The sequence below is a fragment of the Sebastes umbrosus genome, chromosome 2 (assembly GCF_015220745.1).
Source record: "Sebastes umbrosus isolate fSebUmb1 chromosome 2, fSebUmb1.pri, whole genome shotgun sequence".
NCBI classification, from domain to species: Eukaryota; Metazoa; Chordata; class Actinopteri; order Perciformes; family Sebastidae; genus Sebastes; species Sebastes umbrosus.
Window position 1 is genome coordinate 17,530,214 of NC_051270.1, and position 144,179 is coordinate 17,674,392.

At 40.2% G+C, this 144,179-nt stretch overlaps 7 protein-coding genes across 10 annotated transcripts; all 7 read right to left on the reverse strand.

The window, feature by feature from the left end:
* Nucleotides 1–1,995: 1,995 nt before the first annotated feature.
* hk1 (hexokinase 1) lies at nucleotides 1,996–29,720 on the reverse strand. Its single transcript, XM_037794556.1, has 21 exons — nucleotides 29,658–29,720; nucleotides 20,216–20,378; nucleotides 15,842–15,990; nucleotides 15,608–15,727; nucleotides 15,236–15,331; nucleotides 14,989–15,088; nucleotides 14,035–14,218; nucleotides 12,937–13,092; nucleotides 12,729–12,816; nucleotides 12,365–12,510; nucleotides 11,903–12,095; nucleotides 11,649–11,760; nucleotides 10,099–10,247; nucleotides 7,268–7,387; nucleotides 6,911–7,006; nucleotides 6,720–6,819; nucleotides 6,458–6,641; nucleotides 6,175–6,330; nucleotides 5,806–5,893; nucleotides 4,712–4,857; nucleotides 1,996–3,919 (listed from the first exon to the last, which is right to left on the reverse strand). Exons 1-21 carry the CDS (start codon nucleotides 29,718–29,720, stop codon nucleotides 3,772–3,774), a joined length of 2,757 nt encoding a protein of 918 aa, XP_037650484.1. The 3' UTR covers nucleotides 1,996–3,771.
* Nucleotides 29,721–35,790: 6,070 nt separating this feature from the next.
* On the reverse strand, nucleotides 35,791–51,194 carry LOC119503043 (hexokinase HKDC1-like). 2 transcript variants are annotated; one of them, XM_037794545.1, is made up of 21 exons: nucleotides 50,974–51,194; nucleotides 49,520–49,682; nucleotides 49,254–49,411; nucleotides 48,972–49,094; nucleotides 47,770–47,865; nucleotides 47,453–47,552; nucleotides 46,212–46,395; nucleotides 45,955–46,110; nucleotides 45,619–45,852; nucleotides 44,908–45,049; nucleotides 44,061–44,217; nucleotides 43,791–43,939; nucleotides 42,555–42,674; nucleotides 42,312–42,407; nucleotides 41,957–42,056; nucleotides 40,585–40,635; nucleotides 40,265–40,433; nucleotides 39,254–39,409; nucleotides 38,957–39,044; nucleotides 37,843–37,988; nucleotides 35,791–37,689 (listed from the first exon to the last, which is right to left on the reverse strand). In XM_037794545.1, exons 1-21 carry the CDS (start codon nucleotides 51,034–51,036, stop codon nucleotides 37,554–37,556), a joined length of 2,787 nt encoding a protein of 928 aa, XP_037650473.1. In that variant the 5' UTR covers nucleotides 51,037–51,194; the 3' UTR covers nucleotides 35,791–37,553. The 2 variants fall into 2 exon arrangements, with proteins under 2 accessions (XP_037650473.1, XP_037650464.1); XM_037794536.1 differs by having other exon boundaries at nucleotides 40,265–40,431; nucleotides 40,523–40,635.
* A 1,710-nt stretch (nucleotides 51,195–52,904) lies between these two features.
* Nucleotides 52,905–64,325, reverse strand: supv3l1 (SUV3-like helicase). Its single transcript, XM_037755123.1, has 16 exons — nucleotides 64,043–64,325; nucleotides 62,443–62,520; nucleotides 60,949–61,056; nucleotides 60,734–60,848; nucleotides 60,403–60,571; nucleotides 59,591–59,702; nucleotides 58,881–58,958; nucleotides 58,472–58,563; nucleotides 58,169–58,349; nucleotides 57,152–57,245; nucleotides 56,825–56,944; nucleotides 56,620–56,719; nucleotides 56,404–56,484; nucleotides 55,887–56,063; nucleotides 54,546–54,694; nucleotides 52,905–54,079 (listed from the first exon to the last, which is right to left on the reverse strand). Exons 1-16 carry the CDS (start codon nucleotides 64,323–64,325, stop codon nucleotides 53,644–53,646), a joined length of 2,373 nt encoding a protein of 790 aa, XP_037611051.1. The 3' UTR covers nucleotides 52,905–53,643.
* A 1,268-nt stretch (nucleotides 64,326–65,593) lies between these two features.
* On the reverse strand, nucleotides 65,594–75,714 carry vps26a (VPS26, retromer complex component A). Its single transcript, XM_037750573.1, has 9 exons — nucleotides 75,551–75,714; nucleotides 73,406–73,555; nucleotides 72,843–72,918; nucleotides 72,235–72,391; nucleotides 70,924–71,088; nucleotides 70,688–70,794; nucleotides 70,361–70,462; nucleotides 70,087–70,196; nucleotides 65,594–68,510 (listed from the first exon to the last, which is right to left on the reverse strand). Exons 1-9 carry the CDS (start codon nucleotides 75,653–75,655, stop codon nucleotides 68,394–68,396), a joined length of 1,089 nt encoding a protein of 362 aa, XP_037606501.1. The 5' UTR covers nucleotides 75,656–75,714; the 3' UTR covers nucleotides 65,594–68,393.
* Nucleotides 75,715–78,308: 2,594 nt separating this feature from the next.
* Nucleotides 78,309–86,719, reverse strand: srgn (serglycin). Of its 3 annotated transcripts, none has more exons than XM_037754668.1 (5): nucleotides 86,562–86,719; nucleotides 83,998–84,139; nucleotides 79,521–79,611; nucleotides 79,277–79,469; nucleotides 78,309–79,172 (listed from the first exon to the last, which is right to left on the reverse strand). In XM_037754668.1, the coding sequence occupies exons 1-5, from the start codon at nucleotides 86,614–86,616 to the stop codon at nucleotides 79,081–79,083; spliced, it is 573 nt and encodes a 190-aa protein (XP_037610596.1). In that variant the 5' UTR covers nucleotides 86,617–86,719; the 3' UTR covers nucleotides 78,309–79,080. The 3 variants fall into 3 exon arrangements, with proteins under 3 accessions (XP_037610596.1, XP_037610590.1, XP_037610582.1); XM_037754662.1 differs by having other exon boundaries at nucleotides 79,277–79,448; nucleotides 79,500–79,611; XM_037754654.1 differs by having other exon boundaries at nucleotides 79,277–79,611.
* Nucleotides 86,720–95,699: 8,980 nt separating this feature from the next.
* Nucleotides 95,700–107,124, reverse strand: LOC119477882 (kinesin family binding protein). Its single transcript, XM_037752090.1, has 13 exons — nucleotides 106,404–107,124; nucleotides 105,073–105,171; nucleotides 103,931–104,010; nucleotides 103,653–103,711; nucleotides 102,996–103,120; nucleotides 101,928–102,021; nucleotides 101,577–101,689; nucleotides 100,397–100,546; nucleotides 100,026–100,100; nucleotides 99,106–99,268; nucleotides 98,802–98,982; nucleotides 98,517–98,702; nucleotides 95,700–97,174 (listed from the first exon to the last, which is right to left on the reverse strand). The coding sequence occupies exons 1-13, from the start codon at nucleotides 106,875–106,877 to the stop codon at nucleotides 97,036–97,038; spliced, it is 1,938 nt and encodes a 645-aa protein (XP_037608018.1). The 5' UTR covers nucleotides 106,878–107,124; the 3' UTR covers nucleotides 95,700–97,035.
* Nucleotides 107,125–109,346: 2,222 nt separating this feature from the next.
* mpc1 (mitochondrial pyruvate carrier 1) lies at nucleotides 109,347–114,116 on the reverse strand. The gene is made up of 5 exons (XM_037752967.1): nucleotides 113,929–114,116; nucleotides 112,383–112,386; nucleotides 112,137–112,233; nucleotides 111,675–111,807; nucleotides 109,347–110,177 (listed from the first exon to the last, which is right to left on the reverse strand). The coding sequence occupies exons 1-5, from the start codon at nucleotides 113,997–113,999 to the stop codon at nucleotides 110,153–110,155; spliced, it is 330 nt and encodes a 109-aa protein (XP_037608895.1). The 5' UTR covers nucleotides 114,000–114,116; the 3' UTR covers nucleotides 109,347–110,152.
* Between the last annotated feature and the right edge of the window lie 30,063 nt (nucleotides 114,117–144,179).

The following is a 144,179-nucleotide window of genomic DNA, read 5'->3' on the forward strand; positions in this document are numbered from 1 at the left end:
AAAATGCGGCTGGATGTAGTAGGACGTCCTGGTATTTTTGGCATACTGCATTTAATATACTATGTATTGGGACATCCATCCATCCATCCATCCATTATCTGTAACCGCTTATCCTATTCAGGGTTGCGGAGGGGTTGGAGCCGATCCCAGCTGACATTGGGAGAAGGCGGGGTACACCCTGGACAGGTCGCCAGACTATCACGGGGCTGACACATAGAGACGGACAACAATTCACGCTCACATTCACACCTACGGGCAATTTAGAGTCAACAATTAACCTGCATGTCTTTGGACTGTGGGAGGAAAACCCACGCTAACACAGGGGAGAACATGCAAACTCCGGGTTTGAACCCTCTTGCTGTGAGGCGGCAGTGCTAACCACTGCACCACCGTACTGGAACATACTACATCTTTTTTTAGTATACTAAATAGTAGGATAGTATGGGTACTGGAACGCACAGATAATTCAACATTTTCTGAACACAAGACAGAACTTCCTGTGTCAAAGTCTCAGATTGCATAGACTTTGCTGGATCTCCCTCATTAGTAGCTATATGGTCAGCATGTATCTGTTACTGTACAGTACTATTCCTTTAACATATCGGTCACATAGTGTGCATTCATACAGTGTGTTGTGACTTCACTGGTTCATACAACTGTGATTATTTTATGGTCAGTGTACAGTAGAGTCCAGATTAAAAAGTGCTGCTACTTAGAAGAATGCTATGTAAAATGTAATCTGCTGAGTATATTAATGTCAAATATGCTGATGAAGTGTAAATGTAAATATAGAATATGTGCGGGGTTGTGCACACACAGTAGGATCATGATGTTGTAGATAATATAGCTTGTTTGCATTTCAGAATGGAGAGAAAACCTTGTGATTCCTTGTAACAACTTTTTGACTTTTAAAATACTCACAGTGACAAAGTGAAACATCTGTGTTTGTTGTCTACGCAAAACAGCAGGGTAGTTGTTTGTGGCCTAAATAAAAGTCGATAATATGTTTAATAAATGTGTGTGCAATGGTCCCTCAGTTGTCCTCTACATATTGTAATATGTTACAGAAGGGTCAGAGGTCAGGTGCTGCAGTAGAGTAAGCAGGATCTGACCTGGTGCAGATGTAGTATTTTGCAAAAGGACACTTCAGAAGGCCTGATGCTGACAGAGCTTAGAGCTGCACTGGGTAGAAATGGGCAAATAAGATTAATTTTAAGTTATTTTTATAGAAAAAATCATGTGTCTCTGTGTCCTCCGGTGCTCCTAATGGCATCTGCAAGATTTCACAGACTGAAGGAAAACAACCAATCAGAGCCGGGCTGGATCCTTGCCGTGTCTGAGCAGCTGTCAATCACTCGCGAACTCCGATCAAACGGTCAAACTAGGCAGCACTGATCTAATATGAATCAATATTATGTTCCTGTAATGCCTATTTCTCGCCTCAAATGTTGTCAGAAACATCTTGTAGTGTACTGGTTAGCTGGAAAATGAGAAAGTTTGTGACCCGGCAGCCATGTTGAGATCAGTTGAGGAAATACCAAGCACCGCCCACCAGCCGGAGCAAACTTTCTCATTTTACAGCTAAACAGTGCACTACAAGATGTTTCTGAAAACATTTGAGGCGAGAAATAGGCATTACAGTAAAAAAATATTGATTCATATTTGATCAGCTCTGCCTAGTTTGACCGTTTGATCGGAGTTTGCGAGTGATTGACAGCTGCCTCCGTTGAATGAACAGCCAATAGGAACGCTCTCTCTCTGAAATGACCTGTGATTGGCCAAAGTCTTCTGTCACGGGCTAGGTTTTTTAAAGCATGAAAACAGAGCCATGAGGAGGTGCAGAAGTCTAGTTATCTCTCAGAGCACTTGAATTACGATATACTGAAAGGTTATTATGGAATTTTTGCCCAATGATGCCAAAAACTTGCTGCCTACTGAAGCTTTAAGTTCTACTAACAACACCACTAAACATCATCTATGCAAAAACTACAAGACTGGATTGACACAGGTTTGTCTTTATTTAGTGACTGATTGATTGACAGTGTTGGACAGATACAGTTTGGGGTGTTGTGAACAGAAGCAAAGAGATTAAATTGTCTGTGTGATGTTGGGCTGGCTTTCAGACTTCTTCACTACACTGGGGAACATCTGAAGGCAGTAGGATAGTTTAGGGCCTGCTGGAGAGGCTGGCCCTCTTTATCCTGGCAGTAATAAGAGTAGTAAGCAAGTATAAGTCATTATAGGATTTCTTAACTGTTCCAGTTTTGGATTGGTGCAAATCTGTCACCAAAAGCCAGAATTTTAACTGTAGTTAACAAATATAGCTGTAAAAAGTACTGTAGCATCTCACATCCTTGCACCACAACTGCTTATGACCTGTTAGCTACAGTGCCCTTATTTTAAAAGCTTTTTTTCACTCTTATAGTCTAGGATTTGAAAAAAGGCCAGCCTCTACAATGAAAATATGTCTTTTAATGAGTATCATTAACAGCAATAATATGATCATTTGATTTTATTACAGAGAAAAATAAATATATTTTACTTTGCATGAATGGTGTTACTTGAATGAGCCATACAGTAGTTCACTTAGTCACCCTCCTGAGTCTTCAGGAGCATATTGAGTACAGTCACTGAGTACAGTGAAAAGCTTTATTTCCCCATAAAGCTTCAGCTACTGTAATAGTCTTATACAGTTTGACCATCGTTGGCATCTATGTTAGCACCGCATTCCTGTATCATGGCCGTTACTATAGTAACTGGTGAGTAGCCAGCACTTCTTAAGACAACAACTTATCAGTAGCTGTGATTTGAACCAACAACAGGATTTCTACTGAGTAAAATACAAGTGCACATTAGAGTAGAATAGGATTGCTGTCATAAATTAGACCAGATCTGCACATTTAGCAAGCATGTGACATCTCCTGCAGATCAAGAAGCATGGTTGAAGTCCCTCTTTTGTCACCTTTCTGCCCTGGCGTGGTTTATTAAACCCTCCACTATACAGGACAGGTACCGGCTGACGGTGACTTCCTCATTATTGCAACAGCAATATTTTTCAACATCGCCAAATACAAAAATAAAATAAATAGCAACAATGTATGTATAACATATTGTATCACATCTGGGTAAGATATTACAAATTTTAAAGCAAAAATATTCCCTTTCATCTCATTATTACACATTTATATATCACCTCATATCCCTTTTATGTCTTTGTCATAGAGACGGTGAGTAGCTTGCAGCAGACAGACTTTGGAAACTTTGGAATAAAACAGTGTTTTTACGTCCCTGCGTCCACTGAACATGTTGCAAGGATAAACGTTTCTCTGCAATGCTTTTGGAAATTGTCTTTCAGCTGTTGTGCTTGGTATATATTGTAACAGACTGCAGTTATTAGAGGACTCCTCCAGATGGCGATGATAGGCAGCTCATGGGAGCGTTACAGGAGTGTGTGGACTCTTTATGCCCTGCACATTTTGTACAGGACTTGAATGTGCGTGTTTTATCTCTATAGATAAGTTTAACCTCAGAAATCGTATGGGTATTGCTAGAACAGTTAATCAAACAATAACTACAACATAGTGCCTGACTCTCTACTCCCTAACACAGCAGAGAAAGCTATCTCCTCTCTCTGTCATGTCGACGAACTAAAGCAGCTACAGGAGCGTGACACGTTGACTGGACTGGTTGGATTCAGGAGTACAGGAGACAAGGGGAAAGGACAGAGAGGAAACACAGAGAGAAGCGGGGACATAACAGAAGAGATATTTCCTATTTATTGTTCAGCTCCTCTCTCAGCCGGCAGCCCACGGCTGTGATGAGTGCAGCTCCTTTCCCACTGCCGTCCTCCGACAGCAGGAAGTTGACGTTACACTGAGGAGCCAGTTCGTCTACCGTCTGGTGCATGATCCCGGAGAAACTAGACAAAAGATTTGACATAATGTTAGACAGTGAAGTGATGAACATTGTACCAAATAGGAAAACGAGCCGGTGAAAATGCTATTTCTGTTATTTTTGCCAATAGATGCCCCAAAATGTTACACACTGTTCCTTTAATGGAGACTTTGAGGCTAACACTGGCATATAAGAAAGGAATTGGAGTGAGAGATTTCATTGAACTTCAGGTATCTCTCTTGTGTTGAGCAACAAATCCACACAGGATCGTATACATACAGTGTTTAGTTGATAAGTAAAGCATGACTCAACATGATCTGCACACGATAATGCATGAGACATATACTCTACATATACTCCAGTCTGACACAACCAGCTTCCTTCCATACTGCCATTTCTATTTTCAGATTTAGACAAGCAGGTAGCACACAACCTCTGTCATCAGCTGGAGTTATTTTCTGCCAAATGCTTTGGGAGGCTCAACAACGACACAGTTACATTTATCATGGGATGTCTGAGAACGAAACCTGTCATGACAAACTTTAAAAGGGAGCAAACACGGATACACTTATTTGTTGAGCTATAACAGCCTGCAGCTCTTCTCATCATTTTTGTCCACAACTGGTTGAACCTGCCTTTGTTTGCACCTGCTTGTCTTCTGCATAGCAATTTCCACCCCAGGGATGACAAATACAATTGTCATGTAAATGAGGTAAACAGAATGGCCTGGTCACCACATGCTACATCCTATCTCCGTTTCTTAGGCACTTGAGTGGACAGTGAACAGTTTTTTCTGTCACTGATGAATTCAACTCACTGTGGATGTAGTTTGTAGAGTGTCCCGTCCACCGCTACAGTGATGTCCAGATGGTCCAGTCCTCTGTTCTCTCTGATCTTATCAACCACGGCCGCCATTCCTGCCCCACACAGCTGAGCTGCACGACGTGACACCGCCCCGCATACCTGCATATAACAATGAAAACCATTATCATGATTGCAACACTTTACAGACTGTTGGTGCCACAGTTTGCTCAGCAAGAAAATATAATATATCACTCCTCAAACATTGAAAACAAATATAACTCAACATGTCTGTTTCTGGTAACTTTTGTGTATAATCACATACGCTTGCCTCTTTCACAACACAAGCGTGATAATAACAATATATTGAGGGGCTCAGATTCTTTTACAATGTCCATTTTCTACACAGTTGCCAGTTTATCACATACAAAAATGAATGCAATCTAATACAACGGTCCTGCAATAAAGGTTATAATGTTCAGTTTCAGGAGTTGATTCATCTGTAGGGCTGCAACTAACGATTACCGAAACCAGTGAGAAGAGACAAAAACACAGACAATAGAAATCTGTCTTGTGTAATCGGGCTGCAACTAACGATTATTTTTCATTGTCGATTAATCTGTCAATTATTTACTTGATTAATCGATTAGTTGTTTGGTCTGTAAAATATCAGAAAATGGTGAAAAATGTCAATCAGTGTTTCCCAAAGCCCAAGATGAAGTCCTCAAATGTCTTGTTTTGTCTACAACTCAAAGATATTTTAGTTACTGTCATAGAGGAGTAAAGAAACTAGAAAATATTCACATTTAAGAAGCTGGAATCAGAGAATTTGGACTTTTTTTCCTTAAAAAATTACTCAAACCAATTAATCGATTAGTTGGAGATTAATTTAATAGTAGACAACTAACTGATTAATTGTTGCAGCTCTATTCAACTGTATTGCCAGTTTAGAGCTAGGTATGTGTACCTAATAAATTGGCTACTGAGTGTAAATTCTCTCCAAACTCTATCTGAGAAGCAATAAGGGTCAAGAGTTTGTGTTGATAAGCATGATTTTAATATAATTCAATATTTGTTATGCACACACAGATGTATCTCGCTATAACTCACCTCTTTAACTATGATACTGTCATCACAGGTGCTGTCCAGTCCTAAGTGTTGCAGGATGGATCTGACTTGCAGCAAAGCCAATCTGTCACTGGAGAAAGACAAAGAAATAAAGGCTGAGCGATTAGCGAAACAGAAATAAACTCAAGCAAAAATTCAACAGCAATTTTAAAGGATAAGAACATTAGTGGCCCAACAGGGAAATAAGCAAAGATGATTAGTTGCAGATGCTGTTCTATGAGGAGGTGCCAATGAGGTGCAGTCCAGTGGGACTGATGTTGTCACTTTCATAGTTTGTCCAGATGAGAGACAAAAATCCACATTACTTTTCACCTCCTTAAGTAGACACAAACCAAGTGCTCATTTTCTTACCTCTCTATCTGTGAGAGGAACTTTGTTTCGAAGATGCCTCGGGTCTTCAGTGTTTCAGAAATCTGTCCTCTGAACAGGAACCCTCTCTTGGTCATGTCTATCAGGATGTTTCGCACTATTTCGCCGAGATACATGCCGCTGCACATTTTCTCATATCTGTAAAACACATACAAGCACAAAATATTCACATGAATAGACATTTATGGGGATATTATTCCAGGAAATTAAGGGTTTCTGACTTGAAGAACGTGTGTTGAAGTGTGTGTATGAGGGCTATTTTAACCTTTGTTTGCCTAGATTGAGGGAGAAGTCGTCTACAACGCGGTCATACTCCGTCCTAATGTCGTCAAGACATCCGTTGTCTCCGAAAGCCCCCCACTCCATGTTGACACACATCTGCCCCTCATCTCCATCTATCATCTCGATGTTCCTCATTTCCTCCATGTAACATGCGTTACTACCAGTGCCTATAATCAGACAGACACGTTAGATGGATAGAGAACAGTAAACTGAATATTTATCAAGTAAATATAAGGTGAACTAACCGGCAATGAGTCCGATCTCACAGGTGGGTTCTTCGTAAGCGCAGGTCATCATGGTTCCCACGGTATCATTCACTATGGCCACCACATCCAGGTCAAATTCCTACAGAAGGAACACATAATAAGATTCGTGGTCCACGTTCTTTACACACAGCGCCGTGTTTAACTGAATGATGATGCTTCATGTATCCTACCTCTCTCCTCTTAATGGCCTCCCTCAACAGACCCACCACATCTTCTCCTTCACAGTCTGTCGCCTTGAAGCCTTTGGTCCATGTCACCAGGATGCCCTGCACACACAATTGAAAATTATCATATCTTGTAGGATTTCATGGCCTGTTTTGGTCTCAGAAAATTCTAACACAGCGTTGCTAAATGCTAAAAACAACTTGAAAAGTTGAGATTTTGGAGACATTTGGGGTTTCCTCTTGACGCTGGTATTATGTGTGCTTATCAACGGATCCATTTAGCAGACACAGCTGATTTAAGACTCTCAGGGAAGTAAGAGACAGTACAGCATATCAGAGAGGAAGGAAGAGCTGCACACTCACAGCATCCAGGCTGGTCTGTCGGCAAGGGAACGAGAAGGTGAAGCCCAGAGGAAGACGAGTGTTCTTCATCCCCATGTAGTCCAGGAAGTCACTGATACACTGCACAATGTGATCAAACAGCTGAAAGAAGAAACATATGACATTGTGTGAAACTACAGTATTTATATGTATTAAAAACGTTTGTCATACTTTTCTCCATTTTGAGCCTCCAGCACTTTTTTTTACCTCCAATATTATAAGGGGACATATCATGCTTATTCTCAGGTTCAAACTTGTATTTTGGGTTTCTACTAAAACATGTTTACATGCTTTAATGTAAAAAAACATTGTTTTTCTCATATACTGTCTGTTTGAATATACCTGTCTTCACCCTCTGTCAGAAACGCTCTGTTGTAGCGCCTGTCTCTTTAAGCACCCTCCTGAAAAAGCTTGTGAGAAAAACATGGTGCACCTTTGCACAAGGCTATTGAATGGAGGCTGAGAGAAAGGAGGGTTAAAAGAGGAGATGTCACGGTGCCATATTGCGTCAAAGATCTGGTCTGCACTTGCAGAAAAGGCTCACAAGCTGGCGCAGCTCCAGTTACACTGCACATGTGTCAGACCCGAGAGCTCAAGACCGTGTCCCAGCCTCCATTCAGTAGCCTCGGCTGGAACAAACCTTGGGCTATGTGGTATGACACATGCACAGTGTAACTGGAGCCACGATGTTGGAGGGTTACAGTTCAAGAATGTGATGGTGTCCACTCAGGTGCTCTTTGGGTGCGCTATCACTTTTTAATTACGTTCGAATGGATGGTGGCCAATAAATAATGACACCTTTCAACTAGAAAGCATTGTTTATGGTCTTTTATTAACGATCTTTTCGATAATTGCAGAATTGAATTTCTCACCCATAAAGTAGGCTGCTAAACAACGTCCCTGTTGATGTCTCAGTGAAACAAATCACTCATCCTCATGCTCTATGACTGGCGAGCCTTCAGCAAGTGCCAAAAAAAAGATTTTACTGTGGATGTGTTGTTCCTCAATGATATGACGCAATATTGCGCCATGACATCTCTTCTTTTAACCCTAGTTCTTCGAACCCTAGACACACCCTATTTGAATCACATGTTTTCTGATCTACAGCCTACAAAAAACTGACTGGGTTGTCTTATTTCACAGTTTGTGGGTTGGTCGGTGCTCCAGATACCCAAATGTCTGTGAACAAGCACTGAGAAAGTGAGTTTTTCATATGTCTCGTTTAAAAAAATAATTAATCATAGGAAGTAAAAAATGAATCTCTTTGGTCTTTTCATGGATTTCATAGAACATATTAGTAATAGTAATTGCCCTCTATAAAACTACCTTCCCTATAACTAAACTGCGTTCTCAATTACGTTTCATGGGAAGTGTATTTTTCCCAGATTACGGTCGCAGTTTTAAACAGTTTTAAACAGTTTTAAACACGTGGTTAACGTTGTAAATTGAAATTAAACCAAACAAGAAATGCATTAAAACTACCTTGTTAGGTTTAGAAAATCATGGTTTGGCTTAAACTGACTAAGTTTGTTACGTTTTTAAGCGGTCTTCCACGGATGGCATGGTCATTACAAACGTATTTGCGATACGTTAAAAACAAACGTAACAACGAAATAAGATTCCTTTGAAATGTAATTCACAACACAGTTTCGTTGTATGGAAAGTTATTTTTAGGAGACAGGGCTGTATATGGCTGTGGTTGCAGCCTTGTGGCTTACACATTTTAGAGGATTAATCATACAGAACGGTTATATAATTTGACTGATCTGCCTGTGACAGGGAAAGGTGGAATTTAGTGGACCCCTGTTAAATCTGTTGTTCATGTGTGTCACATACTTAACCAGGCAAGTTAGTACATGTATTCAGCAGTGTTCTGTAAGAGTAGTTGTTATCGTTTGTACTGAATGACAAGTGTTGATCAGTAAGCGGGTAAATCCACACAGAATCAAATAGGTAAGAAAAGTGCTGCTCCTTTGGTCAGTATGGATAATGTACTTCTGATCATAAACCCCCGTCAGTTATGTCACCGCAGATATTTTGCCCTTGACAGCTAATGGAAAACACATGTTATGAGATCACTGGTTGAGGCCAGAGGAGCAACATGTTTGACTTTTAACTTGATGCACTGTGAAATAATTTGTCCACTACAGTATATAGGGTATAGCGGATCTTATCTGACAACACTACCATTTCGAGGACACACTGTATACTGGAATATGTGGTGAATAGTGAATAATTCACAAACCATTTCTCATTTCTACTACTGCCTACACTTTTCTGACTAATGTGAGGATTTAAACCACTCATTTAAAAGTCCCTGCACACCCCACACATGCTGGGAAATGTGTAATATCGCCAAAACCACACACTAATAGAAAGATAAAGATCTCCCGTATGAGAGTGGGCACTTTGGTATTGACTTTAATTAGGCAAAATAAGTAAAAATTACAATAAAACAGTGCTATTTGTATTCTGGCTGGAAGAGAGACACGTGGCGGAGTGAGAGTGAGGATGAAAAGGCCAGAGGTGACAGACAGGATTAGCCTCAGCCAGTGCACAAGTTCAAATCTACATTTTAAAGACTGTCAAACTCAATCAATTTCTATTTCGGTCTACCTCTTACCTATCGACCTTTTCTTTCCTGCGTCTATCCTATCCACTTACCTCTGAGCATCACATCCCCCGACTTCCGACCGGACTACCCTAATCTTTACAGCACCAACAAGGTGACAGGAGGTTAAGTTCAATGTTTCTCACCCACCCTTCTTACTTTCGCTCAAATGCATCGTATGCATAATTTCAGTGGATCTCACCTCCTCTCCTGTGCCCTGCATCACTTCTAGAGGAATAGCGTAGATCTTGTTGTGCATCTCCACTGATCTCCTCTTGCCAGAGCGAATCTTGACCAACAGAACTCTGAAGTTGGTTCCTCCTAAATCCAAAGCCAGGAAATCACCATTCTCTGGATAACAAGACAAGCAGGCAAACGGACAAAGAGACGGATAAATATATAATAAAAATAAATAAAACAGTAACCATATCAAACACACACACACTCACATAAGAGAAATGCCCTGTACAATGCTACTGTGGCCTGTTTTTTTGTGCCACATTACAGGGCTACGGTTCTCAACTCTCGCGTTAAAGAGTCCAAATAACAACTCTTCTGTTGCCCTCATTTGGCTGATTTATTCACTCTTTTCAACAAAATTAACAAAAACATGATCAAGTCTAACATGAGGTCAAAGACTGTACCGATGCCCCATTCCATAAATCTACCACATTTGCTGAAAACAATAAAAAAAAGAGACTCAGTCCCACCCCTTCCTTCTATCACAGGCACAGCAGATTAATCACAATAGATCCAAAACAATCATTTCTCAGCATATTAAACTAGCAAATTAGAGAATAGAATTTGTAATCAACACAAATAAATGTCTAACAGCAAAAGAATAGCTGAGGATGACAATATGAAAATCTAAATTTTTGATGCAATTTCAGTCATATGCTAAATCTGCAATTGCGCTTTGGTGCCCCATGTTAAACCATTGTTTGACTGCTTGGTTTACATTCTCCTTCTAAAATGTTACTGTTGTTGTTATTGTTGGCCGCATTTGTATTCTCTTTTAATCTTTTTATGATTATGAAAACTTTTTGAATTTGAAAAAAAAAAACCCAAAACTATAATTGTTTAGCTTTGTTGTTGTTGTTCTGCTGCATGTCTTTTAGTGTGAAAGTTTATTGAGAGAAACAAAAAAAAGTCAAATTCCTTGTATGTGTTCACATGTTTGGCCAATAAAGCTGACTCTGATAGAGCACAAGGTTGCAGCCATGACAGCAGACAATGCTTCAAATATGGATGTTGGTGCAAAGAAGCTACACATTATAAAACGTGGATGCTTCACACGCATCTTCAACCCACCAGCAGAAGATCTATACAATCACCACAGTTTAAAGGTGGACCCCCAAGAGTTGTGTCACCAATTCAGTATCTGACTAAATGTGAAATCAGGTCACAATCTGCCTTTCTGTTCCTGAGTTATGGTGTTGAATAATGGCCAGAAAAGTGTGTTTTTCAGAACATTATGACATCACAGTGACCTTTGACCTTTTGGATATAAAATGACACCACTTCAGAATTTTATCTTATTAGACATTTTTGTTAAATTTTGTCATAATTAGCGTATGAATTCTTGAGTTATGGCCAAAACATGTCACAGTGACCTCTGACTACCAAAACCTAATCAGTTCATCCAGAGTTCCCTCATAGCGTTCCTGAGATATCGCCAGCTTGAATATGTATGTACTGTATATGCATGTGAGTGTGTGTGCGTGTGTGTGTGTGTGTGTGTGTGTGTGTTACCTGAGCCATCAGGAGTGCTGTTTACGAACGTTGGCAGCATTTTGACAGTAGCAGAGTCCTGAGTGCTCTTTGAAAGGCCATTTTGGATCTCTGTCCTCATTCTCTTCTTTACCTGGAGGAATTTAGGAATATCTTAAAGAGTGAAGTAACACACACACACACACACACACACACACACACACACACACACACACACACACACACACACACATATAAGAATACACACGCGTACTACAGTATCTGTCTGTCCTCACCTCCAGCAGTTGTTCTGTCGTCAGGCGGAATTCGGACAGCGTTTGGGCAATTTCTCGTGAGTGCTCTGCGAGTCTGTAGGCCACAGCTGTCACCATGGCAGCTCCTTTTGCACTGCCGCTCTCTGATAGGAGGAACCGAACGTCAGAGTCCGGGACCAAACGACGGACTGTCTTATGAAGACGACGGGCATATCTGAAATACACATAAGAGAGTTTAAGTCTTGAACTTTGAACATTTTTAATGAAAAATGTGGTCTTCTTTTGACAGTTTATATTACATACTGATATGTTACATGTATAATATAATGTAGGATAACCAGTAAGCCACCCAAAAGACTTGAAAGCAACTCTCAATGGGTTTTGTTGAAGCATTGAGATACACAATATCCTATTTAAGCACTGATAGAGCATGTAAAATAAACAGAAATGCATATATCTTGATGTTATCTTTATGTCACTCACTGTGGGTGCATCTTGTATAGAGATCCATCGATGCCTACAGTGGTTCGGAGACGTGCCACGCCTTTGTTCTCCTTCAGCCTCAGCAGGATGCCGGCCAACGCAGAAGCAATCAGGTTGGCAGAGCGGAAAGACACAATGGCACAAACCTGAAAGAGGAGAGACATTCATCAAGCAGCATGTCCAAACTTAATGAACTGCAGAATAAGATAAGATATAAGATAAACAGAGCAGCTTTTATTTTAGGTAAACTATTTTCAGATTCTACAGCACAGATCTCAGATACGTTGACAAAAATGTATGGCAATGAAGCGGCATCTCTGGAAAGAGGGATTCGCAAGAGTGCTATTTCAGCTACAATACTCACATGCTGCACGGCGATGCAGTCGTCGTTTGAGGGCTCCACACCGAGTCTGATTAAAATCTCTCTGGCCTTGTTCAACCCCTCCTTACTCCTGAAAAGGAAAGACAGAGAAGCAATGATGGACTATAAATATAGATTATTTCAAGTTGTATAATTTAGTTTAACTACTCAATTGAGAAAACGCATGAGGTTTACATGTAGTGTGACTTACTTCTCTATGGCTGAGATGTGTTTGGTCTCAAACTTCTCCTTAGTGAGGAGCTCAGGGGTGATCCTTCCCTCGAACAGCATGCCCTCTCTGGCCATCTTCACCAGGATGAGACGAACCAGCTCCCCCATGTACATCCCACTGACCATCTTCTCAAATCTACGACACAGTGAAAGAGAAAATGAGAGGCGGGTAAAACAAACACCCAGAAACTTCTGGTTAAATAGCCTGAGCTTTGGATAAATAGCACTATGACCTACTTGGTTGTTCTCTAATAGTTAAAGATGCCACTAGTTGAGTTTTTAGCAGCTGAACCTTTTCAGATGCTGCTCTTCTCATGGTGAGGATATACAAACATTGGCTCCCATGTGAACCAACAAAGAGCATTGCCTTTATCTCTGCTAGTCATATAAACCACCAGATTCGACTGTTATCAGGCCATTAAAAGAGGCGTTATTGGTCACTATAGATGTGGGTCATTAGGGGCCTACTACGTTGTAAAAGTCAAAGCGAAACTTAAAAGCAACACGTTGTAAAACTGAATGAAACATTACGTTTTGAACACAAACAAAAAGGCTTCTTTAGGTTTAGGCAACAAAAACACTTGGTTAAGTTTAGGGAAAGACAGTGTTTTAGCTTAAAATAACATAATACCATAACATTATAACATAATAATAATAATATGTTTCAAACTTAACGCTTGTGAACAAAGATAACTACACGTTGTTGGTTTCACACAGGATGCGACACCCAGTCTCCTGGGTGAAAACTCTGTGTTTTGTGTCGGCTGTATTAACAGAGTGCACGACTTCTGTGACGATTTGTGTAAACAGCAAACATGCTGGATATTAAAGTAAAGATACATTCATGTGAAGATAAGGTTGGAGGTACATCACTGTTATCCTTAAAGTTTCTAGTAACTATATTTTGATTTTCAAATCATGTTAATCTTCTCTCTAACCAGAACAATAAACAACAGCTGGTTGAGTAACTGACAGTAAACCATCAGCTGATTCTGTGGTTCCCTCTCAGCTTAAAAAGGTAGCTCATTTAGATTATCTCAGGGATGAACGAGGCTGTGCTAGTTTTGTTTTGACGTACAGCTGTTTGCCGGGGTTGAGAGAGCCTCGGTCTATCTCTCTGTCAAACTCTGTCCTGATGTCTTCCAGCATGCCGTCGTCTCCAAAGGCTCCCCACTCAGTGTTCACGCACATCCTGCCCTCGTCTCCCTCCACCAGGTCAATGTGACGCAGCTCCTCCATGTAGCATGCATTGGTGCCCGTACCTGATCACAGAGAAATACATACAGATTTATTAGGACTGCCCCCTCTTTTCAATTAGTCGACTAATCGGTTGGTTTGGTCTCAGTCGACCAAGATTTCTTTGATTTTTATGCTTTTTTCATGACTGACTGACTTATTTCTAAGAACTTATTCTGCACCACTAGAAAGTGGTACTTAAGTGTGATTCTTTGAGGAGAAACTCACTGTGGAGTTTTACAGATTTGTTGATTGAATCAACCAATCCATTAGTCCACGAAATAGTATGTTAGTCGACTAAGAATTTCTTTGGTCGAGGACAGCCCTAATCCTTACAGTTTAATGAATTTTCATTCTGCTTCTTTTGGTTCGGAGAGTATTAAATTCCATTTTACTTGTAACGATGCCAAATATGATTCTAATTGGTCCCTTGACTGTTCAAATGCACATTGTTGTAGTACTGATTAGGGCTGCAACTAACGATATTTTCATTGACAATTAGTCTGTCGATTATTTTCTTGATTATTCGATTAGTTGTTTGGTCTATAAATGTCAGAAAATGGTGCAAAATGTATATCAGTGTTTCCCAAAGCCCATAATGACATCCTCAAATGTCTTGTTTTGTCCACAACTCAAATATATTCAGTTTACTGTCATAAAGGAGTAAAGAAACTAGAAAATATTCACATTTAAGAAGCTGGAATCAGACTTTTTTTTCTTTAAACAATTACTCAAACCGATAAATCAAAATCAATTAATACCTAATAATAATAATAATAATAATAAGCTCTCGTACCGATGATAATGCCGACTTCACAGCGCTGGTCATCGAAACCACAGGTCATCATCGTTCCCACAGTATCATTCACTACTGCCATGATGTCGGCCTCATAGTCCTGAGAGAAATGAAAGCACACGTCATGTTTGCTGTCAGCTGTGCCATTCTGCATCCCAGTTTGAATTAAACCAAATGCATTAGGATAAATAAGTTGATAACTTCAGACTGCTGTGTTGCATCAAATGAGACAAAAGATAAGACTCACTCCTCGCTTCTTAATAGCTTTGTTGAGCAGCTTGACAACGTCTATTCCCTCCACTCCACTGGCCTTGAAACGCTTTGTCCATGTCATCAGATAGCCCTGGAGACAACAGAGAGAGAGAGAGACAGAGGGAAGTGAGAAAAGGAAAGGGATTAGATGCTTACTGGAGACTTGGTTTTATTGGGCAGAGCCTGGCACACGCATGATTGTGGATCAGGTCTCCATTAGGCTATAATGTACAACTGTAGCAGCTCATAATGTAAATGAACTGCATGGTAATCATCAGATATTTGAATAAAAGATAAAACATGGAAAATGTCACAAAGAAGTGAACTGCATAACGACAGCTACATCTATTAATAAACTTTGTTTCACCTCATCTAGTTTGGTCTGCTGGCATGGGAAGGAGAAGGTAAGTCCAACGGGGAGTTTCTTGTCTTTGATGCTGTGTTTTTCCATAAAGTCGCCGAGACACTCTGCCACATGGTCGAACAGCTGGAACAGAGGTGGAGAAAGGGAGGTCGTCTCAGGTTGAGCTGCAGAGACTGTGTGTGTGTGTGTGTGTGTGTGTGTGTGCGTGTGTGCACGTGTATTTCAGTATAAACATACTCTCGTCCCAGTGCCGTGCATGATGTCTTCTGGCGTGTCATATATTTGACTCTCCATCTGAACGGTCTGTTTCTTCTCATGGCTCACTCTGACGCGGAGGATCCTGAAGTTACTGCCTCCCAAATCCAACGCAATGAAGTCGCCCTTCTCTGTCGAGACGGGAAGAAGTTGGAAGATGAGGGAGGGACAAGAAGAGGAGAAGAAATGTAAATTTACAGTAAAAGGAAAGTGTTTTTGACTTTCACTGAGGAACAGACAGCTAATTACCATATCTCTGCACAGGGACAGGAAGACATGCATTATCAGTTCATCACTCTTCTGTTAGCTTGGCAAACAAATACAGCTCTCATTATTATTCTACCGTGAATTAAAGTCACATAATATAACACGTGGAAAAGATAAAGCTGTTTCAGATGGGTTTTATCAGAAGTTATGTCTTGTCTTTGGGCTAAAGCTGTCAACTGTCAACTCCCACATATACAATATAGCAGTAAGTAAATAAACACATAGAAACCTCTGAATCTATCCTGTGTGGTTGAATTAACGTGGGAGCGGCACCACAGGGATATAAGTAGTATATGTGTTGGGAATCTGGCTGTGGATTCATTTTATTGATTTATTTATTTATATTTCTTAAATATATATATATTTAATTTATTATTATTTTATTTAAAATGTATTATAATTTTTTTAAACATATATATATATTTCATACTTATTTTATTTTTTATTTTTTATACATATTTTTTTATTATTACCATTTTTTTCTCCTCACTTGTTTTTGAATACTTTGTTTTTGTAATTATATGTATATATTACTTTATTTGTTATGGTTCAGGTTGTTGTAGTCATTTTTCTTAAGGAAACAATAAAAAGCATGATTAAAATAATATACTTATTATATAAATAAACAAATAAATGCATAGAAACTGAGGTTTGCAGTGTATATGTATTTTTTATATGCAAGCATTATGTGTATGCTAGTGTGTATACTGTATGTTTGCTTAAATCCTTTCTGCAAGATGAACTTCCTGTACAGTCCTGGTTAATGATTGCTCAACTCCAACAGACGCATTATGGCAGCCATATCAGCTAATCAACAGCTTATCTGTAATGATAATGAGAAAATTAAACTTTGTTTGCTTTTATTCAAACTGAAAGTGTTGTTTAAGTAATGACAAGTTGCGAGACAATCATTATGTCTTAAACATTGTAAGCAGTAATTTTCTCTAATAAATAGGATCTGCATGAATGGACACTAATATGTTAAACTGTAAAAAGTGTGCTGTGTTGCTGTTGATGGTGTCTGTGACATGTGATTAGTTAAATCACATGAAACTCTGGTGTATATCTAGTCCAGGGTCACTTGGCGGTAAGTAGTGACTGTAGTTTATTCTTTCTGTCTGAATTGAGAACAGAATTGGCTTAAAGCTTTTCGATTAGATAAACTGCAGTCGTGTTTCACTGCTTTTCACTCCTCATTAGTAACATGCCTCAGAGATCTTACTGACCTTTGATAAGAATCGATAAAGCCGACAGTACCCCCTAACTCAGTGTAATTTCACATGACTATGATCTTGTGCCACAACTTTTTGTGCAGATCAGAATGCGAGGTCATGTCAGTGGTGCAGACTGACTGATAATTTATCTGAGAGGAATGTAAATGCAGCAAAGATAACCAGTAAAACTAAATATAATAATATATTAATGCATTTCTTTTGAATTCTTTTCTAATTATTTTAAATTCTCTGCTGGTCGGTGGAAGCAGAGAGAACAGAGACATGGAATAACACTGTCATTGTTATTTGCCATGGCTGTTCATCGATATCCGTGCACATTTTACTCTATAGTAGATGATGAAACATATTGTAGTGGCTCACAGTACGTTACCCGTCTTTACCAGCAATTCATCACATGAACAGAAGAAGCTTATTCCTGCTGTCTCTCTAACCGGACAGAATAATAATCCCATCCTCTGACAAACACAGCTACTGTAGCTCAGTCAAACTGAAGTCCAAATTGTAACATGAAGCTGTAATGACTGAAATGCTCAATTGCCTCTTTGTCTCATATGTAAACTGACAATAAGGAGATCACACTGACTGTAATGTAACAGAACCATTTATCTGTGAATTCATTCTTCACTCTGAACATGCATTTCAGCACCCAACAGTGTAACTGCTGCGTCACAGAAAGAGCGATACCTAATCACTAATGAATCAGTTTACCGTCCTCAGGAGGCTGCTGGACAACGCATTTTAACCTTGTTCTTTTTTTAACATTATGTTATACACAGTAAGTCTTTGTGTACATAAGGAAATATTTTTGATGTATGGTATCATTGATGAGAAAGATGGGAAAGTACGAGAATTACATGAACTTCAGTTACTAGTTAGAATCAGTTTTTCACATTATCATTTGTATTTCTTGAAAAAAGAAACACAAAAACAAAGATTATAATTTATTATGTAATAATTCAGACTCAACGTATTGTGTTCGGGCATGTGTAACTGTAGGACTCTGACTTTCAGTGTCATTGCCTTCTCTAACAATGACAGCAGGATTAGTGCTGCTGTAATCTCTGATGTGTGTGTCTGGAGGTACAGCTCTCACGTTGTAGACTAAAGTAGATTCATTTTGTGCCAACCTCTGTTTGGAGCTTTGCCTCCATTATTATTCAGCTGACTAAGGTAATTAAAGCTGACAGACAGTCTCCTCCCAAAGTACAGCACGTACAAGAGTCGTTCATCAACATTCACCTGAGTGACAAGGGCAGAACGACTGCAGTAAATTAAGATTAGACAGCATGCTGCGTACAATGACATAATGGACAGGGAGAGAGAGGGGATGAGCATTGCATATGTCACTATACCATGAAGAAACAGTAGATTTGTCTTTTGAGTTCAGGTTGGATAAATGTAAGCAAGAGATGAGGAGTTAAAGGCACAGTATGGTACTCATTGGCACCACCCATTTCCTACAAAACAACGTCTCTGCATAACACAATTATCCATCAGCAAGGTATTATTTAACAGCTTCAATTGTTATCATCAACAACTATGGGCAGATTTTAAGACAAGACACAGGTTTTGTGTCTCTTTGTAGTTGCTTTGTGTCTCTTTGTGGTTATTTTGAGTCTCTTTGTAGTTGCTTTGTGTCTCTTTTTAGTTGTTATGCGTCTCTTTGTAGTCATTTTGTGTCTCTTTGTAGTTGTTTTGTGTATCTTTGTAGTTGTTTTGTGTATCTTTGTAGTTGTTTTGTGTATCTTTGTAGTCAATTTGTGTCTCTTTGTGGTAATTTTGTGTCTCTTTGTAGTTGTTTTGTGTCTCTTTAAAGGCATGTTGTGTCTCTTTATAGTCATGTTGTGTCTCTATGTAGTTGTTTTGTGTATCTTTGTAGTTGTTTTGTGTCTCTTTGTGCTAATTTTGTGTCTCTTTGTAGTCGTTCTATGTATCTTTTTAGTCATGTTGTGTCTCTTTGTAGTTGTTTTGTGTATAGTATATTTGTGGTCATTGTGAGTCTCTTTGTAGTCATTTTGTGTCTCTTTGTGGTCATTTTGTGTCTCTTTGTGGTTGTTTTGCCCCTTTTCTTAGTCATTGTAAGTCTCTTTCTGGTCTCTTTGTCTCTCTTTGCAGCTGTTTTGCATCTCTTTGTAGTTGTTTTGGTCTCTTCATAGTCTTTGTGTGTCTCTTTGTAGTCATTTTATGTTTCTTTGTGGTCATTTTGAATCTCCTCCTGACACTTTGGGCCCTGTGCCCGGTAGGCCCGTTCAGTAATCCATCCATGTCAACAACTGTCACATGTAATGCTGCTACTAATCTAATCCAACCACACACTCTGTTGTGGTTAGCACTGTTGACTCACGTCTATAAAGAAGCTTGGTTTAGATCCATGCAGCACCAGAACTGTCTGTGTAAAGCTTGCATGTTCACCATGTGTTACTGTGATTACATCTTGTTTCCTCCTACATACCAAAGACACGCAAGAACAAGTCGATTGAACACTTTTCATAAATATGAGGGACTTCCTGCCACAGGTGATTCCCTGTCTTCTGAAAGCTGGGACAGCAACTAAAAATACAAACCTTTGCTCTCTCTTTCTATTCTGACTCAGTTTAATATTGCGTATAGTAAAATATTTTTAATGTAACTCCACCCGGACCTGAGTGGTGGTGGCGGCAAAATAGTCCTTCCTGTCTCTGTTGTGTAAATACCTTTATTATTTGGATATAGAAAAGGTAGACATGCCAGGAAATAGGAGGCTGTGCAGCCTTTCCTTTGTTGTCTCTCATTTGTACAGTGATAAAATAGGCGCGTTAGGGTTCAAATAATCCAACAACGGTTAACATGTGTGGGTTAGAGGTAGGCTACTAACCTGAGCCATCAGGGATTGACTGCACAAACGTTGGCAGCATCTTCAGCACAGCAGTGGTGTTGGTGTCCCGCCCCAGTCCTTTGACCAACTCCCTCCGAAACCGCTGCGTGATTTCCTTTAACGTCTCATCAGAGAATCGCATGGAGTACAGGTACTTATCGATCTGAAAATAAACAGCAGACAAAAAAATGAGACATTCATCATCAATCTGTTCAGTTCAGTTCAGTTTTATTGTCCCACTAGAGGAAATTAGGTTTGCTGCTACAATATACATCTGTATATATCTATAACCATCATAATACTATGAATATCCATGTGCCATATACTAACGTTGATACACACAGCACTATCTTCTGACACTGGCTCAGTGACTGAGATTTACTGAATTTGGTAATGACACAGTCTTTATTTTTTGTAAGCATGATGATGATGCAGTGACTTACTCCCGACCCCATAATGTTTTTAGTCATCTGTGTTGGAAAAATACAAACGCGCACGTTCCTAAGGTCATAACAGGTGACACTCATTGCCCCTAAGGCCTATTTCTGTTTAGGTGAGGGTCACCTAGTCAACGAGCTTGTAGAGCCTATTTGAGGATAAGTAACCCTAAAAAGGACAGAAGTGTCAGTCCGACAGACAATGGGAGATATACGACTGTGAGCCTGCAAGCGAGGGTATAAATGTCACAAAACTGAGAGACTCTGCGCTCTCAGCCTTGAACATTTATATTGATGGTTGTTTGCCCACTTGCAAGTGTTTATTAAACCTTTAAAAGACTTTCTCTTGATTTTCGAGTCCTTCTTCACAGAAATTGCCTCCACATCATCCATGAAGATAATCCACTTCCTGAACTGACTGATCCCAGCTCTGCTTAACCCAGAAATGAATCAGGGCCACATAACAAAATTACTATTTCTATATTGCTTTATTGCAACATAATGGAGTTAAATTCTGGGCAGTTCTTTGATTACACAAATTATACTGGGGTCATATTGTACAGTCAATATCTCATAAAAAGCATAGCATCATCAGTGTGACACATAGCGAGACCAGGAAGTAGGATACTGCTCTCAGTGCTGTTATTAAGACCTTCCTTGTGACTTTATTATGGGTTTGGCAGTGATGAGTCTCTGACAAATAAATAACAGAGGGGAAAAAACAGTCACAAACTGAGTGTCTGTTAAGCATATGGGTATTAGTCGTACCAAATCCACAGATAAAGAACAGCAAGATGTGCCTTAAAGCAAGTATCAGCACGTCTGGCACATACTCTATAACTTCCCAGTGTGTAAACTGTCGCTGATACGGCACACAACAGCCCGAGCTGTCTGGCTTCTCAGGAACAGGATGTTAAACAATTCTGGTGAAATCCATTGTTGCATCACACTCTTTAAATGAAGCAAAGACCTACTTTATTCACGAATGTTACACATCAAGAGCAGACTGTAACGGACACATGACTCTGGTTAAATGTCATGTTCATTATGACCTGCTATGTACAATTTCAGGGATTTTGAGCGAGATTCATAACTGGATTATGTTTAATAAGAATAACTAGATATGCTCACATGATTCGTTATCCACACACAAACAATGCTTGTTTGAACTGTGACGTCCATGTAATGATTTACTAGTATTACTCATTGTATAAGACATCAGAAAGGAATGTTCTAACTTCCTGTTTCAGGAGTCTTACATTATTTCCTATACAGCTCTGGTCTCTGGTTACTAGTTCAGTTTGGGTGTGAGTGTACTTTGTGTGAGTGTGTTTTTGACATAAAGGTTACAATCAGTTTACATCATTGTACATAAAACCACATTTGGATTTTAGTGTCAGATAATAAGCACATATTGAAATAAAAAAAGATGTCTACGCAAAATAAAGAATATATTATACATGAATTAATAATTATAAATAAAGATAATCAATGAAATATACACAGGTTTTGATATGACCATATGTGGTAGCGCTGGGGTGGCCAAACTAAGCTGTGAATCTTCAAAAATAAACTAGAATATGGCTTGAGCGTATTTCTAATAAAGTGCACTGTACATATCCTAGTTTAAACACTGGATGTCGACTTAATTTTGGGAAATTATCTGTCAATATTTGACCATTTCTGCCTGTTCTGTTTGTTACATCTTAATATAAGACTTACAGATTTACATCTTATCTTTACATTTGTATTGTAATCTTTTAAGTGGGCTCTTAGGCCATGAACAGAAACCAATATTTGGCCATTTCTTCCTGTTTTAACGTGACTTATTTACATATTTACATCATACTATTTTGAGTGGGCACTTCGGCCATGCACTGTATTAGAATTTAAAAGTATTGAACTAATTCAATTTAAATTTAAGAGCAGCAGAGACAGAAATATTTTTGTAATATATGGACACCCCAATAAACTACTGTAATGTCAAATGTTCTGTAGTTATTTTGACAGAAATTTTATTTTCTATGGCACATGGGGTTTGCTGGTCTAGAAACACACAGATTTTCTTACAGTGTAACTGGTTGAAAACAACACATTTACTATTGTTTGGTCCTTGACACCTAATATTTTTCTGTATATGGCCCATAATCAAAAGAGTTTGGCCACCGCTGTGCTAGAGCATGTTAATAAAGAGTGTGATAAGACTTTTCTGCCACTGTAAGGGGTCAATTTGGCTTTCATCGTGCATTAAATGGGCACTAACAAGTAGATTTGACACACATTAATGATCAGTTTAACATGTATTTCATGTTTGAATAGTATAAACAAGTTGTGAGTCCACATGGATAGAGAGTTACATACTGTACATGAGAACCTGACGGTCCAGCTGTTAACTACTCTGTAGGTGTTACATTCCTTATATTCTGCCTAAATGTGGAGTCTGCCTCTGGGATGAAAGCTCATTAGCACATGCTCTTGTTATACAGGAGTCCACAGCTGACTAAATGTAACCTTTCTCACCTTCATAAGATCAGTATAATTCATTCACACGGTTAACCTGCTGGACCGCGCCCCAAACAGGCCCTGAGTTGTATATGCACTGAAGAGATATTTTAATAGCACGGGCATGTTGATGCTTGACAGCGCCCTCTCATCATGACACTACAGCGTGCCCTCAGCATCTGTTATTCCAATTACACCATAAACACACACTCAAACAACCACACGTCTCTCCACTCTCTTTCTTTTGCTACACACAAATACTGCACCTTCTACTGTACACTATACCACACCAAATTCAGAATATGTTAGTATTTACAAGAACTATTCTGACAACAATTTAGAATTGAACTAGACAGTCAATATACTACTTATAATATATACAGATATTTATAATAAACTAATGGATTTTAATAATTTTATTTATAAAAACTGCTTAAGTCTTGTTAAACATTTCTATAGAGCTGACATAAAGTACAAAGCGCCAAACCCACAAAGACTGAACTAATTAAAGTGGAGTATTTGAAAGTCAACTTGGTAAACATCCTGCTGATTTGTCCTCAGGTGACACTGTGCGCCTATATGGTACCAAACAGGAGAAAAATGCAAAGACAAAGTTTTTTATGGCTGCATTTGTATATGCATTTTTGGCATGTGGTCTGTTTGACCCAGGTCAGCGGTCGAACCTGAGGAAATGAAAGCAGAGTTGGATACGAGCCACCGCACCACAAATATCTGCAGATTATGCACAGAACATCTCATGTTGGGAGTAAATGTGAAAACTATTTAATCTCATGGCTGAATAAGGAGTAGAAATCCAGAGTAAATAAGAAAGCTCTGCCTTTACTCTAAACTTTGCATGGTCCTGTACTGACACATTGACACTTCTCTTTAATTAACACCTTGTTAAAGTTACATTTATCGATATGTGTGAAAAAAGCATCGCTGTAATGTGAAATGGTTGCCAGGATTGGTGATTCCATTGGGAATCAATACTTTAGTCTGCAGCTCACTGTTTTGTTTCACTGGTCCTTATGGTTGAGTTCATCCAGCTCTCTCCAACCCATATGTGCTAAATGATAGTGTGTCTGGGAAGCAGACAAACACCAAGGTAACCACACCCTAAATTAATGCTACAGGAAAATAACACTACTTTCTTTACCTCCACATGACAAACTTTGCTTGTCAAATTTCTCAGCATTAGCCTATATTAATAATCACTATATTGCAAAATTTTTAAAATTAAACTTACATTTGCCAAATTGTGTTGTTCAATGACGTGAAATCTTTCCTATAATTATGTTCCATCACACATGATGTTCATGAAGCTTAAAGGGGGACTCCACTGCTTTCACACATCAGTGTCTGTTCACAGGTTTTGGGGAGTACTACTGCATGTGTGAAAAAAACATTGTATAAAGCCTTTTTTGAGGGAGCCATAGGGAGCTGCACGAAATCTGATGAATTGCCTCAAGTGATGTCACTTGAGTCAGCATCGGTTGGAGCTGAAAACTACAAGTTTGAGAATAAAATAATCTGGAGGTGTGAAGTTAGAAGAAGTGAGCTGTAGCCTGCTCAACCCGCTTGAGGCTACATTAGCCTATAACACACCCAAATCTCCGACCAAATTGTCGGCAGTTAGAGTTGCATTATGGGTAACGTAGGCAGCCGAATTTGAGAAGGAAGAAAAATGCATGATATAAAAAAAGAGGACAACTCTGATTCTGCTGCATCAATTTTGTCCATCGTGACTCAAACAATGTTATAGGAGTGCAAAGCTAAATCAGTGGAGTTCACTTTTAAAGTGTGAAATTCGATATCCAGAGCATTAACATAGCAGCAAACAACTATTTACTATGTGAACATATAGTGGAGTAATGTCTACCTGAGCAGAGAATGAAGCCACTCGCCCTCTGTGTGGGTTGTAATCAGAGCTTCTCTGTGCTTTGTTGACATAGCCGGGCCGGCCACGTGTGCCTTTTAGTGTGTATTCGTGCATGTGAGCGTGCCCCACTGGCTAGCTCACGACTGCTGCCCTGCTCTGATCTCATACGGCGGTTACAGCTGATGACGCCATCCCAACCAACGACGTCGTCCCAGAAGCGTAGAACCAAGCCCCCAGGAAGAGGGCCGGGCATGGAGCAAATTTTCGTAGTGGCCACAAAGCTGTACTACAACTTCTGTGTCTGTCACAAAATACTTTTTCCCCCTAGACTGACATTGGGAAAGACGTCTGTAACTCAGCGGATAATTTTGAGGTGAAACAACTACCCAGTACGAATACATGAATAGCCCTTATTTAAATCATTAGATCCTAAAAGTTGTAAAATGCACTAATAGCTGAATCCAGAGTTATTTCACTTCCTCCGTTCATGTGAATGAGACCCAGACCAAGGCTGGAGCGAGGGTTGGGAGGCGGAGTTAAAAGAAACGCTACTGCGCCTGCTCTATGGGCCTAATGGATGCGGAAGATCGCCGGATGATCCGGGTACTTTATCACTCGGTTGTCGAGCCATTTTGGATTCATGCGCCACTGAGCAACTCTCATAGGAATGAACGGGCGCCCGCCTCCAACGCTGTATCCAGTTTTCTTTATACATACATGCGTAGCATCCACTGTTAGCTCTGTCAGCTAACATGTTAGTCACAACATTTTATAAGTTTACATATATACAGTATAGCATATCAATGATTTACAGACAACTTTGTACCAAATTGTGGTCACAAATCACACAAATCTAGTGTAACCGTCTCGAAACAGATTTTTATCTCTGTGAATGGAGAGATTAAGCATGTATTAGTTTAGTGCAGGTCATGTGCACCCCTCCAGCTGTCAGCTGATGTGAACACATCCATTCAGGTTATTTAAGCTGCCGACCCAGTCTGCTCATTGCCAACTGCTACTACACTGATGCCTGCCAGTGCTGCTACTCATTGCTCTTAATAGTTACTATATTTCTGTTCTGAGTTGTAATGAATCAATATGATGGAAACTGAACGTCCCAATGCAACACAATTGTATAACCATTACCACAATGTTTTCACTTATGGCGTGAGCGTTCTTGACTGTACTCTCAGTGAACCAACCAGTTTATATACAGTATGTGTGCACTCAGCTAACTTGGATTCTCAATGTGCTCTTTATATACTAATTGAATGATAATGCATTTTTAAATAACAATGTGTTACTAGCCGACCAGGGGTGCCGAGTTACAAAGGGGAGGATTAACAACAGGCATTGTCCACATTTCTCCACATCGCACTGAGAGAAATCCACTGAACTCAGACTAAACTCAGTTTCTGCTGCAGGATAGAAATGAGCATCTATGACTCAGCACTCTGCAGCTAGAAACCATGCCTAAGCACTTTATTATAGCACGGCATCATCTGATCTCACGGCTCGGATGTCTGCTGTGGATTCTCACACCTCACATGAATACAGAAAATACTGTGCACAAGTATCTTTATTAGATTCATTGACCAAAATAGGAGTTCCCAGTTTTTCCACTAATGTGAAAGTGTCCTGATAAGGTGACATGAGGCCTCTGTGTGTGTGTGTCTGTACGCATGAATCTGTAAAGGTCATGTTTTCCCCTCAACACACCTCTGACACACAAGTTTCTCCAACACCGCCTGAAGCTAACATCGCACTTCCCCTTTTCTTTCTCCTCCTCCCTCTCTTTTCTGTTTGCATTTCTCCTCTCGACAATGCCGCCTTGCTCTCCTTGTCACGGCGAGGTGGTTCAAGGAAGCACTGAAACCTGACTCCATTGTGCATGTACGTGCGCACGATGTTGTGCACACACAGCCTCGTGTGCCATGTGGAAAAATACTGTCCTCTACGCTGCCCTCTTCCCGTCTTCCACCCCCCATGCACACACACACACCCACACTGAACTACTGCGTTGGATGCCCGCTAACAGCCCTCAATGTACCAAAGAGTGCCGTCAAGGACACTGCAGTGGATTGAGTGAAGTGAGGACGCACTCAGCTGATTGCTAATACATACAGTTAATCTGAAAACACATTAGTGATGACATTATCTGTCTACTTTCACTTGCGGTTGCTTAAATCCAGAGCTGTATGTTTCACAATCGCACAACTAGAGAAGTTGATGTCGAGGCCTAGACGAACCCTGTTCTTTGAAAAGCTACACAATAGCTACACACATGGCATAGTGTGTGAGTGTGTGTGGGTGTGTTTGTGTGTAAGCCTTCCTCCTGTCACCTACGGTCACATGGTTCAAAGCTGGCCTATTTTAGGGAGGCAGGGAGAGGAAGAGAGCAGGAGTAAAGAGGGAGGGATATGTGTTGTGTTACATCAGATCTTGGCTGCTGATAAATGTCTTTTACCTTTTACCGACCCTGGTTTGACTTTCACACATCTGGGAATGACAGCTTTGTGTGTCGCCTTGTGCGAATAAAGAATTAAACCTGCAGTAAGCAGAATATTTTTGGTATCATTGGGCAAAAATTCCATAATAACCTTTCAACATATTGTAATTCAAGTGTTCCAAGAGAAACCTACACTTCTGCACCTCCTCACCTCCACAAACCTGTTTTCAGGCTTTAAAAAAAATCTAGTTTGTGACGGGAGACTTTGGCCAATCAGGTCATTTCAGGGAGAGAGAGAGAGAGAGCGTTCCTATTGGCTGTGCTCCGGCTAGTGGGCGGTGCTTGGTATTTCCTCAACTGATCTCAACATGGTTGCCAGGTCACAAACTTTCTAATTTTACAGCTAAACAGTACACTACAAGATGTTTCTGAAAACATTTGAGGAGAGAAATAGGCATTACAGTAACAGAATATTGATTCATATTTGATCAGCGCTGCCTAGTTTGACCGTTTGATCGGAGTTTGTGAGTGATTGACAGCTGCTCAGAGACGGCAAGGCTCTAGCTCGGCTCTGATTGGTTGTTTTCCTTCGATCTGTGAAATCTTGCAGATGCCATTAGGAGCACCGGAGGACACAGAGGCACATGATTTTTTTTTCAGATTACCTGTCTCATGCACTACTGTCAGGATATAGTGACCGCTTTATAAAAATAACTTTTTTTAAACCATATTTGCTCCATTTCTACCGAGTGCTGCTTTAACTGAAGTGAGAAAGTGACTGCAGACAGAGAGAGCACGAATGGAGGACGGAAGTGTGATAGCTGTGAACGTTTTCCATTTAAACAGGAAAAAGATCAGCATTTGTTTCATGTAGAATCTGCAGTTGGTGATGATGACATGTGACATCATCAGGAAGCGACCCCTGCACCATATGTTGACAGCACATGTGGAGACATGGCTTTGAAATAAATACACATTTAAACAAAATGTGATCAAGACATAACCACTAGTGCAGGGAAATATCCAAACAAGGACAAATATAATGACACAAATGGGTCTGACTTCCTCTGACTCACTTTATGAGACAACGTTAGTTTACAGGATGGAGCTGTGTTTGTTGCCTGGCAACATTATTTCATGGCACATCCAGTCAAGAAGTTCTGAGAACTGTTGGGGTCTGAGTGACTGGAAAAGCTCCTTCGCAACACACACGCAGCGCTCTAAGGGCGACTAAAACTGGTCTAGTTTTATGAGTGGGGGCTGCTCAGCTGAGAAGTAATGAAAGAGGCACATTCATGTCACTCCTCGCCTCTTTCACCTTGAACTTTTTCATATTCAAAAGTGCTTTAAAACCTACTAAAAGAAGCTACAATAATCAGCTTTTCTTTCTCATTTGCACTCATATCAAGTCTTTCCTCGTTCTTTTAGGTTAAACACACATTAATGCTACAGGGTATTTTAACATTAAGACACACAGCATGCTGCTGCCACTTTTTTTAGTTCCTTTATCTCTTTTTTTGGGGGAAAAAGAAAGAAAACACACAGAACATACAGTATTCCTAGGATTATTATGGTGATCATGATCATGTCAAAGGATCAGTTTTTACCAGACGGCTGCAAAATGATGAGACGCTGTACATTTACTGAATAACTAAATATTTTATCTTATTAAAAGGACTCTTAGCTCTTTTTCCTCTTTCTACTCTGTTGCGCTCTACTGAGAGAAATAAAATATCACTTTAACGAGAACATAAAAGAAACTCAACATATGGTCAAGTTCTTCCTTCTCGTCCCTCTGATCATCTGTCCTTTCAGCTTCCTCTCTCCTCCTCATCGCCGCACCTCTCAAAGCTCACGTAGCCTATGGCACAGTGTCTCTTTACACATCTTACTATAATACACACCCCTGTGCTGTTTGACACGTCTCACTGAGTCAGGGTAATTGACCTCACTGATTTGTCTCTCCCAACATGTTTTATTCACTTCCTTGAAGAGATGTATCAGATAACAAACATTTCCTGATATGCACTGTACTATAGCAAAGTTATGATGATGACAGTGTGAGTTCACTCAATGACCTCTACAAACACATGCTCTCTTCTCCATCAGCCTCTTTCATTCATACAAACCCAATGTCAAAGATGGAGGCAGTAGAAACAAGAAACCACTCACCTTTTTGACCTGATCATCCTTGAGTTCAGTGAAGTAATAGGCTAGTAGCTGTGCCGCAATCATCCTGCTTCTGTTTCTCTCTCACACACACATGCAGACTCACTCAAACACACACGCTCTCTCTCTCTCTGTCACGACCACCTACAGTCAGATGGAGACAAACCCTAAATAAAAAGGTCACACGCCGCAAGAGCTATACAAATATCCTGAGTCCAATCCGGTGTGGTTTAAAATAGACAGAGCTTCTTCATGTGCGGCTAAGACTCTGCAGCTCTTCCCTCTCTGAGCATGTGAGTGAAGCCAGGAAGCATGAGTGAGACAGCAAGTTTAGCTGCAGGAGGCAGAGAGGGAGAGAAGCTGGGAGGGCCACAACATAAGTCCTGCCCACCATCTCTGAGCTCATTGGTTGGAGAGTGTGAGTGGCAATGAGAGGGGTTTAGTGCCACATCCTCTTCTCTGTGATTGGCTGGTCTGCTGACGCCTTGGAGGCAAATTCAGTGATGGAGGAGGAAGAGAGAGAAAGAGAGGAACTGCCTAATTAGGGAGGGTGAGAGGGGAGGGACAGAGAGAGAGAAAGAGGGAAGTAAGGTGAGCAGAGAATCAAGGAAGTAGTAAAGCTGCATGCCATACGGCATGTGTTCTTGAGAAAATGACTCCCACAGTCATATTAGTCAGAGCGTTTTATAGCTTTCCGTTGAACTGAATAGTCATTTGGCTCAGAGCCGGAGGAAGGGGAGGGGAAGAAATGCAGGGTTTTATTCACAGTGTTGGTAAAGTTCAGGAACATGTCAGTAGAGAGTTCAGGGAGCATCTTCAGTGCTGTTGCAGCATCTGTGTTTTTGCTCAAACTAGATCCGAATGTCGGGGAGGGTCATCCACGCCTGAAGCTATGCACCATGTTTGTCATCTCTTCTGACTTTATTGTCTGTATGACGACGGGAGTGACAGGATTGTATATACTGGGGCCAATGTGTAAACAAAAGTTAAAAATGTACTGAGTTGGACAAAACAAGCAATCTGAAGACATGCTTTCTCTCCGCATTTGTTTCTCCAGCCCGGCCTCATTCCCAGGGTATCAAATACCGACACTTTATCATGGCCGTTGGCGTTTGATACCGCCGCACAAGGCACCCTTCACCCGCATTCACCCACCTGTATGAGACACAATAGGCTTTCCATTAACTACAATGTAAACCCATCAGTGACAACAGTAAATGCACAGAGAAAGTGCAAAGGGGGTGTGGTGACATAATTTAAAGAGGGAGGGGAGGTGGTTTGTGTCCCACGTTCACAACATTCAGTTTAATTTTCACTTTACAAACGTAGTAGTTTTAAGCCCCTGTGCACCAACAATTTTAAGCCCAAAAGATATTTTTCCTAAACCTAACTAAGTGGTTTTGTTGCCTAAACTTAAAGTGAAACCAAGGTGTGTGACAAAGCGGCAGTATGTGACGGGTTGGGATGAGAACATGTTGGTTTCCGACGGTCTTTCTATGCCATTTTCTCTTTTGCCATAACTCGCTCCATCTCTTTTGGGCCTCAGGGCCTCATTTCAGACATATAGCTCTCCAGATGATCCAGGTATTTATCACAGCGCCTAATCTGTGCCTGATATCATTCAGGGATCTTAATTTATTTTTCACATTTGGAGATGTTTACATTTCTATGTTATGTCTCTGTGGGTGAAGGCCTATGTTTGACATTTAAGAGCAACTGTGTTTGGCATATTATTAAAGGAACAGCATGTAACATTTAGGGGGATCTATTAGCAGAAATGGAATATAATATTCATAACTATGTTTTCATTAGTGTATAATCACCTGAAACTAAGAATCATTGTGTTTTCGTTAGCTTAGAATGAGCCCTTCATATCTACATAGGGAGCGGGTCCTCTTCACGTAGTCCACCATGTTGCTCCGCTATGTTTCTACAGTAGCCCAGAATGGACAAACCAAACACTGGCTCTAGTGAGAGCCATTTGCATATCTATGTTACCTGAAGTCCACCGTAGTTCTCTGACACACTTGTGAAACTGCGGTAACATGAGCCAAAACCGTGGTACCGCCAGCCGTCGTCTGACTTCTGTTGCTCCTGAAGTAGTGATGTTATGGTAAGGGTGGCCTTTGAGTGAGGCGAACGGCGTTACCATGGTTTTGCACTCGGCAGTTCACATTACCGCAGTCTTGGAAAAAGAGGAGTGAGTGGAGAGTTACTCAGTTGGTTGCAATCTGCAACCACACCATTAGATGTCACCAAATCATACACACTGTACCTTTAAGTGTGTTGCACCTTCAAAAGGTTATTGCCTTTTATCACCTCAGGTGTGCTAATTGAAAATGTATGACCTCGCCTCCCTGTGAGGTAACTGGTACTGTGTGACCGAAACCTTAGACAGCAGGTGTTTGCAATAGAGATCAGTGTACAGATGCTTTGACTTCTTTTTATTTGTCTTTCTACCACTTAGTAGAATAATCCAAAAACAGAATCGGGTTGATGACAAACTGCACCTGCTTTTCTATAATTCAGGTGGAAAGAAAGCCACTCACTCACTCCACCATCCCGAGAGTCAGCACATCAGACAGCCACTTTCCTTCACTGTCCTTTCAGACAGACGTGACGTCATTAATACAACAACAACAACAACAGCTGTCTGTTGTCTGGCCTCTCTAGAGAACAACCGCAGACAGACAGAGATGAACTGTAATCCTTTATACACTTAATATGTCGGCTGTGGAGTCAATTTCACCTTAATACCTCATCTGAAAGGCAACAATACGGCAAAGTGAGTCGCCAGGACCGGTCCAAACCCGACTCCAAGACATTATATACAGATGATGTTTGTAACTGAGTCTGACCTCTGAATGCATTAAGGAAAGGAAAACAAAATCAAGAACCTTAATGGAAACCAAAAAGTACTAATGTGGATTTCTTTCAAAAGTTATTTTCGTCAACTACTGAAGCAGCACTGACTGAACTTAGATATGCTTACAGTACACAGTAAATCAATGTCACATCCGAAGGTAAACCAAATCTACAATGTCTGATTGCTCAGTATAACAGATATTTCTGGAGCAAATTTTTTCATGGTATTTCTGTTTTGTTACACAGAATATAGCACGGAAACCTGAATCTGTGCGGTTAATAGGGAACTTCATGCCCTTTCAGACCCTTTCAGTTTCAGTCTTAGGCAGTGACCTCATCTAGGATCCTAGTGGCCTGAAGCTCCCCGTGAGCCTCTCAGGGCTGGCCTGGTGTATCCGGCACCTTCTTCCCGACCTCAACAGGGAGAAAAGGCCGTTATCCAGGTAATTGGGATCCTTAATGATTCTCCTTATTCTTGTAGCACCTAGTGTAAATATCCTTAAAGGCCCTGACACACCAAGCCGACGGCTTGTAGATCCGCCATCCTAGCGCTTCCGGTTTCCCTTTTTGAATGACGAATACAGACTACTGTGACCTGCTGGCAGGGGGTGTTATTTTATCTCACGCAGGCGCAGAACGTATATGTTAGTTGGCCGTCGGCTGTAGTCTTTGTGGTGCGTTTGAGTGCAACTTTTTGGCCAAGACAAAGGCGACGTGAGGTGACTCAATGATCGGCTTTGAGGTTTGTATCAAGTCTGGAGGGAACTATGGAGTTAAACACTGAACTGTAGAGAGCAGTAACATGGTTTCCCTTGTGAAATTTGATCTGAACTGAAAATTTATGTAACATCATGTCATCTAAATTTAGTCACTTATCCACATTAAGTAGAAAACATCCCCTCTCTAAGGTTCATCACCCACTGCTGCTTTTCATGTCAAACGTCCTCTTCTGTTTAAACAATTCAAAGGAAACATTTTGGTCATTGGGGTCCATGAAATCTGCTCTTAACCCTGTGTCATTTTTTCAACAGTGAAGGTTATTTCTGTCGGTCAAAGTATTCATTATATTAATCCTAATGTTTGTCTATACGCTATTTGCATATTGCTTTACTGTGAAATACTATCAAGATAGGAACTTTATACAGAAACATGCCACATCAAACTTACACATGCCGCCTTGGCAAACCCCTCAAAATGCTGAAAGGATTTTAAGATTTCAGGTTTAACCAGGAGAAAGTCAGTGAGAAACAAAGAGAGAGCAAAAAAGATATGGAAATCAAAATGTCTGCAGTGAGAAAGTCTGTTCCATCTACAGCTCTTTCTCGTGTAAGTCTGTCTAAAGTATAGGGCTATAACAATTAGCCACCTGTTAGCATTGTAAAGGCTCACAGGAGCCAGCAAGCCTGCTAAATTTATACAACAGATCAATATATACAAGTGGACATTAGTCATCCTGCTCCAGCTAAAGGCTGAGGCATATGACAGTAAATTAACCACTAGCAAAACAAAGTACAGACAACAAGTCGAGTGGATCTCTGCAGCATGATGATACATGACAACACACATTTTCAAGATCTATAGTTGAAGTTTACCTACACGTTTGTGCTTTGTCTCCTCTTTCACTTCATCCATTTCCAATATTTTTGTAGCCTTTTTCTACAGACTCATTACAGATAATCCCAGCAGTGTTAGCTCCTCCAGATTATTATACTATCTGCATAATTAAATTACCTTCGTTGATACATTTTTCCCATGATCAAGTGGAGCCGGCATCCAGCAGTTGTCACCACAGTGATGTTTTGGGGCTTTATGGTGTCTCATTTTTCCACGGTCCACTCCATACAGAGGTTCAAATCTTCCTTTCATCGTATTTTTGAAGACAATAAATGGATGTTAAACTGTATGTTTAATAAAAAACAACAGAGAACAATCCTTCCAGAAAAGGGCCAGAGCCCGTCCCTGTGTAGGTCCTGAAGAACCAGCGTCTCAACTCTGCCCATCTACTGGAGACCATTTCTGTATTTGCGTGTGCATGTGTGTGTCAAAGCTCTTATTGTTGGTATACAGGGGAGACAAAGACACACACCCACATCCTCACAGAGCCTTGAACACACACACATAGAAAATGAATGTATAATAAGACTCACACACCTTGCTCCCTGAGGAATGCTTATTCAGGAAGACTCTGAAAGATGTGAGGGGCATCTGGGGTTATTGAAACTAAAATAAAAGCTAAAATTGAAAAGGGATGCACAGCAATTGTGTATAAAAGGTACAAGGCAAGGCAAGGCAAGGCAGCTTTATTTGTAGAGCACATTTCAGCAACAGGGCAATTCAAAGTGCTTTACATAAACATTCAAGAACATTGTGACAAAGTGCAAAAGAACATTAAGACATTATTAAAACAGTTATAAAAACATTAAAACATTAAAGATTAGAAAATAAGAACAAGCTTAAAATAAAAGCTAGGATAGAAGCTTAAATAGAATATAACACACAAGAGTAAAAGCTCTAGTGCAGTATAAGATCATTATCTGGTTTAACAAAAGGCAGCAGCAGCAAACAGGAAAGTTTGAAGCTTTGATTTAGAAGAACTCAGAGTTGGAGTTGGTCCTGCAGGTTTCTGGGAACTTGCATAAAAACTGAACGCTGCTTCTGCATGTTTATAACAGAGAGGAGGGAATTTGTTTAGGACGAAAGGATGAAAAGAGATACAGAAGAGAGTGATACAAGCTCCTGTATCAGTCACGTCACTGTGTCGTGCTGCAGATTCAGCAGCCCAGCTGTGTTTGCTGCATTGAAGCTGCAGAGTTAGTGCACGTGTGGTTTAACTGTGGAGCTATTAGGTCACTACTAGGACAGTGAGGGATTACTGTGCTGTGTGTGTTTGTGTGTGTGTGTGTGTGTGTGTGTGTGTTTGTGTTTGTGTGTGTGTGTGTGTGTGTCGTAGCCCTCAACTGGTAGCATTCTAAAGTGTTAATCCCTGACAGATTAGCTACTGTTTTGCTCCTGTTAGCACGCAGCCTTTCTCAATACATTTCCTTCCTCTTTTCTTTAATTCTTTCTTATTCGTTTCCTTCCTTCACTCTTTCTTTCTTGATACTTTGGTTTTGCTTTGCATGAGTTTTCCTTGGACTCTGCCGCTTTCTTCCTGCCTTCATCTTCAACACATCATCTAATCTGTCATGAATGGATTAGCATAAATACACTGATCATTGCACTGCTCATTGTATTGGATTGTATCCAGTATTGTCAAATCAGTAGTTCGAGATTATGATGCAACACAACACAAACAATTTTATTTTCTGCCCTAATACAGTTGATAAAATGTATAACCATCACATTCACAAAGACATACAGTGCACCTGACCTAGTTATTCAGTTATCAGACAGAGAAACAAAGAGACAGATGATCACAAGGACAGAGAGTCAGTCCAGAATGAGCAAACAGAGCGCTGGTTGTTTTTATTTTTGGGAAATGTGGTCGGCGGCATTCCAGTCCTCCTCCTGCCCTTCATCAATACAGAGATAGAGCTGACTAACACATGCACACACGCAGCCAGTCATTGTTGTGAAATAAACCAAGATCCCTGAAGGGGTTTATTTCACAACAATGACCCGCTAGCTGTACATTATCCCGCTTATTACACAGCTAATTACTTAAGAAATCAATAATTATACACAAAACGGTCCGCCAGAGTCCGACATCAGAACTGCGCCCATAGCAACGGTCCGTTATACATAGCAACGGTCTGCTATAAAGAAATACCAGACCACAGAACATCCGTGAATCTAGTATTCAACAAAGCTGTGTAATAAAAAACAATAATCTATTACGTTAGTGTGAAGGAATCATCTGGTTCAGAAATGAAGAACGTCACCAAATAACTGATGTAAATTACTGCAGTGTAAAAGTTGAATGGAAACACTTCATAGATTTAGTGTGGGTGGGTGCTGAAGTCATGGGACTGTTCAGTTCTTCAGAGAGAATCACACCACATGTACAGATCACATTTTGACAACTGAAGCTTATTATCAGTCTACATTACAGTTGCAATGGTGCATGTTATTATGACAGCTGTATATACAGTATATCCTTTTTGTTTGGTCGCACATAAAGTGCCAAACTTGAGTAGTTTGCAGTGTGTGATTTTTGATATGAGCGTTCTTTCTCAGGCCTGGTAACGAAGGCAGAGCGTCTAATCAGTGCACGGCTAACAATGGCATGTGACCGTGCAGCTGTGGGTGTGACACTTTTCCCACAGCTGACTTGGGGATGATTGGAAAGTAGAGAGCTTCGGTTTGGAGCCCTCAAGAACCAAATATGTATGCTTGGCCTGTCATACATTTACTTTGAAATTCAGAGAGTGTAGTCCATCTCTAATACAGAGCCAACAACAAAATAAGGCTTTTTAAGGGACAAATAACAAAGGGGTTTTTGGGTCAACAAGCTTATCATTTTGTATAAATCCATTAGTCGAAATCCAGCTCTTTAAATATTACAAGGCAGTGGTTCCCAAACTTTTTAACGTAAAGGACCCCTAAAGCATCAATTAGACCCTCGGACCTTTGATAAGGTTTTGTCCCAGGGTCCCCCATCTGATAGGATTTTTGCTTTTAGATGTTTTATTACAGAAAGTGTATGAAACCCATGACCAAAATAGTCATACATTCTGTCATTGTGTTGCTTATGGATGGAATTATAGTGAAAATATATTATTCCCCTTTTTGCTGGTGTCCCCCTGGATCCCCCTCAAGGACCCTTGACTGCACAATGCAGCACACATGGCTGTGTTCATGGGTGGGAATCCTGTGAGGGATCATGCAGTGAAAACATCTGCATGTTTTATGCCCTTCCGGTGAGGCTCCCCCTTGCGGTCAGGTGAAAATAAGGTGTTGTTGAATCCATTTGTATCCATGGTGACACATGATGTCGGTCTGCAGCTCTCCCAACGACGAGACCACCAGTACGGAGGCAATTTGGCATTCCAAATTATGAGAAAACATTTTGTAATTTTTTTCAGTCATGTGAAGTTACATCTCCATCTTCTGTCTGGACACAGCTGTGATGAGGGCGGCACCCTTCCCGCTGCCTTCCTCTGATGGCAGGAAGGTCGCGTTACACTGAGGAGCCAAAAGTCTGGCAGTCTCTTGGAGGACTGGAGAGAAACTAGAAACAGACGCAGAAGAAGAAAAAACTATTTAGCGTTTTATAAAGTAATTTGAAGAAGCAAAAAAAGGGGAAACAAGTAAAACAACATTTAATTAAACTTTTTAAGTCGTTTTGTGCCTGTAGCACACGACTACAACAGAAATAACTCACTGTGGATGTAGTTTGTAGAGTGTCCCGTCCACCCCTACAGTGATGTCCAGATGGTCCAGTCCTCGGTTCTCTCTGATCTTATCGACCACGGCCGCCATTCCTGCCCCACACAGCTGAGCTGCACGACGTGACACTGCCCCACATACCTGCATATAACAATGAAAACCATTATCATTATTGCAACACTTTTTGGCGCCACAGTTTTCTGAGCCACACAATATCATATCACTCCTCGACCAGTAGAAAGAAATCTTACTGAATCCCAAAGGTTGCAACAGAGAACATGATTTTCTGGGACATGTGTCAAATTTTAAACTCTTAACCTCTCTCTGGCTTTTGGGACAAATCTGAGACAAGAATTAGGCCAAAGGGTTGCAGATTATGATATTTTACATCTAAATGCTTAACTGTAGTTAACAAGGTTCAAAAGTTTAACATTAATGATGGCTGCATTGCATTTAGATCTCAACATGGCTGCCAGGTCACAAACGTTCTCATTTTACAGCTAAACAGTACACTACAAGATGTTTCTGAAAACATTTGAGGAGAGAAATAGACATTACAGAAACAGAATATTGATTCATATTTGATCAGCGCTGCCTAGTTTCACCGTTTGATCAGAGTTCGCGAGTGATTGACAGCTGCTCAGAGACGGCAGGCTCCTTCTCGGCTCTGATTGGTTGTTTTCCTCTGGTCTGTGAAATCTCGCGGATGTCATTAGGAGCACAGGAGGACACAGAGGCACATGATTGTTTTCAGATTACCTGTCTCATGCACTACTGTCAGGATATAGTGACCGTTTTATAAAAATAACTTTTTTTAACCATATTTGATCCAATCTCGCCTACTTCAGCTTTAAGTCTTGTGAGATGTGGTCTGACTGTGGGAGGCTACTAAAGTAGTAAAATAGATTGTTATTAATGTCAAATTATCAAAGACAATTGCTTAAAATATCTGTTTGTGCCTCACAATTACAGTATAACAATGATTATGTCCTTAAAATTGTATTTTACTTCAAAAACACGCACGTCTAAAAGTTGGTTGAAAGTCTGAAACTGCACTGAAACAGCTGTTTGTCTACAAACAGGATTGCTCATTATTTTCTGTCTTCTACCTCTTTGACAATGATGCTGTCGTCACAGGTGCTGTCGAGCCCCAGCTGTTGGAGGATGGATCTGACCTGCAGTAGAGCCAGGCGGTCACTAGGGGGAGACAAAACATTTACACATATTACATTAAAATACAACCACACATTTACATGCTTCCCTGGTGTGTGCGTGTTAGAAGGAGGTATCATTTGCAGATTTAAAAGGCATCATTGAATAGGGAACACAATTTTTATTCTGAGGGGTTGGAAATGATCTGAAAGAGACATGCATACATTTGCACATGCAGTCACAGTTTCTCCTACCTCTCTATTTGTGACAGATATTTGGTCTGAAATATTCCAGGTGTTTTTAAAGCTTCAGTGACGCGTCCTCTGAACAGCAAACCTCCTCTGGTTAAATCCAGCAATACCTGACGAACAACTTCTCCTAAATACATCCCACTGGTCAGCTTTTCAAACCTGCACACTCACAAAGACACAAATCATTTGTTGTTAGATCCACAAAGACCACGTGATCGCCTGATAGGGTTACCGAACAGCTCAGTTTAAAACACATACGATCACTGCAGCAAAAGACACATACATGTGCATAAAGGTATGCAAGTAATAGGCCTAAACCAAGGTTATATAATAGTACAGATTTTTCAATTAGTTTTTATTTTATGTTAGTTTAGTTTGTTTTTGTTAGGGCCAGCTATAATGTCTCCGAAGTATGTAACTACATATACATACAAAACACATGGCTGGAGAACTGTGTAGGAATGGCTATAATGTTTAATCTTCACTACTTTAGTGAAGCGATCACGGCATATCGCCATCTCCTGGAAGGTCAAGTCCATTCAGTTTCTGTGGTTCAATGTCACAAGAGTTGACGGAAATCTTCTTCTTTTTTCCTATTGTGATATATTAGAGCTAAAAAACTAAAATTTAAATTAAATTATGTTCATTTTTATTTTGTTTTTAATAGTTTTTTACCCTGGCAATATCGTTTCAGTTTACTTTTTCTTCAAGGATTTAGTTTTTATATATTTTAATTTCAGTTTACTAAAAATATTTGTCACTGCTTATTTTTGTTTTAGCCCTGGTCTAAACACACAAGCACACAACCACATGATTAACACAATCTTTAAAAATAAACATGTACACATATGAGAATGTCCTCATATATATGCAAATACACACAAATAAGTCACTGTGCTGAAATCCTGAGTCACAGGATACACACACAGGCTGATCAAACATTACATTCAATGTGTGTGTTTGATGAACATGGAGCATCAAGAGGTCAACACACACACAGTGGGTGTTTCTAACCTTTGTTTTCCAGGGTTGAGCGAGTGTTGGTCGACCTCAACGTCGTAAGGTGTGATGATGTCATCCAGAGAGCCATCATCGCCCAGACCTCCCCACTCTGTGTTTATACACATCCTCGGTATCTCAGCCTCCCCCTTCTTTCTCTCTCTTTCCGTCCCGTCATCCTGCTGGGAGCAGGAGCATCAAAAGATTAATTTAACATCACCTCAGCTCCCAGACAAACCAAACACTGTGAGTGTTTTATGACAGTTCTTCTACCTTAACCTGCGCTCCTTCAGGCGTGCCCTCTTCTCTCTCCACATTTCCTGTCTTTTGTTCAGTCTTCTCGATGTTCCTCAGCTCCTCCATGTAACAAACATTAGTGCCAGTTCCTGTCAAACACAGTCACATGGTCTCTGTGTTATATATAAAACATTACAATTACAATAAAGCAAGCATTCAGAATATGTTTGTTAAACTCAGTAGCTAGCAAGCACACACACAAACATGCATTTTATTACAGTACTTGTCAGGACCCTGATTGGTGAATGATTGTTTCCATCTTAACAATCATAACTACGACTAAGACTGACCACGACCCTAGACATAATTCAAGCCTTAAGATGAAAAGGGTTAAAAAACAAATTAACTAATAGATATCAGCATGAAACTTTCCCAGTAGATTACTTACATTAAGACCATTATTTTATAATACAAGTTTTCTGATAATGTATGTTTAAATATGCAAATGAGGCATTATCTAATAAAATATGTGCTAATTTGCATACACTTCCAGAACAGAAACACACACGGTAAGTTAACATTGTAAATTTGAACATTGGTTGACGACAGGTTCAAAATTATTGTTTCATTTTGTTGACATTGTTGAGTCAAAATTGTTTTACAGAGGGAATTTGGGGTATATATTTTTTATCATTGAGGGGGTGGATGTGGCTCAGAGGGTGGAGCAGGTTGTTCATCAATCTGAAGGTCGACGTTTCGATCCCCGGCTCCTCCAGTTACATGTCGAAGTGTCCTTGAGCAAGACACCTAACCCCACATTGCTCCAGAAGGCTGTGCCATTGGAGTGTGAATGAGTATTTAGATTAGATCCTGATGGGCAGGTTGGCAGCCTCTGCCATCAGTGTATGAATGTGTGTGTGAATGGGTGAATGCTGACATGTAGTGTAAAGCACTTTGAGTGGTTGGAAGACTAGAAGGGCGTTATATGAATTTACCATCACTCCATAGATCAAAAAATAATGTCATCAGCCATAAAGAATCTGCCATGCTTTTAGCCATAAAATGTTCCATAAATCAGGCTATGAATGATATATGAACAAACCCCTCTGTAGAAACCTTCAGATTATAGATAGGAATGAAACTGGAAGGTTTGGTGTATTTAAGTGCTACTGAAGTGGAGATTTGAGTGTGAGAAAAACTTCCTTTTGAGAAAGAGGCCTTTAAAGATTGTAAAATTCGAACTAAGATGCTAACTTTTGATGAATTTAGGAGAAATCTACAGACACAAATAGACAAAGTTTAGAAGAATATGTTTGGATTTTCCACGAGTCTGAAAGAAGACGTGTTTTTGCCTGTACTTTCCCCAATTGGAATACAAAGACCAACGCCTGAAGATGCACATTAAGTTACTGCCAACTAGCCAAAATGTCATTTTGTCACTTTGTAAAAAACACTCTGAAGGTCACATACCAGCAATCAGTCCAATTTCACACTGAGGGTCTTCATAGGCACAGCTCATCATGGTCCCCACTGTGTCATTGACTACTGCCATTACGTCCAAGTCAAACTCCTATTGGTACAAACATACATGCAGTACATACAAGGACAGGCCTTTAGTACATGACTCAACATCCAAGAAATGTACTCTAGCCTGCAGTATATAATATATATTCATTTGTCATCGTAATTTCCATTCATTTTGTGGTGCATCTTACATAAACAAATACGTACAAATAGGAAAAACTGCAACATAATTCTTTCCCCTCATCTGACAAAACCCAGGTCATCATCATTATTAACTCTATTCTGTTGTGTTTTGACTCACGTTGCGTCTCTTGATGGCGTCCCTCAGCATGCCAACAACATCATGTCCTTCACAGTTTGTGGCCTTGAAGCCTTTGGTCCAGCTCAACAACGTGCCCTAAGGAACAGACAAAGGTTACTTCAATTTGAAAAGCTATTCACTTGATCATTGATGGATCATTTGTTGCTATTCCTACGAGAGAGAGAGAGTTGTAACAAACTAAACATAACTGAATTCAGGCCCAAGAAGAACCACTCTGATTACCGTGTCAATAGATGTCTGCTCGCAGGGGAAAGAGAAGGTGAAGCCTGCAGGAAGACGAGCGTTCTTCATCCCCATGTAGTCCAGGAAGTCACCCACACACTGCGCTATATGATCAAACAACTAGAGACAGACAGAGAAAGATTTTGAATGAAAAATGATCAAGTATGTACTTTTCATGCAATGCTGCCTAAGAAAGCCCATCAGAGGTGGAAGGTCATATTCATTCTCTTGAAATGTGTTTCTTTGCTCAGTAATTCAAATACTCATTAAAGGTGCAGTGAGGAGGATTTGGTGGAATCTAGCAGGATTATATTTTCCTAACCAATCAGAGACCAATGTATCCGCCTGAATCTAACGTTATTTTAAGTCAACACTGATGTGTAGCCACTAGTTTTGCCAGGGTTTTAAGAGTGGAGCTGAGCAAAGTTAAAACAAACTACGATGATGGGCGATGCAGAGAAGACATGGCGTCTACGGTGCACAGCTTGACAACGCTTCACAACAGCTCGACAACAACGTTAGTCCCGCCCCGGGCGCACTCATTGGCTGATTACTTTTTAATCTCCATAAACAGATTCTGCATTCACATGTAGAATCTGTATATCTATAGGCAATTGCACAAGATTTTGGTACTGGAAGCATTCTGGTTTCCGTTTGTAGTATTTTATGTATTATGTGCAGTTTGTAGTTTCCGAGTAATATTGACGAATCACGTTCAAGCAGGTTTTGGTTGAATGCAGGTAAACAGTCCGTGTGGAGAGCAAAAGTAGCACGCAAGAATGCATTGGCCGAAATGCAATCTGGGAATCCATCAGCTATCGTCTCATGATGATTTTGCTTTTTATTTGTTTAAAATTAGTGTGTCAACTGGCTACTTGTGAAACAATCCGGTCGTACACATCATCTCTCAACTCCAGCCTCGCATCTCAGCGCACGGAAAAGGAAGTCTTGGCCGGATATCCGCAGGCTACACCGGAACCCCAGAAATATAGCTCCTTGCCCCCAGAGGCTTATCTGTCCTCAGACCAGCCAGCCAATGGGTTCAGAGATTGATTTGTTTTTCACCGTGAAGTCACTGTTTCATGTCACAATGTCAGACGACTCAGTCAACTCGAAGTCGGTGGACTGGGTGGATTCAAAGTCCTGGACCCACCAGTTTCATGTTATCTGTCTACCACTGTAAGTCTTTCTGTCTGCATTATTTAGCACTATCACTACAACAAAATGTCCTCCTACCTCTTCTCCACTTCCCTGCATTATCTCCAGTGGTATGGTGTAGATCTTGTGGTAAAGTTTTGAGTTCTGTTGCAGACCCTTTTTAAAGTTCACCAGCAACGCTCTGAAGTTTGATCCTCCCAGATCCAATGCAAGATACTTTCCATGCTCTGGGAAAACACACACAAAAATAATCTGTTTTTACTGTACATGATTCAGTTCAATTTATTCATGGGAAAAAATTTAAACAACTTTTAATTGTTCATTGTGTGTTTAAATTTAGTTTCTGACCTGTGCCATCAGGTGTATGGTACACAAAAGAAGGCAGCATCTTGATAGCAGAAGAGCCTTTACTCTTCAGCCCTGCCTCCAGCCCCGCCCTCATCCTGGTCTTCACCAGCTGGAGCGTCTCTCGGCTCAGTCTGAAGGGCGACAGCGTCTCATCCACCTGCGATACATGTAAGAGATACTGTATAATATCAGATATGATAACATTAAAGCTGCAGTTGGTAACTTTGGGCAAATGTGATAAAAGTTATTTTTATAAAACTGTCACTATATCCTCATAGTAGTGCATGAGACAGGTAATCTGAAAGAAATCATGTTCCTCTGCCTCCTTTTAGTGCTCCTAATGGCATTTGCCAGACTTCTCCACGCCTGAAGGAAAACAACCAATTAGAGCTGAACAGTCTCTAACGCAACTGTCAATCACTGCTCATGAAACTCATGAACTCTTTAGCTGTAAAATGAGGAAGATTTGCTCTGGCCGGTGGGCGGTACTTAGTTTTGGCTGTTTTGAACATGGTGCTTGGGTCACAAATTTTCTAATTTTACAGCTACACATTACACTAAAATATGTTTCTGAAAACATTTTTGATCAGCGCTGCCTAGTTTGACCGTTTGATCGGAGTTCAAGTTGCAAGTTTCGCTTGCAGTGATTGACTGCTGCATTAGAAACTGCTCGGCTTTCAATGGTTGTTTTGGTTCCGGTGCGGTGAAATCTTTCAAATGCCATTAGGAGCACAGGAGGACACAGAGGAACATGATTTTTTTTTCACAGATTATCTGTCTCATGCACTACTGTCAGGATATAGTGACATTTTTATGCACACAAAACAAACACACACAGCATCCTAACCTGTTGCCTTCGTGATGCCAGTCGTTGGGCGACTGCTGTCACTAGGGCGGCTCCTTTGCTGCTGCCACTGTCTGAGAGGACAAACCTGACTTGGCACTCAGGGTGCAGCCGCCGCACTACTTTATGGAGACGTTTAGCATACCTGAAATGGAAGGAGTATAATGTTTATCTGTATCAGCTGCAACAACATCACTACTATTGTATATTCCCCAATGTAGAAGTCTGGCACAGTGTGGCAAGTTGATTTAAAGGAACAGTGTGTAACATTTCGGGGATCTATTAGCAGAAATCAAATATTATATTCAAAACTGTGTTTTTGCCGTCTGACTTCCGTTGCTCCTAAAGTAGTGTTACTATGGTAAGGATGGCCTCTAAGCAAGGCGAACAGTGCCACAGTCTTGTAAAGGGAGGAGCGAGCGGAGGGACAATCAGTTGGTTGCAATCTGCAACCACACCACTAGATGCCACCAAATCCTACACACTGTGCCTTTAACAAATAAGAATCCATAATTATATATATATATAAATTAATATAGAACAATTTAGATACCTACAAATGGTCAATGTGACCAATGATAATTCAAAGTATCTGCTATTAAAATGTGACTAGAAAGGAGGATAATTCAAGATATTGTATCTCCAAATGAAAAAGGCCTGTTGATGTGCACCACTGGCATATGATTATTGGTGAATATTTCTATAATAACTTACTGTGGATGAATCTTGTACACAGTTCCATCCACACCTACAGTAATCCTAAATGTCCTCAAATGTCGGTTTTGCTTAATTCGAGTCAAGATTGCAGCCAGCCCTGCAGCCACCAGATTTGAGGACCTGAAGGACACTACGGTGCTGACATGTTGAACAGCAACACAGTCGTCATCTGTTGGAGTCAAATCAAGACCCATGAGAATTTTCCTGGTGTTGTCCAGACCATTTTTGTACCTGAAATAGACAGACATGTATGGTATCACTTGTTTGTACTCAGAGGGACACAGACAGACGGACAGACAGACAGACAGACAGACAGACAGACAGATAACTTACTCTTCCATGGCTGCTACATTTGCAGTGGTTATCCTCCCTTTAGTCTTCAGAGCATTCGACACATGTCCATCAAACAGCAGTCCCAGTTTAGCCATCTTTAACACAACCAGCCTCACTAACTCACCCAGATACATCCCACTGACCATCTTCTCTAGGCTACAAAGAGGGAAAAAAGAAACAAAGGGGTTGGTATTGTGTCATACATGCTGTGCCATAACATGTCATATCATGAGAAAAGACAAAGCCACTCTCCTCACATTTGTTTTCCAGGGTTGTTGGAGGCTGCGTCCACGTCTCTGTCAAACTCAGTGATGTAATCATCCAGAGCCCCGTCGTCTCCAAAGGCTCCCCACTCAGTGTTAACACACATCCGGCCCTCGTCTCCTTCCACCAAGTCAACGTGACGCAGCTCCTCCATGTAGCACGCATTGGTGCCAGTACCTAAACACACCAACATACAGGACATCCAAATATTATTCAAAGAAACTTGTTCTGGTTACATTTTTTTTTCCTATCTTTAAATGATCACATGTTAAACCTAATCTAATAGTCATAATCATGAACTAACTATAAGCTAACCCCCTGATATTTACACTGAAAAAGTCCAGTTAAAATGGTTCAAACACAGAGAACAAAAGCATTCAGACAAAACAATCACTCCCTCACACACATGCATTAATACAGTGAACCACTAGAGGGAGCAACAGTTAAAGGAACAGTGTGTAGCATTTCAGATCTATTGGCAGAAATGGAATATAATATTCATAACTATGTTTTCATTAGTGTATAATCACCTGAAACTAAGAATCGTTTTGTTTTCGTTAGTTTAGTGTGAGCCCTTCATATCTACATAGGGAGCAGATCCTCTTCTTGGAGTCTGCCATGTTGCCTCGCCATGTTTCTACAGTAGCCCAGAACGGACAAACCAAACACCAAACTCTAGAGAGAGACTTTCACGTTGTTACGTTACATGCAGGCCACCTTCGTTCTTCGACACACTTGTGAAACTGTGGTAACGTGAGTCGCAGAGTACAAAACCGTGGTACCGCCAGCCGCCGTCTGACTTCCGTTGCTCCTAAAGTTGTGTAATTATGGTGAGGATGGCCTCTGAGCGAGTTGGTTTCAATCTGCAACCACACCACTAGATGTCGCCAAATCCTACACACTGTACCTTTAACTAAAGGTGCAACAACTTTTTATTTATTATTTCATCATAGTAGGCCTAAATGTGTTCAATTTAAAACAAAAATGAATTCGAACTTTTAGGACATTTACGAAGGTCTCAGTTCAATTCTATTGTAAGTTTTGAGATTGTTATTTTGTTGGACTTCATTATATTGTGTTCTTTTTTTGTCCATCCCCCGTGTACAGTACATGCACAGATACATACACACATATCAAAACACAGTCTTAAGCTACAAAGCAGTATCCCGAGGTGTTTAGGTGTTTAACAGGTATAGTGAATAATGATATCTACTCTAAAGATGAATGTACTCACCAATGATGAGTCCTACTTCACAGTACTGGTCATCAAAACCGCAGGTCATCATGGTTGCTACAGTGTCGTTAACCATAGCTAACACCTCTACGTCCATACCCTGCAGAGTGAGCCAAGGTTAACATAACATCAACCAGTACAGTTTGTATACTGAATGAAGTGCAGTCAGATCTAAGTGATGAAAAGTGGGTAAGATAATCAGTAGAATGAGCTCAGTAACTTTACTGGCCTGTCTGATAAATGAAAAATAGTTAATGGGTCATATACAGGTAAGTAATAGTAGCTTCTGTATACTGTATTGAATACAGGTGTCTTACCCCAGTTCTGTCAATAGCCCCTCTGAGGGCCTGGACCACATCTTTACCCTGAAGGCCTCGAGCCCGGTAGTTCTTACTCCAGTTTAACAATAATCCCTACAGAGGGAGAAAGAAAACAGTAAAAAAGTAACATATACTGCAGGTGCAGGTCATGAAAACCAGATGGATGTAGAGCAGTGATTCTCAAAGTGGGGTCCTGGGACCCCCAGGGGTCCTTGGCACTCTGTCAGGGGGTCCGCGGAATAATTTGCTATAAATTATAAAATTGTGCTGTATCCTTAAAAAGTGCGTATCTACAGATGAGGACCATTTGCGCCAATAAAGCAAACATATTTCGTCGATATACTCCCACCCACGTTAGCTTTGGGCCAATAGAAACTCTGATACGATTGTGACACACAGCAATAAGTTCAGTATTTTTAAGTTGAAGCACTTACAGAAAGTCAACCTTAGACTGTTAAGTTTAAATATCTGGATTTAGGACTACGCCAGTCTTGTTACTGTTGTGTCTGAAAGTTTTTAAGATCAATTACTTGAAATGTAGGCAATAAATGCTGTCAAGTAACTTTTTGAACATGTTAAGGTCTCAAAAGGGCGATTCATTTGGGAGAAAAAGAAAAAGAACGGTAAATGGACTTGGACTTATATAGCGCTTTTTACACTACATGTCAGTATTCACCCATTCATACACTGATGGCAGAGGCTGCCAACTTTGCCCATCAGGATCTAATCTAAATACTCATTCACACACCGACGGCTATGCCTTCGGGAGCAATATGGGGTTAAGTGTGACCTGGAGCAGCCGGAGATCGAACCACCGACCTTCCGATTGGTGGACAACCTGCTCTGCCCTCTGAGCCACAGCCGCAGAGAAACATTACAGTTTCAACAGGGCCTTCACGGTGCTCGGGCCCTGATAAAATCCCCCTCTGTTTAAAGGTATATAAGTGGTATTAACATTCAATAGCATTGCAAAATTCAAATTGAAATGTGTTTCTGTTTATCATGAAACAGGTCTGAAGTATTAAGCTGAAACGTTTTAGAATACAAATAGCTCCTATGGCGTCTAAGAGAACAAGTGTCAGTAAGCATATATGTTTAATTGGTGAACGATTAAGAGGGGGTCCTTGGAAACTTTTCTCCCCTGTAAGGAGTCCCTGGTCCCAGAAACTTTGAGAACCACTGACGTAGAGTGTCAGTACCTGATTTAAGGTGGACTGTTCACAGGGGAAAGAGAAAGTGAAGGCCAGAGGATGTTTCTTCTCCAAACTGATCTTCTTCTCATGCAGGAAGTCCTTCAGAGACTCTGAGACGTGATCAAATAGCTGCAGAGAGGGAGAGAAGACATGACGACAGTCAAGAAGAACGTTGAAAATGTGTAACCTTTTTAGCCCTCTCTGTTGTTGAACTCTCCTCAAACCCCCTACTTCTGCTCCCATCCTTGTTCAAAACTCTTCACATTCCCTTTATCCTCTCCTCCGTACCTCTGCTCCTCTCCCAATGAGTAGCTCCTTCGGTATGGGGTAGGTCTTCTCCACCATCTCCACTCCTCCCCTCCTGATGCCCATGCCCTCTCTCACTTTAACTTGGAGCACCTTAAACTTGGAGCCTCCAAGATCCAACGCCAGAAACTGTCCTTTCTCTGCAGGAGTGGAGAAAAGAGGCAAATGATCTGTATTATATGTTTCTTCAGAACACACTGACCTACACAGCAGCCTGAAAAAGTGTGTGAACCCTTAATGTGCATTACCTGATCCATCAGGAGTGGAGTGGACGTGTGTTGGCAGCATCTTCACCGCTGCTGCGGCGTTGCTTTCCCGTGAAAGCCCCTTCTTCATCTCAGCCTGGAAACGAGCCGAGATGTCACTTAACTGGTCGTCATGGAGACGCATGGCGTACAGAAACCTGTCCACCTAAAAACATTAAAGGAGAAACAGAGCAAACGGTCAGCAAACAGAGGCAAAGAGAAATGAGGCATACTGATTTATTCTGTGTTTTCTATCTTGCCAACAAAGTAATAACCGAAGAGGAGCAGCAGAACAAATGTGTTTGGACAAGGCCACACTCTCTCAGCTTTGTTTATTCAACCCTCAAATTTGAGGTATATTCACATTATAGTTATGAAGACTTGGACTTGATGGGAAGAGTTATCTGTCATCAGCAAATATATTGGTTTCTATCTTGAAGGTTTGCATGTGGCAAACATTTAAAATGTCACAAGATGTGTTGCAGCATGTACTAAACTCAAATGCAATACTCGTATCAAAAGCTCAAAGGTCATTTTGTGGTTAACAGTAACTTAATCCAGGGAGTGTTGCTTGAATATGGGACATGTTGTCGGAGACTATGGACTTTTTACTGCCACAAGTGGTTGCAAAATTAAGGGTGTAAAAAAAGGAAAAACTGCTGATCTTCTTAAGAAATTACAAAAAAAGTATGAATCAAACAGCCCTTCCACGCTCAGTCCCACCCTGTACACTAAGCCAAACAAGGTCACTCTGGCTGTGTGTCACACTGTATTTGTGTTTGAGTGTGAATGTGTGTAGTGCGAGTGGGCGTGTCAATATATTGTCCCTGGGACAGTTAGTGTTGATCCCATCTGCACTATCAGAGGAGTCGTGACACTGCAAGGGAGAGATGTTAATCATTGCTCAGGAGAGACGAGAGGTGACACAGTAACTAATGATTACGGCACCTTGATCATCTTATCACAGCATTATCTTTTGGATTTCATAAAGATAGTTGTGGGCATGTGATGTCAGCAACACCTCAGCCAGTCAAGTGCTGGATATAAATCTCAAGATTTGCATTTTTTTATCCTTTAATATCAATTTCTCATACTAAATGATGCGGTATGACATTAGAGCAACAAATGAAGAGTACATATTTTATTTTTTTTAATTAACAAAACTGAAGTCTAATAAATCTTTTGGTTGAATTAGCCATGATTTGCATATATAATGTTTCTCAATAATTATGCCAGATAAATCAAAGCCATGAATACACTTTTTTGTCATGGGAATTTAGCAAATTCTGCATATTACAATTTGACAGATTATATTTTTAAAGGACATTTCAGTTTGAATATCAATCTCATAATACCTCGTCTGTAGCAGATTACATCTTAAAAGACGTCTCTTTAATGCTGAGGATTACTGCTACTGCTAAACAAAAGTTTAGTTAAAGTTGTGGAGTAGTTCTTACCTTCTTCGTGGGGTCCTCATGGAGTTTGGAGAAGAAGGAGCCAACAAGGTGAACAACAAACATCTTGATGTGCAACAGACAACACCACAAACACTCACAGCTGGTTTGTTGTGTTCCTCTGTCAGTGCACGATACGACTGCACGCACTCCAATGAAATGACGATGAAAAAGTAATTCACTGCGTGCACATATTCAAATACAGGTCCGCTTCGTCCCTCCTGATAGTCTTGTTTGGTTCTCGCTAGCTGAGTCCACTGAGCAGAGACCAACCTCCGCTCAAACTCAATGATTAACAACAAGCCAAACCCCCTGATCACATCATCTGATCACATCATTTCCTCCCATCTCTCACCGCCCAACTCTCTCTTCTTATTCTAATTTCAGTAAGTCTCTCTGGTGACCTACAGTAGACCTTTACTGAAGTTCTGCAGAAACCTCGGGTCATCAAAATATTAGCAATGACTTAACTCAGCAAAGGTCAAGGAAATGAAGTGACATTTTTTGTAATGCATTGCCTATGACCTAGCTTGGCCCCAAAACTATGACAGTTTTTAGAAAAACATAACTAATCTATTAATTTAATGATACCACTATCTAACACCAAAAACTGTATATTTTAGAAATGTCGAGCAGAAGGTGGATAAACAATTGAAGGAATGAGACGACAAGCAGCGGCCCAACTAGTCTTTACAAACTCATGCTGTGCAGCCAAACATTGTTCAAACTCACAGAACATTATTTTACATTCTAGTGGAGATCCCAAAGTTTCCAAAGAGATTAAGGGATTAAACTCTATGAACCAGCCTACCATAATAACATAGTAAGGCTGGCTAACATCTCTGACCATAACCAGATCCTGAGGCCCAGTGAATACAAATTGTTGCCATCAAATCAGAGATACAGGGTTCCACAATTAGTTAGACTGAAGCCCTCTTTTGTCGACCGGTCAATCCTAAAATGAAATATGGAGACTAATCATAGATCAAAAGTACGTTGAAGGGTCTTGAATATATTGTCTGCAATGATTGTAATGGTATGTTAAATGTAGGGCTGCACAATTAATCAAATATTTATCAAAATTGCAATATGGCCTAGTGCAATTTTCAAATCTCAGGATGATCCTTGTTTCCGGTCTTCAATTTTTTTGTCTTTGTTGATGTTGTAAATGGAGCGGCTGAGATCCAAGAAAAATTTCAGAATTGATCTGACTATAAAGTAATATCATCATCATAAAGTAACTTTATACTGTACAGGCAGGTATGTCTATCACATCCATGTTTCATAATTCCAACTTGTGACTGATGTCCGTCTTCATTGATGCGGTTCGTTAGGGTTTAGTATAAAGTCTGTCATGACTTGAGAGTGTTTCCTATAGTACACAAACTCATCAATACACTTCTAATTTAGTTCCAATCTTTACATTTGATTTCATCTCTTTGTTGCCTCTTGTGAAAGTCTTGATTGTATTGCCATTCATCAGTTAGTTTGTCATCATGTGTTTGTACAGGGTTCCCACTCATTTTCCAGGACTTTTTCAGTGATGAGCTAGCTGGAATGACAGACAGGGATCACGCCATACACTAGTATGTTCCTCTCTGTGGAAATCTGATTTAAAAGATGTGCAGTCTACGGCTATAACTCAGCTGAGATATCATCTCTTACGTGCTTAGAAATTATGACAAATTGTCTATAGAATAATGCAAACACACCAGAGGTAGACAGAATAAGCGAGCAAGCAGGTCAACTGAATCAAAGATGTTAACCAAATTAACATTATTCAACTGTTTTAAACGGGTGTTTTACCTTTTTCCATGTGTTTTCAAGGACTGGAAAATTGGTTTCCCAGGTTTTCCAGGTCACGTGGGAACCCTGTTTTGTATTTTGTTACTCCCCGGTGTGAGCTGCATAATACAACATAAACATGAAATCAAGACTGTTAAAACTAAGTACATTTTTAATTGACTAATGTCTTCACCCAACCAAGAATGATACATACTGATGCTGCTCTGAGGATTTACATTTGAGTATACTGAGCAAAATAAACACAGACTGATTCTAGACCTGCATAACACACACACAGTGCATGTTTCCTGGTCACAATGCTTTGACAACAGCAGTTACAGCACTGAGTGACTCTCCACTGAAACATTGTGGTAAACCATGTTACTTGTCAGTTAAGTTACTACTGCGGGCCCTTCAGGCAGGACGTCCCACAATAATCCACAACAATGGGTCTATTTCTTGTAAGCCAAATCCAAGTGAGGTCAGTAAAGTTCGTTGTTGGGCTAATTTGACAAATTAGTTTCCAAGGGGGTTCAGTGAGTTGTTTTATGCTCCCATTGAAATGGGTGAAAACAATGTGAGCTTTTAGCACAGTAAAAACAAGTAGATAACAAGAAAACCATTTAATGACCTAGTGTTCAGGTGTAAATCTCAGTCCAGATCAAATCACCATAATCAAACTCTGCTCTTGTGTTTGTTCAAACTACATTTTGGTGGTTTGATTTTCACGGCTCGAGTTAAAAGCTTTTTACGATCCCTCCGGGGCTGGAAACCGTGATTCATTTAAAACAAACCACCAGATATTATCCGAGGCTTGTATCAGTTACCCATCTCCATGGAAAACATCACTGACCACGTACAACGAGCAACACAATATTGTTTTCCTCTTCATTTCTTCTTCTTTTTTCTTTTCCCTGCGTTGTTGTTGCCATTGGGATGTTCTGTATCGAGTGCTCTCTGATTGGTGGATTCCTGCTTATGATCTTTAGACCACTCCCTCTGCAGCTGCCGCAGCAAATCAGGAGTCAACAGCCCGTCTCTCACCAGGCGACTGGCCAGAGAGCTGTCCATCATCTCTCCTGAGCCTCTTTGTCCTCTCTGACCTCTACTATTGGTCAAATAATTACCGCTGGCACTTCCACTATTCCCACTTGTCAGTCCACGCCTGCTGCCCTGCTGCGTCTGTAGTGGGTCCGTGACGGTTGGGTCGGTGGCTCTGATGAGACGGGTGATATTTCGGACGCCCTGTTGAATGATATCATCAAGTTCCCGCTGGTTTTCCCGAACGGAGGCTGTGTCTGGAAACATGTCCATGAAACGGTAGCTGCAGAGACAAAAATATGATGTTTTAATGTAAAGAAGAGGAAATATGATGATAATAATAAGTCTTGTTTCATCAGTCAAGGTCAAGTCAAATTCACTGCACCATGATGAGAACGTCAAACAACAACTTACCATAATAATCCCATTTACATGACAGGTAGAAGTTGGCGTAGGGTTGGGCGATATGACGGTATGTAATGTGCACCAGTAGAAACGTGTCCACCGGTAGAGATTTGGCAATACCGTTTCCACCATGGTAGCTATTCTCACGTGATTTCGCACTAAAACTATTCAAATGTGATGAAGTATGGTACAGTTATCTAAAACTGTTTCTTAATTGAATTTATAGAACAATTACAGTATTGTGATATATACCGTTACCGTGATATCAAATTACATATACAGTGATAAAAGATTTTGGCCATATCACCCACCCCTAAGTGGAAATATTAAAAACATAAGGTTACCTTAACCAGAGGTACAGATCCAACACATCGTGAACAGCTTCCAGGTGAACCAGGTCTTTAATGTTTTTGGGAGCAGACAGAGGCCAGTTGACATGACGACAGACCCAGTCAAATGTCAGGGGCTCGTCTCGACTGAACTGACGGGCAAACTGCAAAAGAAACAACAAGATTCAAATCAGTGCAACAAAGCTGTAAGTACAGGATGGTGTGCAAAGAAGCAAATGAAAGGAAATATGTTGAAACATCGTCTTGAGCAGTATCAGTAATATTAATCCAAATACAGGATCATAATTAAGAAAAAAATATAACACCAAAACTATGACCAATTATAACTGTATTAATACAGTAATGAAATATTTTGTGGCGCATTTACATCAATAACACAAAGGATATGAGTTCAGCTGCATTTGTCCCACTAGGGGAAATTAGGTGTACAGTCACGATAAGCCAAGCAGTCCACATGAAAACAAAACAAAACAATACAAAACAGACCGAACAAGAACTTCCCACCAGTTCAGAAGCAAGTGCAGAAGCAATGGGTCATAAAGTGCATAAACAACAGATGATAGGTGAGTGAATCTCTAGTAAAATGTTCATTTGATAGATTTCAGCAGACCAATGGCTACTGGAACAAAGGGACGCCTTAAACCTCTTTGTCCTTCCTGCAGGCACCCTGAAACACCGGCCTGATGGCGATAACTACAACCCTGAAGGGCATTGGCCTTCCTGAGAACCTGTTAGTGGTGTCAATAAACTGGGCCTGTCTTACCCCAATAATTTTACTTGCCACTCTGACAAAGCTCTTAAATCTGTTTTTGTTGGACAGGTTGAGGTTGCCATACAGGACAGACTCAATAAAACTTAGATAAAAAAGTGTCATCATGGCAGCACAATTGCTTCTTTACCACTCTATAAGCAAGAAAGAGTTTTCTTTGCACACATTAACAACACCAATATTAGAAGTTACAACTTGACCCTGCATCTGAAAGGTCACTTGTTAAGGACAGTAATTTAATCCTGGACCTAATCTCGTTTTATCAGTGTGATATAGCCATAAAGTGAGAGAGCAAAAGTAAAGTACGTTCTTTGGACCTTTTGATATCTTATTTTTTTACAACACTGAATCAGTTTCTGTTGTCTGATAAACAGAAACAAATGTCTGATTGATGATTACAGATCAAATGTTTTGTTTGATCTTTCACTACGTCACCCCCGTCTGACCCCAATAAACACAGACACTGCAGTTTATATTATATAGTTTTACTTTCCCCTCAGTGCTGCTACTGTTCATCAACCCAACCTTCCTGCCTTCTTCCCATGTTTACTCCTGCTCATCCTTACCTTTAGGAAGGAGGTGCATACAAAAGGTTGTTTTCTGTTGATGGGAGCAGTGCAGAAGACGTAGCGTGACCTCAGGTTGAGCGGGATATGCTGAATCATATCAGCCAGAAACTTGAAGTCGTCAATGTTGCAGACAAAATACATACCGTCCACCTGAGACAGGCTGACAAATATGTCCTGCGAGAGAGAGAGAGACGGAGGGAAAGAGGAGTCACAAAATGTATCAGAATGAGAAAATGAGGCTGTAAGCGATAAAACAGCGTTTTCTTGGCACTTATTAGCATTCTTACTGACAACGTACATCTCTTCATGAACAGCCCTGAGCCTTCAACCTCAAGGTGTACTTGACACTGAGTATAAAGCACTCATGGCCGTTATATTGTCCCACTTCTCCAACTCAACATAATAATAATTTCTCACACACTGTTGCTTTTTTAGATCACTGTTCATAACCAGTTAAAAGTTCCTCACAGTAACTTTAATGAAGGTAGGAGAATGAATAGATGGGTATACTCACAACAAGGTTTGACAGTGTAGCGTCAGGTAGATGATACGCAAACATCTCTATCTGCTCTGCTGTAGGATGGAGACCTGCAGTCTGAGACAGAGGAGGAGAGATAAACATCAGGAACATCATTTTTGCAGCATGTTCTACTGATGGGATACACAGTGAAGCTGGGTTTTTCAGGGTTTACCTAAGAATGTGTGTGTGTGTGTGTGTGTAAATGATCACCTCTATGGGCTCTACGGAGTGGCTGAGTATTTCCTTCAGAACAGGCAGATCATCTCTGTGCATGGTGGTAACTTCTCCCTCTTTAAACTTGGAGGAGAACCTGGGAGATATAACAGGTTTAACAAATGTACTTGACAGAAACTACAATTGCTTGTTGATATTGTGTCTTTTGAAGGGGGATAATATGGGTGAAAATGAGACTGACCTCCCTGCACGGCCAGATATCTGCAGAGCTTGTGATGTACTGATGGTCTCCATTTGTTTCTCCCCTTTCTCATTAACATTAGGCTTTACCAGACTGTTGAAGATGACACGTTTTATACTCCTGGAGAGAGAGAGAGGGGAAGAAAGGCAGAAAAATGGATAAACATGATTAGATTAGAGTCTTTTTAAAGCCCCGGTGTGTAGGATTAAATAACGTCTGACCTTAGCAGCTTCTAGTGGTGTATGTTGAATATGCGATGATGATATTTGTTGAAAGAAAAAGGGAAAATACTAATAATAGTTACACAGTGTGCATGATGATACTTACAGGTTAAGGCCCATGCCAATAGCATCTGTAGCCACCAGTATGTTGCAGGGGTCATCAGGGTCATTGAACTTCTTGGCCTGTGACAGCTTGGTGCCTGTAAATCACACAACAACCGAGCTTGGTCTCTGTCACACAGTCTGGGGCTTATTTACAGAAGTAAAAGCTCAAATAATGGTTGGTAAAATAAGTATGCACAACAGAAATTTTTACTTTTCTTTGCTTTTTATGATGTTTTTGGACAACGGTCAAGTTCAAGCTGAAGCCATTGAACTGACTTTTTCCACACATGACCACCTCTTACTTTTATAAACATGCAGACGCTTCATGGATGGAAACACAAATTCATAGAGGGGTAGAATTTTTTTTTTCATCCTCATCTTTGCAGCTAACCTTTAGTCTTCATATGGACTGAGGATCAGGTTGATATAATGGGCCTCATGCAGGAAACCAGACATGAACAAATTGTCTCTTATTTTTGTTCGTATGTACAATTTGTTCTTATTTTGTTAGAACACAATGATTTCTGGGATTCACCAATGTTTTCTTATTTTTGCTCTTGCAAAAGAAAATGTTATGTTCGAGAGCTCTCTTACTAAGATAAGAAAAAGACAGCTTTCACAGTCCATAATATGTTTGTCCAATGCAAGGATAAGTTAAATTTGAGGAACATAAAATGCATGGATATCATATAATCAATTTAGATTATTATATGTTTTAGAGTAGTTATAATGATTGGGTTATTCACTTTGTGGGCTAAATAAATACTATTGGCCCACTGATCCTAATTAAGACAATAAAAACCTTTGGATGATATTGCGTGGCTTACAAACTGCTCTTTGATGCTTCTCGATTACTTTGGTTAAGTTTATTTAACAGTAAAAAGTAACAGTAGTCATATAGTCTTATGTTTGTTTCAATGCATACGCTTTAAGAGAATGTTACTACATGAGGCCCAATGAGTCTTTTCTTTACACACAAACACACATCTATCTATACATCCTTCTAGGAACCACTCACTTGGGGGTAAACTCCCATAAATGACAGCACATTCAAGTCCTCTGATCTCAATCTGTCTGCTTATGGAGTAGATGTCATTTTTACTGAAGCAGACGATGCAATCTCCTGCACTCAAGTTGTCTAATGACTCCACAGCCTGATCCAAGATTGTGAATGGAGTTAAACGCTCGTAAGTGTTGACCTTAAGAGAGAGAGAGAGAGAGAGGAATGGAGAGTGGTTACCCAAACACAATGATTAATAAAACATTGAATAACATGAGTGACACTCTTCTCTTCCTGCTGCACTACATACTACAGCCTCACCTCCACCTCCTCTCCGGTGGTGTACATCAGCTCTCTGATAAAGTTTATGGCTGCAGGTTCCCCGCATACATGGATCTCCTCTGCACAGAGACCTACAGACAGACAAAGAAGATGTCAGCTCCTGAAAGTTAGAAACATCATCATTTAAAATAAATAACGACGAAAACCTGAAAAATTAATGTCCAAGAGATTCGGAAAAGTCTTTTATTGATTATCATGAATGTTACTATTGCAATTGCGAATATTAAGTATGAGCTTTATTAACTGAATGGTAAAAGAACGTTTTAGATGATGCTCGTTAGTTAAGTCTTAGACCAAATGAGTCACAGGATGAGATAGAGAGACATGAAGTGTAGGAGGTCTTGTGTGTGTGTGATTGACTGTATGTTTCTGAGTGTGTGTTACAAACCCAGCAGCGCTCTGGTCCAGGCCCAGCCTCTGGAAGGATCTCTCATCATTTGAACTTCATCGATTACAGCCACCTCATCTGAAGACAGACGTACAAATAAAACAAACCTGGGCTGAATATTCTAGGTGACACAAACACTCCTTGTTTATCAAAGAACACAAACAGAATCAGAGGCAGGAGGTGGCATGTCCAGACAACTACCTCACATCCTTTACAACAACAACCTTATTAATTCTAGGCACAGGAGCTCTTCCTCATCATCCAACTCTTCCATATTTTTTTCCAGCCATGGAGTTGTGTTGGGCCAAACTTATATGGAACTATTGAATCAAATAAATCAAATAAATGAAAATCGCGGGTCCAAATCAAAAACAAATTACATGCTACGAGTAATCCGCCGCAGTACTAGGTATGCCTGGCGTAAGCAAGAGAGGCCCGCGCCAGCCGGCACAGAACCCATCGGCGCACAGCTGCAGGAGTACAAATCAAGCATAAGTGTGCCAGTGACTTAAAATGTAGGAGCTAGTAGCTACCTGAAATATCATGAAAAACAAACAAATGAACAACTGGTTTTGCAAATCACAACTCAAACACTTTCCCCATACAAAGGCCAGATTCCTTTCATCTTATTTTTTTAGATTAAAAGAGATGAGACTCCACTTTTCAATCAATCAATTTGAAAAGGAAAAAAAAGTGTTGTGTTTACTCACAAGGTGTGGTGACACTGCACATTTCAATGGTACAGGCCACATGACCAGCTGCTCGACCATCCGGGTCCATGAAGGTCCTCTCCTCTCCAGTAACCAAGTCACATGGCACACCCTGCGAATACACACACGGGGCAATAATCAACAGCACGGTGAGGAAGAGTTAAAAGATCTTAAAAATGCACATAGAAATGGGGAATAGAAAAGACACAACAGACACAGTGAGATAAAGACATTTATCTTCCTCAGATTTTCCTTTTTCACATATGTAGTAGTAAATTGGTGTAAAAAGACTGATGTGTAAAATCACTAGGGTTTCGCTTTAGGGTGCTAAATGCACGATTGGGAGCATTTCTATTGCCTCCGCACGGCTCTCAACATGATGACGACTGAACTGGTGGCTCACAGCTAACGGTGCTAACAGTGAAAACAACGGCTACACTGCTGACAGAGCTAACAGTGTTAACCCAGGGGGAGGGGGGACAGGAGGGTGGTCAGTCAGGACAGCGTTATCAGCTGTAACCGCCATATGAGCGCAGTGCAGAGCGGCGGCCGTGAGCTAGTCATTGGGGCACGCTCACATGCACTTATATGCACTAGAAGCATGCGTGGCCAGCCCGGCTATGTCAACAAAGCACAGAGAAGCTCAGATTACAGCATACACAGAGGGAGAACGACTTTATTCTCTGCTCAGGTAGACATTACTCCTCTATATCTTTACATAGACAATACCTGTTTACTGCTATATCAATGCTCTGGATATTGTGTAGAGAACCTTTAAACAAAACAGATAACAGAAGAAGACAAATACGTACGGCATTGTTGGTCTTCTCAAAGATCTCGTGGGCCAGTAGTTTCAGGGGGCCACAGTAGACTCCAGACTTAGCAGCCAGGTAGCGCTGGATGGCTTGGTAGGTCTTACCACTGTTAGTGGGACCAGCATGGAAGATCACCTTCCTCTGGATGGCACGAGCCTCAGGGTACCTGATGAACACAAAGTAACATTGTACATGTTATAAAACATGAATGGAGATGGTGACTGAAACCTACAGCCAGTATAGTGGAAGTAAAACCACTGCTGGTACCAGACTGTTAACTTCAATATCAGATGTATAAACAGCACATACAGGCCTCTGTAATACGTACCAATTAGCAGGGACTCTGAGGTCTGAGATCTTTCTCAGGTCATCCATACAGTCCAGCATAGGAAAGATTTGCTTGGAATGACGCATAAAGTACGGGTAGATGTCATCAACATGACCTGCAGAACAACAGAGGTTAGAGTTAATTAAAGGTTGAAATTAATTAATATTATCTCTTGACACAACTTCCTCTTGAGGTTTAATTAAAAACCGACAAACCTGCTCCAGAGCAGATGTCACTGAGGATGATGTGCAGATCGGCGGGGAGTGATGTCACTTCCAGAACATGCTTCCTGAAGCTAATGAAGGCCTGGTGGAACAGACGAGCTGTACACACACAAAAAGACACATAAGGCTCACCATACAAAGCCTGTAGATTTCTGTCCGCATCATTTTGACATCAGCATCGAAAACTTCACAAGATCAAGACAGCTGCGGGTATCCAGCTGCCACAGCTGCTCTCCACAGACAGCAGGACCTCGGCCCCTGATGACGATTGGCTCAAATGTGTGACCAACATGTTTTATAGAAACTCTTCACTTTCTGTTTAATTGAAAATATTTGGAGCTTATTAGTCTTCATTTTTACTATGAAAGTGTATTGTTAAACCAGAGTAAAAGTGCTCTGGTTGATGACAACATTCATCAGGCCAAATAAGTGTCATACATTAATTTCATAACAACTACAACATGTGGGACATGAAGGTTCTTAAAATAACCTTAGTAGACACTGATGTTGAGCCCGGACAGTCTGATTATACCTGTATGGTATATAGTGCAATAACTGTACCTTCAGCTTTATTTAAAAAAAAAAAGGAAATGTGTGTCTCAACTTTTCCTTTTCTCTCTCCCCATGTATGTGAGGATAAATTGGCTATTAATTGATGTTTTGAATTTCTATATTACGCAATGTGAATACATGTTTTTACATTAAAATTATATGGTTAAGAATTTAGTAAATTGTCTGCATTTCTACAGAACTTTTATCCAAAGTGCTTTACAATTTGCCTCTAATTCAACCATTCACACGCCACACATATGACAACTAGAATTACCACCTCGTGGTTGTATACCTTCGCCAACCAGTCAAGTTGCAGTTTAAATCCATGTCTGTCCAAAATGTCATCACTTCATCATTTTATCCTATTAGACATTTGCCATTTGACCATTTGTGCTAGATCATGTAATAAAATTCCATCCAAGCGTTCCTGAGATAACGCTTTCACAAGAGTGAGATGGACGTGAGGTCACAGTGACCTTGACCTTTGACGACTGTCTATTTAGAGCGAGCACAAGCGCGAGCCCGACGCTGACTTTCGTTGACTTAACGGCCACAGGTGTCGCTGTTAACAAGCATTTCTGATTCTTACAAACAGTCCCTTTAAATGTGAATATTTTCTGGTTTCTTTTCTCCTCTACGACAGTAAACTGAATATCTTTGAGTTGTGGACAAAACAAGACATTTGAGGATGTCATCTTGGGCTTTGGGAAACACTGATCAAAATCTTTCACCATTTTCTGACATTTTATAGACCAAACAACTAATCCATTAATCGAGAAAATAATCAACAGATTAATCGACAATGAAAATAATCTGCAGCCCTAATGTGAATGTCATCAGATGACAGGAAGTAAACATGGACCCAATCTGTTGCCTAGCAACGCAAGTCTATATATTGACATCTGTAAACAAATATGTGAATGAATTTCTCACCATCCAGGCCATGGGATGCCGCCAGCTTCTGCATCTCCTTCTTCTTATAAAACCGGTTCACAACTTTCAGAAGTTCACCTGAATCAGAGAAACACACAGAACATTACTTTTATGTTTATGTCTACTACTACTACTACTACTACTACTTCTACTACTAGTGTACTACTACTTCTACTACTACTACTACTACTACTACTAGTGTACTACTACTTCTACTACTACTACTAGTTCTACTTCTACTACTACTACTAGTTCTACTACTACTACTACTACTACTACTACTACTACTACTACTACTAGTTCTACTACTACTACTACTACTTCTACTACTACTACTAGTTCTACTACTACTACTACTACTACTAGTGTACTACTACTTCTACTACTACTACCAGTTCTACTACTACTACTACTAGTAGTACTTCTACTACTACTACTACTACTACTACTAGTAGTAGTGTACTACCACTACTTCTGCTAGTAGTAGTACTTCTACTAGTACTAGTGTACTACTACTACTTCTAGTAGTAGTAGTACTTCTACTACTACTAATACTACTACTACTACTACTTCTACTAGTACTACTTCTACTACTTCTACTAGTACTACTACTAGTAGTGTACTACTACTACTTCTACTAGTAGTAGTACTTCTACTACTACTAGTACTAGTGTACTAATACTACTACTACTTCTACTACTAGTAGTAGTAGTACTTCTACTACTACTAGTGTACTACTACTACTTCTACTTCTAGTAGTAGTAGTACTTCTAATACTACTACTACTACTACTTCTACTAGTACTACTACTACTACTACTACTTCTACTAGTAGTAGTACTTCTACTACTTCTACTACTACTAGTGTACTAATACTACTACTACTTCTACTAGTAGTAGTACTTCTACTACTACTAATACTACTACTACTTCTACTAGTACTACTACTAGTAGTGTACTACTACTACTACTTCTACTACTACTAGTACTAGTGTACTACTACTACTACTAGTGTACTACTACTACTTCTACTTCTAGTAGTACTTCTACTACTACTACTAATACTACTACTACTACTACTACTTCTACTAGTACTACTACTAGTAGTGTACTACTACTACTACTTCTACTAGTAGTAGTACTTCTACTACTTCTACTACTACTAGTACTAGTGTACTAATACTACTACTACTTCTACTTCTACTACTAGTAGTAGTAGTACTTCTACTACTACTACTAATACTACTACTAGTTCCACTACTACTACTACTAGTACTTCTACTAGTACTACTTCTACTACTACTACTTCTACTAGTAGTAGTACTTCTACTACTACTAGTGTACTAATACTACTTCTACTACTACTACTACTACTAGTACTACTTCTACTACTACTACTACTAGTAGTAGTGTAGTACTTCTACTACTACTAGTACTAGTGTACTAGTACTACTTCTACTACTAGTTCTACTATTACAACTACTTGAGTCATATCAGGTAGCCTTGCCAACAGAAGAAAAGCATAAACAGCTTAATGATCACCTGGTAGTGTGAAGTTGTGCACACACCTCCAGCTCACTTACACAAGTAGCTCTACTCACTTTTATCCAGTGGTTGTGTGAGCTCCAGTCCCACTCCTCCATCTGCAGAGGAGTCTGTCCTCAGAGACACGGGGACAAACAGAGACGTGTCCGGGGGTTTAGGAGAAGAGCTGTTAGAGGATGAGACATTCCTGCTGGACACCACTGAACCAGCCGGATGTTGTCTGTGTAACAAACCAGAGCCAGAGGACGCATGACAGCTGCCCGCGGTGAGGCGAGCAGTCCGGCTGCTCATGTGGCGCTGAAGCCGAGAAAACAGGTACACACACCTGTTTACTGACATCTCTACAGGTAGACTAAACCCACCTTCTGTGAGCTGCGTACAGTATGTCTGCTAGTGTCGCTGCATGCTGCTCAGCAGGTCTAAACATGTGAGTTACACACCACTAACTCCACCAGAGGAGGTCAGCACCAGACTCTTCCTGGGTAACAACACGTTGGGAAGGACCAGTGGTTATATAGCTGCCCTCAAATGTGCCTGTGTTAATATTGGGCATAAAAGTATTTGTATTCAAGACGTAATAACAGCAACTCGCTTAAAATGAGCCAATATTTATTAAATAAATTAACATGAGTGAAAATTGATTTTTTATTTAAACATTGTGCAGCAAAAAAAGCACATTATAAACAGGCAAATGAAGGGCACCTCTATAGCTGAACCCGAAGATCGTATATGCAACTTAGAGGATTGCCTCTTAAAAAAAAAAGATTGCCTGCTTTGAGTAAAACCACATTTGAAGGTTTCCAAAGCCAAGAACTCATTTGAGTTAACTCTTCACAAAGGACTTTCTATTTGTTGTTTCCAAAAATTGTACAGGATGCAGACTTTTAGGCCTATTTATGTTTGGTAAATTAGCCTAGGCTCTAACATACAGATTTAAATGTAAAAGGGGCGATATATATATATATATTCTTATATATTTAAAGAATTAAAAGAATTAAAGAATATTTATTTCTTATATATATATATATATATATATAGTAGTCACATTATATATATGTATATATATATACATATATATATAGTAGTCACATTATATATATATATATATACAGTATATAATGTTGATATATATATATATATTATGTTGATATATATATATATCATTATATATTATATATATCAACATTATATATATATAATGTTGATATATATATATATATATACACATATATATCTATATCTATATATAGATACAGGTATATATAGATATATATAATGTTAATGTATATTTAAAGAAGGATGTCCAAGTCTTAAAGAAATCACCCCTTTTACATTTAAATCTGTATGTTGGAGCCTGGGCTAATTTACCAAACATAAATAGGCCTACAAGTCTGCATCCTGTACAATGACGGGGACAAACAGAGAGGTGATATATATAATATTATATTATATAATATAATATATATAATATTGTACTAGGTACTAAAGGGTCTGATAGATAAATTACTTCTTCGTACAAAACATGATGAGATGTATTGTTAACAATAAAGAACTGAAATCGTATGACTATATGTTGTTTTAAAGAAAGAGTGTTGTTTCAAAAGGTATTCTGTATAAATTTGCTTTATTCACGATTCATTTGGGCTATATATTTGGGTTTGGTGTATATACACATATTATCATACACACACACACACACACACACGCACGCACATGTCGATGGCATGATTGGACATTGTGTAAAGATTAACATGCAGTAGATAAGACAGGGCAGAGAGTTTTGGCATTTAAGTGTTTCTTCGTTACCATTGAAGGTATTTAAAGTTCACCAAACAAACCGCACCTGTACAGCATTTAGAGACAGAAAACGTGTGACAGGCAGAAAGAAAGCGTCACCTGCAAATAAATTACACCGTTCCCAAACAAAAGAAAACGGTAGATGTGGGTGTTCAGAGGTTTATGCAATGTAACATATAACAGCATGACTTGCACATGAAAGAGACAAAAAAGCAACTAAATATTGTACTTCTTAGCCAGTCCAATTAAAACAGGTAGTGATGTATAAATGACAGTATATTTTCCATTATAGACACAGGAGATCTCTGAGGTGACGTTTGTCCTTGAGTGATGTTTAGTTTCAGCTTCCTTTGAAACAAAGTTACGCATCAGAGGGGAAAGTGCAAAATTGTCCACAGATCAGAGCTTAAGGGCAAATTCAGGACCGGTAACATCACCAAACTGTGAGTGTGAGTGTCTTTAAAGCAGGACCTGAACTGCCAGTCTGAACGTCACAGTGGAATATTGTTGGATTTTACAGTATATTGATGCAGCATCCCTTCGTGTGCTTTCAATAGCAGACATGAGACACTTTTTTAAATATTAGTATTCTACTTATACCAAACCCAACAGGCTCAGAAAATGCTACAACCTGTGAAGAGAAAGTGAAACTGACAGTGAATCTGCTGATCGTTGCTAGCATTGTTTCATTTTCTCTATTGAATCATTGAAAAGGTAAATAGAAACCGCCTCTCATGTGGTAATGACAGGACATCCATTTTCAGGTACAAGTAGCCGGACAACTTTATCCTTTTTTTAAGGTTTGAATATAAGATATTGAAGAAAATATATGTTTTACATCGACTGACGTGAGAGTCTGCTGACACCAGGTTCAGTTCACCTAAATTACAAATAAACATATTTTATATATAAACATATTTTATATTTAGCCATACAGATTTAATTAATATGTCCAAGTTTTGAAATCTCTCTCCACAACTCTTCCTCCACCCAATGGAATTTAATCTGCGGTGCTCAAAGCATCTGCCTTTGGGAAAAAAAGCTTTTTTTTATATTCTTCTCGATTAGTCATAAATAAACAGCACTTATAAAGGTTAAACAAAAACGCTTTGTGCCAGAGAAATATCTCGACTTAACAAAACCCTGGTAGCGAATCTCTTTATCAGTTTGGAGGCGATCCTGTAGGGACCAGACGGACCTCATCAGTGAAAATTGCATCAATTATTCATCTTAACAAGAGACTGAAATGTTGTATTAAGCTCAAGAATCTTTAACAAGCAGTGAATTTGAATGTATGAAACTGCAACGATGAATTGATTAATCGATTTGTAGATCGACTGAAAACTTATTGGCAACTTTTTTGATGGTCGATTAATTGTTTCTCTGGTTCTAGCTTATTCAATGTGAGCATTTGTTGCATCTCTCTATTGTTTAATTGTAAATAGAATATTTTTGGACTGCTGGTCAGACAAAATAAGACATTTGCAGAGGTCACCTTGGGCACTGGGAAAGTGTGATAGACCCATTTCACTTCTTACAGATTAAACGATTAATCGAGAATGTGCAGATTAACAGTTAATGAAATGGATCATTAGTTGCAGCTCTAAATGATTTATATATTAATCAAATTATTTGATGAAATAAATGATATTGAAACGATGTCCATCTTGAATCAAACACATTTCTTGTATGGAATGAAATGTGGACTGAAACTGGAAACATGTAAGAGTGGAAAATGTTTTCATTTTCACAAAACAGACACATTTGAAGATGAGAATAGAAGATTAAATTAATGTTAAGATGGACATTTGTTGAACTGAACCGACATTTGCATGGAAGAAGCAGCCTGTGGACTGTTGCAACATATTTAACAACAACTTGATTTCCCAGCTAGATAGCGGCGTCATCACAGCTTAAACTCATGTATAGTGAATAAACACAGCGTATGTTGACTCATAGCTTTGCCTCACACGTCCTTCGTTCAGGCTGATCCCCTCATGTAAATCACTGGCTAGCCCATCCCAACTGTAGACATTTTGTAGGGGGGGGTGTGGGAGAGAGGATGCCAGAGAAAGTCCAGGATAAGTGCTGTCCAAATATGCAGACAAAAGAAGCTCCTGGCGCAGAAGAAAGAGATGAATGGTGTGGTGATCGTCTGTAGCCTTCTCCTCTTTTCCGTCTTTGCTCCTATTTTATTACGCATTCAGCAAACTGAGACTGTATGGCTTCACTTGTGTGTGCTTGTGTGTGTGTTTTCACTGTGAGACGCCCAGATCAAATAGGCTGCCTCACTGCTCCTTACTTGGGTCGGTTTGATTTGCACTCTTGCCTTTTAGCTTTCAGCCTTCTTGGATTGTAATGCTTGTGCGTTTGTATGCGAGTGTGTTTCAGTCCCGGGGGGGTGGGGGTTGGGGGGGAGAGTGAAGGTGGTCGGACAGCTCCCGTCTGAAGCTGCGGGGTGGTGATGGGGATGTCTGAAGGTATGTTATGTGTACTCATGTATACATTTCTCAGTCCAGGGAGATGGTGGGGCAGCCCTCGCACCTCTGGCTGTTCAGCAGTGAAGAGTTGGTGTGTGTCTGTGTGTATTTTCAGTTCATAGCTTCGCAATCACATCTCCGGCTGCTCTGCAGTAACTGGCTGGGTTCGGGGCTCGGGCGACTCGTAGCGCTGATGGAAGTTTCTTTTCCTTATCTTCTCCGGAGCTTTTCGCCACAAAACAATCTCCTAAACACAGAGGCAGAAGAATGAATGAATTAAAACATGCAGTAATCCCAAAAAAAAATATCTAGTCGCAGTGTTTACATTTAGTGTTTCTCACCAAAGCTCATTGCATCTAATGCCAAGCACACATTACGCAAGAATCAAGCTGATTTTGGACCTGGCAAATGCAAACGGGAAGTATAAAGAAAGTAGTAGGATGGACCTCAGAAATGGAAGACCAACTTGTTGATTTGTGGCAACAACAGAAGTGTTTATTTAACGTGTCTCCATGGCTTTATTCTTTTTCGTTATTCTTCACACACTATAGGAACAAAATTGTTAAATTTAACATAACATGTGGTTATGTGTGGGTCTCTCCCATTTTCAACATCTGTTAAGGTTTGAAAAATCTTTTAGTGTGGGCCAGCCTTAACAAATGTGTTACATGCATTTCCTTCCATATAAAACATCTGCAGAGACGATATTTTAAATATTTTAAATCCTGCATTGTTAACATCCATGTTTGTTTGGTAGCGGTGGTCTTCTTCTTTTCTTTTCTTGGCCGTTGCTACACTTCTTGGGGAGTGACCGCCACCAACTGTTGGTCAGCACGAAACCAACGACAGGCTGTTAATCGTGTCGTCAGTGTGCTAGCGAGTTTGGGTCTACGTGCTCTTGCAAGATACCAAAAAAGGGGACCCACTTGCAAAAACATTAGCGCTACTAGTGGTCAAAAACTCCACAAGATACCTTTAAAGCATGATTGTTCATCATCTATGTAATCGGCTTGATATAGACAGACAAGTTTGTAGGAAAGACAAGGATATTAATGTTACAAATGATAAAATATACAAAGTAGTCAGGGAGACAATGTACACCTGTGTAGGTCAGATCAAATCTATGCAAATCTAATTTCACAAACGCTTCCTGCTGGCTTATAAAATACAGCCCATCTCCATGAGCGATGTGATCTATGCATGCAGAGCATCCTCTCTCGCTGAAATCGACAGCTTTAATGGAAACTTTACAGCAGACAGACACAACTTGGATAATGCTCATTTTTTTCATGTGTCTCAGTGTGCTCCAGGGTGAAAGTAGATTGAAGTTCTTGTTCATCATATCAGCTAATTATTTATTTAAATGGTGTAAGTGCCACAGATTAATTTTGTGAATGTTGGCAAAACTTGCAAAATCATAACAATTTGTTTTGTTTTAAATTAGAAGAAAAATTACAACTAAATTCAACTACAACAGTTGAACAGTTTATAAGCACTGCGTGTGTGTTCAGGAAGTACAGATGTGCACACACACACACCGTTATGCCAGCAGAGTTACAGAAGATGCATAACTTGTTTGACCTGCTGTCCGTGTTATTGCAATAAAAACTGAACATCATGAAACTCTCATTTTACTTGGGAGATTTTGGCATGCAAACGACTGCCTGCCAAAAAAACCACAGCACTCGATATCAGACAGTCAAATGCAGAAGAAGTTGATGCTTGCGAGCATCAGGCCTACTTTCACCCCTGAATGTGCTGCAGAAACAGTAACATCATCTCACTGATGTAGAATACTATTGCTGTGCGTGCAAGTGTGTTACCTGTTGTTTAAAGTATCTTCTGTCCTCTTCATCCACCAGCACCAGATTAAGGAAGTAGCGTACGGAGAACTTCTTGTTGACATCCCTCATGGTGGGTGTCAGGTCATACCCTGTAAGGGAACAGAAGAGGTGGTATGCTGTCGCTCAATCTTTAAAGTACAAATATGATATTTAAATGTTTTAATAAGAGGGAAACTGACACCATGGTGATATGATATGACTGACATTGTCTACTATATTCTTTGAGACTACAAGAGAAGCGAAGATAACGTACCTGCCAGGAACAGTCTGATGGGGATTGATTCTCCTTTAACTGGAGCTCCATCCATGATTTCATACTTTGCAACCGTCTCGGTCTCTGTGGTAGTACTGGGACCTAAAAAGGAGGACGAAAACGTACGTTAAGTGATAGAATACAATAAAGTGGAGCAGAAGTGACAGAAGAGAAAACCAACTACAACATTTCACAGGTAGAGAAACCTCAAAAGGCGATGAACCACTAACATTAGCACACAGTCATGCTGCTGGTCCTTTCACACGTACCCTCCATGTGTCAGATCTGTGTTAGTTTCCTTTTACACGTGGCCACCTGGATTCTTACCTATGCCTGTTATCTCCTTCTTGATGAGCTGTAGCTCCATGTGTTGGATCTTGATCCTGACCAGCAGGAAGTAGATCTTCCCAACAATCACGTCCTTAAGGTGGTATCTAGCAAAGAGACACATCAAGAGAAGCTGCTCACACTGACTTAAGGCCAGGTCTTATTTGGATATGGGGTTTGCTGAGGAAGAAATAAAGACTTCAAGTCAAGACAAGTTAAAGCTGTATTGGTCTTACTTGGATTTATTGTATTCAAACTCGATGTGCAGGCAGTCTTCTATGCCGACCTCCATCTTGATCGAGTTGTTGACGTCTGGGTAGGTGGCTAACTGGTGGACAATCAGCTCGTATTCCTTCACTAAGTCAGACAGACGACGAACTATTGTCACCCTGAGGAAATACCTGTGACAAGAACACAGACAACGCAACCTTTAAGAGTCAGACCGAAACAATGCTGAACATCTAAAGAGACTAAAGATATTCCACTGCATCAATCTGTGACAACCATATCCACTTTGCAGGAGAAATGAAATTGAATGGGGGAGCCTTTTCATTCTCCTGCCCATGAATTAGTCCTGGGCAATATGACGATATATATATATAAAACAATATAAAAATGTCTATTTTTCGCGATATAGGCTAGGCCTTTATTTATCTCTTTTTTCTTTTCTCTTAATTTCACTTAAAACTGTGCTGTTCATTTTGCACTCAAGTTCTTAAAATGAGAAAATACTTAATTTGTCAATTATTTAATTCACACAGGAGTATACAAAAATGGGCTTTACCATATGGTTATTCCATATAGACTATTTATTTACTGATTTACCAGAAAATATGCTATATTGGGATATATGCCGTATATATATATCGCTATCGAGATATGAAATGACCTATATTGTGACAGAAGATTTTGGCCAGATCACCCAGCCCTGGTCTAAATGTGTTTTCATCATATTTTAACTATTCAATGCAATTTTCATGTACTGTTGTCAGATTTGGGCTATTTCTGAGATACATTATTAAAGCTGCAACTAAAAACTACTTTAATTATCCATTAGTTAACTAAATTTTGATTGACTGATCATAAAAGATATAAAACGACGTTTTCAGAAGTTAAAATCACATCTTACAGTCGGTCACGCTGTTTGACAAACACTCAAAAAAACAAAAGAGAAAATCGTATAGTGGTTATATTTGTGAACCTGTAGCCAGCAAAATGTTTGTTGATAACAAAAACGATTGATCAATAATTCAATATACTTCCAGTAAATAAACAAACAGATAATTAATAATTTCAGTACTACTGATATCAATATCAATACCAGCAATATATGTATTATTACCTGTAGAGAATTTGTCTTACTGTCTGAGATGAACTAGAGAAAAGCTCCTGCAGACTGTTTACTGCCAGAAGATTAAACATGGATACCCATCAACAACATCAGTGGGACTGAAACACATGATGTGTCATAAATACACCCCGTGTGATTAATGTGATAACAGAACCTGCGGTTTGTCTTAATATGTCAAACTGTGTAATAAATATACCTTAGCCGGACATTGGCTCCAGTATAGGACTCATAGGGCTTCTCCACCTGCATGAACTCAAAGTCGTAGCTCCTGTTCTGGGTGAGTTCTCCGGGTAGAGCCAACTCTTTCACCAGATCCACAAACTCATGGGTGTTGCTCTTATCAGAGAACAGCTCTGAAACACAGCAGAGTGGTTTTAGAGTCATGGCGTATAATTCAACAAACTACAGAACGTTTTATACATTAGTTCAGTTTAGATTTCACACTCTTTCAAGACACTGCTCTCGTCACTCTCCTGCAAATACAGCTGGAGGAGGGTTTAGCTCCACTATGACAGGCTGCACATGACCACCGCATGCTTTGTTAAACCTTTTAGCCACATGAGAAAGCCAACAGCCTACTGACAAGCAGTTTTCTAGCTATGCACTCAAGTAGCAGTTCAAATATTTCATGGAGCTTGTTGGTAATTTAGAAGTGTTAAACAGAAAGTCTCCATCAGCACCATCCTACTAACATCATAATCATATATAACAATTAACTCTCCATACACTGTACACCCTCTTGCAAAAGACAGGAACCTAGAGAGATAATAGAGTTAGAAATGCACCACTTCAAATCACGCTCACCTATCTGTCCAACAAACTCGATGCGGATGCCCTGATGCTCCAGTCGCTTTCCTCCCTGCTTCACATTTAGATTCACCTGGAGATGAAATAATTGATGAGATCAAAGTATCATATGAACCAAAAGGCGTGTTTCGCAACGATAAATATAAATATAAATATATGTGACTTTGACAGAGAAAAAATTGAAAATATCCTCTCTTTACAAAGCACAAAAATAGATCTGACAAGAGCTATCCCTTGTTATTACATTTATATTGGATGCTCATATATTACTTAATAAAGCTGATGCATTTGTGGATCTTAAACATAGATGCTTCACTTCCTCCTGAAGTCAGAGCAAGACGTTCACACACATAAAAGCTTAATTTCCCACTTGGTTCAGTTAAAGAGAGGATCCCAGAATAGACCGGGGTATGGCCGAGCAGTCCATTATCTGCTGACTGAGTACTGTTAACTAAAAAATTAAATGAATGCAAATTTAAATCATGCTTTGTGTAGGACCACCTCACTGAACCTTGTGGAGCTCTGCATCACACTTTATGAATAATGTAAACTCAGTTTACCTTGCCAGACACAGACTCTCCGTCGTAGAACAGGTAGTGTTTCTCCACTTTCCCATCTTCTGTCTTCAACTCGGCCGTCTTTCTGTTCTCTGCATCGTTCAGCAGTACGTCGATCTCACATACCGGCCCAAACAAACCTCCTAGGAAACTCTGAAACCACAAAGCACAGCATACAACAGACAGTGTAAGAAACAATCAGACTATTTAAGAAAAGCAAAAGTTGACTAGTTGGTGGTTTGTCAGAATGATACGCCGTCTAAGCCTTTATTCAGAGTAAATACGCTCTTTTCACAGCAGCTGTTTTTACATGGGATTGCAGGGTAAATACTGGTGTAATTAATAACATTAATTATGGCCCTGATCCATTTAGGTGGGCCAGGACCCTGGTAATGTGCTTCCTGTCTCACTGGAATGGCTGTGAAGCTAAATAGCACGAGACCATAATCCATGTAATTTATCAATTGCACCTGTGTTTACCCTGCAATTACATGTCAACATGGCTGCTGGGAAAAGGGCTATTAGGAGGTACTGTGGACGGAGGAAAAGGTTCCTTGCTATATTAATAATGAAACTGCATGAACTGCACTTTTTTATTATTATGTTTTATTTTTTTTGCAGACATGCCAAAGGTCATCATATCAAATGCAGAACATTACTGAGTGTCCATGACAGGAAATATAAACATAGAAAGAGGACCCCTCACCCCATGTTGGTCTTGGTCACACAAAAGAAAAAGAAAAAAATAATAATAATAATAATAAAATAATTTTAAAAAGTAAATAAATAGAAAATAAAATAAAATAAAAGAGAGAACAAATTATATCAAATTTAAATAATAGATTTAGCTTTAAAAGAAAGAAAAAAAAGGAAATTAAATTAAGTGTGACGTTAAATAAGAGTAAAATAGTAAAGACAATATATTGTTTTTTGTAGAAGGATTTGACTTTTTCAATTGTAAGCAATGTAAGTCTTCCTGTATCCAGCTGTTATGTGTTAGAGAGGACGCAGAACTGCACATCAGCAGAGGGACAATTGACGTCTTTTTTTTTTTATCTTTAAAGTTAATCTTTCTGGAAATGCTGATAACTGACTGCTTCACAAAACAACGCCTAAACAACAAACAAAAAAAAAAACAAATTCAGAGCCAAGACTGGCAAAACTATGATGATCACTATGATATGTGGTTATCTTGATTGAAGAGACTGAAACACATCAGTCAGCCTGACATTGTAGGTTATTGTGATAACACTGCATTCTCTTTTACAGGCACTTTAAAACTACCACAGACATACAGGTATATTAGAGTTTGTACATCTCTAAGGACTCTGATGACACACAATGACATTTGCAATAATCATAGACACCACAGAAGCTGCCAGCTAGTGTGTGTGTGCACATGAATAGGACTGATGGGTGTGTGTGTGTGTGTGCTCTGGACACAATCACAGTCTGAAGTTGAAGCCACAGCTACTCCCCTATCTGTTATTTCCACACCAACTCAATCACTTATCACTGAGCTGCACAACCACATTACTCTCCTCTGAGCTGGCACAAAGTCACACAAACACACACATGCTTCAGCATGCAGCAAAATCTGGAGGAATCAGCCCAATCATCAAGATGCCAGTCACTGTCTCTGGAAACACCAGTGGGATGCTTTTAAATCATCATAAAAGGATGCATTATATCTCTTAAAAAGGGATGCATTGATGATATATAGGAGGATCTGTTAGAAACCAACCTAAATCAACCTTATGAGGAGCAAACAACAGTATAAAGGCAGCAACAGTGCATCAGTCAGTGGGTGTGAACCATGGATGTCAACTTGTATTTAACCAATTTAACACATTTTTTCCAACTAGCTTTTGCTTTTAAACATTAAAACATAATTTAAAGAGTTGTTGCTGTAATTCAAAATGCATATTATGTGTCATAAGGTTAATTTACACCCGATACTAGAGACAGCAGAGAGGCGGCCTGATGCTAACTCGACCAACACCAGACAGCTTTACTCTCCTGCTACATGTTAAAACAGCTGCTGTCTGAGTAAACACATGTGGATTCGTGTAAATGCTGGTGTTTTTAATGAATTAACAGCCTCAGTTTGTTTCCAGTGTGCTCTGAACAGCTGGTATTAACACTCACCATCTCGGCCGTGTAGACAGTAGAGCTAACAGCTAGCCTCGCTCCGTGCAGCCAGTCAGTCTGAACCAGGAGGTAGTAGAGGAGAGCGTCATGTGACCAGGTCATGTGTCACTGTGTGTGTGTGTGTGTGTGTGTGTGCAGTCACAGGTTCAACACACAACAGGCACACTAATACTACACACACTATGTTATTAAGAACAAGTATGAAGTGAGTTTTTAATTGCAAATTGCTGGTTGATCCAGAAACAACTCCAGGATTCTTAATTATTTTGTTCCTGTCATTATTTCATATTATGATAATAGACACCTTAATTAGAGCCTGATAGCAATATTTGAGGGGGGGAAATTATGTATTGTCTGATATTCCCTTTTTTTTTTTTTTTTTTTTTTTTACATAAACACATAACAAACATTTTTGATAGGATCCCTTCAATTTGATTAACACATTTTTTTTGACTGAAATATGTAGGGGAGAGCGGGGTGAGTTGAGCAAGTTTTTACTTGAGGCGTCTTTAAAGCACAGCGCACAGCATATGCGCACTGTTCAGACAAGACTCCAACACAAACTACACGGAAGCACCAAAACCACATAGTTATATCTAGTGAAGCCCGTCTGTTAAACAGTGTTGGCCGCGGTCGGAAGACGCGGGGGAGCCCTTAGCTTTGGAGTCTCTGCTGTACTCTGCTCCTCTGCTCCTCTGCCTGCCTGCCTTCACTCAGCTCGCTCGACTTCACGTGCATGCGCGCACACTCCACACTGCAGAAGAGTTAGTTTAGCTCTGAGAATATCTAGTAAATGTACAGTGGACGTTTGTGCAGAAATAACTGCTGCAGCTCCTCCAGACCAACAGAGGTTTCCCGTGTCTTGTGAAGTGACGGGGCTCCACAGAGAGAAACGTTATCGTCTCTGACTGGGTGCCGGTGTCTTCCCTGTTTCCTCCGGCCGCGGTCGGGAGGCTGAAGCAGGAAAAGCGTACACTAGGATCAGCATTGATTCATGGAGAGACCTTCGTCTGGTCAGCTAACATTACTGCCAAGCAGCTGAAATATAGAATGATATTGTGCTTTTAGCTGACGTGTTTCACCTCACTGTTTTGAGCGATGCTCGTTCATGTCTATTAAGAGCGAGCAAGCGCGAGCCCGACGCTGACTTTCGTTGACTTAACGGCCACAGGTGTCGCTGTTAACAAGCAATTCTGATTCTTACAAACAGTCCCTTTAAAGTGAGGGAATGACAGTAATGTCTCCAACCAAAACATGCACATATATATCAGGATGTGCTGCGTCCTTGGGAATAATCCATTTGGATCTAAAACAGTTTTCAATATGACTTTCCAAAGAAAGTAGTCTCTTGGCTCAACTTGCCTCGGTGAGGGGTAAGTTGATCCTCGGGAGAGGATAAGTTGAGCCATATGCGGTACGCCTGGTCTATCAATCATACCTGTCTATCACTGAGGTGAGGTTATCAAAGAACTCCCCCACATTGTGTCTAAAGGCAGTGGCTCTTCTGAGAGAGGTTGCTTCAGGAGTGTGGCAGGACAGATGGTGACGCACCCTTAAACGTAAACTAATCACATCCTAGAAAAGCTTAAAAGTTGATTAGCCTACATGATCATCTTTTTATTTATCCTTTATTGAACCATTGCAGTTCACAATGAGATTTACATAACAAGTTGAAGCTATAATTGAATTATATGTAATTATAAATGGCTCCACTTCCCCCAAGGCTTTTGGCTCAAATTACCCCACCCCGGGCATTTTAACAAGAATATATCATCCAGCAGTTTAGAGCTACCGTCATGCTAACAGTATCATATTGTAACTTCCTAAAGCACTAACACGTGTGACTTTTTTTCATACTTGTCTGTAATTGTTCAGACACAAGAATCATGACTCCTTGAACAAAAAAAAAATCACTTTGAATGGCAAAAAGATGTTTTTTTTAACCTAAAGGTGCTAACCCCTTGTCATATGGGCCCCTCTCCATCACAAGGTCAATAAAATCAATGACTCTTCAAATATGTGTGGTCACAAGACCAATTTTGACTATGGTTGCCTAGAAACAAGGGGTGGCTCAACTTCCCCACATCCTCAAATCACCCGACTCTCCTCTACTGAGTAGGACATTTATTTTACAGTTGGAAATTAAGCTTATCAGTGCTCTCTGGTGGACAAATATTGGAATCAGTCTGTTTTTATTTGACTTTTAAGTAGTGGCTCACATCATTTGGTCATGCTGTTCAAAATACCTCTTACCCTTTAAAATAGCTTTCACTAATAATTCCGTTTGGCGCTTTAATTCTGTTTTTTATTTGCAAAAATGTTTTAAATCAGGAACTTAGACAATACCTGTTGTAGGTAATTGTATTGGCTTTGTGCTGCTGTTGTCCTAGAAGTTAAATGTCCCATCTCATATTCATCTTTTATATCAGTAATAACACAACATACAATGCACACACCAATGTCCAGCACCAACTATGATTAGTAATGCACTGCATACATATTCTCTTTAGAAAAGTAGATTTATAAAGTAAATTTAGTTTAAATGTTTATGCAAAAAACATTATTTCTAGGAAATTACACAGCTATAAAGCATCCAAAGATAATTTTATAAGCTAGTATAAAAGTGAAGGCTGGAGCAGGAGAGGATAAACTCAATAAAACTAAAAAGCTACCCAAAATATCATATTATATATAATAAACAGTCAACAGAACAGACAGCAGGACAGTTGATAAAGTCTACTGAAAACACAATTGATACTGTTGTTATAAATCCTTTATTGTTTTTCAAATGCAAATTAGACAACGCAGAGCATGTTGAAATGCACGCATGTGCACATTACATATATTGAATATGTTTCAGCTCACAGTGGTTAAGATTGCGTGAATCCGTTCCTGAGGGGCTTTGGGTTTGCACAATTCTCTTGTTCAACTTTGCAGAACAGAAGTTCCTAAAAGATGTTGCACAACCCTCCTGGATAAGTGTAAAGTTTCACAACATTTGAGACAAAGGGATCAAATAATTTAAATAAGTCTTTGTTTTGTGTGTCTTAAAGGAACACATGGCTCATCGCTCCAAAAAAAAAAAAAATATTTGGAACCACAGCTGCACAGAGTGAGCAATGCACGGACGACATCTTATTGCACTGGTGTTACAATTATTTGAAAGCACATTTCAACTTACACATCTTTTCCACGAGAAAGTGTAAATACAGGTCGCTGCCAACTTAAACTAAATTAGAGTATATATATATACTGTATATCTCATTTTTGCAGACCATTCTTTTGCTTTGGCAGCTATCTTTTTCATTGTTTACAGTTGTTCTTTTGCCTCTGAAGAGAGTGATTCCCACCAATAGCACTGAGAATATAAAATATACATTTGGCCTTTGTCAATCTCTGAGCAACCATGTTTTTACACCACCAGGTGGTGATGCAATATTTGTTTCACTATTTGAATAGACCAGGGGGGAAATAAAACAGATGCTAGCTTTGTGTATGTGTCTTAAAGGTGGATGGGTGTGAACAGACTACAGCTGCAGGAGGTGGTCTTCTCTCAGCTCGTGCTCTGCTGGTTTTGACTCACCAACCAGAGGCCTGCTTGAGTCCCTTATGACCACACCTACAAGCAGAAAAAAACAAGGACAGGTCAGACTACATGGAGCAGAAAAAAGGGAGGAAAACTATTGAATCCATGCAACTCAAGATCGTTTCCAAAAAAATTACCTTTGTATGGCTTCTCGTCCTTCTCTGCCCAGGACTCGCCGGAGCCTGTCTCACCCAAGGTCCAGTCCGCCATGTATGTAGCTGCAGAGCCTTCATAACTTCCAGAACCCTCCTCAGTCACCACAGGTGACTCGCCCTCTTCACTCTTCATCGGCTTTCCCTCCTCCTCCGTCTCTAACTCAACGTCATCCTCCTCCCATGGATTCTCACCCTCAGGATTTGCCTCTAACTCCACGTCATCCTCCTCCCATGGACTCTCACCGCCCTCAGGCTCTGCCTCAGCATTCACGTCATCCTCCTCCCATGGATTTTCACCCTCCTCAGGCTCTGCCTCTCTGGAAACAGAATGAGTCACATGTTGAAAAATGTTGATGTCTGGTAAGTTGTAGCAATAAAGCAACACGACTTCACAAACTAAACATTAGACACTCCATAAGCTTTAAAGATCCCTGCAGACATGTTTTTAAAGGAGCAGTGTGTAGGTTTTAGTGACATCTAGTGGTGAGGTTTCAGATTGCAACCAATTTCAACTTCTCCTGTCTGCCAAGCGTGTAGGAGAACTACGGTGGTCGATGTGAAAACACGAATGACCTTCTCTAGAGCCAGTTATTGTGTGTACGTGGGAAATGAGTGGTAAAGCAAGAGAGAGAGCAGCGGTAAATGTGTGTGAGCGAACCAGTGAGTTTAGCTTTGAGAATGTATACGGCTCCTCAAGACCAACAGAGGTTTCCCGTAACATTATCAACTCCAGCCCAAGCAGGAAAAGTTAACATAGTGATTTGTCTGTTCTGGGCTACTGTATAAACATGGTGGCCGGCTCTGTGAAGAGAGGACCTGCTCCTTATGTAGATATAAACGGCTCATTCTAGGTAACGAAAACACAACAATTCTTAGTTTCAGGTGATAATACACTAAAGAAATCATACTTATTAATATTATATTCCATTGCTGCCAATAGATCCCCCTAAATGTTACACACTGGTCCTTTAAGACATTTGAATATGAATACTTTATATAAGAATTTGTCTGTGATATGGTTTTTCAAGTTCAACTAACAAACTCTTAAAGGGACTTTTTTGTAAGAATCAGAAATTGCTTGTTAACAGCGACACCTGTGGCTGTTAAGTCAACGAAAGTCAGCATCCTGTTGCTCGCGCTTGTGCTCGCTCTACATAGACATGAACGAGCATTGCGCAAAACAGTGAGGCAACATACGTCAGCTTAAACCACAATATCACTCTATATTACACTTGCTTGGCAGTAATGTTAGCTGACCAGACGAAGGTCTCTCCATGAATCGATGCTGATAATGTGTTTTCCTGCTTAAGCCTCCCGACCGCGGTCAGAAGCAACAGGGGAGGCACCGCAGCCCCAGTCGGAGGCGATAACGCTACTCGCTCCGGAGCACAGTCTATTCACTCAGCAGCAGGAAACGACACGGGAAACCTCTGTTGGTCTGGAGGAGCATTTCTGCACAAACCTCCACTGTACATTCACTAGATATTCTCAGAGCTAAACTAACTCTTCTGCAGTGTGTAGTGTGCGCGCATGCACGTGAGAGGTGGAGCGAAAGAGCAAGCGAGAACGAGCGCAGTGTGTGAGTGAAGGCAAGCAGGCAGGCAGAGGAGCAGAGACTCCGGCCCTGGAGACCAAAGCTACGGTCTCCCCTGTGTCTTCTGACCGCGGTCGGGAAGCCGAAGCAGGAAGAGCCAACACTGTTTTGCAATACGGGCTTCACTAGATATAACTTTGCGGTTTTGGTGCTTCCTTGTAGTTTGTGTTGGAGTCTGAGTCTGAACAGCGTAGCCACACGCGAGCGTGCATGGGACACCGACCCGCAATGATTTATACGTGTAAGAAGTTACAAACAGTCCCTTTAACAGTACATTTACTCATTTTACACCCATCTATAAGTATGACAATAGCTTTATTTCGAAGACTTCCATGACGTACAATTGACATTTTATAGACCAAACGATTAATCAAGGAAATAATATTAGTTGCAGCCCTACTGTACACATATCATTCTGCACAGTGACAACTAAAACACATTTTTGAGTGAAGGGGGGCTGAGATTTGGGTGTTGCTTTGTTTATATTTTTTCATACTAATACTGTTCATGTTGAAGCTGTTTCTCCAAAAAAGGACAAAGGCACATTTACTGTTTTAAGCTATTGGTTTTACTTTCAAGCAATCATGAGGAGCAGGTAGAAGTGTTAGGAAACAATTAATTGCAGGTGTGTATCAATTAGGCAGATGATTGGTGCCTTCAAACGGGGTCGTGTTTACCGTGTTCACGAGATGAGTCCGTATGAATGCACCCCCTCTTGCAGTTAATATATTTTAATTTTAGTTGTATATTGTTTTTCTTCGTAATTTTATAATATGTCTGAGGAAAATGTTGATATTCCCAACTCATCTTTTTCCTCTGTCATTATACCTTTGCATTTCCTCCATTATGTTACCCGCTTGCTAAGTTGTCAGCCTCTGTGGCTTCTAGACGCCGACAGTAACGTTAATATTGCCGTTGCTTAGCAGCGGTGTTCTCATGACTTAACCACTTGAACGCCACACATATTGTGTACACGACTTCCCATGTTGTAAACACGAGCTCACGAGTTTCATTTGAAGGCACCAATACTCACAGCTTAAAGGCCTACACAGGTGTTTTCACTTATGTTGCCTGATGAGACCTCTTCTGAGGACTGCGTGGGCGTGTACAGATGTGCTTGATTGACATCTGTCTGACCTTCTTATTAGCTTTATGTTACACCTTGATCATTTTTATTGGTTCATAAAGTTTGGTGACCTCATGTAATGTCCTAACTGCAACAAGTAGAAGTCTAATTAGCCAGAGTAAGTGAGAATGCACAGCTTTTAAACAGTTTTTAGGATTAAATGTCAACATCCAATACCTCTTAACCTCATAACCTGCTACTGCTGATGGTTATAAAGTAAAAAAAAAAAGAAATCTTAAAACAGCAAAATATCTCTGCTCCTTTTTGGAGTAACTCTAGAAATAGCATCAACTTTAAAAAACATTACAGTTTCCAGCTGAATTACTGTATTCTTTTTACATGTAATCTGGTACTTGTCAGACATGAGTGGCAAATACGCAGATACAAAACAATAGACCAGAAGCAGCAGCCCACCAGGCGTCACAGCCCACTTCCTCTCTACGCTTCCCTCCGACTTCCTGTTCAAGGCGAGGTGCAAGAGGAAGGCTGCCGCTGAGGCCCTGGTGTTTTTAATCAAGCTCAAATGATGTCGGAGGCCAGATAACAACACAATCATACTCCTCATTTTTAAAGCTATCTCCTTGCCTCTTTTTTCATAAATCCTAAATAATTTATGTAATTGTTTAGAAACTTCACAACCAAGCCATCTAATTCCCAGTAGGACTTTTAACCAATTTTATTGATCAGACCAAGTAAAACCATGTGATGTAGTAGCTCAGTGGAGTAGCATACAGTATACCAAAGCAGTCATCCACCTTTTCTATGCCTCTTCGTAGATATCTGATACAGAAAATATGCTTTAGAAGATGTGATATGAAGTAGTGTTCTATGACGGAGTCAATATCAGCATTTTTCTTTGGGAACTCTTGTAATACGTCAGTGTTTTTATACAGTTATCTGGGAGTTTACATTATTATTTATGTGCAGACTAGCTGCAACACACTGTGTAATTTCTACAACATTGCAGCTGGACTGCTGCTGGATAAAATATGATTTGTGGTATTCATTTTTTGAAAAGTTTCCCTTTTTTGAATATTAGGTCATTAATGGATAAGCTCGATGTCGGTTCAGAGGAACCATAAAAGAGGAAACTGAGGGCTAAGATCGAGACTGTGATACAGGCTTTCTCAGCAGTCACATAAAACATAAACTCTTTCACATGTACCATATGTGCTAAACACAAACACACACGCAGCTCTTTACTGGCTTATTAACTCCAGAGTTTTAAAGTTCAAGTTGAACTCAATGAAACAATCTGGAGAGTCTAAATTAAAAGGATGGTTTGAATTAAAGGGGATATGAGCTCTGCAATCCATTCTTTTAGTTTATATAAAAACTTGCCATGATAAATATATTTTAATGTTTCAATTTAGCATGAAGCCGTCACATTAAATGTGGCTAATTTCCCCATTTTTCCTACTGTACTCTTGTTCATGACGACTGTACAAAAACAAAAATCTACCTTAAAATAATCTTTCAGTGTAGAGGAAAGACCAACATTTCTCCCCTTAATTCCAAACTATGGGAAAGTAAAACGAAGTCATAGATCAACACCCACTGCTTTAAATTATGTTCGGTATACTCCTGCTTCTGTACTCTGTGACAATATGAACTAGACCTTTAGGGCTTTCTTACAGCAGCTCTAACCTCCCTGCCCTCTCTCTGTCTTTCTTTATCCTCCACGTTGTCTTCTATTTTGGCTTTTCTTGGCCACCTACCTCACACTTACTGTATACACACACACACACACACACACAGAGAGAGATAGACAGTAGTTGTGTTGCTGGAGTTGTGTCAAGGTAACAGATCCAATGCAGCATCAGCATTTCTATATTTACAGTGGACTATACTGTATTATCACAGTGATGGTTGTTTTGTTCTCATTTTAACATTGAAGTGAACTCACTTATACAAAGACACTCTCACCGTAGTCAGAGCAACTCACAGAGCAAATGAACCATCACATCCCAACATGATACTTACAGATAGCGTGCAGTTGAAGCAGGCAGTTTGGCCGGTAGGTCTGGAGTAAAGGCCATTTCTGGACCTTTTTGGGTCACACAGTTGGCCTGGTCGCCATCGGGGTTACATCTCACAAACTTATACACAGCAGTAGTAGGAGCTCCTAGAGAGAGACACAAAGAGAAAAGGTTTGATGTTCAGTTTGGGTATTTTTTTATGTGCAACAATTCACTTCAGTCAGAGTTTTCTTGGGCAACGTTTGGTTGCTCATCTGGATGATTTCAATGTGAGAATTAGGGTGTTTCAGGAGATTACAACATTATTCTGCAACAGGGGGAAGTGACAGTTGGTCTATGGGCTTCAGCGCTTTTTATTCTCTTCAGTAATGTGTTATAAAAAAGTAACAGCATCACAGCTTTATCTCAACACATCGCAGCAGGTTGATCATGATGCTAAAACCTCAAAAGTGTTTCATTGCTTATCATCTGATCGGGGGGTGCTTGACTGTTCGATGATTGATGACTTAACCTGCACTTGCAATTTGCAAGTACTCTGTCAAAATCCCTATTTCCTGTTTTGCCGACACCGCTAGGCCCCTGGCATTGTTTAAATCTAAAAAAGTGTCATGGCTCTTGAAAAAAATCTTAAACACTGATGAAGTATTTTCACGTGTTTTTTAAAGAGTCGGTGTGACATTTCTGCATCACACTGATACTACTACCGAAGGTAATCTACCACCATCTATCATACAGGCTGTTGATATCTGACAGTATCAATATCACTTAACTGGAAATGTAGGTGTTTTTAGATGGGTGTGTGACAAGTAGTTTGAAACTTGTGAGTGAAATGGAAAGTAAAACGGCAATAATAGGCCCAGTAGGCCTATAAACTGATGATAATCTGTTGATTGAGTGTAGTGTCAAATCTTAATTTGTTTGTCAGTGGGTAGAGCAGGTTGGCGGTTCAATCCCCGGCTCCTACTGTCTGCATGTTGAAGTGTCCTTGAGCGAAACACTGAACCTCAAATTGCTCCCCGGGTGCTTCACAGCAGCCCACTGCTGCCACAATACTTATGGTTAAATGCAGAGGTCAAAATTCATGTATGTACCTGTATGTATTAGGGATGCACCGATCCGAGTTTTTCAGTCCCGATACTGATAGCGATACCTGGGCTTTGGGTACCGAGTACCGATCAGATACCAGTGTATAATTAATAATCTGTATGCCTCACTGTGTGGAAGTGAATGGGATCATTTTTTAAAATTTTTAAGCGACAACAGGCTTGACCTAAACATCACTTTCCTAACTTTGTAAAACAAAATGTAACAAATAAATACACAGATAACATAACAAATTTAGTGAATTGTTACTTATTATTAAAATAATAAACAATATTATTTTAATAAGTATTATTTATAATACACATAAATGTGTATTTATCCGTGTCATAAATACACAAATAACATAACGTAAATTTAGTGAATTGTTATTTATCATTAAAATAATAAATCGTACACCAACAATTTGGCAAAAAAAATCTGCAAAATTAACAGGAATTACAATTAAAGTGTAAACCTTTTTAATGCAGCAACAAATTAGTCAAAACTTTCAGTATATAATGTATATAGTATATAAACATAGAATTATCGGCCCCATTGTCACCGATATCCGATCCAGCTATTTGCTATTTTGATTTAATATCTCTGCAGTATGTATGTATATGACTATTCTAATAAAGTTTAAGTTAAGTTTAGCTGCTGATCTTAATTAGGTCTGTAATTGGCAAAACCCAATAATTACAGATAATAAGAACAGAGTCAAAGCAACAGGCTTTTCTTTACTTTTAAAAAGAAAGAAAAAATCATTTTTAGATTTAACCTGCATTAATATATTCCCTGGGAAATTAAATATAACATATAAACAATATATAGAAAACACATATCCCTAGAGTAATACTTTGGATATTGAGGGTTAATTAAAAGCCTATTAAGTAGAAGTCTATATTTGATTTAAAAACATTGAGTATTAGATATAACGCAGCAAAAGCATATCAAAGGATTGTTATTTCTTTCATGTATTAGGGTTTCCCCATGCAGTTTCCTTATGTCATGAGTCCAAAAAGCCCCTTCACACACCGTATCTAAAACAAGCCACAACGAAACTTCAGTAGGAAACTAAAACGCCTTTTGCTGTTTCCTATTTGATATGAAGACCAGACAATGAGCTCCCACATGCTTTCCCTCCTGAACCTCAAAGTGTGGACATTAATCCTCATCATAACATGTTATTTTAACAAGGAACAGATTAAAGTTGTATGTCTGCATTATACCATCAGCTCAGCAACAACATGTGAGTCATACTCCTGATGGTAACCCCATTATACTGACACACACAGAGAGAGGCAAATAAGGGGAACAGTTTCTAATAGTTTTACCTGTCAAGCTGAGACCTTTGATGGGCCAGCAGACCACAGTTTGGACCACTCACTGACCTGATGTAGAGCTTAAACTATCAGGATGTAGACTTGTTTCCACTATAACAAATACTACAAAAAGTATTTTATAATAATAAAATAGTCGACTTACCCTTTCCATTATGTAAGGCGAGGCAGGAGAAAACCAAGAACAGAATAAACTTCATCCTTCAGCTTCTTTAACAAAAACACACCAAGTAAATCTGAAGACACTCCTTCCTCAAATGAAGTCTGCTGATCTGGTGTTGAAGTTGTTAAAGTGAGACAGACAAACTCCCCTAAAAGAGCTCAGCCCTCTCAGTCAGTGCGTCATGGTTTCCTGAAGAAGACTTCTGGTGCAGCAGAGAGAGAGAGAGAGAGAGAGAGAGAGAGAGAGAAAGTGGCTGAACATCCTCAGTGGAAACTTTTGCAATATAGCAGCCTCAAATATATCAGATTATCAGGTCGGATACTGCGTAACATTTAGTGAGACTGGGGAAATACCAGAAGATTCAATCTGTGTTTTTCTGATAATAAGCGACCGACAGGAAGCGACAATTGGTGTTAATTGGCTGCTGTGGGCTCATTTTGTTGTGAGATAAGAAAACGATAGTTACAGACAGCACCTCTGAGAGCTTCACACGAACACAGCAAAGATCACTTTCTAATGGTTGTTTTCAGCTCTTCAGTTCATGCAAAAAAAACAATTGTATGCTCAACTTCCAGTGTGTGTGTGTGTGTGTGTGTGTGTGTGTGTATTATGCCTTTACTTTTACTTGTTGTCACCCAACTTTGCTTTCTTCTAGTTTCACAAGGCTAAACAGAAAAAGGAGAGAAATAGAATCAATCAGCAGCAATTAACCACCATATTAAACCTGCAGTAGGCAGAATATTTATTGCATCATTGGGTAAAAATTCCATAATAAGCATAGACATATTGTAATTTAAAGGGATTGTTTGTAGGAATCAGAAATTGGTTGTCACAGCGACACCTGTGGCTGTTAAGTTAAGGAATGTCAGCATCCTGTTGCTCTCGCTCGCCCGTGTGCACGCGCTAACTGAATGTGAGCGAGCATCCGTCAAAACAGTGAGGCGACACACGTCAGCTAAAACCACAATATCACTCTATATTTCAGCTGCTTGGCAGTAATGTTAGCTGACCAGACGAAGGTCTCTCCATGAATCAATGCTGATCCTAGTGTTGGCTTTTCCTGCTTCAGCCTCCCGACCGCGGCCGGAGGAAACAGGGAAGACACCGGCACCCGGTCAGAGACGATAACGTAACTCGCAGAAAATATGAATCAATATTTTGTCTTCTCTACATCTTGTAGTGTACTGTTTAGCTGTAAAATGAGAAAGTTTGTGACCCGGCAGCCATGTTGAGATCTGTTGAGGAAATACCAAGCACCGCCCACCAGCCGGAGCAAAAATGTTCACATTTTACAGCTAAACAGTTCACTACAAGATGTTTCTGAAAACATTTGAGGCGAGAAATAGGCATTACAGTAACAGAATATTGATTCATATTTGATCAACGCTGCCTAGTTTGACCGTTTGATCAGAGTTCGCGCGTGATTGACAGCTGCTCAGAGACGAGAGGCTCCAGCTGGGCTCTGATTGGTTGTTTTCCTCTTGCAGATGCCATTAGGAGCACCGGAGGACGCAGAGGCACATACTTTTTTTCAGATTGCCTGTCTCATGCACGACTGTAAGGATATAGTGGCCGTTTTATAAAAATAATTGTAATCATATTTGCTCCAATTCTACCCACTGCAGCTTTAACTTCTGCAGGTAACACAGGGAAAAGTAATTATTATGTGGTAATGTACTAATAGCTGTCCTGGGAACACTGCAGGTCCCAAACCCCTGTTAGGGTTAAGATACTCACACCCCAAACTCCACAGCAGCAGACCATCTCCTCAGATACCTATAGCAGTGAATGTTTGGCTGGGTTTGTGTATCAGTGTTGCATGTGACATATTTTTACTTTAGTGCATGCTTTTATGTGTCTGCGCCTGTTTTTCCATTGTGTGTATTTATGTTTTTTATGCGTCTCTCTGCACATGTCCTGCAGATTTGTGTATGCATGCTTGTGTTTGTCGATGGTTGAATGTAATCAAGTGCATTTACTCAACTTCTGTACTTATTACAGTTTTGAGGTAAAGGTACATGCATTTCTTACTACGTTATGGCCTATTGTGCTAGAAATATTTGCTGCTACGTATTTATAGTTATATAGTTATAGCTATTACTGGTTACTTTGCGGAAAATAATTTTGCATATGAAATACATGATCAGTTAAAATATGATGTATTTTGTAGATTAAACTACCCAAACAGTGTATAAAAGTAGATAAATTAGCTCTCCCTCGACCACATTAAAAAGCTACTTACACTTGAAATGCTATATATTTCAGTAATATACAGATGATAAATATAACACTCCACCATGATGAGTAGTTTGCTTTTGATACTTTAAGTACATGTTGCTGCAAATACTTCTCTACTTTGACTGAAGTATAATGTTCAATGCAGGACTTTAGTATTTTTACACTACTGTGATATTGCTACTTTTACTTTAGCAGAAGATTGAAATGTTTCCTCCGCTGCTCTCATGTTTGTGTATATCTTTCTGTTTCTCTTCCTGTGACATAAGACTCTGCTGGTAAACACAAGTTGAGACATTTCAAGTGTGGAGCACCTGGTATGTCCCGGCGCCTCGGGCAGATGAAGTGTATTCATCAGATACGCTCAATGATGACTCACAAGTTACTCAGGATACTCCTGTGGGCTGTCAGGAGCTGGAAGTGGAAGACATAGGAAAAAAGAAATACGGAGTTGTAATTCATGTTACAACAAGCATGTGATGCAATGAGCATGTGATTTTAAGGAAGTGTTAATGATGGTAAAATGATAGTTGTTTGTCACAATTTCATGAGCAGCTATCTCTCTACGGTCAGTTTCTAGCAGATTAAGAAAAAACGTAAAATATTTCTAATGCAGATGTTTTGGAAAGGAAATCAATATATTAAAAACACAGACTTTGATTGAATCGGTTGACTCTGTCAAAAGAACAGACAGACGAGTATAGTTTTTTCAAACTCCCTTTCTTTTCTGCTATCAAAAAAAGCAAAAAGACTTCAAAGTGAGCACCAGAAAACATCTGTAATGTTGGATTTTTTTTTTGTTGGTGAAGTAAAACCGTGTTATTCAATTTATATATAGTAAATAATATTCTCAGTATTGGCTGTAGCTCAGTGGGTAGAGTGTGTTGTCCTTTAACTACTAGGCTACTAATAAATGTCAAAGTGTCCTTGAGCGAGACACCGAACCCCAAGTTGCTCCCCGGATGGAGGGATGGGTTAAATCAAAGAGGTCAGAGGTCAAGTTTCGCGTATGTACCTGAATGTATATGACAAACCTAATAAAGTTTAAGTTTAAACAGAGGAAGGGAGCGCTGCTTGGTTCTGGTGGCTCACACAACAGGTGCTCTTTAGTAAGGCAGGTAAAAGTACATGAAACAGAATCATGTAGGCCTACTACAAAAGTGGTCTTCTGCACCACTTGAGGACGATTTATCCAACAAGACGTCCTGGATTATGTTGCAAAATGTAAGTTTAATTAGCTTGTGGTCTGTTTAGTGTATGACATAAAGCGTGGGCTGTGGCTCGAGTGGCATGGCATGTCATGAGGAGTTAGGTCATGTGATCACAATGAACATGGATAGACAACAAAACAAAAAAGGGACTGTTAACTTTAAGGTCATTTTATTATTAAGTGGTAAAGCGTGGCTTGAACCTCAGTATTTCTTTAAATTACTCCCTCAGTGGTGTCATCATTAGAGAACAAAACCACTCTTTCTATACAGTAATAGAGACAGTATATTATATATTATGTATATTCTGTATTTGCTTCTTTCAACCCTTCATTGAAAATATCACCTTTATATTGAATTAAATATTCAAACCAATTTTTTTTTTAAAGCACGCTGGACCACAACAATATGTTGAAATGTCTGATTTATTAAACACAATGTGGCACTCATCTTCTTGTATCTACTAACAACATACTGACACATTTTGTCCAAACTAGATCTAAAGGGAAAACAAAGTTATGTAGGTTTTAGCAGTTTGCCTACACAACATGCATTATTATTGATGCACCTGCTGCTGAAGGCTCTGCAGGGTTATGTCCATGAACTCTTGAATTCTGTGTATTTGTTGACGAGTGTTGGTTTCATCAGTTACTTGATGAACGGTGGGAGGAAAGCTGATAACCTCTGTGGTTTTTGTGATAAATGTCACATTTGGTGAGCATTAGCAGTTTACTCTCACGCAACCTCAACCTCAGTGTTTATCACAGCTTTTCTTCATGCTACACAGGCCACACTAACACTCAATCAGCACTGTTTTTAAGAGAGAAGCATTGACTGAAAGAAAAAAAAAGATTCTTATCATTAATTAATCTTAAATGTTTGGGTATTTCTCCATAGTATTATAGGATATGATTTTGGGGATAACAAGCTTGGACCCAAAATGCAGGTAAAGATGAGGAGGCAGGAGTTCAATGATTTAATGAAAGAAAACTTATAAGAACAAAAGTGCAACTGGTTCGGCAGGAAAGTTCAGACAAGCCAATCCAAAGGAATAAACTTGAAATACAAAAACACTGGAAATAACTCTCTCAAGGATGAAACACAACACATGAGGAGCGACGACAGACTGACACGGAGCTAGGGAAACACACAGACTAAATAAATTAGGTAGACACAAAGGCGGGAAAATACAAAGGCAGGGAGCAATACTAGACATGACACACAAGAGGAGGGAGCTCATCAAAAATAAAACAGGAAACATAGAATGAATGAGATATAACAGAATAGCCAGAACCCTAGAAACCGAAAGACTCTAGATATATCAAAACTAATAATATAAGCCACAAAGAGATAGAAACACAAGATAGTGTCTTAACAAAAAGGAAAAGTCCAACGGCCTCTGGTCACAGCTCCAGACCGTGACGCCGTCTCTCTTTTTTAAATGTCCCCTTTCCTCTTTTACATTTGATTCATTTCCGTGAGTAGGTTGTGTGAACATACGCACATTACAACCAACTGTGGTTTATGATGTTTGGACGACCTTCTTTTGGTTCAGCCTGACCTAGTGACCTGTTTGTGTGTGTGTGTGTGTACTTGTACATGAGGACCAATTTGAGTTTTAGACCTTCAGCGTGAGGACATTTTGGTCCTCACTTTCGTACAGACCTTCAACCGCCTGTTATGTTTGAGGGTCAGGACTTGATTTTAAGGTTCAGGTTAGAATTAGGTTTAGGTTAGGGTTAGGCTAAGGGTTGTGGTCAGGCATTTAGTTAAGATGGTTAAGGTTAGGTTTAGGGGCTATGGAATGCATTATGTCAATGAGTGTCCTCACAAAGATAGAAGTACCCGGTTGTGTGTGTGTACACGTTACTGTCAGCATTCTGTCAAATATTTGTTGAGTTCTTGTTCAACAGAGACAGAGGTGGCTCTGTGGGCTGAATACTGCATTCCTCTCATTGACTGTCGTTGCTGTGGTCTTCCTACTCCTCTTCCTCTTCTTATTCCTCCTCCTCTTTGTCCTCTTCACGCCTATTTATTGTCTGTCTAAGACAAGAAGCGAAGAAGTCCCAGAGAGAGAGGGAGAGAACTGTTTGTTTCAGCTGACACATTGATACGATGCTGCAGGAAGTGGTAACATCAGTTGCTATCATTTTCCTTCAGGAAATGACACACTAGCCTGCCCAGCCTCGCCGCCACACACACGCACGTGTACGCACGCACACACACACACACACACACACACACACACACACACACACACACACACGTACGCATCACATCGTCACATACTGGAAGTGACATATTTATGAGGCACATATACCCACTTACACACATCGCTGCACACTCAGCATGTCTCCAGTCTGCGTTTCTCTTCTCTCCTCCAGTTGTGGAGGTAGTAAGTAAAGGTAGTAACACCACAGCGTAGAAGTACTCTGTTACAAGTCAAAGTCCTGCATTCAAAACTTTACTTGAGTAAAGTACAAAAGTATCAAAAGTAAAATACTTGAGAATGGCCCATGTCAGAATAATATATATATATATTATATTATTGGATTAGAGCATTAATATTGCAGCTGGTTATAGTGTGGCAAATCAAGTCATTTATTAGTTGGTTCAGTATTTTTATTCAGTATTATTAATACAAAATATTAATCTGTAAAGTAACTAAAGATGTCAGATAAATGTAGTGCAGTAAAGAGTACAATATTTTCCTCAGAGATGTAGTGGAGTAGAAGTATAAAGTAGCAGAAAATGGAAATACTCAAGTGAAGTACCCTTACCAAAAAGAAGTTTATTCAGGTGTGCTATTAGCGTACTTATTTTAAACCTAAAATAAGAGAGTATACTTTCAGTTTAATTTTTATGTACTGAGATATGATATGATCAAAGATATACTTAACAAAAGTATACATAAGTATACTTGGCTCATACTGACAAGTATACAGTAAAGTCTAAGTACACTTGGTTATAAGCCTACTTGTACTTAATCTTTTGATCGAGATATACTTAAGAAAAGTATAATTAAGTATTTTTGCCTTATAGGCTTACAGAAAAGTATACTTGGCCTGTAGTTGTGCTTACTTTTTGATAATGTAGCCTATTAAAGTGTGTGAGTAAATGTACTTAGTTACATTACATCGCTGCTCTCCTCTATAGTACTCAATACTCGAGCAAACTGAAACTCTACAATGCCTCTACAACCACTAATATCTGTGATATTATGTTTGATATAAATATGTGTTTCCATGCAACAGGCAGTCTGTCACTGCACCTATAAAAGTCAGCTTTTATAGTCTGCTTGGTTTCCATTCCCACCCCTGTCACATTATGTGGGATTCAAGTCTGTTGTCTGAGTTTATGGCCTTAGAGACAGCGCTATTTTCACACTCTCACAAACACACATATATGCAAACACAACAGGATCATTTCACAAGACTGCTGCAGGCCAAAGACTTGTGAGGGGAAGCGGAGCAGTGACTGATAACCACAATAGGCTATGTTAGCAGTTTTTCTAAAGAAACACGCTAAATGTATGACTACATGTAATTCGGTAACTGTGTGCATCACGCTCAGCAAACTGCTTGTGTTGTAGTATGATTATATTATTATTATATAGTTTATTTAACAAGTCAATCTCATTGAGATCAAGATCTGTTCTGTAAGAGAAGCTCGAATACAGATGAAACAATCACAGACTTCTCTAAAAAGGTCCAAAATTAAAAGTTTAAATTCATCCAGCGGGACGAGAAGTTTTAAAATGATTTTATGTTAAACTCACTTCATGTCTGTGCTTAACTCTGTGAATTGTATCCATCGCTACAAAGTCACACTGGCCCAGAAAAACTTCTACAAAAACACTTTCCCTCAGCGATCATCGCCCTGAATAAGTTAAAATAACCTGTTGGCACTGTTCTAGTCAACCATAGTTTTAACAGTTTTAGTCCTATTTTACGTATGTGTGTGTGTTTTTAAAAGTTTGTTTGATGTTGAGTTTCTTTATGACAGATAATATCTATCTATCGATCTATCAAAGGTTTTTCTGCACATCTGTAGTTATTCTTGGCAGTTGATAAATTGAATCATACAGGGAAACTTTCTGTATTGGTTCACATACTGAGGCTTAGACATGCCAATATGAATATGAATATATTGTGAATCTGTTTGTGTACGCGGTGTAAGGGTGGATTTTCCGGTAAGCTCTGTTTGTTTGCCAAAACAGTTTACTGGAAAATAATTCACAGCATATTAGTTTCAGGTGTGATGTGCTGAGCAGGTATGTATATACACGTTTTGACAAGCATCAGAAAGGTTGCCTAGGATTTTACAGGTCCGCAAATTTCATAGTAATTACGTGATAATTAGCAGGTGACCTATTTGAAATTTCTTTGGAATTACTGCCAAATTACCACAATATTTACTTTTATATACAAAATTGATAAAAAATTATTTTATTATAAACATTATTTAATAATTATCCGCTAAAATAGCATATAATGGTTAAAATAGGGCCCTTAGGCTTGAGGAGTGGCTGTGCGCTGCTCTTCATCGGAGGTGGAAAACCAAAACTAATAGAAGACACTTCTGATCAGGAACAAATCTCACCATTGTGTGACTTATTGTCTACACAAATGTAACCCGGTAGCTAATGTAATGATTCAGGGAGTTTATTAAGAAATTTCAAAGAAGTTATTTGCTAATTATCATCTATTTATCAGCAGACATGGAAATAATGCATATCAATTAACTTTGTATTCTTTTCCTGGAAATGTATTAAATAAATTACCAGCTATACAGAAATAGTGGAATATAATTATTAAATAATGTTTATAACAGTCATTTTTGATCAATTTTGAGGTAAATATTTGGGTAATTTGGCAGTAATTCCAAAGAAATTTCAAATAGGTTACTTGCTAATTATCACTTAATTACCATGAAATGTGCTGAACTGTAAAGTGTTACCAGATTATTTGATGAAATGAATCTGTAAAACTGATGTCAGGGCTCTTGAGCTTTTGTCACACATTTATAATGTTTTGATGGAGAAACTACTGTAATAAAGGCTTAATGTAGCTACAGTATGTTTCTCCATTCATTTATGTGTTTTCCTTTGACATCTATAGAACTCACTACAAGATTAAACATTTGTTTAACCTTAGGACACTTGGACTCTGATGGTGATGAATCCTGTCACCATAATATCATCAGACTTGACAAAGTATCAGTGAATCAGAGACACCGTCTGTCCTGCAGCGGTACAGCTTCACCACAAGGTCATGATTCCCTCGAAGAGGAAGCAGCATAGAGTAGGTCGAAGTTGCATTGCCTCATGATTAGTTGGAAATTGGTCATGCATTTGCTCACACATCTGGCCTCTGTTACACTCACCCTTATAAAAAACATGGAACTGAATCTGAAATTCTCGATAAACTCTAATCCAACATTTAGAAATCCTCACGTGAAAAGCTATCAAGTTTAAATGTCCCTTTGTCTCTGCCGGCTGTAACACGTGTATGTCGTTTTTAATAACCTACACAATGTGCAGATAAATGTACGTAACTATAACAATATGGGAAACATGCAGGACACAACTGTGGGAGACAAACAATATGAAGACATAACAACAAGATGTAAACTGAGATATACTGGAACTTTTATAGAACATCATCACATCGTCACAGTCAGTTTAAGAGATAATTTTGTTTTAATAGACATCATTTATGACATTTCTCTGCATTAAGTGATTTAATAGACTGGAAAAAAGGTTCTTAAACTCATTTGGGCCCCAAACTGAGATAATTTTAGTCTTTTACTTCGGGACCCATCAACTTCTGTTATATGGAGATGTACCAGAGAAAACACTGGGGAGACATTTTACACCCAGCGTCTCTTTGCAAATAAAAAGCACATATTGTTATTGTGACATAAGTGTGTATTACTTCATTGGTTTATAACAATTACATACAGTATCTGCTGGACATATAACAGAATGACATTGTGATTCCTCAGAGACGGGAAGAAAATACACAGGTTCACCAGGATGAAGCCGGCATCATGCAGATTATTATATCTCATAAACCAACATTATTAAGTCCACTTAATGGCCGTCACTGGGACGGTTGCTTCTGACAGTTCAGACAATTGTTCTGACTATTTGCAGAACGAGTATCTCAGTTATAAGGCGCAACAACAACAACAACCTGTCAGTAGTACAAACTGGGTCAGCTCAACTATCTGTACCTTTGGCTGCCTATCGTTATTACCATGGTTAAAATAACCCTGGTTACAGTAGGCCTTAACATTTGTTTTACCGTCAGAGACGGAGAAGACAAGAAAAGTAGCTGAAGTAACAGAATTATAGTGTGCTAAAGTGCTTTACACAAAATAAAGCCACATTAAATAAAAACAAGTATGAATAACAATAGAAAACAAATATGAATCAGACTAGGGTGACAAAATTAATTAATTATGTACATATCAGCCACAAGGATGAAAAGGGGACTGTCTAGTCCAAGCAGCTACTTTTTTGTTTCAAAGGGAGTGTCTGACATTTTAGCGATAGACCTACAAATATTCCTTCACACCACTCTGGTTGGGAAGAAAGCATCTATGTAAAGAGAAAAACAGGTCTGGGTCAATTCATAATCAATTCAAAGTGCTGAACTATTCTCAATTATCTCATAGTACTACAAGAGAGACATTTTCATATTAGCATGGAAGAGACTATATTTACTGTGCAATTTGAATCAAAAGTCAATTGACCACACATTTTACTTCACAGAGGAGAGCACATATGTACAGCGTGTAATGGGTTCAAAGGTTTTGTGAAAGCAGCATGCCCACTGAAAACAAAAGGCCATCACCAATACAAGTAAGTAAGACAGTCAGTCAGTCAGTCAGTCAGTCTGCCAGTTTCCACTGACTGTAAAGGTGGTACATTTAGACTGACTGGCTCATCTGGATGGATTTAACACTATTAGTCAACCAAAAAGTCAGTCGGTGAACAGTGGCGTCCTTCAGTTGTTTACAACCATCTTAGCTTTGAGGCGGTTGATTTTGAGAGGGAGCAGGCCGACCATCTCCGCACTCAGCTCCAGCTCCGTCCCCACAGTGGCGGCTGCCTCAGGGTGGGCCTCACAGTACTGCACCACGTATCTAGACAACAGGTGGAAGGTCATCAACACATTATACAGATAAACAACATAGCGAAATCCTTTCTATTCCACCAAATACATCTGTCTTTCTATTTTCCTTTTGCTTCTACATTAAAGCTGGAGTGCGGGACTTTATCATATATAAAAAAAAATTGCCATTGCCAAACAAGTTCACTAAATGCTGATTAATTCTATCGCCACCAGCTCTCTGTATATCACTGTATACCGGAGTTGTGGTGTCTGGCGTCTGTGGCAACTTTCAACAAGTATGCCTGCAGCTGAGTTTGCTACATCGCCCCCACCCCCAGGAGAGCTCTCTTCAAGTCTTCCCATGCACAGTTTTTTTACTTTTAATAAGGGCTGTAAAAGTTTACGCAATAATAACGTTTTACTGCAAATTAGTTTTAACGCCACTAATTTCTTTAACACATTAATCGAACACAACAATCGATCTTTCAGAGGTTGTATTGGGCTCAGTTACCAGTGAAGATACTGGTATCATATGAAACTAGAAAACCTAAACTATGTCTACTAGCTTGTCGAGAAGGAGGCTAAATAACGCTCCAAACTTGCGCTAAATTTTGGCGATGAAAAACTGTCATGGCCATTTTCAGAGGGGTCCCTTGACCTCTGAGCTCAAGATATGTGAATGGGTTCTATGGGTACCCACGAGTCTCCCCTTTACAGACATGCCCACTTTATGATAATCACATGCAGTTTGGGGCAAGACATAGTCAAGTCAGACAGCTGTTGTTGCCTGTTGGGCTGCAGTTTGCCATGTTATGATTTGAGCCTATTTTTTATGCTAAATGCAGTACCTTGGAGGGTTTCTGGACAATATTTGTCATTGTTTTGTGTTGTTAATTAATTTCCAATAATACATAGATATACACACATAAAGAAAGCATATTTGCCCACTCCAATGTTGAGTATTAAATACTTGACAAATCTCCCTTTAAGGTACATTTTGAACAGATAAAAAAATGTGTGATTAATTTGCGATTAATCACGATTAACTATGGAGAACCATGCGATTGATCGCGATTAAATATTTTAATTGATTGACAGCCCTACTTTAGTCCTTTCTCTGAATGACACATTTATTTTTTATCTGGAGCATCCACTCCAGAAACATAGCTTCTGCTATACTTCCAGCTGCTGCTCGGTCACTATGGTATCTCCCATATAGTAATTTACTCTCACTGTTAGAGGGGGGAGACAAATGTTCCGCACTCCAGCTTTAACGTCAACCTGATACTGTCCTGTGGAGAGCACATTTTTCAATATGCAACCCAGAAAGTGTTTAGATGTATCACCATAAGTTAACAACCACATCTTCTTACTTGTAGTGTTCCAGAGACTTGTCGAGGTTTTCCAGCTGAACAGAGGGTGTAGAGCTGATCAGCCGGCTGTAGAGTCGGGCCACTCTGAAGCGGGCCACCAGCGCCGGTCTGAGCACCTCCTCCTCCAGGTGCTCCGGAGGCTTCCCCTCGGGAGAACACAGAGAGTCTATGAACATCTGGAAGTATCTGGAGAGAAGAACAGAGGATTTAAAGTCATTCAGATTGAATAAATGTAGATGCACAGACACATACGGGTCGTCCACACACACACACACACACACTCACTTGGCAGAGGCAGAGCAGAGATGGTTGAATTTCTTAACGGTGTGGTTATCTAGAGACTGTGTATCAGCTTGTCTGTTGGCCAGCGTCAGTTTCAGTTTCAGGTCCATCATTTCATTGTAGATCTCAGCTAACTCAAACATCATCTGTCTGCGTATCATTAGGTAATACTGGGCGTTCAAGTCTGTAGAGAAACAGAAAGTCAGATTTAATCAATCCTTGCATGGACATGCGGGCTGAACATTGACAAGTTATTTTGTTTCATCTTTTTTTTTTACTGTAATCAAGAACAAAGTTATCACAGTACCATTGCAGATTGGCTCTAGCATGTCCACTCTGCGTTTGTGCATTTTGCAGCGCCGCTCCAGATCCTCTTCAAAGAAAGCCAGTGCCCTGAACAGAGCACTGTGGTCCTGCAAGATCTCTATGTGGTCCGTCACATAACCGTCCATTACAAAGTACTCCTTGGCCTGCAAAACGATGGAGACAGTTTTAGTTGAAACTATACACTGTGGGTTCAACGCTTGGGTTTTTTTGAGTCCAGCTTCTTAAATGTGAATATTTTCTGGTTTCTTTACTCGTCTGTGACAGAAAACTGAATATCTTTGAGTTGTGGACAAAACAAGACTTTTGAGGACGTCATCATGGGGTTTGGGAAACATTGATCGATATTTTCTGACATTTTATAGACCAGACAAAAAATCGATTAATCGAAAAAATAGTCTACAGGTTAATCGACAATGAAAATAATCGTTAGTAGCAGCCCTACATTGCATATGAGGTGAATATGTAAGACGACAATATAATGAGGACTTTAGGAACAGTAAAGTGGTACTAGACAGTACAGTTGAGACCATCTGAAGCTATCTGCTCGGTACATTCACTGATGTTTCAAGTCCAGTCAAGTTTGTTTATACAGTCCAATATCAATATAATATCTCAATGGGCTTCACAGCCCACAAACTGCGCTGGGAGGTGAATATAAATATGAGTTCAAAAGCATCTGTTTGATTGAGTAGCCTGATTTATTAATGTATTTTTATTAAATTACTTTTAATAAATCAGTTATCTGCTGGTATGGCAGTATCTACAATAACTCAGCCACATGGGATTCTTTAACTGTGCTCCACTTCTGTGTATGTCTGTTTACTTGTAGAAAAGTGTCTAAATTGATGATATGATTCTGTCCAACCCAGGTTTCAGTGTGTGTTTTCGCGCTGTGCATACCTGTGTGACATAATTCTGTCCCACCAGAAAAACAGCTCTGGCCTCAGTGAAGTCCAATGGTAACAAACAGCGCACCTGGAAAACAGAAAGCAGAGAGTTTGGTGTCATCTGCTAAAATAGTTTGAGTATTTATTTGCAGAATACTGCCCTCTGGAGATACAATAATCTTAAATCTGTATTTATTGTCTGGATTATGGATTTGGAATGATACTATCACATGAAAACCTTGTATCACTAAAACACTCCAAAAATAGCTACTGTTATAAGGTATTATTAATCAAATTAAGCATTTTCTGCTGCTACTGACACAGAGTAACACTAATAATTATTATAAAAACCATTAGTAGAAGCATCAGACACAGTATACAAACCTTCTCTTCCAGGCTAGCAATGGAGTCAAAGGTGTCTTCAGAGCCAAACAGCAGAGCGCTCTTTCTGCCCTTCTCTTCTTCTTCCTCCTCACGTCTCCTCGCTCCCTTCAACTCTTCTTGACGATCAGTATCCAGCTCCCCAATGCTGTCCTGGTCACAAACACACGTGCGAGCACATTTTAAGACAATACTACTATGTATGTATGTACCTTGGGTTGTCTACTGATATAGTTGAGGTTTTTGTTGGCGGTGCTCTTTCCTTCAGCCATGGTGGCCATCACTGTTTGTAGAGGCTAAGCCTAAGACTTATTGCCACTGAGGGGCTGCATAGACGGGCTTAGTAGTGTCTTGTGAAATAGTCCAACTTCCGTTCTTGCTTGAATATTTATTTCTCACCGTTATGTGTCTCCAATGAGCTACATGTTAACAATCATAACCGGCGAATACAACCAGAGTTCACCTGTTTGTACTCCTCCTACATCTAAAAACACCTGTCACCTGAACAGAGAGGCGAAGTCCCTCCCCTTCCGGCGGACCCCAGGGGACCTTATTTCGGAAAAAATATGTACAGTAGTCTACGGAGAGAGACAAATCATTTTTGATCCTGTTTGAATTGCACCATGAATCAACACGTAACATGTTTGTCAACGTTAGAACATAATTTTGCAAGTCAAGAAAGTCACAGTTTGTTGTAGGTTTGTCGTAGTATCATTTAGTTTTGTGTGAAAACACTCAGTGAACTACATCTCTCTTCTCGCACAATAAAAGTCACCACTAGCTAGCGAGCTAACTTAGCAATGACCAGACACAAATGAAACATTCTCTTAACTGATGTGTTTTATTTAGCGACTCCTGGTCTTTTTAACAGCAAACATCATATGTGTTGATTCATGACGCAATTCAAACTGGATCAAACAATATTTGTCTCTTGCCATTGACTACCATTCATATTTTTTTCAAAATAAGGCCCCATGGTTGTCCACCTCGCCTCTCTATGATGGTTCCTACCTTTATAGAAAAACCCAATACAAGGGCGCTACCTACTGGTCCATTTCTGTCCTACATACACTAAACTCCAGAAATGGCTCCTACACTGTTCACATGAGAGGTGTGAACTTGAGTATAGAGGTTTTCTAAACAGCCACACATGAACGTCCACACACATACAACCATGTCGTACCTCCAGCAGCTTCTTGGAGTCCTGCAGGAGGTTGAGACAGTATTTGATCCAACATCTCGCAATGTCTGCTCTCTTCTGCCTAAGCTGCTCTCTGCGCTCACTCTCTGTCTCACCTGGGTCACACAAATGTAGAAAAAGATGTTAGGATATGCCGGAGGAGAGGCAAGGAATGATAGATATATCTGGACGGAGTGAGAGGGAAGGAGGACATCACTGAGGAAGGACTGGTCGTGCGTATTCGCACATGCCTGACTCATTGTAGTTGATCAGGACTATAGAGTACAAAGGAAATAATCAAATAATTATGCTTATTTTGATATATATGTTAATTAAAGCTCTATTGATACTTACTCTCCTGTGCAGCGGCCTCAGAAGGAACCTCTCCTGCCAAACCTGATATGACAGTAGCTGCTGCGAGGCAATGTCTGCCTTCCATGTATCGGCCCTACAAATTACACACACACACACATTTTAGAGTGACAGTGCCTAGCGAACAACTAGAGCAGATCTTATATAATATATAGGATTATTACAACCAAATTTCTCGCCATTTAATCAAAATTATTTGACTGCATATCAAGTCTGTGAAAAATGCAACCACAAAACTGTATAAACGCAAGGCAGAACAGATTTATTTCTTTAGATAGATTAAACCATTTTGGATGATAACATGCCAATAAGATGTGAAGTTTTAAATTAAGTGTTTTCAATCAATTGAAATAGGGCTGTCAAAGTGAACGCAATATAACGCTTAACGCAAATTTGTGTTAACGCCACTAATTTCTTTAATGCATTAACACAAATTGTGATTTTTAAGTTTTAGCGGGCTTAGTTTTAAAGCTAGAGTGAAGATAATGGCATCATATGAAACTAGAAAAACCTAAGGAATCTATTGGTATCAACCATGTCTACTAGCTTGTCATGAAGGAGGATAAATAACACTCCACACTTGTAAAAACTAGTATTGCTATTTTCAAAGGGGTCCCTTGACCTCTGACCTCAAGATATGTGAATGAAATTGGGTTCTATAGGTACCCACAAGTCTCCCCTCTACAGACATGCCCACCTTATGATAATCACATGCAGTTTGGGGCAAGTCATAGTCAAGTCAGCAAACTGACAGCTGTTGTCGCCTGTTGGGCTTGCCATGTTATGATTTGAGCATATTTTTTATCCTAAATGCATGGAAAATATTTGTCATTGTTTTGTGTTGTTACTTGATTTCCAATAATAAATATATACAAACATTTGCCTAAAGCAGGCATATTTGTCCACTCCCATGTTGAGAAGAGCATTAAATACTTGACAAATCTCCCTTTAAGGTACATTTTGAACAGATAAAAAAATATGTGATTAATTGCAATTAAACATTTTGATCGACTGAGCCCTAAATCGAAATCAATGTGGGCCCTACTGTACCTCAGTGATGTAATACTGGGATAGTGTAGCAGCGTTCAGAGCCCACTCCATTGGACTGAACTGATTTAACTGCAGCTGTCTCTGCAGGGTGCTGTGGCAGTAGGTAGCAGCACGCTCATTTTCACCTGGGAGAAAAAAAACACTATAGTTATTATTACTATTATCAAGCAAAGCAATACATTAACATAATAAGCGTCATTATATTCACATAGATAAATATGAATCCAGTTCAGAAGCGGACTTCAGAAATGCCTCAAAAAATTGATGAATATGATGTTATTGATGTTATTGAATTATACAGAATTTTAAGTTAAGATCATCCTTTATCAGTCCCACAGCAAGGACATTTGCATTGTTACAGCAGCAAAGAGGACAGTGCAAAGAACAAGAGGCATCCGTAGAAAACAGACCAAGATGTAATACATAGTAGGTAAACAACAGATATAATAAGTAAATAGTAAGAAAGCTAAAATATAAAACAATTTTAAAATATATACAAATATAGTAGTAAAGAATACAGTAGTATACTAAAGAACTCCTCTATATCTTTTAAAATATGATTGAGTACATTCTACATAAGTTTTTAAGTATTTCATTTACACAATCCAATAAAGATTTACTGTTGTACTAATTCGACTGAAACAAGATCAGACTTACCCAGGTTTTTATAGACTTGAGCAAGGTAGTACATGGTGTGGGTGTAGGCCAACTCAAACCTGAGACATGAAAGTTACAGAAAGAGTGAAAGGGAGCATAAAGGGGATATAGAGAAGGCAGAGCATTCTAGAGGAAGATACAAATCAAAACCAGGGTTTGCTGTATGAATGACCACTATCATGCAAACTTTGGGAGAATATTAATATAAACAGGTGAGAAGTCTTGTGTACATGTTTGTGTGGATCTTCCGTATATGGATGTTGGAGTTTACAAGTTACCTCTTAGTCCTTTCCTGATGTGTCAGCAGTTTCTCCTCAGTAGTGAAGTACTCTGTCATATCAGTGGGTGGACTCCCATCCTGAAAAACACAACAACCATGGCTCCATAATCTTGTCCTCTGCTGTTGTAAGAAACTAATACCCGTCAGTCAGTTTGTCTTTTGAATGCTGGTGTCAACATAGTTCCAGCAAGTGACACATTTACTGCCAACAATCAGGCCACATACTTAAAAGGTGCAGTGTGCAGGATTTGGCGACATCTAGTGGGGTCCGTGGCAATTTCTTAGAGGGTCCGCGAAATAATGTTTAATCGGTGTTATGATTATGAGGGGTGCTTGGAAGATTTTCTCCCCTGTAAGGGGGTACCTGGCCCAAAAAAATGTTTGAGAAACCCTGCACTACGGTGTATGCTCACTCACTCATCACTCATCTTCAACCGATTATCCGGGGTCGGGTCGCGGGGGTAACAGCTCTAGCAGGAGACCCCAAACTTCCCTTTCCCGGGCCACATTAACCAGCTCTGACTGGGGGATCCCGAGGCGTTCCCAGGCCAGTGTGGAGATATAATCTCTCCACCTAGTCATGGGTCTTCCCCGTGGCCTCCTCCCAGCTGGTCGTGCCTGGAACACCTACCTACGGAGGCGCCCAGAGGGCATCCTTACCAGATGCCCGAACCACCTCAGCTGGCTCCTTTCAACGCAAAGGAGCAGCGGCTCTACTCCGAGTCCCTCACGGATGACTGAGCTTCTCACCCTATGTGAGAGTTGGAACGAAGATTGATCGGTAGATCGAGAGCTTTGCCTTCCGGCTAAGCTCTCTTTTCGTCACAACGGTGCGGTAAAGTGAATGCAATACCGCCCCCGCTGCTCCGATTATCCGGCCAATCTCCCGTTCCGTAGTCCCCTCACTCGCGAACAAGACCCCGAGGTACTTGAACTCCTTCACTTGGGGTAAGGACTCATTCCCTGGTGTGTGCTGTCAAGTGTTTATCATGATCTCCAGATTATAGACGAGTGACACTGAAGGAGCTAGATAACATAGAAGTGATGGTTTTCTTTAGCCATAGTCTCTCCTGCACTGTCATCAACTAATGTACTAGCAGCTTGAAGTAAACAGTCACACAGACAGGACACCAGCCTCACCTCCTTCATATAACGTTGGTACGTGGATTCTGCTGTTTCTAGGAATCCCTGAGCCGTCTCCATCTCATCCCGTTCTGCCCACAGGATACCCAGCTGGTTCTGATAACACAAACACATCATCACATGAGTGAGTCATCAGCATCACCTGATCTCCTGCTACAGTAGAATCATTATGTACTCTGTTTGGAAGGCTTTATAATGAACCTGATGGACTCCTTGTTAATTACAAATCATCAATACACATGAAAGCTGTAATGTATATAAAAGCTTTCCCACAATGCTCCTTCCCCGGTGTTATTGATCATGACAATTTATGATCAACTTTATAACGGTCAGTTAGTTAACGGTCAGTTAGTTAACGGTCAGTTAGCTCTATACAGCATTCAGGGTAACGGTTGCGTTAACGGTCAGTTAGTTAACGGTCAGTTATCTAACGGTCAGTTAGCTCTCTACAGTATTACTTAGGCAACGGTTAAGTTAACGGTCAGTTAACTAACGGTCAGTTAGCTCTACAGCATCATTAAGGTTAACGGTTAAGTTAACGGTCACTTAACTAACGGTCAGTTAGCTCTACAGCATCATTAAGGTTAACGGTTAAGTTAACGGTCAGTTAACTAACGGTCAGTTAGCTCTACAGCATCATTAAGGTTAACGGTTAAGTTAACGGTCAGTTAACTAACGGTCAGTTAGCTCTACAGCATCATTAAGGTTAACGGTTAAGTTAACGGTCACTTAACTAACGGTCAGTTAGCTCTACAGCATCATTAAGGTTAACGGTTAAGTTAACGGTCACTTAACTAACGGTCAGTTAGCTCTACAGCATCATTAATGGTAACGGTTAAGTTAACGGTCAGTTAACTAACGGTCAGTTAGCTCTACAGCATCATTAAGGTTAACGGTTAAGTTAACGGTCAGTTAACTAACGGTCAGTTAGCTCTACAGCATCATTAAGGTTAACGGTTAAGTTAACGGTCAGTTAACTAACGGTCAGTTAGCTCTACAGCATCATTAAGGTTAACGGTTAAGTTAACGGTCACTTAACTAACGGTCAGTTAGCTCTACAGCATCATTAAGGTTAATGGTTAAGTTAACGGTCACTTAACTAACGGTCAGTTAGCTCTACAGCATCATTAAGGTTAACGGTTAAGTTAACGGTCACTTAACTAACGGTCAGTTAGCTCTACAGCATCATTAATGGTAACGGTTAAGTTAACGGTCAGTTAGCTCTATAACATCATTAAGGGTAACGGTTAAGTTAACGGTCAGTTATCTCTACAGCATCATTAAAGGTAACGGTTAAGTTAACGGTTATAAGTTAACGTCATGGTTACCCTGACGTGGTTTAACAGAGACACATTCTCCGTCGACACTCCGCATCTCTCCAGCAGCTTCATACAGTTCATCAGATGCTCCTGCCCGGCGGACAGCTCCTCTGTGTCAATGTGGTTGACGCCCAGATAGTACTCCACAGCCCCGAGTTTAGCGGCCCTCAGCCCGGCCGGTGAGTCTCCACTGAAGTCTCCCTGACCGAACAACCCGTCCTCCCTCTGGCCGTCCTCCGGCGGCTCTGCCACCGGCCGCTGCTCGCCGCTCTCTCCGCCGCTACCGCCGCTCTCCTCCTCTCCTTCGCCGGCCTCGAAGCTCTTGAGCGAGCAGTATATCTCTCTGAGGAGCTCCCTGGCCTTGTATTTGGAGCGGAACGGGTCGTTCTCAGGGTCATTTCGTGACTCTACGACAGTGAGGTTTTGGGCGTTGGTGAATTTGTCGCAAACAGCTCTCCACTCATCGCTCCTCACGGTCGCCATGTTGCTCTGCTTCTTCTTCTTCTTGTTCCTCGGTGTTTATCTGCGGTTGGCTTAGAGGTGCATTACCGCCACCATCTGGACTACTGCAGTGTGGAACAGGAGCTTGTGCAGAAACAAAATAAAAATACAAAATAATAATAATAAGAAAAAAAATTAAATAAAATAATAATAAAAAATTAAATACTAAAGACAAATAATAATAATAATAATAATAATCCATTTTGGTGTTCTTCCTCTTTTGTCGTTTACCTCGCACAACTGGTTTGTTTTTGTTGCATTACTGCCATCTCCTGGAAGCAGTTAGGCTATCTCCATAGAAACAGTTCCTATGGTTATCTCTTTATATTCCTCTTACAGTATTTACATCACTGTATTTCTCCCAAAACATCCAATCATCACAAATATGTATTTCAGCTTCATTTAAATGTCATTTACTTGAATCTGTATGTGTCTCCAGTATATCTGTTATGTTGTATATGTGGTGAAATGTAATCAATTGATTGCCTACATATCTATTATTCAACGTTGCATTGCATTGTGGGATATGAGTGAAAAGATTCTGTGTATATGACAAAAAAAAAAGTGTTTCACCAAGAAGTGAAAGTCAATTGTTTGTTCCATTGCAACATCAGCGGCCAGCAGCAAAGCTATACTGTTAAGAATTTCCCAGTAAAATAACAGTAAAGAACTGGCAGCAGGGTTGTCTTTATGTTACTGTAAAATTAACATTATTATACTGTCACTGCAATTTACAGCTTTGTACTGTTAATGAAAAATACAGTTTGAACTGGTTGTTTTTTATTAATTTCACAGTATTTTACAGTTAATTTACTGTTTAAAGATACATTATATAGCTGTTTTTCACCTTTCTTTTACATTATCTTACTGATTTTGTTTTAATGCACTATTTAGGTTGTATTTAATAAACATTATTTTTATTCTTAGCAGGTTACAGACATAGGAATAGTCACACTAAATAGAATTAAAGGCACTTGTTAGGAAAAAGGCTATAATAGACTTGTTAACACTTTTCCCTAAATGTCTGTCTATAGCTGGCTACAAGCACAGAATGCAAACCATAACAACATGTGAGTGAAGAACAATAAAGCTAATTCACTGATTTTACAATCATGTACAATGTACAAGCCTCACATGTGCAGATCAGGTCCCAGAATTCAAGAAATACAGCATGAAACTGTTACTGATGATACTTTAGACAGTTGATCAGCAGTAAAGTGCTGTTTTTTAAGAATGCATTATAGTTCAGTTAAAAAACGGCCTATGAGCGTAATTTAACAGGTTTTCTTTTGTATTAACAGTAAAGCACTATTTTTAGCAATTAATACTGTTGAAATCCTGCTGTAAATTAACAGCAATTGTTTACAGTGTACGCAACCGCCATTTTGGACTGAAAGCAACTACCAGACACCAATAAAACGTCCGCCTACAAAGTGTCTTACAAAAGTAAAAGTACATAATTTCTATTCTATTGTCACATTCTACCAAAATGGCCTGTGTTTAACAATAAAATATGAATATAAGAAGCGTTTTCAGTCCAAAATGGCGGCAGTTTTGTCTCTTTGCTTCTATACTCTTTGCTTTGACATCTTCTCATGAGTTCTTCTGTAAATGTGTGAATGTCTTCAGGTGGCGCTCCTTCCTGTGTCTGTTTCACTGCTCATGATGACCTTTCTTCACCTGAACTGATATGTCTCTACATGAAAATGTAAACTTCTCTATACTCTAAATGTTTGATGAATATTTGTATATATTTGTGTTGTTGTTTCTCTTCCACTGCACTGGTCTTATAGTATTGAATAAAAATATATATAGAAATATTCATAACAATTGTGCATTTTGCAATAAAACTAACACATCTGGCACAGATGCAGGTTTATGTGTTATAAAAATAAATATATGTCGGTTTACTACAAATTTGGCCCTGGGAGCCATGGCGAATAGGTGCTAAATATTCCAAAATGTTGAAGAAAACTGATTTTATGAGTCTTGATGATTTCCAAGGTGTGATCAAGCTGATTATACCAGATATCAGAAGATCACAGACATATTTTTCCCATCTTTATTTTTAAGGGTGCTTTTAAAAGCTTTTAACCTGAGAAAAACATGAAAACCAAATAAAAGGATTATGATCACTTCAGAGCCAAACTTCACCCCCTTGCCTTCATGATAGAATGACAACCATATACTGTATATACACCTATAGAATGGCACAATTTGAAATGAATGGCTGTTCAGTGTTTTAGTGCATTAGGTTGCAGAGCAAATTGTTGAGTGTAAACACGGCGTAGCAGCTTCCTTGACATTACCATGGTGAAATATCTGACATTGTAAAGAACACCTGATCCCTAACAATTAACATGGAACAGGACAAACAAGAATCAAATGAGAACTGCAACTACAACGCTGAACTTAATGAAAAACAATCAAATAAATCACTCACTTGCTGAATTGTGTTGACGTTGGTTATAGCCAGTTTATTTGAACAAACCCAGACATTCAAATCATTAATCAGGGAAATGTAATGTGAATTATACAATGACAATAAATTAATGTGAATGACATATGACAGCAACACACAGTACATTTGGTCAGCACTGACAGAAGCAGCTTGTCTTATTTATTATACCGTCATAAAACCATGCCACTCTATTTTCACAACAAACAAAAAGCTTAGCTTTCTTTGTCCTCTGCATTTAAATAAAGGTCAATGAATGACAATCCATATGCTTTGCAAGTGATAATTTTCCATGGTGTGGACATATTTGCACAAACTAAACTCAGGCTAAGTTCTCTATTAAATATCATTAATATTTAAATTACTAAGCAGCTAAGAAAGTTAAACAATATTAATGGTGATGACCTAAAATGAGATGATTGGTGAATAATGATTGCTTTAGCCTAGTTTGAACGTGTTTAACAGTCAGTGTGCAAGGCAGCTAACTGTCAGGCTGGTTAGCTGAGTGTACATTCAGCCACATTATATTTTTGTGCGTTTAAATTGATTATAGCAGAAATCTAAAAAGAAAAAAAAAACTTAATTCATGGAGGAAAAGCATCTGCTTTGTTTCTGTTTGTGTGGTAAAAAGTGACTAAAACTTGAGGAGGATCAATCATAGTAACATCAGGTTAAAAATGGTTCAAGTGCCACAGTTTCAATGATTTGGTAAGTTTGTGTTTAGATGCATTAGTTTTGATGTCCAGGTTCGCTGTTGGAGTAGCATGGTGCCACGTTCTGCATCTGCTTCACTCTGCCACTAAGATTTCCTCTTCTTCTCCATGCTGTAACAACATTGAAAACAGTAAGAGTGAATACAATTCTGTTTTATTTATCTTAATTTTAAAGATTATTTCAGTTATTTTTAACCTATATCTTATTATCCTAAATCTCAGTATCATATTAAGCGCTGAAGGCATGTCACTCTGAGTGTCACTTTGATAACATTGCTCAATGATGAAATGATGAACTGGGTCAAAAGTCATGGTGGCAAAATAAGGACCAGGTTGAAAATAACTGGAAAGACAACTGTTTTCATCATCATCATCATCATCATCATCATCATCATCATCATCATCATCATCATCATCATCATCACAAATAACATGAAAAAAAGAAAAAAGGATAACATGACACAAACCTGAACACACAAGCTGCATGACAAAGTAAATGGCATAAATAGTAGCCCGCTAAGCCGCCTTCATAACATCACTAATATTTCTTAAGCATTGCATAGAAGCTAAAGTGGAATTATGACCAACAGGATGGGATTTTTCTATGGACACTAGACCAACTAGAAATATATGATTTTTTCTGCCCAACAGCGTTTCATGATACATGACTCGTTCACAATGAAAACAAAATCACAGCTTAGAATATTGTGTATGTAGAGATCATCTTTAAAGGTCCAGTGTGTAGGATCTGGCGGTATCTAGCGGTGAGTTGAGGAGATGGCAACCAACTGAAGCCTCTCCCCTGTGCCAAGCGCGTTGGAGAGCTACGGTGCGTAGAGAGTGTGTGTACGTGGGAAGTGAGTGTTGAAGCAAGAGAGAGAGAGCGGCGGCGGCGACGACAGGTGCGAGTAACATTATCAACCCCGGTTCAAGCAGGAAAAGTTAACAGAGTTTGGTTTGTCTGTTCTGGGCTACTGTTGAAACATTGCGATGCAACATGGCGAACTCCGTAGAGAGGACCCGCTCCCTATGTAGCTATAAACAGCTCATTCTAACGTAACAAAAACACAACACTTCTTAGTTTCAGGTGATTGTACACTAACAAAAACATACTTATTAATATAATATTTTATTTCTGACAATAGATCCGCCTAAATGTTACACACTGGTCCTTTAAAGTTATCATTTATTCTTTTGGTACCCTTTCCTCCTTGGTATAGTTGAAGACTGTATTTGTTTTCCTCTTCTTGTCCCCTGGCTAATGGACTCTAGATGTGCTGTGAGGGCACACAGAGGCCCTCTTTTCTCGGGCATGTGTGTTTGGACATTACATAATTACATGGGGAGAGCATGCATGTTTCATGTTAATGCGTGATCAGCGCATGGCTGTTTGCCAATTGGTCAGAATGATGGTAGCTTTGAATAAGTTAAGAAAGCTGACCAATGAAAAAGGGTTTCTTTGTCTTGGAGAAAAGTAAATAACCTGACATGTGTTAAGGTATTATGTCTCCTAATGGCAATTATGTTCTTTAACTTCAACATCAGTGTTTTGTGTGTGTTTACTCAAAATGTTTTAAGTGTTACAGAACGATTCTCCAATACACTTACTTGTATTTGATGAGACGACTTCCCTGGATTAGCTGTGCTGTCTCATTGGTCACATGGCAAGCAAACAGTAGCCAGTTGCGTGGCTGCACCTTGTAGGCGAACCTCATGAAGAGCAGTGAATAGCAGGACAGAGCTGAGAGGAGGGAGAAAACACACAGGCAATAGTTTATTACAGCACTGTCTTCTTATAAACCACCTACTGCTGTGCACAAATGTGTCATACATATGGATATTAAGCATCTAAATTATATTTATATCAATAAATATAAAGTGACTAACAAGAATTGCCGCTGTACTTTAAAGAATATCTTATTTCAAAGTAACCTTGAGATAAAGTAGAAATGACAAACCTAACCCTAACAAAGTTAACTAGTAAAGGATGGGGGTATTGTGTGTGCTCTTCATGTGCACATCTGGGTTTATCAGTACATGTGTACATGTGTACATGTGTGTGTGTCATACCGAAGGTCATCCTGCCGCTGATAATCTCAGGGCTCTTCTTCATATCTGTGATGGCGGCTATAGGAAGACCCCAGTTGGCTATGGGACCCCAGAAATGCTGTACAGACACACAGAAAATACGTGGGAGAAAAAAACATGACAGTAAAGATTTGAAAACGATGCATCTATATTAGGTACAAGACAAACAGGAAGATAGACATAAACCAGACATATAATAACAGACGGACAGAGAGTTTGAGTACTTACCGTGCTGTTGAACAGGTTTTATTTTTCAGGGCCACATAAAAGAGAAGAGAACATACATACAGATAAGTCATACTGATATGAGCTAGGGGACCTAAGAAAATAGGCCACGGGTCTGTTTCAGGCAATTCACAAATAAACTAGTACAATAAAGAGCTCAGGTCCTGCTGGGAGTAAAATCACCTGCTTTATCTTGAGATAACATTTTACTACCTAGATGAAAATATTTAAATACGTTTACAGTCAACTGTCTACCACAGTATTCATAGCACATGCTAAAGGTAGACTTATTGGTGTATTCTGTACACAATGACAAAACAAACACACAAGAAGTGCATTGCTCTGTCAGAAAGCCAAAGAAATACCAGAGCTGGTGCCAAAGGCCATACATAATATGTGCCCCACCCACATATGCATTTGTTGGACTTTCTACTGGTTTTTCAAGATATTACAGACAAAGCTCTTCAAGAAATATAACCCATAGATAATGAAGTTGACCAATGTAAACAAAGATGGCCTCTTGCATCACGGTGTGAAGTGAGAAATAGACTGCTGTATTCATTGATGGTTTTCATTAAGAATGTTATGACAACAAAAAACTATCCTTCAGTACAGATACACACAATTATTCCACAAGGCAGGCTGCTGCAGGTTGTTTACTTTACCAAGATCCAAAACCAAATCAGGTCAAAGTACAGCAATATACAGAGCAATGCAAGAATGGAATTCACTCCCAAATCATTTTACACAACAAAATGATATATATGGTTTTAAAAAAACACTAAAAGAGCATTACTTAACAAGAAACTTTAGTAATTAATACGTATTCTTGGGTGTGTAAGGGTATTATGGGCGTTCCATGTTGTCACCATGTAAACTATGTGGACACCAGGAAGAATAGCTGCTATGCAAAAGCTAATGGGGATCTTAATAAACAAACAAACAAACAAACAAACAAACGGTGTCATAACTTAAGTCTTTACTCTAAAATCCAAGCTGCTAATCTGTGGCAAGTGCACACACCACCACCACCACCACCACCAGGACATCAGGTACACATTAACCAACACCTTGACAGCATGTCAAGAGGTCATCAAAGTGGTTCTCTCTGCTTGCATCTGTCTCTAAAGTTAGATTTGACACATCATTTTAAAGCACAACCCCTGTTCAGAGCCTCTCACAAGTTACGACCCACTTTCAAGTATCCCACTTTAAATGTAGTTTAGTTAAAACAATTTTATAAAACAAGTTCATCCACATTCATCTCTCTATTTACAGCCAACCTCCTAAACGGGGGGAACAGGTAAACTGAGTGCTATCCTACAATTGCCCTTGAAAACCAGCTGAGAACAGACAGAAACGATATCAATTAAACACATATTAACACACACATTGTTGAAAATAGTCATGGGGTTATATTAGAATAACAATCTGGACAAATAAGGACAGTAAAGTCAGCCGGATGTTATAAACATTAGCTAACGTCATGGAGCTGAAGTCTCTTTAGCATGAGAGCTAATAATAGAAACATCTATCATTATATACAAACCTCATCAGATAGTCCCTGAAGTCTTTGCTCCTCAGGTGGTCGACAGCTTTCCGTGCCAGTGTCCCTGCCATGGTTAAACGTTGAGCTGCTGTCTGATCTGGTTGAGAAGGAGAAACACTCTTCGTGTTGAAGGGCGACTGAGAACCACTGAAAGCTCAGAGGACGACTGGTACGCTTTACGAGCATAACATTGGCGCTTTACGACACTGTCGCAATTACGCAGCGCAACCACTAGTGATGGGAATTAAGGCTGTATTCGAAACCGCATACTATACTAGTAGTACGTACTAAATACCCGGATGACGTACTGATTTGGAAAAATTCTCCAGTATGCATCGGACCAGTCTATCTCGCCTACTGTATCCCACAATGCAAAGCGCCGGAACAGCACAGGCTACCGGTACAAAAACAGCAGCCAGAAGCTGCTCGTTTTTTACGTTTTTTGTAGCCATTTCAACACTAAATTCACTTCTGAAAGTTTTTGAGGCGAGAAATCAACTGTGTAGATTATTAATATCGGCAGTTTTACGAAGTTAGATGGCGAATCGAACATTTGTTCCACCGTTGTCGGAGTTTAGAAGCTCCACAGAATACCGTGACAGCCAGCGAGCGCCTGCCCGGGTCGCTGCCAGCAAGCCGGGTAGTCACGCTCAGAGACCGCTATGAGCTGCTGGAGCTCACTCCGGTCTCGTAGACAAGAGGCTTTTATTTCCTTGTTGATGGATAGTTTGTTTAAATATCACAACACAGATGTCCATTATAAATTAACAGGAACCTGTGTTTATTTGCCTTTTTTCGAGTTAAAAAGCTCCACAATCGCCCGCGGGCGTAGCTCGCTGGAGAGCCGGCCAGTGACGCTCACAGAGCGGCTGCAGAGCAGCAGAGTGGCGAGGGAAAGAGCAGCTTCTGACGGGGCAGAGAGATTCCTGCTGAGACAACGTGACACTTTTTTAACATTTCTCTAATATCTGGAGGGAGATCAGTCCTTTTGCTGTAACTGAAAAAGCAGTTTGAGTAAAGTAAATGTTGTGGATGAATGTTTTATATTTCCCGTCTCTCCTCGTTGATGATCCTGTTTGTCAGACTTCATTATGAGCTGTCAGAATAAATAGTTTAAACCTGCAGTATCTTATAAAGTAAACAAGCATAACATAAACAACAAAATCAAAGTTGTATTTTTTGATAATATTGTAATAGTGGTACAAGTTAGTTTTTTTGTCCTGTGCTTTAAGAGCTGGTTTTAAGGCTTAAGCCTCGTCTAGCATACTGCTAAATACATCACTTTAACTGTCACATACTACATACTACCCAGGAACGCAGTATGCAGTATGTACTGCATACTGCATACTGCGCTCCTGAGTAGTATGCAGTATGTGGTTTCGAATACAGCCTAAGTCTCTTTTAAGTGAGCCGGTTCATTTGGCTCAGCTCACCAAGAAGAACCGGCTCTTTCGGCTCCCAAACGGCTCTTCGTTTTACCACTTCTGCCTTTTATAATTCAGCCAAATTTAGCGCTGTTTTGACCTATGATTAGTATGTGTGCACATATATCACTTAAAGGGACTGTTTGTAACTTTTTAAGCGTATAAATGTAGCGGGTCGGCACACATGCGCGTTCGCATATGCGCGCTCGCGTGTGGCCGGAGCCTCGTCTCCGCTGCCTGCTTACCCTCATGGTACGTGTCCACAGGGGCGTTTTTTATCGCGAGGCGACGCGACGCTTCCCAACATTGGATGCTTGGTGGGCTGTCCCTAGAAACAAGGCACTCGGCTCCTGATTGGACGAATGCTTTCCCGCTGTTGGCTGCTGCTTCAAACCGGAACCAGTATGGAGGCTCGTTTGGAAACTTTCTTCTCTTATTTCACGAAAATAGTTCACCGAAATGTGTTTCTGAAAACATTTGAGGCGAGAAATAAGCCATGCAGTTGCTGAATATGTCTTTATTTTGGATCGACAACGTTTATTTTAAAAGATCTTTGGGAGTTTCAAGAGGCGGCGAGTCGCGTCGGACGCCCGTGATTTGCATAAAGTAGCCAGGACTTCAACTTTATGCAAATGAGGAGCGGGCTTCCTGCATGCCTAGTCTCTCGAATCGCGACGCCACGCTACCGGAATGCATTGCGCGGCTGCTTGCATAGACAATGAATGGGGAGCGTGGAAAGCACGGAGCCTGTGGACACGTACCATTACTCAGACAGATCGCGCGTTCTCGCGTACTCGCTCCACCTCTACTAGACGTGAACGCGCGCTCACTCCACACTGCAGAAGAGTTAGTTTAGCTCTGAGAATATCTAGTGAATGCACAGGGGACGTTTGTGCAGAAATAAATGCTGCAGCTCCTCCAGACCAACAGAGGTTTTCCGTGTCTTGTGAAGTAACGGGGCTCCTCCACGTGTTACGTTGTCATCTCGTTACTGACCGGGTACCGGTGTATCTACGGCTGCCGGCTGCGGTCGGGAGGCGATAACGTAACTCGTTGAGGAGCCCCGCTGCCTGAGCCTGCGCTGAGGCAGGATAAGCAAACACAGTATCAGCAGTGATTCATGGAGAGATCTTTGTCTGGTCAGCTAACATTACTGCCAAGCAGCTGAAATATAGAGTGATATTGTGGTTTTAGCTGACGTGTGTCGCCTCACTGTTTTGAGCGATGCTCGTTCAGGTATATTTAGAGCGAGCAAGCGCGAGCTCAACGCTGACTTTCGTTGATTTCAAGGCCACAGGTGTCGCTGTTAAGCAGCATTTCTGAAAGTTACAAATAGTCCCTTTAAGTTATTCAATATAATAATACTAAACCGTGTAATTTCCAGAATAACATAATTTTACATGCTGCTTCGTTTCCGACCGTCATTCATCTTGTCTGCTATTCGCGCATCACACTCCTCTCTCTCTTTCTCTCCTCCTCTCTCTCCTGCTCTGTACCTGTAGACCGCCAGTGCGCCGTGCACCACCGCCCCTCCCTGCTTGATCGTATGATCCTTGTCTGTCATCACCTGATTGGTTGCACGGACGTCATTAACACAACATTCAGTCACAGTCAGTGACTGCCTTGAATTAAGTAAAGAAAAAGGAAGAAAAAAAAAAAAACGGCTCTCGGACAGGAGCTGGCTCTTATCGTTCACTTAAAAGAGCCGGTTTAAAGAGCCGGCTCTTTAAGCTGGCTCTTTAAACCGGCTCGTTCGCGACCGACACATCACTAGCAACCACAGCATGGAGAACCATGTGGGAACCACCATAGAACCAAAGCATCTGCCTGTATTGAAAAAAAAAGATGAGATTAGATCAGAAATTTGTTATGAAGCAGTACACCAATAAGATTAAGGCTTTAAGACAGATGGGAAGAAGGAGTGTAGTTACCCTGCACTATACTCATTTTTCACAGTCTCTTCTGCACTAAATTCACTTTTTTGAATAGTCCTGTATCACAGCGGTTACTCTGCACTATATTCAGTTTTAACAGTTTTCTTCATCTCCTTGTATTTTTATATCTGGTATATTTTTTTGTACTTTGTACTTTGCACTTCTAACTTTTTTACTGCCTTTTTACTAACATGTTTTGCACTATTGAACTGTGATGCTGGAAACTTGAATTTCCCTTGGGATCAATAAAGTTACTATCTATCTATCTATCTATCTATCTATCTATCTATCTATCTATCTATCTATGTTGAACAAAGGGAGCAATGTGCAGGATGAAACCAATGTTGTTGTTGTTATTGTTGTTTTACTTTCTTCCTTTACAACAAAGCAATACAAAAAAACAGCCCCAAAAAAACATCCATATTTTACACCATTGGTTCCCAACCACAGTCTCTATAGTCTATGGTTTGGATCCCCACTAGAGGGCGCCAAAGCTTCACGCCCTGACACTTGATTTTAAGGTATAAGGACAGTGAAGACCTGAACACAAGCTATATTCACAGAGCCATCCCTCTCTAGTAAACAGCCTCATCCTGCATTAGAAAAGTACACAGTTAAAACAACCAAAGAGCTTCTCCCTTTGGTGCTGGAATGTGACTACCATGCGATTGTAATCTCTGATCATGCTCCCCTTAAACTGAAGCTTAATCTACCAACCTCAAAAAACGCTTACAGACCATGGAATTCTTTAAGAAATTTTCAAATCAATTGACTCCAATTTTAAACTCTGTATATAACGACTCCCTGTCAGCTGGCTCACTGCCTGAAACATTACGACAAGCTACCATATCACTTATTCTGAAAAAAGGCAAAAATCAACAGGAATGTGGTTCCTACCGTCCTATTTCCTTGATCAATGTGGACAGCAAAATCCTGGCAAAAATGATTGCTCGCCGTCTTGAAACAGTCCTCCCAACCATAATCTCTCCTGACCAGACGGGCTTTGTAAAAAATCAACTGTCCTCTTTCAACATCAGGCGCTTATACGATATAATTTATGGTCCCTCTCCACCCAACGAACCGGAAGTGGTGATATCTCTAGATGCCGAAAAGGCTTTTGATCGGGTGGAGTGGGACTATTTATTTTGTACTCTTGAGAGATTCGGATTTTGACCAAATTTTTTGTCGTGGATTAAAATTCTATATAGTTCACCAATGGCAGCAGTGCGTACTAATAATAATATATCACCTCCTTTTCAACTAACACGAGGGACGAGACAGGGGTGTCCTCTGTCCCCCCTTCTTTTTGTGATTACGATTGACCCGTTGGCTATAGCTTTGCGTAGCAATAAGGATATTAAAGGTATTACAAGGGCAGGGTTGGAACATAACATCTCGCTATACGCAGACGATATGCTACTCTATCTGTCTGACCCACCCTCCTCTCTTCCTGCAGCTTTTAATCTCTTAATTGAATTTGGCAAAGTTTCTGGCTATAAAGTAAATACACAAAAAAGTGAATTGATGCCCATAAATTTGGCAGCAAGAGACTCCCTGTTTATTCGTACTGTGCCGTTTAAAGTGTGCATGGACAAAATTAAATATCTTGGTGTGTGGGTCACATACAATTTTAAAGACCTCTTCTCAGCAAACTTCCCTCCTTTCCTGTCCTCTCTCAAGGAGGATATTAATCGTTGGGATCTGCTACCCTTATCTCTGGCAGGTAGAATTAACGCTATAAAGATGAACTTATTGCCTAAACTTCTTTATATGTTTCAGTCTATACCAGTCTTCTTAACTAAAACATTTTTCATTTCCCTGGATAGAAAGCTTTCTTCTTTCATTTGGAGTAAGAAGAATCCACGTATACGCAAAGCTATACTACAGAGACCTCGGCAGCAGGGAGGGCTTAGTCTGCCAAACTTTCAGTTCTACTATTATGCAGCAAATATCAAATTTATTTCCTATTGGATGGAAGGAACTGAAGTAACAGCTGTGCCTGAATGGCTAATACTAGAGATAGACTCTTGTAAGAACACCTCATTACTTGCCTTATTATGCTCTAGCCTGCCATACTCAGAGCCTATTACTAAATATCTTGTCTTAACTCCCTTAAAAATCAGTGGGAGGGGGACCTTGGTATTGTTATTTCAGATACTATCTGGTCAAAGATGATGAGGGGAATATACTCATCTTCCATATGTATGAGACATACTGTCATGCAGTTTAAAATTTTCCACCGACTGCACTGGACCAAAGTTAAACTATCCCAATTCAAATCCGATATAGACCCCATGTGTGACCGCTGCAAGCAGAACCAGGCCACTCTAATTCACATGTTTTGGGATTGTCCTAAACTATCTAATTTTTGGCAATTAATTTTCAATATGCTTTCCAAAAACTACCGATAAATTCTTAGAACCATCAGCCTGTCTTGCTTTGTTTGGGGTGGTACCACAAAATTTTACATTAAACAACAATAAACTAAACCTTCTATCTTTTGCTACGCTGGTGGCCAGACGACAAATTTTGATTAGATGGAAGGATTGCAACCCTCCAACATTTGCACAATGGCTCAGAGACATGTTATATTTTATTAAGTTGGAGAAAATTAGGTATACTATCAAAGGGTCAGCTGAGAAGTTTTCATTGATCTGGCAACCTTTTCTTAGTCACGTTGACTCTTTAGACTCAGATAACTTTGTGGCTGATTCAAATTTGATGTATGTGTGTGTATGTATGTGTGTATGTATGTACGTATATGTATGTACATATATTTATGTGTATGTATATGTATGTGTATATATATGTATATGGATATTTGACCAGGAATATTTCAAAGGAAAAGTGCCCTAAATGACAGGGTGTAATGTCCTAGACCTCTATCAATTTATCATGATTTATGTTTATGTATTATTATTATTATTTTTTTTATTTATTTATCTATGTATTTATATTCATTTTTGTACACTTTATATATATATATTTTTTTTTCTGAGTGCCCTCTGGGTATTGTCATGGGTAGGGGGTGGGTGGGATATATACCAGTCCAAACATGTTTGTGCAATGGATTGTAAGAGTTGTATTAGCAAAATGTATAAATAATGTTTAAAAAAACAAAACAACCAAAGAGCTAATAGAACAATGGCCAAGCATCAGGGAGAAGAAAACACTGAATTTGTCAAAAAGAAGCTTATTATTAAGTATGTATGCTGGTTAAATAATAATAAAAAAAACATACATAGTAGAGTACAAATACATAATAGCCTACAGTCAGAGAATTGTAATAAAAGTTCCTAAAAATAACAGGAAAACTAATTGCTGATGCAAAATTCACAGGAAATAATCTGCAAAATTCGTCCAAATAGCTCGTTTTGCACAAACTTCCTGCAGTTATTGCATTGTCTATTTGGGTTAATTGTACACTTTATATCAGTCTGTACTGTTATGCATTGAATATGTCACTTAATCAGGGGTCGTCAGTTTACTCAATGAAAGAAAAGGGGTTCCTTAAACCTGCAGGAGGCAATATATTTTTGGCATCATTGGGCAAAACTTCCATAATAACCTTTCAGCATATTGTAATTCAATAGACCTTTGCACCTCCTCATGTCTCTGTTTTCAGGCTTTAAAAATCTAGCCTGTGACGGAAGACTTTGGCCAATCACAGGTCATTTCAGAGAGAAAGTGTTCCTATTGGCTGTGCTCTGGCTGGTGGGCGGTGCTTGGTATTTCTTTAACAGATCTCAACGTGGCTGCTGGGTCACAAACTTCCAAATTTTATAGCTAAACAGTACACTACAAGATGTTTCTGAAAACATTTGAGGCGAGAAATAGGCATTACAGTAACATAATATTGATTCATATTAGATCAGCGCTGCCTAGTTTGACCGTTTGATCAGAGTTCACGAGTGATTGAGAGCTGCTCAGAGACGGCAGACTCCAGCTCGGCTCTGATTGGCTGTTTTCCTCCGGTCTGTGAAATCTTGCAGATGCCATTAGGAACACCGGAGGACACAGAGGAACATGATTTTTTTTCAGATTACCTGCTTCATGCACAACTGTCAGGATATAGTGAGCTTTTTATAAAAATAACCTTCTTTTAATCATATTTACTCCATTTATACCCTCTGCTGCTTTAATATTCTCTTTGTTATATTTCTCTGCATGCTTATAAAATATTTCAATAGCTTTTAAAATTATAATCTTCTTTTTATGGTGACTATACAGCATTTAACATCTGTCCAGGGACTACAGATGAAAAACAGCCTCTGATGTATTTACAACAATGTTTTCATGGTATGTCTCAGTTGTATAAACCAATAAATACATATATGAAAATAATTTCAACCCATAAACCTACATAAAAAAGTAAAATCTATATGAATAAAGGAGTACAAGCTCTTGAATGAATGAGTGTCATTTTTGTATGAGACATTACACTGATACTGTTTTATATTATGGGATGAAGATAACTTCATTGTAAGGTTTGCACTATTTTCCTGTTGAACCATCAGCAATAGCATGATATTTAAGACAATAGAACATTTAGCCTTACATAACAATGAGGAGTACAAAAGGGTCAATTGTTCATACCAAAAGACGTTTCATAAAAATAACTTTTTTTAATCATATTTGTTCCATTTCTACCCACTGCAGCTTTAAGGGAAGAAGGTTGCTGTTTTAGGTCACTATTTGTTCTTCATTTTGTTCTTCCCATTCACAGTCTGTGAGAGGAAAACCAGAACCATGTAAAAGTTATTCTCAAATGGTCTTCAGTACACGACGTATAGGCCTAGCTGGTGTAAAGTGGTGGATATATCACAAACCATTGGAGTCCATTAAGTCCACTCAAATCCATTTATTAATGTTCATGTTCAAGTCCAAATTTAAATGTAAAATTAAAGCTGCAAGCAGCGATGAACGGGCCCTCGCCCTTGCGGGCACGTCTGGGGAACGCGCACGTCAGGGAACTCGCTGTCGTGGCACGTATATGTCTTCAGGCCAGGACTATTATCAAGCTTGAGAAGTTTGGGGCAGCTGGAACTAGGTAAAGGCAAGTAACAAAAGCCTCCTGTGTTAAGGCGAACTTTCGAAATTCACCTATGACATCATCGTTCGAGCGATCAAAATTTCCTTCGCAATTTAGCATCACAGTACATTCAGGGTTATACCACCCAAATTTCACGCGAATCCAATGAACTCTCTAGGAGGAGTTCGTAAAAGTATGCATAAATTACATAAAAACGCACAAAATCCAATATGGCCGACTTCCGGGTGGGCGGAGCTAATGAAACCCAATTAGTAATATGTCTGAAATAAGTAGCAGGATGTGCCTACCAAATTTGGGGCAGATCGGAAAATGTATAATCAATTTACAACAATTTCCTGTTTCCTGTAGGGGGCGCTATGACTTTCACTCATAAATGCACATATATGTCTTCAGGCCTGGTCTCTTATCCAGCTTGAAAAGTTTGAGGCAGCTCAGTCCATGTAAAGTCAAGTAACAACAGCCTACTGTGTCATGGCGAACTTTCAAAATTCACGTATGACATCATCGTTCAAGCGATCAAAATTTGCTTCGCAATTTAGCATCACTGTAGATCCAGGGTTATACCACCCAAATTTCACGCGAATCTGATGAACTCTCTAGGAGGAGTTCGTAAAAGTATGCATAAAATACATAAATGACATGAAAAACGACAAATTTCAATATGGCCGACTTCCTGAAGGGCAGAGCTAATGAAACCCAATTAGGAATATGTTTCAAATAATGAGTGGGATATGCATACCAAATTTGGGGAAGATTGGACAATGTATAATCAATTTATAACAATTTCCTGTTTCCTGTAGGGGGCGCTATGATTTTCACTTTTAATGTCACATATATGTCTTCAGGCCTGGACTATTATCGAGCTTGTGAAGTTTGGGGCAGATGGGACTAGGTAAAGTCAAGTAAAAACAGCCTACTGTGTCATGGCGAACCATAAATATTCACGTACGACATCACCGTTCGAGCGATCAAAATTTCCTTCGCAATTTAGAATCACAGTAGTTTTAGGGTTATACCACCCAAATTTCACGCGAATCCGAAGAACTCTCTAGGAGGAGTTCGTAAAAGTATGCATAAAATACATAAATGACACGAAAAACACAAAATTCAATATGGCCGACTTCCGGGTGGGCGGAGCTAATGAAACACAATTAGGAATATGTTACAAATAATGAGTGGGATATGCATACCAAATTTCATGAATATCGGATCAACTTTGACCAAACTATGGCCTTCCACGCGTTAGGGGGCGCTAGAGAGCCCGCTAAACACACTGAACCTAATGGCTGTACATTTACATAAAGTTCACAGGTGTCCATCATATTTCCAAGTTTCATGCGATTCCGAGTACCTCAAGGTATGTTCCATATCTAAAAGACATAAGGGGGCGCTAGAGAGCCAACGTGCCACGCCCAAGTAAAATTTCACCACTAAAATAAAGTAATTATGAGTTTGGATGTGCGTGTAAAGTTTCATAATTTTTTGGGCATCCTAAAGTCCTAAAACATGTGTTCGTAAATTTTAAAATCACGCAGGAAGTCCAACATGGCTGACTTCCTGTTCGCCGAAAAAATCTCAAAAATATTTAATCCAGGTACGAGGGCGTGAGTTATGACATACTTGAATTTCGTGAAGATCGAAGAAATTTTCTCTGAAAAACTGCCTACATTAGGGGGCGCTATCTCGCCCCCTGGAGACACCCGAGCCGGGTCACTACAGAAACATTGAATTTCGCGCCACGTCTGACGCATATTCCACTTTTGGTGAGTTTTTGGGGATGGGAAAAGGTCCCAAAAACGCGATCTCCCTGCGGAAAAAGAATAATAATAATAATAATAATAATAATAATAATAATAATAATAATAATAATACTTAGAAAAACAATAGGTTTCCTCGCACTTCGTGCCAGGACACCGTTGGGGTCCTGGCACTTTCGTGCTCGGGCCCTAATTAAAGCTGCAAGCAGCGATGAACGGGCCCTCGCCCCCGCGGGCACGTCTGGGTAACGCGCACGTCGGGATACCCGCTGTCGTGCATTCCCGTGAAAGTCGGAAACTGCACGCAACAGTTAGAGTGAATTTTCTGCTTGGAGCATCTGGCGCTGGAAATGAACTGTGAGAATATGTGGGGCGTCCTTTAAAGCACTTCTATGAGGGTGGCTGGCAGTATACAACCATTTCCTGTTGTCAGTAGGTGGCGCTATGACTTTCACTCATAATACCACGTATATGTCTTCAGGCCTGGACTCTTATAAAACATGTCAAATTTGGGGAAGATTGGACAATGTATAGTCAATTTACAACAATTTCCTGTTTCCTGTAGGGGGCGCTATGACTTTCACTCATAATTGCATATATATGTCTTCAGGCCTGGACTATTATCCAGCTTGTGAAATTTGGGGCAGATCGGACTATGTAAAGTCAAGTTACAACAGCCTCCTGTGTCATGGCGAAACATCAAAATTCGCCCCGCCGCCACAAGAACGCCGTTTCACGAAAACACAAAAGCTTCACAATTTAGCATCGTGAAGGTGTTGAGATTCTGCTGCCCAACTTTGAGATGGATCGCTTGAATCCTCTAGGAGGAGTATCGCAAAGTTCCATACCTAAAAAGTGACAAAATGGCGTCTTCGCACATGACGTATGACATCACCGTGCGAGCGATCAAAAATCCCTTCGCAATTTAGCATCACAGTAGTGGGTGGATTATACCACTCAAATTTGACGCGGATCCGATAAACGCTCTAGGAGGAGTTCGTAAAAGTATGCATAAAATACATGAAAAACGCACAAAAATTCAATATGGCCGACTTCCCGTTGGGCGGAGCTAATGAAACCCGATGAGGAATATGTCTGAAATAATGAGGTGGATGTGCCAACCAAATTTCATGAATATCGGATCAACTTTGTCCAAACTATGGCCTTCCACGCGTTAGGGGGCGCTATAGAGCCGGCTAAACACGCTAAGCCCAATCGCTGTAGATTCACGTAAAATTTACAGGTGTCCATCATTTTGCCAAGTTTCATGAGTTTTCGAGTATCCCAAGGGTGTCAAAGGCATGTTCAAAGGCTAAAAGACATAAGGGGGCGCTAGAGAGCCAACATGCCACGCCCAAGCAAAATTTCACCACTAAATCAAAGTAATTACTAGTTTGGATGTGCGTGTAAAGTTTCATGAGTTTTTGTGCAACCTAAAGTCCTCAAACATGTGTTCGTAAATTTTAAAATCACGCGGGAAGTCCAACATGGCTGACTTCCTGTTGGCCGAAAAAATCTCGAAAATATTTAATCCGGGTATGAGGATGTGAGCAATGACATACTTGAATTTCGTGAAGATCGGAGTAACTTTTTCTTACAGCCTGCCATCATTAGGGGGCGCTATGGAGCCCTGCTGGAGACACCCGAGCCCAATCACTACAGAACTTTGCAATTTTCGCGACTTCTGGTGCATATTCCAATTTTCATGAGTTTTTGGGGATGGAAAAGGTCCCGAAAACGCGATCTCGCAGCAGAAAAATAATAATAATACTTAGAAAAACAATAGGTTTCCTTGCACTTCGTGCCAGGACACCGTTGGGGTCCTGGCACTTTCGTGCTCGGGCCCTAATAATAATACTTAGAAAAACAATAGGTTTTCCTTGCACTTTCGTGCCAGGACACCGTTGGGGTCCTGGCACTTTCGTGCTCGGGCCCTAATTAAAGTTGCAAGCAGCGTTGAACGGGCCCTCGCCCCTTTGCGCATGCCGGGGGTACCCGCTGCCGTGCATTTCCATGAAAGTCGGACACTGCACGCAACAGTTAGAGAGTATTTTCTGCGTGGAGCGCGTGGCACTGTAAATGACCTGTTGAGAACCTGTGGGGCATCCTTAAAAGGCACTTCTATGAGGGTGGGTGGCAGTATACAACAATTTCTTGTTGCCAGTAGGTGGCGCTATCACCATAACTCAATAATGGAACGTATATGTCTTCAGGCCGGGACTCTTATCCAGCTTGTGAAGTTTGGGGCAGATTGGAATATGTAGGGTCAAGTTACAACAGCCTCCTGTGTCATGTCGTATGCCTCGAATGGTTGAGGTTAGGTTAGGTCGTCTGGCAGCGAGTCTCACGAGAGTTTTTGCAGATCTCAGATCAAATTTCGCAATTTACAGGCTCCCTTCTAGTCGCTAGTATGGAAGCGGAAAATCAGGGCTGAAGTCGAGTAGAGTGAACTTGCTATAACCAAACTGCCAATCACTGGGCATTTTCATAATGTAGTAATCACATTTAGTACCAACTCGAAGGGACTGGAAGATCTATACTCATTTGTTGTTTTTTGTTGTACATCTGAACACTTCAAACTCTGTATAAGCTGAACCTGTTTGTCCTCTGAACACCCACACAGGTGTTGTCAGTTATTCCGGCTGAACAAGAATGATAAGAATGCCCAAACAGGTGCAATAAAAGCTGACAGGAGACTCAGGAAGCTGTCAAGAAATTACAGTGAGCAGAGATCTAATCAGCCAAATAAACTGAAAACACCTGTGTGGGTGTTCATAGCTTTTAACGCAGGGTGCAGAACCCTCGGAACCTCCTCCACTGTCACCTCTCTGTTGTCAGTGTCATTCCTACACCCAGACTGAGGTGTAGGAATTTGTGGTGTAGAGACTACAGGTAAAAGAAATGCACTGCACCTTTTTTTATTAGCTTCTGGTGCCTGTAATTTCAGATATTGTACTGGCATCACCTATAATCATGATTAAAAGAATATCAGTATGTCATTTGGTACCCCGTTACATTCATGAAGTCAAAACTGCAGCTACTGGTGACAAAGTTAAGAGCGAAAAACAACAACGTTACTGGGTGAGCGATCTAATCGACGTGAACGTCAGAGTTTGGGTGTGTCCCATTTTCACGCATGGGAAAAGATGCTGTAAAGACAAACTTATTGTCTGTGTTATTTATTGGTTTTGATGTGAATTATTCACACTCTACGGTGTTGACTACATTAAGTCAGAAAGATTAGTGACATGGTTTGATTTGATTAAAACCTGATTCTATTGAGCAGGTTCCTCAGGCACGGCTCAACAATAAGGATTGCTCACATGCAAGTATAATGCCACATTGGGCTTGTAAATCTAACAACTTCGTGTTTCCTTTAGGTGGCGCTATGACTATCACTCATAATTGAACGTATACGTCTTGATGCTGGGACTCTTATAAAACATGTCAAATTTGGGGAAGATTGGACAATGTATAGTCAATTTACAACAACTTCCTGTTTCCTGTAGGGGGCGCTATGACTTTCACTCATAATACCACATATATGTCTTCAGGCCTGGACTATTATCCAGCTTATGAAGTTTGGAGCAGATTGGACTATGTAAAGTGTGTTGTTGCGTGCCATTTTTGGTATGATGTTCTTCAGAACAGAACTGGTTGAACGATATTTACCAGAAACAAAAAAGACTTTCTGTTCCAGCACGTCATTCATGATTGTCACACCTTCACACATTCACTCAGCTGCTAAACTTCACATTAAATGAGGTATTTTCTGAATGTAGTTTGGTCTGATGCTTCTGTGTTGGCAGTCTGCTGAAACATCGTGGTTAACGTGAGACGCATTCCTGTCCTGATTGGACCAGTCCGACCATATTCCAGAACAGTTAACAATAAACCTTCAGACTGACGGAAACCACCTGGACCTGGACCTGGTCCAAGATGTGGTGCTGGAACTGGTCCAAGACCTGGTCCTGGACCTGAGTTTTCTTAAACATGTGATCAGTCTAACATATTAAAATATGACACATTTATGTTGGAAATGTGATGAATGGTGGTAATAATATTTTCAATTGATGATTTACATGTGATCTAATTTATTCTGGGTTTAGACTAGATTTAGTTGCCCCAAATTTCTCAGTTATGATGAGGGTCCAGTCCTGAGGACATGTACATGCAATTCATAGTTTTCAGACACGTGACACGCGCCGCTAACTGGAGGGCAAAACAATGGACCAAGATGGCGGCTCACAGTGAATTATCCGTAGCAGGGAAGCACAAGCCTGTCAACTTTCCATCTGTTCAAAGCCACGAATATTTAGATCATCTATCAACATCAGAAAAACAAAGATACGAGCACAAACTACAAAAAAGTGACAAAATGGCGTCTTCTCACATGACGTATGACATCACCGTTCGAGCGATCAAAAATTCCTTCACAATTTATCATCACAGTAGTTTGAGGGTTATACTACCCAAATTTCACGCGAATCCGATGAACTCTCTAGGAGGAGTTCGTAAAAGTATGCATAAGATACATAAATTACATGAAAAACATCAAATTCAATATGGCCGACTTCCGGGTGGGCGGAGCTAATGCAACCCGATGAGGAATATGTTTCAAATAATGAGTGGAATATGCATACCAGGTTTCATGAATATAGGAACAACTTTGACCAAACTACGGCCTAAAGTGAAGTTACAACAGCATCCTGTGTCTTGGCGAAACATCAAAATTCGCCACGCCGCCACAAGAACGCAGTTTCACGAAAACACAAAAGCTTCGCAATTTAGTATCATGAAGGTGTTGAGATTCTGCTGCCCGACTTTGAGATGGATCGCTTGTATCCTCTAAGAGGAGTATCACAAAGTTTCATACCTAAAAAGTGACAAAATGGCGTCTTCGCACATGACGTATGACATCACCATTTGAGCGATCAAAAATTCCTTCGCAATTTACCATCACAGTTGTGGGAGGGTTATACCACCCAAATTTGACGTGGATCCGATAAACTCTCTAGGAGGAGTTCGTAAAAGTATGCATAAAATACATGAAAAACGCACATATTCCAATATGGCCGACTTCCCGGTGGGCGGAGCTAATGAAACCCGATGAGGAATATGTCTGAAATAATGAGCAGGATGTGCCTACCAAATTTCATGAATATAGGATCAACTTTGACCAAACTATGGCCTTCCACGCGTTAGGGGGCGCTATAGAGCCGGCTAAACATGCTGAACCCAATAACTGTACATTTACATAAAGTTCACAGGTGTCCATCATTTTGCCAAGTTTCATGAGTTTTCGAGTACCTCAAAGTATGTTCAAAACCTAAAAGACATAAGGGGGCGCTAGAGAGCCAACACGCCACGCCCAAGCAAAATTTCATGACTAAATCAAAGTAATTATGAGTTTGGATGTTCGTGTAAAGTTTCATGAGTTTTTGTGCATCCTAAAGTCTTCAAACATATGTTCGTAAATTTTAAAATCACGCAGGAAATCCAAGTTGGCTGACTTCCTGTTGGCCGAAAAAATCTCAAAAATATTTAGCACGAACTTCAAGACGTATGCAATTACATACTTGAGTTTCGTGAAGATCGAAGAAACTTTCCCTGAAAGACTGCCTACATTAGGGGGCGCTATCTCGCCCCCTGGACACACCCGAGCCGGGTCACTCCAGAACATTGGAGTTCGCGCCACTTCTGACGCATAGTCCACTTATGGTGAGTTTTTGGGGATGGGAAAGGTCCCAAAAAGGCAATCTCCGCGCGGAAAAAGAATAATAATACTTCGAAAAACAATAGGTTTCCTTGCACTTTCGTGCCAGGACGCCGTTGGGTCCTGGCACTTTCGTGCTCGGGCCCTAATTAAAGCTGCAAGCAGCGATGAACGGGCCCTCGCCCTTGCGGGCACGTTTGGGGAACGGGCACGTCGGGGCACGTACATGTCTTCAGGCCAAGATTCTTTTAAAACATGTCAAATTTGGGGAAGATTGGACAATACATGGTCAATTTACTACAACTTCCTGTTGCTAGTAGGGGGCGCTATGACTATCACGCATAATACCATGTATATGTCTTCAGGACGGGTCTCTTAAAAAATATGTCAAATTTGGGGAAGATTGGACAATAAATAGTCAATTTACAACAACTTCCTGTTTCCTGTAGGGGGCGCTATGACTTTCACTCATAATTGCATATATATGTCTTCAGGCCTGGACTATTATCCAGCTTGTGAAATTTGGGGCAGATCGGACTATGTAAAGTCAAGTTACAACAGCCTCCTGTGTCATGGCGAAACATCAAAATGCGCCGCGCTGCCACAAGAACGCCGTTTCACGAAAACACAAAAGCTTCGCAATTTAGCATCGTGAAAGTGTTCAGATTCTGCTGCCCAACTTTGAGATGGATCGCTTGAATCCTCTAGGAGGAGTATCGCAAAGTTCCATACCTAAAAAGTGACAAAATGGCGTCTTCGCACATGACGTATGACATCACCGTGCGAGCGATCAAAAATCCCTTCGCAATTTAGCATCACAGTAGTGGGTGGATTATACCACCCAAATTTGACGCGGATCCGATAAACGCTCTAGGAGGAGTTCGTAAAAGTATGCATAAAATACATGAAAAACGCACATATTCCAATATGGCCGACTTCCGGGTGGGCGGAGCTAATGAATCCCAATTAGGAATATGTTTCAAATAGTGAGTGGGATATGCATACCAAATTTCATGAATATCGGATCAACTTTGACCAAACTATGGCCTTCCACGCGTTAGGGGGCGCTAGAGAGCCCGCTAAACACACTGAACCTAATGGCTGTACATTTACATAAAGTTCACAGGTGTCCATCATATTGCCAAGTTTCATGCGATTCCGAGTACCTCAAGGTATGTTCCATATCTAAAAGACATAAGGGGGCGCTAGAGAGCCAACGTGCCACGCCCAAGTAAAATTTCACCACTAAAATAAAGTAATTATGAGTTTGGATGTGCGTGTAAAGTTTCATAATTTTTTGGGCATCCTAAAGTCCTAAAACATGTGTTCGTAAATTTTAAAATCACGCAGGAAGTCCAACATGGCTGACTTCCTGTTGGCTGAAAAAATCTCGAAAATATTTAATCCAGGTATGAGGGCGTGAGCAATGACATACTTGATTTTCGTGAAGATCGAAGAAACTTTCTCTGAAAAAGTGTCTACATTAGGGGGCGCTATCTCGCCCCCTGGAGACACCCGAGCCGGGTCACTACAGAACATTGAATTTCGCGCCACTTCTGACGCATATTCCACTTATGGTGAGTTTTTGGGGATGGGAAAGGTCCCAAAAACGCGATCTCCCGGCAGAAAAAGAATAATAATTAAAGCTGCAAGCAGCGATGAACGGGCCCTCGCCCCCGCGGGCACGTCTGGGGAATGCGCACGTCGGGGTACCCGCTGTCGTTCATTCCCGTGAAAGTCGGAAACTGCACGCAACAGTTAGAGTGAATTTTCTACTTGGAGCATGTGGCGCTGGAAATGAACTGTGAGAACATGTGGGGCATCCTTTAAAGCACTTCTATGAGGGTGGCTGGCAGTATACGACCATTTCCTGTTGTCAGTAGGTGGCGCTATGACTTTCACTCATAATACCACGTATATGTCTTCAGGCCTGGACTCTTATAAAACATGTCAAATTTGGGGAAGATTGGACAATGTATAGTCAATTTACAACAACTTCCTCTTTCCTGTAGAGGGCGCTATGACTATCACACATAATACCATGTATATGTCTTCAGGCTGGGACCCTTATAAAACATGTCAAGTTTGGGGAAGATTGGACAATGTATAGTCAATTTACAACAATTTCCTGTTTCCTGTAGGGGGCGCTATGACTTTCACTCATAATGGCACATATATGTCTTCAGGCCTGGACTATTATCCAGCTTGTGAAATTTGGGGCAGATCGGACTATGTAAAGTCAAGTTACAACAGCCTCCTGTGTCATGGCGAAACATGAAAATTCGCCGCGCCGCCACAAGAACGCCGTTTCACGAAAACACAAAAGCGTCGCAATTTATCATCGTGATGGTGTTGAGATTCTGCTGCCCGACTTTGAGATGGATCGCTTGAATCCTCTAGGAGGAGTATCGCAAAGTTCCATACCTAAAAAGTGACAAAATGGCGTCTTCGCACATGACGTATGACATCACCGTGCGAGCGATCAAAAATCCTTTCGCAATTTAGCATCACAGTAGTGGGTGGATTATACCACCCAAATTTGACGCGGATCCGATAAACGCTCTAGGAGGAGTTCGTAAAAGTATGCATAAAATACATGAAAAACGCACAAAATCCAATATGGCCGATTTCCCGGTGGGCGGAGCTAATGAAACCCGATGAGGAATATGTCTGAAATAATGGGTGGGATATGCCTACCAAATTTCATGAATATCGGATCAACTTTGACCAAACTACGGCCTTCCACGCATTAGGGGGCGCTAGAGAGCCAGCTAAACCCACTGAACCTAATGGCTGTATATTTACATAAAGTTCACAGGTGTCCATCATATTGCCAAGTTTCATGCGATTCCGAGTACCTCAAGGTATGTTCCATATCTAAAAGACATAAGGGGGCGCTAGAGAGCTAATATGCCACGCCCAAGCAAAATTTCACCACTAAAATAAAGTAATTACGAGTTTGGATGTGCGTGTAAAGTTTCATAATTTTTTGGGCATCCTAAAGTCCTAAAACATGTGTTCGTAAATTTTAAAATCACGCAGGAAGTCCAACATGGCTGACTTCCTGTTGGCCGAAAAAATCTCGAAAATATTTAATCCAGGTATGAGGATGTGAGTTATGACATACTTGAATTTCGTGAAGATCGAAGAAACTTTCTCTGAAAAACTGCCTACATTAGGGGGCGCTATCTCGCCCCCTGGAGACACCCGAGCCGGGTCACTACAGAACATTGAATTTCGCGCCACTTCTGACGCATATTCCACTTATGGTGAGTTTTTGGGGATGGGAAAGGTCCCAAAAACGCGATCTCCCGGCAGAAAAAGAATAATAATAATAATAATAATAATAATAATAATTAAAGCTGCAAGCAGCGATGAACGGGCCCTCGCCCCCGCGGGCACGTCTGGGGAATGTGCACGTCGGGGTACCCGCTGTCGTGCATTCCCGTGAAAGTCGGAAACTGCACGCAACAGTTAGAGTGAATTTTCTGCTTGGAGCATCTGGCGCTGGAAATGAACTGTGAGAATATGTGGGGCGTCCTTTACAGCACTTCTATGAGGGTGGCTGGCAGTATACAACCATTTCCTGTTGTCAGTAGGTGGAGCTATGACTTTCACTCATAATTGCACGTATATGTCTTCAGGCCTGGACTCTTATAAAACATGTCAAATTTGGGGAAGATTGGACAATGTATAGTCAATTTACAACAACTTCCTGTTGCCATTAGGGGGCGCTATGACTATCACGCATAATACCATGTATATGTCTTCAGGACGGGTCTCTTATAAAACATGTCAAATTTGGGGAAGATTGGACAATGTATAGTCAATTTACAACAATTTCCTGTTTCCTGTAGGGGGCGCTATGACTTTCACTCATAATTGCATATATATGTCTTCAGGCCTGGACTCTTATAAAACATGTCAAATTTGGGGAAGATTGGACAATAAATAGTCAATTTACTACAACTTCCTGTTGCCAGTAGGGGGCGCTATGACTATCACTCATAATACCATGTATATGTCTTCAGGACGGGTCTCTTATAAAATATATCAAATTTGGGGAAGATTGGACAATGTATAGTCAATTTACAACAACTTGCTGTTTCCTGTAGGGGGCGCTATGACTTTCACTCATAATGTTACATATATGTCTTCAGGCCTGGACTATTATCCAGCTTGTGAAGTTTGGGGCAGATCGGACTATGTAAAGTCAAGTTACAACAGCCTCCTGTGTCATGGCGAAACATCAGAATTCGCCGCGCCGCCACAAGAACGGCGTTTCACGAAAACACAAAAGCTTCGCAATTTAGCATCGTGAAGATGTTGAGATTCTGCTGCCCAACTTTGAGATGGATCGCTTGAATCCTCTAGGAGGAGTATCGCAAAGTTCCATACCTAAAAAGTGACAAAATGGCGTCTTTGCACATGACGTATGACATCACCGTGCGAGCGATCAAAAATCCCTTCGCAATTTAGCATCACAGTAGTGGGTGGATTATACCACCCAAATTTGACGCGGATCCGATAAACGCTCTAGGAGGAGTTCGTAAAAGTATGCATAAAATACATGAAAAACGCACATATTCCAATATGGCCGACTTCCGGGTGGGCGGAGCTAATGAAACCCGATGAAGAATATGTCCGAAATATTGAGTGGGATATGCCTACCAAATTTCATGAATATCGGATCAACTTTGACCAAACTACGGCCTTCCACGCGTTAGGGGGCGCTAGAGAGCCCGCTAAACACACTGAACCTAATGGCTGTATATTTACATAAAGTTCACAGGTGTCCATCATATTGCCAAGTTTCATGCGATTCCGAGTACCTCAAGGTATGTTCCATATCTAAAAGACATAAGGGGGCGCTAGAGAGCCAACGTTCCACGCCCATGCAAAATTTTACCACTAAAATAAAGTAATTACTAGTTTGGATGTGCGTGTAAAGTTTCATAATTTTTTGTGCATCCTAAAGTCCTAAAACATGTGTTCGTAAATTTTAAAATCACGCAGGAAGTCCAACATGGCTGACTTCCTGTTCGCCAAAAAAATCTGCAAAATATTTAATCCAGGTATGAGGGCGTGAGTTATGACATACTTGAATTTCGTGAAGATCGAAGAAACTTTCTCTGAAAAACTGCCTACATTAGGGGGCGCTATCTCGCCCCCTGGAGACACCCGAGCCGGGTCACTACAGAACATTGAATTTCGCGCCACTTCTGACGCATATTCCACTTTTGGTGAGTTTTTGGGGATGGGAAAGGTCCCAAAAACGCGATCTCCCGGCAGAAAAAGAATAATAATAATAATAATAATAATTAAAGCTGCAAGCAGCGATGAACGGGCCCTCGCCCCCGCGGGCACGTCTGGGGAACGCGCACGTCGGGGTACCCGCTGTCGTGCATTCCCGTGAAAGTCGGAAACTGCACGCAACAGTTAAAGTGAATTTTCTGCTTGGAGCATCTGGCGCTGGAAATGAACTGTGAGAATATGTGGGGCGTCCTTTACAGCACTTCTATGAGGGTGGCTGGCAGTATACAACCATTTCCTGTTGTCAGTAGGTGGCGCTATGACTTTCACTCATAATTGCACGTATATGTCTTCAGGCCTGGACTCTTATAAAACATGTCAAATTTAGGGAAGATTGGACAATGTATAGTCAATTTACAACAACTTCCTCTTTCCTGTAGAGGGCGCTATGACTATCACGCATAATACCACGTATACGTCTTCAGGCTGGGACCCTTATAAAACATGTCAAGTTTGGGGAAGATTGGACAATGTATAGTCAACTTACAACAATTTCCTGTTTCCTGTAGGGGGCGCTATGACTTTCACTCATAATTGCACATATATGTCTTCAGGCCTGGACTATTATCCAGCTTGTGAAATTTGGGGCAGATCGGACTATGTAAAGTCAAGTTATAACAGCCTCCTGTGTCATGGCGAAACATCAGAATTCGCCGCACCACCACAAGAACGCCGTTTCACGAAAACACAAAAGCTTCGCAATTTAGCATCGTGAAGGTGTTGAGATTCTGCTGCCCAACTTTGAGATGGATCGCTTGAATCCTCTAGGAGGAGTATCGCAAAGTTCCATACCTAAAAAGTGACAAAATGGCGTCTTCGCACATGACGTATGACATCACCGTGCGAGCGATCAAAAATCCCTTCGCAATTTAGCATCACAGTAGTGGGTGGATTATACCACCCAAATTTGACGTGGATCTGATAAACGCTCTAGGAGGAGTTCGTAAAAGTATGCATAAAATACATGAAAAACGCACATATTCCAATATGGCCGACTTCCGGGTGGGCGGAGCTAATGAAACCCGATGAGGAATATGTTTCAAATAATGAGTGGGATATGTATACCAAATTTCATGAATATCGGATCAACTTTGACCAAACTACGGCCTTCCACGCGTTAGGGGGCGCTAGAGAGCCCGCTAAACACACTGAACCTAATGGCTGTATATTTACATAAAGTTCACAGGTGTCCATCATATTGCCAAGTTTCATGCGTATCCGAGTACCTAAAGGTATGTTCACAAGAAACAAGACATAAGGGGGCGCTAGAGAGCCAACGTGCCACGCCCAAGCAAAATTTCACCACTAAAATAAAGTAATTACTAGTTTGGATGTGCGTGTAAAGTTTCATAATTTTTTGTGCATCCTAAAGTCTTCAAATATGCGTTCGTAAATTTAAAAAAAACGCAGGAAGTCCAACATGGCTGACTTCCTGTTGGCCGAAAAAATCTCAAAAATATTTAATCCAGGTATGAGGATGTGAGCAATGACATACTTGAATTTCGTGAAGATCGAAGAAACTTCTCTGAAAAACTGCTTACATTAGGGGGCGCTATCTCGCCCCCTGGAGACACCCGAGCCGGGTCACTACAGAACTTTGAATTTCGCGCCACTTCTGACGCATATTCCACTTATGGTGAGTTTTTGGGGATGGGAAAGGTCCCAAAAACGCAATCTCCCAGCGGAAAAATAATAATAATAATAATAATAATAATAATAATCTGTAGAAAAACAATAGGTTTCCTCGCACTTCGTGCCAGGACACCGATGGGGTCCTGGCACTTTCGTGCTCGGGCCCTAATAATCCTTAGAAAAACAATAGGTTTCCTCGCACTTCGTGCCAGGACACCGTTGGGGTCCTGGCACTTTCGTGCTCGGGCCCTAATAATAATACTTAGAAAAACAATAGGTTTCCTCGCACTTCGTGCCAGGACACCGTTGGGTCCTGGCACTTTCGTGCTCGGGCCCTAATTAAAGCTGCAAGCAGCGTTGAACGGGCCCTCGCCCCTTTGCGCATGCCGGGGGTACCCGCTGCCGTGCATTTCCATGAAAGTCGGACACTGCACGCAACAGTTAGAGAGTATTTTCTGCGTGGAGCGCGTGGCACTGTAAATGACCTGTTGAGAACCTGTGGGGCATCCTTAAAAGGCACTTCTATGAGGGTGGGTGGCAGTATACAACAATTTCTTGTTGCCAGTAGGTGGCGCTATCACCATAACTCAATAATGGAACGTATATGTCTTCAGGCCGGGACTCTTATCCAGCTTGTGAAGTTTGGGGCAGATTGGAATATGTAGGGTCAAGTTACAACAGCCTCCTGTGTCATGTCGTATGCCTCGAATGGTTGAGGATAGGATAGGTCATCTGGCAGCGAGTCTCACGAGAGTTTTTGCAGATCTCAGATCAAATTTCGCAATTTACAGGCTCCCTTCTAGTCGCTAGTATGGAAGCGGAAAATCAGGGCTGAAGTCGAGTAGAGTGAACTTGCTATAACCAAACTGCCAATCACTGGGCATTTTCATAATGTAGTAATCACATTTAGTACCAACTCGAAGGGACTGGAAGATCTATACTCATTTGTTGTTTTTTGTTGTACATCTGAACACTTCAAACTCTGTATAAGCTGAACCTGTTTGTCCTCTGAACACCCACACAGTTGTTGTCAGTTATTCCGGCTGAACAAGAATGATAAGAATGCCCAAACAGGTGCAATAAAAGCTGACAGGAGACTCAGGAAGCTGTCAAGAAATTACAGTGAGCAGAGATCTAATCAGCCAGATAAACTGAAAACACCTGTGTGGGTGTTCATAGCTTTTAACGCAGGGTGCAGAACCCTCGGAACCTCCTCCACTGTCACCTCTCTGTTGTCAGTGTCATTCCTACACCCAGACTGAGGTGTAGGAATTTGTGGTGTAGAGACTACAGGTAAAAGAAATGCACTGCACCTTTTTTTATTAGCTTCTGGTGCCTGTAATTTCAGATATTGTACTGGCATCACCTATAATCATGATTAAAAGAATATCAGTATGTCATTTGGTACCCCGTTACATTCATGAAGTCAAAACTGCAGCTACTGGTGACAAAGTTAAGAGCGAAAAACAACAACGTTACTGGGTGAGCGATCTAATCAACGTGAACGTCAGAGTTTGGGTGTGTCCCATTTTCACGCATGGGAAAAGATGCTGTAAAGACAAACTTATTGTCTGTGTTATTTATTGGTTTTGATGTGAATTATTCACACTCTACGGTGTTGACTACATTAAGTCAGAAAGATTAGTGACATGGTTTGATTTGATTAAAACCTGATTCTATTGAGCAGGTTCCTCAGGCACGGCTCAACAATAAGGATTGCTCACATGCAAGTATAATGCTACATTGGGCTTGTAAATCTAACAACTTCGTGTTTCCTTTAGGTGGCGCTATGACTATCACTCATAATTGAACGTATACGTCTTGATGCTGGGACTCTTATAAAACATGTCAAATTTGGGGAAGATTGGACAATGTATAGTCAATTTACAACAACTTCCTGTTTCCTGTAGGGGGCGCTATGACTTTCACTCATAATATCACATATATGTCTTCAGGCCTGGACTATTATCCAGCTTGTGAAGTTTGGAGCAGATTGGACTATGTAAAGTGTGTTGTTGCGTGCCATTTTTGGTATGATGTTCTTCAGAACAGAACTGGTTGAACCATATTTACCAGAAACAAAAAAGACTTTCTGTTCCAGCACGTCATTCATGATTGTCACACCTTCACACATTCACTCAGCTGCTAAACTTCACATTAAATGAGGTATTTTCTGAATGTAGTTTGGTCTGATGCTTCTGTGTTGGCAGTCTGCTGAAACATCGTGGTTAACGTGAGACGCATTCCTGTCCTGATTGGACCAGTCCGACCATATTCCAGAACAGTTAACAATAAACCTTCAGACTGACGAAAACCACCTGGACCTGGACCTGGTCCAAGATGTGGTGCTGGAACTGGTCCAAGACCTGGTCCTGGACCTGAGTTTTCTTAAACATGTGATCAGTCTAACATATTAAAATATGACACATTTATGTTGGAAATGTGATGAATGGTGGTAATAATATTTTCAATTGATGATTTACATGTGATCTAATTTATTCTGGGTTTAGACTAGATTTAGTTGCCCCAAATTTCTCAGTTATGATGAGGGTCCAGTCCTGAGGACATGTACATGCAATTCATAGTTTTCAGACACGTGACACGCGCCGCTAACTGGAGGGCAAAACAATGGACCAAGATGGCGGCTCACAGTGAATTATCCGTAGCAGGGAAGCACAAGCCTGTCAACTTTCCATCTGTTCAAAGCCACGAATATTTAGATCATCTATCAACATCAGAAAAACAAAGATACGAGCACAAACTATAAAAAAGTGACAAAATGGCGTCTTCTCACATGACGTATGACATCACCGTTCGAGCGATCAAAAATTCCTTCACAATTTATCATCACAGTAGTTTGAGGGTTATACTACCCAAATTTCACGCGAATCCGATGAACTCTCTAGGAGGAGTTCGTAAAAGTATGCATAAGATACATAAATTACATGAAAAACATCAAATTCAATATGGCCGACTTCCGGGTGGGCGGAGCTAATGAAACCCGATGAGGAATATGTTTCAAATAATGAGTGGAATATGCATACCAGGTTTCATGAATATAGGAACAACTTTGACCAAACTACGGCCTAAAGTGAAGTTACAACAGCATCCTGTGTCTTGGCGAAACATCAAAATTCGCCACGCCGCCACAAGAACGCAGTTTCACGAAAACACAAAAGCTTCGCAATTTAGTATCATGAAGGTGTTGAGATTCTGCTGCCCGACTTTGAGATGGATCGCTTGTATCCTCTAAGAGGAGTATCACAAAGTTTCATACCTAAAAAGTGACAAAATGGCGTCTTCGCACATGACGTATGACATCACCATTCGAGCGATCAAAAATTCCTTCGCAATTTACCATCACAGTTGTGGGAGGGTTATACCACCCAAATTTGACGTGGATCCGATAAACTCTCTAGGAGGAGTTCGTAAAAGTATGCATAAAATACATGAAAAACGCACATATTCCAATATGGCCGACTTCCCGGTGGGCGGAGCTAATGAAACCCGATGAGGAATATGTCTGAAATAATGAGCAGGATGTGCCTACCAAATTTCATGAATATAGGATCAACTTTGACCAAACTATGGCCTTCCACGCGTTAGGGGGCGCTATAGAGCCGGCTAAACATGCTGAACCCAATAACTGTACATTTACATAAAGTTCACAGGTGTCCATCATTTTGCCAAGTTTCATGAGTTTTCGAGTACCTCAAGGTATGTTCAAAACCTAAAAGACATAAGGGGGCGCTAGAGAGCCAACATGCCACGCCCAAGCAAAATTTCACTACTAAATCAAAGTAATTACTAGTTTGGATGTGCATGTAAAGTTTCATGAGTTTTTGTGCATCCTAAAGTCTTCAAAGATGTGTTCGTAAATTTAAAAAAAACGCAGGAAGTCCAAGATCGCTGACTTCCTGTTGGCTGAAAAAATCTCAAAAATATTTAACACGAACTTCAAGACGTATGCAATGATATACTTGAATTTCATGAAGATCGAAGAAACTTTCCCTGAAAAACAGCCTACATTAGGGGGCGCTATCTCGCCCGCTGGCGACACCCGATCCGAATCACTACAGAATTTTGAATTTCGCGCCACTTCTGACGCATATTCCACTTTTGGTGAGTTTTTGGGGATGGAAAAGGCCACAAAAATGCGATATTCCAGCAGAAAAATAATAATCCTTAGAAAAACAATAGGTTTCCTTGCACTTTCGTGCCAGGACACCGTTGGGGTCCTGGCACTTTTGTGCTCGGGCCCTAATAATAATAATCCTTAGAAAAACAATAGGTTTCCTCGCACTTCGTGCCAGGACACCGTTGGGGTCCTGGCACTTTCGTGCTCGGGCCCTAATTAAAGCTGCAAGCAGCGATGAACGGGCCCTTGCACCTTCCCGCACGTCAGGGGTACTGGCGAGACGCCGGTCGACACACCCGTACATTTCAGTGACCATCGGACACTGCACGCACAAGTTAGACGTTATTTCCTTGCCTCTTTGTTTTTTTGGAGCAAATGTGCTCAGAAAGGACAAAGGGGGGTGTGATGTGGGGGGTTGAGAATGTGTATGTTTATATTTAAAACTAATTCAACTTTATGTATTTGATCTTAATGTGTGTCAGATAATGCAGTGGGTTAGAAAAGATGGTTAGTTTGCATGCAAGACCTTGTCTATATGAAGCATAAACTAAACACATCAGGTGTGGCAAAACCAGCTACCCAAATATCTCTAATCTTTTAACTTTAATCTCATAATATTAAAACTTTTTTTCTCATATTATGACTTTTTAACCTAAACTTATGACTTTTTTCTCGTAATATTACGACTTTTTTCTTGTAAACGTATGACTTTATTCTAAAAATCTAAGATTTATTTGTTTCCTCATTGTGGCCCTAATACTCTGTCGTACTCTTGAGTCTTAACAGTTAAAAATAAACCTCAGTCAAGTTGATCCAAGCTGTCAGACCAGTTCAGACACATTTTTCACTGATGTGAACTCAGATTACAATCAAACTGTAGATGAGATCAGGTGGCAGCAGCAGCAGGGCGGTGACTAAAAGCTACGGTTTGCAGTTTGAAGCAGCCTTCACTAAATTTACAGGAAGTCACATGTTTTAAGAGAAATGAGACGTTGTTTCCTCTTAAGCGTCACGTTAATATTTTATATTATAGCTTCTGTGTACTTCTGTGTACAGTGAACTGTGCAATTATTTGTGCAAAAGACATCAAGTAGTCCGACTCCAGCAGCCATGACCTATGAGCAGGTTCTGAAATTAACTTTTTTCATTGCCTGCCACTGTGGCAAACAAGTACCTTTTTTTTTGTCTGCCACTCAGAAATGTTATCTGCCACTTTTGAAATCTCTGCGCCAAATGAAGGAACAAGGCAAAAGTGAGCATGGCTCAGATACCCCCGCTCACTGCTTGATCCCTACTAAAGTAACACCAAAGGTTTTGCCATTTTGGAAAAACTCAAAAAAGGTTTGGGCACCGTGGACTTCTAACCCCCAAAAGGCACAACTAGACCACACTGTCAACCATCATACCAAATTTGAAGTTCCTAAATTAAATAGTTTTGCTCCGGACACGAAAATGTGACAGGTGAACGGGCGGACGGACGGAAGGGCACATGGAACGCTATATATCCCCAACTACTTACGGGGGTATAATAACATCTTAGATCTGATGTCATTCAATGTTCAATATATTTTACACAAAAAACATTATATGCATGGTAAATTACAATATTCGAATTACACCGTGGCTTCCGGGAGCCCTATTTTTCGGGGCAGGGAGGGTACTGTACACAGTACTGTACTGTACTTTGTTATTGTCATCTATAGGGGTTGTTTGCATAAAAACACACAATTCAAATGATTATGATTATTTAAATATTTGCTTTGATTAGAAAAATCTTGGCAAGCTGTTGAGAGCTAGTGTTAGGATGTTAAACAGGTCATACTGTAATTCCCTCCCTATTATCTATTTTATATTGCTGTGAAAACATCTCCTTCAAACAACTGGATTTATTCAAGTTTCTCGCCAAAAATATAATTTTACGAGGTTACATTTGAACAAGACGATAACGTAATTTACCAATAGTCATTTTTCCTGAGCTTGGGTTTGAACGCCACATAGTAATAACAACTGCCTAATGGCACCTCCATTAACATTAGTAGATCTGTTATTTAACCAAGCAGGACTGTGCTGCCCACCAGCTGCTAACAGGTAACATTACTAACTCTCCTCCTGGCCAACAGGTTTGTTGTTCACAGTGTTGCATTATCAAGGAAAAAACAGGGTGCGTCCCTCAGGCAGTGTCTCCGGTCCAAAACAAACAGCAACATGATACAATGTGCTTATGCGTCATTGTGCACACGTTACTGTGGAAGGGCATCAATACAGAGGAATCAGTAGTCACAGATGCTTGAGATACCAAGGAATCAGACAATAAGGAGTCTGTTCTCTATTCCCTCCCCTAACATTTTTTACTGTCTGCCAAAATGGCGGATGGCCTGCCAATTTTACCCGCCAACAATTTACCTGCATTTGGCAGGTGGCGGTTGCTAATTTCAGACCCTGCCTATAAGTATGTGTGAATAATAAGTACAATATACAGCTGAGTGAAGGCAGGCAGTTCAGAGGAGCAGAGTACAGCAGAGACTATGGTCCTGGAGACCAAATTATTAGGCTGAATGTTTCAGGGAAAATGTAAATGATATAACTCATATCAAACCCGACGTTCAGGAATTATCAGCCTCACATGTGACTGAATGGAAATGACGATAAATAATGTAAAACGTGTTTGTTGCTGACAGACAGACTCTCCGTCTCTCTCTGACTTTAATAGTATCATTAATAAAAGTTAAAAGGGACTGTTTGTAACTTCTTACACGTGTAAATCATTACGGGTCGGTGTCTCATGCGCGCTCACGTGTGGCTACGCTGTTCAGACAAGACTCCAACAGAAACTACACGGAAGCACCAAAACCACAAAGTTCTATATAGTGAAGCCCGTCTGTTAAACAGTGTTGGCTGCAGTCAGAGACCGTAGCTTTGGTCTCCAGGACCGGAGTCTCTGCTCCTTTGCTCCTCTGCCTGCTTTGCCTGCCCTCACTCACACACCGCGCTTGTTCTCACTCTTTCGCTCCACTCTCACATGCATGCGCGCACACTACACACTGCAGAAGAGTTAGTTTAGCTCTGACAATATCTAGTGAATGTACAGTGGACGTTTGTGCAGAAATAACTGCTGCAGCTCCTCCAGACCAACAGAGGTTTTCCGTGTCTTGTGAAGTGACGGGGCTCCACAGAGAGAAAGGTTATCGTCTCCGACCAAAACTCTGAGATCCCCTGTTCCCTCCGGCCGCGGGCGGGAGGCTGAGGCAGGAAAAGCCAACACTAGAATCAGCATTGATTCATGG

Bases quoted from the DNA above. Each gene is read 5' to 3' on its own strand.
- hk1 (XM_037794556.1), bottom strand. From the start codon at position 29,720: ATGATTGCGGCACAGCTACTAGCCTATTACTTCACTGAACTCAAGGAT. The intron at 6,331-6,457 runs GTTAAAATAGCC...TGTGTTTTACAG, and splicing joins CTCAATCTAGGCAAACAAAG to ATATGAGAAAATGTGCAGCG. The intron at 3,920-4,711 runs GTGAGTTGAATT...TCTTTTGTCTAG, and splicing joins CTCTACAAACTACATCCACA to TTTCTCCGGGATCATGCACC.
- LOC119503043 (XM_037794536.1), bottom strand. From the start codon at position 51,036: ATGTTTGTTGTTCACCTTGTTGGCTCCTTCTTCTCCAAACTCCATGAG. The intron at 46,111-46,211 runs GTGAGGAGAGTG...CCCTCTTTGTAG, and splicing joins AACAACCCTGGAAAACAAAT to CCTAGAGAAGATGGTCAGTG. The intron at 40,432-40,522 runs GTAGAAGAACTG...TCCTGCTCCCAG, and splicing joins CTGAAGGAGCGCAGGTTAAG to CAGGATGACGGGACGGAAAG.
- supv3l1 (XM_037755123.1), bottom strand. From the start codon at position 64,325: ATGTCAGTAAACAGGTGTGTGTACCTGTTTTCTCGGCTTCAGCGCCAC. The intron at 60,849-60,948 runs GTTTGTCGGTTT...GTTGTTCTGCAG, and splicing joins TGACATCTGCTCTGGAGCAG to GTCATGTTGATGACATCTAC. The intron at 58,564-58,880 runs GTTTGTAACACA...GTCTGTCTGTAG, and splicing joins CTGGACCAGAGCGCTGCTGG to GTCTCTGTGCAGAGGAGATC.
- vps26a (XM_037750573.1), bottom strand. From the start codon at position 75,655: ATGACCTGGTCACATGACGCTCTCCTCTACTACCTCCTGGTTCAGACT. The intron at 71,089-72,234 runs GTATATTTATTA...TTCTTGTCACAG, and splicing joins GGAGCCAATGTCCGGCTAAG to GTATTTCCTCAGGGTGACAA. The intron at 70,795-70,923 runs GTAAGACCAATA...TCTCTTTGCTAG, and splicing joins TTTGAATACAATAAATCCAA to ATACCACCTTAAGGACGTGA.
- srgn (XM_037754654.1), bottom strand. From the start codon at position 86,616: ATGAAGTTTATTCTGTTCTTGGTTTTCTCCTGCCTCGCCTTACATAAT. The intron at 84,140-86,561 runs GTAAGTCGACTA...GTCTCTCTCTAG, and splicing joins CGCCTTACATAATGGAAAGG to GAGCTCCTACTACTGCTGTG. The intron at 79,173-79,276 runs GTAATTTTTTTG...TTCTGCTTGTAG, and splicing joins GGACGAGAAGCCATACAAAG to GTGTGGTCATAAGGGACTCA.
- LOC119477882 (XM_037752090.1), bottom strand. From the start codon at position 106,877: ATGGCGACCGTGAGGAGCGATGAGTGGAGAGCTGTTTGCGACAAATTC. The intron at 103,712-103,930 runs GTAACTTGTAAA...TTCATGTCTCAG, and splicing joins CATCAGGAAAGGACTAAGAG to GTTTGAGTTGGCCTACACCC. The intron at 100,101-100,396 runs GTTTGTATACTG...TCTGTTTTCCAG, and splicing joins TTGCTAGCCTGGAAGAGAAG to GTGCGCTGTTTGTTACCATT.
- mpc1 (XM_037752967.1), bottom strand. From the start codon at position 113,999: ATGGCAGGGACACTGGCACGGAAAGCTGTCGACCACCTGAGGAGCAAA. The intron at 111,808-112,136 runs GTATGACACACA...CCCTCCTCTCAG, and splicing joins CAGCGGCAGGATGACCTTCG to CTCTGTCCTGCTATTCACTG. The intron at 110,178-111,674 runs GTAAGTGTATTG...ATGTTGTTACAG, and splicing joins AGTCGTCTCATCAAATACAA to CATGGAGAAGAAGAGGAAAT.